The sequence below is a fragment of the Chiloscyllium punctatum genome, chromosome 7 (genome assembly GCF_047496795.1).
Source record: "Chiloscyllium punctatum isolate Juve2018m chromosome 7, sChiPun1.3, whole genome shotgun sequence".
In the NCBI taxonomy this organism is placed as follows: Eukaryota; Metazoa; Chordata; class Chondrichthyes; order Orectolobiformes; family Hemiscylliidae; genus Chiloscyllium; species Chiloscyllium punctatum.
Genome location: NC_092745.1, coordinates 15,707,692 through 15,851,870, shown reverse-complemented (window position 1 = coordinate 15,851,870; position 144,179 = coordinate 15,707,692).

Here is a 144,179-nt window from a genome sequence, read left to right as displayed (position 1 = left end):
ATCTCTTCCTGTCCCTCTCTCTGTCCCTGTCCCACACTCTCTCTGTCCCTCTCTCTCCCTGTCCCCCTCTCTCTCTCCCTGTCCCTCACTCTCTCCGTCCTTCTGTCTATCCCTGTCCCTCACTCTCTCCCTGTCCCTCTGTCTCTCTCCCTGTCCCTCTCTCTCTCCTTGTCCCCCTCTCTCCCTGTCTCTCTCTTTCTCTCTGTCCCTCTCTCTCCCTCTCTCCGTGTCCCTCTCTCTCTCTCCCTGTCCCTCTCTCTCTCTCTCACAGTCCCTCTCACTCTCTCACTGTCCCACTGTCTCTCTCCCTGTCCCTCACTCTCTCCCTGCCCCTCTCACTCCCTGTCCATCACTCACTCCCTGTCCCTCACTCTCTCCCTGTCTCCCTCTCTCTCTGTGGTTCTCTCTCTGTATCTGTCTGTGTCCCTCTCTCTCTCCCAGTCCCTCTCTCTCTCCCTGTCCCTATCTCTCTCCTTGTCCCTCACTCTCCCTGTGTCCCTCTGTCTCTCTCCGTGTTCCTCTCTCTCTCTTCGTCTCCCTCCCTCTCTCTCTCTCCCTGTCCCTCTCACTCTCTCCCTGTCCCTCTCTATCTCCCTGTCTCCGTCTCTCTGTCTCTCTCTCTCTCTCTCTCTCTCTGTCCCTCTCTCTCCGTGTGTCCCTGCTCTCTCTCTCCCTCTCTCTCTCTCTGTCCGTGTCCCCCTCTCTCTCTGTGTGTCGGTGTCCCTCTGTCTCTCTTTGTGTCCGTGTCCCTCTGTTTCTCTCCGTGTCCCTCTGTCTCTCTCCGTGTCCCTCTCTCTCCGTGTCTCTCTCTCTCTGTCTTTCTCTCTCTCTCCCAGTCCCTCACTCTCTCCCTGTCCCTCTCTCTCTCCCTGTGTCCGTGTCCCTCTCTCTCTCCCTGTGTCCGTGTCCCTCTGTCTCTCTCCGTGTCCCTCTCTCTCCCTGTCCCTCTCTCTCTGTCTTTCTCTCTCTCTCTCTCCCTATCCCTCTCTCTCACCCCCGTCCCTCTCTCTCTCCGTGTCTCTCACTCTCTCCCTGTTTCTCTCTCTCTCTCCCAGTCACTCTCACTCTCTCCCTGTCCCTCTCTCTCTCTCCCTATCCCTCACTCTCTCCCTGTCCCTCTCTCTCTCCCTGTCCCTCACTCTCTCCCTGTCCCTCCCTCTCTCTCTCCCTGTCTCTCTCTCTCTCCCTGTCTCTCTCTCTCTGTATCTCTCTCTCTTCCCCTCTCTCTCTCTGTCCCTCTCCCCCTCTCTCTCACTCTGTCCATGTCCCTCTCTCTCTCCCTGTCCCTCTGTCTCTCTCCGTGTCCCTCTCTCTCCCTGTCTCTCTCTCTCTCTGTGTCTCTCTCTCTCCCTCTCTGTCCGTCTCCCCCCATCTCTCTACCTCTGTCTGTGTCCCTCTCTCTCTCCCTGTCCCTCTCTCTCTCTGTTCCTCACTCTCTCCCTGTCCCTCTCTCTCTCCGTGTCCCTCTCTCACTCTCCCTGTCCCTCTGTCTCTCTCCGTGCCCATCTATCTCCCTGTCCCTGTCTCTCTCCCTGTCCCTCACTCTCTCCCTGTCCCTCACTCTCTCCCTATCCCTCACTCTCTCTCTTTGTCCCTGTCTCTCTCCCTGTCCCTCTCTCTCTCCCTGTCCCTCACTCTCTCCCTGTCCCTCTCTCTCCCTGTCCCTCTCTCTCTCTCCCTGTCCCTCTCTCCCTGTCCCTCACTCTCTCTCTGTCCCTCACTCTCTCCCTGTCCCTCTCTCTCTGTCCCTCTCTCTCTCTGACCCTCACTCTCTCTCTATCCCTCACTCTCTCCCTGTCCCTCTCCCTCTCTCGGTGTCCGTGTGTCACTCTCCCTGTCCCTCTCTCTCCATGTCCCTCCCTCTCTCTCCATATTCCCCTCTCTCTCTTTATCCCCCCTCCGTGTCCCTCTCTCTCTCTGCCCCTCTCTCTCTCTGTCCCCTTCTCTCTCTGTCCCTCATTCTCTCTCTGTCACTCACTCTCTCCCTGTCCCTCTCTCTCTTTAATTGTGACCATTCCAATGTTATCCAGGAGTTCTCTGGCTGTTTCCTCCTGTCCATTCTCTCCCCTGGCTACCTGCCTTCCTCACACTCTCCCAATTTTAATTTTTCTCCATTTTAGGGCCTGATGGGAATAAGGTCTCTGGATTTATCACCCATCAGGTGACTTCTCCACCTCCTGATGCTGCTTGGCTTGTTGTGCTCTTCCAGCCTCCTGTTTGTCTACTTTGGATTCCAGCATCTACAGGGTTGTGGTTTTAACAAAGTCTATAATCATTAGCCATTCTAGCTGCTCGTCTTACTTTCGTTTCCCTTTGGTCTTCTACATGAATTCTGATTCTAGAAGGGAAGGAAGTTTTAAATTCTTCTCAAAGGATAACTTCTTTGAGAGCATTGTAACTATTCTCAGCTGTTAATGCTCTTATCCGCCTGTAGGACTCTCTTAAACTCAGTAGAGGTTTGTCCAGTCTGTTTCTGTAAGTTCTGAAACATCTGTCTGTATGATTCTGGGACCAACTCATGTGTGCTTAGAATAGCCATTTTCACCTTCTCGGAATCCTGAGAACATTCTTCTGACAGTGATGCAGAAACCTCTTGTGCTTCCCAAGTTCAATTTTTCATGGGCAAGGTCCAACCTCACTTGTGTTGCTATCCTCTGAAACAACATGAAAAATGCATCCACATCCATCTCTTCATAGTTATAGAGTCAGACAGCAAACAAACGGGCCCTTCTGTTCGTCACCATGTCGATGCCAATCAGTAATCACCAAACTCCATTTCCCTGCACTTGGTCCATAGCCTTCCATGGCCTGGCATTTTATGTGCTCATCTGGATGTTTCTTAAATGTTATGAGAGTAGCTGCCTACACCACCTTCTCAAGCAGCACATTCCATATTTCTACCACCCTCTGCGAAAAAAAGCCCTCAAATCCCCTCGAAAACACTTTTTCACACGGTAAGCCTATTCCCTCTGATCATAGACATGTCTAACATGGGGAAAAGGTTCTCACAAGTGACTTTGTCTATGCCTTTCATATTTTTGTATACCTGAATCAGATTCCCCCAAGAGAAAACAAACCAAGTCTATCTAGTCTCTCCTCATAACTAACACTTTCCATCCCAGGGAACATCTCCACTTCAATCACGTTCTTCCAACAGTGTCACGACCAGAACTGTGCACAACATTCCAGACGCGACCTAACCAGTGCTCTGTCAGGTAACAACAAAACTTCCTTGCTGCTATATTCTACACCCTGGCTAATTATGGCATGCAGCCCATATGCCTTCTTCACCACCCTGTCTAGCTGTGCTGATGCCTTCTGGGATTGATGGACTTGTACACCAAGGTCCCTTTGTTCCTCACTACTCCCAAGGTACATAAGATTTTAAGAACAAGGAGCAGGAGTAGACCATCTGTCCCTTCAACCCAGCTCTGCCATTCAATAAGATCATGGCTGATCTTTTCATGGACTGAGCTACACATCAGACATAAAGACATAGGAGTGGAAGTAAGGCCATTTGGCCCATCGAGTCCATTCCGCCATTCAATCATGGGTGATGGGCATTTAACCACAGTTCTCCCACATCTCCCTGTCACCCATAATTCATTGCAAGATTAAGAATTTAGCAATCTCTGCCTTGAAGATATTTAATATCTCAGCCACCACTGTGCTCTGTGGCAATAAATTCCAAAGGCCCATCACTCTCTGGCTGATGAATTGTCTCCTCAGTTCTGTTTTAAACTGATCCCCTCTAACTCTAAGGCTGTGCCCACAGGTCCTCGTATCCCCACCTAATGTAAACAATTTCCCAGCATCCACCCTTTCTGAGCCAAGTTAATTTCTTGTCAGTTTCTATTAGATCTCCCCTTCTAAATTCGAATGAATACAATCCCAGGATCCTCAGCCGTGTGAATCTCCACTGGACACCCTCTAGTGTCAATATATCCTTCCTGAGGTGTGGGGCCCAAAACTGGACTAAATGGGACCTAACCAGAGCTTTATAAAGTCTCATTAGCACATCTCATTTTACATTCCAACCCTCTTGAGATACATTAGGAGAAAGTGAGGACTGCAGATGCTGGAGATCAGCTAAAAACTCTGTAGCTGGAAATGCGCAGCAGGTCAGGCAGCATCCAAGGAGCAGGAGAATCGACGTTTTGGGCATAAGCCCTTCTTCATTCCTGATTCACCTGCTCCTTGGATGCTGCCTGACTTGCTGCACTTTTCCAGCAACACATTTTTCTGCTCTTGAGATAAATGACAACATTACATTTGCTTTCTTAACCACAGATTCAACCTGCAAGTTAACCTTTCGAGAATCTGGGACTAGCATTCCCAGATCACTTTGTACTTTGGCTTTATGACTTTTCTCACCGTTTAGAAAATAGACAATGCCTGTAGTCTTTTTGCTAAAGTGCAAGACCTGGCATTTGCTCTCACTGTATCTCTTAATTCCTTTATTGTTCAAAAAAAATCTGCCTTACTGAAGTAGCATCAATTTCTTCATTGAGCAAGGAATTTCTTAGATTTATGACCCTCTGGGTGAAGAAGTTCCTTCTCAGTTCAGTCCTAAATCTGCTCCCCTTAATTTTGAGGCTATACCCTCTTGTTTTAATTTCACCTGCCAGTGGGAACATCCTCTCTTCTTCTGTCTTATCTATTCTCCTTATAATTTTATATGTTTCTATAATATTCCCCTCATTCTTCTAAGTTCCAATGAGTATATCCCAGTTTACGCAGTCTCCCTTCATAAGCCACCCCCCTCCACCCCAGAATCAGCCCAGTGAACTTACTCTGCACCCCTTCGTGTGCCAGTACAGGCTTTTTCAAGTAAGGAGGCCATTACTGCACACGATACTCCAGGTATGGCCTCGCCAGCATCCTGTACAGCTGCAACATAACCTTCCTGCTTTTTAAACTCAATCCCTTTAGCAATGAAGGACAAAATGCCATTTGCCTTCCTAGTTGCTTGTTGTACCTGCAGACCAACCCTCTGTGATTCATGCATAAGGACACTCAAGGGCCATGCATTTCATTGTGTATATCCTTCCCTTATTAGACCCCCCAAGTTGGATCACCTCAGATGTATAAGGATTAAATTCCATCTGTCACTGCTCTGACCAATTACCAGCTGACCAATATCAGACTGTAGCCTGAGATCCAATAATCCAAGATGGCAGCAGAGTAGGACACTTGAGACCGAGTTCATCTGCTCCATCTGTTTCCTTTTCTTCTTTCTATTCCACTTCTCTTTTCCTTTTCTTTTGTGTTTTTCTTTTGTCCTTCTCCCTTATTTCTTCTCCCAGGCATGGACCTCCAGCCTCAGTTGCCAGGCCCCTGACCCAGTGCAGACCTAATGATGTGGTCTCTTGGCTTGGTTTGGCAGTGTCCTGGCCTGGCAGGGAGACCTTCCAGCCCGACGAGACAGACACTTGGTCCAAAATGGTGGCTTCTCAGTTCGATGTGATGGCCTCTCAGCCCAGCATGTTCGACTGTCAGCCCAGCATGATGGTCACTCGGCCTAGTGTGGCGATCTGTGAGTGGCCCAGCGTGGTTGTCTCTCAGCCCACATAGTGGTCCTTTCTGTATATGGTGGTCTCTCCACCCGGGAAGGCCTCAGCGCGGACGTCTGATCTAGAGATGATTACTTAAAGTATGATCGCATGGTAGTTAAGTTCTTAAGAAAGGCTTTAATGCTTGAACTTTCAGCTTTATTTCTTCATTTTCTACTTAAAACTATAAAGATCTGCAACGTGTAACTTTGAACTTGATTCTTTCTTTCTACCTTCTTCTTACATTTCTGCACTGAGGTCCTTGTATCTAAGATGGCACCTTGTGAGGTGACGTTACATACTTTTCACTGTACTCCAATGCTTTTTTACTCCAGTACACGTGACAATAAACTAAAATAAAAATTAAATCAATATCAATAACACCACCAATTTATGTGGCCTCTGAAATCTTTCTAATTATACAATCACAGTCAATTTGGTAATGTACATTACAAACAGCAAGGGTCCCAGCCCCAATCCCTGTCTTACACCACTGGTCACAGGCTTCCAACCACAAAGACAAGCCTCCACCATCCCTTTTTGCCTCATATTTGGATCCAATTTGCCAAAATGCCTTGGATCCCATGGGCTCTTACCATAATTCCAGGAAAGGTAAGAGAGGTAGGCAAGTACTCTAGGAGTCTTCTGCGGCTATCCCCATATCAAACAAGTATGCTGTGGGATGTTGGGGGATGATGGAAACTCAAGGGTACTTCGCATGAGCAGACAAGTTTCTGGTATTGACACTGGCTCTAATGTAATGAGAGGTACGTCGGGTTCCAAACGATCGATTTTGTTCGGGGACTCTCTAGCCCAAGGTGCAGACAGACGTTTCTATGGCCGCAGTGAAAAATCAGAATGGTGTGTTGCTTCCCTGGTGCCATGATCAGGGATGTCTCAGAGAGGGTGCAGGATGTTCTTAAGGTGGAGAGGAAACAGAAGGAGGTCATTGTATACTTTGGAACCAACGATATAGGAAGGGAAAGTGTTGAGATTCTAAAGGGAGTTTGCTGAGACTTAGGCAGGAATTTAAAAAAGAGATCCTCGAGAGTAGTAATATCTGAATTACTCCCGGTGCTATGAGCTCGTGAGGGCAGAAATAAGAGGCGAGAGCAGATGAATGCATGGCTGAGGAGCTGGTGTTCAGGAGAAGGATTCACATTTTCGGACTTTTGGAAGCTGTTTTGAGGTAGAAATGACCTGTACAAGAAGGACGGACTGCACCTAAATTGGAAGGGGACTAATATACTGGCAGGAAAATTTGCTAGAGCTGCTCGGAAGGATTTAAACTAGTAAGATGGATGGGTGGGACCGAGGGAGATAGTGAGGAAAGATATCATTCTGAGATTGGTACAATTGAGAACAAAGGCAAGTCAAACAGTCAGGGCAGGCAGGGACAAAGCAGAGAACGAGGTAGGACTGATAAATTAAACTGCATTTATTTCAATGCAAGAGGCCTAACAGGGAAGGAAGATGAACTTAGGGCGTGGTTAGGAACATGGGACTGGGACATCATAACAATTACGGAAACATGGCTCAGGGATGGGCAGGTTGGCCATTTAATGATCTAGGATACAAATGCTACAGAAAGGACAGAAAGGGAGGCACAGGAGGAGGGAGAGTGGCATTTTTGATAAGGGATAGCATTACAGCTGGACTTAGGGAGGATATTCCCGGAAATACATCCAGGGAAGTTATTTGGGTGGAACTGAGAAAAAAGAAGGGGCTGATCACATTGTTGGGATTATATGATAGCTCCCCTCCAGTAGTCAGCGGGAAATTGAGAAACAATTTTGTAAGGAGATTTCAGTTATCAGTCAGAATAATGGGGTGGTTATAGTCAGGAATTTTAACTTTCCAAACATAGACTGGGACTGCCATAGTGTTAAGGGTTGAGATGGAGAGGAATTTGTTAAGTGTGTACAAGATAATTTTCTGATTCAGTATGTGGATGCACCAACTAGAGAAGGTGCAAAACTAGACCTATTCTTGGGAAGTAAGGCAGGGCAGGTGGCTGATGTATCAGTGGAGGAGCACTTTTGGTCAGCGACCATAATTCTATTCATTTTAAAATAATGAAGGAAAAGGATAGACCAGATCCAGAAGTTGAAGTTCGAAATTGGAGGAAGTTTAATTTTGCCTGTATCAGGCACGTTGGCACAGTGGTTAGCACTGTTGCCTCACAGTGCCAGAGGCCCGGTTTAAATTCCCACTCAGGCAATTGTCTGTGTGGAATGTGCACATTCTCCCTGTGTCTGCGTGGGTTTTCTCCTGGAGCTCCGGTTTCCTCCCACAGTCCAAAAATGTGCAGGTTAGGTGAATTGGCCATGATAAATTGCCCATAGTGTTAGGTGTAGGGGTAAATATAGTGGAATGGGTCTGGGTGGGTTGCTCTTCGGAGGGTCGATGTGGACTTGTTGGGCTGGAGGGCCTGTTTACACAGTTAGTAATATAATCTAAAACTCTGAAAAGCTGATTGGGGGCAGTTGCTCGCGGGTAATTGTACAGCTGGAAAATAGGAAGCCTTCAGAAATGAGATAACGTGAGTCCAGAGAAAGTATATTTTAGTTCGGGTGAAAGGAAAGGCTGGTAGGTGTAGGGAATATTGGATGACAAGGGTTTGGTTAAGAAAAAGAATGAAGCATATGTCAGGTATGTACAGGATAGATCGAGTGAATCCTTAGAGGTATACAAAGGCAGTAAGAGTATACTTAAGAGGGAAACCAGGAGGGCAACAACATGAGATAACTTTGGCACATAGGGTTGAGGAGAATCCAGAGGGGTTTTATGAATATATTAAGGACAAGAGGGTAACTAAGGAGAGAATAGGGCCCCTCAAAGATCAGCAAGGCGACCATTGTGTGGAGCCACAGTAGATGGGGCAGATACCAAACGAGTATTTTGCTTCAGTTTCACGGTGGAGAAGGATATTGAAGATATAGAATGTTGGGAAATAGATGGTGACATCTTGAAAAATGTTCATATTACAGACGAGGAGTTGCTAGGTGTCTTGAAATGTGTAAAAGTGAATAAATCCCCAGGACCTAATTAGATGTACCTGAGGACTCTGTGGGAAGCTAGGGAAGTGATTGCTGGGCCTCTTACTGTGATATTTGTATCCTCAATTGTCACACATGATGTGCTAGAAGACTGGAGGTTCACTAATTGGTGCCACTATTTAAGAAAGGTAGTAAGGGAACTGTAGACCAGTGAGCCAGACGTCGGTTATGAGGAAGTTGTTGGAAGGAATCCTGAGGGACAGATTGTCCATATATTTGGAAAGGCAAAGACTGATTAGGGATAGTCAGCATGGTTTTGTGCATGGGAAATCATGTCTCACAAACTTGATTGAGTTTTTTGAAGAAGTAACAGAAAGAATTGATGAAGGCAGAGCGTTAGACAGGATGTGTATGGACTTCAGTTAGGCATTTGACAAGGTTCCCCATGGGAGACAGGTTAGCAAGGTTAGATCTCATGGAATACAGGAGAACTAGCTATTTGGATACAGAACTGGCTGAAAGGTAGAAGACAGAGGGTGGTGGTGGAGGGATGTTTTTCAGACTGGAGGCCTATAACCAGTGGAGTGTCATAAGGATTGGTGCTGGGTCAACTACTTTTTGTCATTTACAGAAATGATTTGGCTATGAACATTGGAGGTAGAGTTAGTAAGTTTGCAAATGACACCAAAGTTGGAGGTGCAGTGGACAGCGAAGAAGGTTACCTCAGATTACAACAGGATCTTGATCCGATTGGCCATTGGGCTGAGGAATGGCAGATGGAGTTTAATTTAGATAATTGCAAGGTGCTGCAGTTGGGAAAGCAAATCTTATCAGGACTTATACACTTAATGGTAAGGTCTTCGGGAGTGTTGCTGAACAAGGACACCTTGGAGTGCAGGTTCATAGCTCCTTGAAAGTAGAGTCATAGGTAGATAGGATAATGAAGAAGACATTCGGTATGCTTTCCTTTATTGGTCAGAGTATTGATTATAGGAGTTGGGAGGTCACCTAGGCCACTTTTGGAATATTGCGTTCAATTCTGGTCTCCTTCCTATCAGAAAGATGTTGTGAAACTTGGAAGGGTTCAGGAAAGATTTACAAGGATGTTACCAGGGTTGGAGGATTTAAGCTATAGGGAGAGGTTAAATAGGCTTGGGATGTTTTCCTTGGAATGTCGGAGGCTGAGGGGTGACCTTACAGAGGTTTATAAAATCATGAGGGGCATGGATAGGGCAAAGAGACCAAGTCTTTTCCCTGGGGTGGTGGAGCCAGTACTAGAGGGCATAGGTTTAGGGTAAGAGGGGAAAGATATAAAAGAGACTTGAGGAGCAACATTTTCAAGCACAGGGTGGTGCGAGTGTGGAATGGGCTGCCAGAGGAAGTGGTGGAGGCTGGTACAATTGCAACATTTTAAAGGTTTCTGAATGGGTATATGAATAGGAAGGGTTTGGAGGGATCTGGGCCAGGAGTTGGCAGGCGGGACTAGATTGTGTTGGGATGTCTGGTCGGCATGGACCGAAGGGTCTATTCCCATGCTGTACATCTCTATGACTCTAGGAGGAGGCTGTTCAGCCCCTCGTGTCAGTGTTTACTAACCTCACTCACAATAACGCCTCCATTGAATGTCTATTGTTGGAAAGTCATTGAATTTGGTTTTAGAGACAGAATGTCTGACAAATATGAACTGATCAAATTAAGTCAGGATGAATTTAAAAAGGGTCAGACATCTTTAACTAACCTGGTTACATGTTTTAACGAGGTCACTGTTGTGTGAGCTAAGGGAATGTGTTGTTTATATGGACGTCCAGATGACCTTCAAGGACATTCCACACAAGTGTCATAATGTTATCGTTGGAACAAAGAGATGACAGATAAACATATTCTGGATCTTTCTGCACAAATGAATTCTCAAATAAATCTCAGACATGTTGGCGAACTTGCAGTTTTATCAGAGGAAGGAACTGAAGGAAATCAGTTGTTGGAGGAAAAAGGTTCTGGGAAAATTAAAGTGTGTTAAATCAGCAGGGCCAAATAATCTATTTCCAGGACTGCTTCAGGAAGTGGTTGTAAAATATTAGAAACGTTGATGGTCATGTGTTTGTCGACTGTGGAATAGGTCCTACATAGTGGAGGGAGCTAATTTAACATGTCTACTGAAAAAGAGAGAGAGAGAGAGAGAGAGGGAAAATAAGAAATTTTAGACCAATTAGCCGGAAATCTGCAGTGGAGAAAATGCTCAAGTCCATTGTAAAATATTTTATAGTTTAGCACTTTGAAAACAGTGACAGAACTGGACAGAGTCAGCATGGATTGTCGAAAGGGAATTCATGCTTAACAAATTGACTGGAATTATTTGAGGATGTCGTGAGTGGAGTTGTTAAGGGGCGCCCGTGGATATGGTTTATTTGGACTTTGTAAGGGGAGTAGATCGGCGGTTCTGTGGTTAAAAGCGAGACTCACAAATAGAATGTTGCCTCCCAGTTGCACGGGTCAGGGATGCCTCAGATAGGCTGCAGGACATTATGAAAGGGTGGGTGAACAGCTAGCTGCGATGGTTCATGTATTACCAATGATATCGGTAATAAATGGGATGACGTCCTACAAGCAGAATTTGGGGAGTTAGGAATCATATTATAATGTAGGATCTCAGAGGTAGTAATCTCAGGATTGCTACCAGTGCCATGTGCTAGTCAGAGTCGAAATGAAAGTATAGTCAGGATGAATGCGTGGCTTGAGAGATGGTGCAGGAGGGAGGGGTTTAGATTTTTGGGACATTGAGACTGGTTCCTGGAGCGGTGGGACAATTACAAATCGAGCAGTCTACACCTGGGCAGGACTGGAACCAATGTCCTGTGGGATATGTTTGATCACGCTCTTGGGGAGGGTTCAAAATAGTGTAGCAGAGGGATGGGAACCAACTGAGGAGGTTAGTGAACAATAAGGCGGGAGTAACTGGAGGCTGTAAGGAACTAGATATTGAAGTCAGCGTGGCTAAGGTTAAGAGTAGGTCGGGAGCAGATGATGAATGCAAAAGGACAGATGGTCTGAGGTGCATTTGTTTTAATGTGAGAAGAGTAGTAGGTAAGGCAGAGGAATTTAGGGCTTGATTAGTATCTGGGAGTACCATGTTATTACTATTACTGAGACTTGGTTGAGGGAAGGGCAAGATTGGCAACTAAATATCCCAGGATATAGATGCATCAGCCAGATAAAGAGAGGGAGGTAAAAAGGATGGAGGAGTTGCATTACTGGTCAGAGAGGATATCACAGGTGTGCAGAAGGAGGGCACTATGGAGGACTCGAGCAGTGGGGCAATATGGACAGAGCACAGAAACAGGAAAGATAGATGTTGGTGCTATCCTACAAGCCTCCTCACAGTGAACGTGGGATAGAGGTACAAATATGTAAACAGATTATGGAAAGAGATAGGAGTAACAAGGTGGTGGTAATGGAGATTTTAATTTTCCCAACATTGACTGGGATTCACTTAATGTTCGAAGTTAAGTTGGAACAGAATGTGTAAGGAGCATCCAGGAGGATTTTACAGAGTAATGTGGAAATAGTCGAACTCAGGAAGGGGCCATACTGGACCTAGTGTTGGGGAATGAGCCCGGCCAGGTGTTTGAAATTTCAGTAGGGGATTATTTTGGTAACAGTGACGACAATTCCGTAAGTTTTAGAATGCTCATGGACAAAGACGAGAGTGGTCCCAAAGGAAGACGGCTAACCTGGGGTAGGCCAACTGTAGCAAAATTTGGCAGGAAGTGGGGAATGCAGATTGGGAGCAGCTGTTTGAAGGGAAATCCACATTTGATATGTGGGAGGCTTTTAAAGAGATGTTGACTAGAGTGCAGGACAGACATGTCCCTGTGAAAATAATTGATTGAAATGGCAGGATTAGGGAACGCTGAATGACAGATGAAATTGAGAATAGCTAAGAGGAAAAAGGATGGATACATAAGGTCTAGGTAGCTGAAAACAGACAAAGCTTTCAAAGAATATCAGGAAAGTAGGACCAATCTGAAATGAGGAATTAAAAGGGCTAAAAGGGGTCACGAAATATCATTAACAAACAGGGTTAAGGAAAATCCCAAAGCCTTTTATTCAGATATAAGGAGCAAGTGGATGACTAGTGAAAGTGCTGGCCCACTCAAGGACAAAGGAGGAAAGTTATGTGTGGAGTCAGAGAAAATGGATGAGATTCATGATGAGTGCTTTACGTCGGTATTCACCAAGGAGAGGGAAATGACAGATGTTGAAGTTGGGGATACATGTTTGATTACTCAGGGTCAAATCAGATTAAGGAGGGAGGAAGTGTTGGGTATTTTAAAAGGCATCAAGGTGGACAAGTCCCCAGGTCGGAATGGGATCGATCCGAGCTTACTGAGGGAAACAAGAGAGGAAATAGCTGGGTCCTGAACAGGTATCTTTGTAGCAACCTTGAACATGGATGAGGTTCCAGAGGACTGGAGAATTGCTAATGTTTAAGAAGGGTAGCCAGGATAATCCAGATAACTATCAACCAGTGAGCCCGATGTCATTGGCAGGGAAACTGCTGGAGAAGATACTGAGGGATAGGATCTATTTACATTTGGAAGAAAATTGACTTATCAGTTATAGGCAGCATGAATTTGTGCAGGGAATGTCATGTCTTACCAACTTTATAGAAGTTTTTGAAGAAGTTTTGAAGTTGATTGATGAGGGAAGGGCTGTGGATGTCATACACATGAATTTCAGGAATGCGTTTGATAAAGTTCCCCATGGCACCCTGATAAAGAAATTAAAGTCGCATGAGGTGCAGGGTGTACTCACTAGATGGATAGAGAACGGACTGGGCAACAGAAGAGAGACAGTATTATTGGAAGGGAGTTTCTCAAAATGGAGAACAGGAATCTGTGCTGGTACCGCTCTTGTTTTTGATATACATAAATGATTTGGAGGAAGGTATAGGTGGTCTGATGAGTAAGTTTGCAGATCACACTCAGATTGGTGGAGTAGCAGATAGTGAAGGGGACTGTCAGAGAATACAGCAGAACATAGATAGATTGAAGAGTTGGGCAGAGAATGGGATAGATGGAGCTCAATCCATGCAAATGCAAACTGATGAATTTTGGAAGATCCAAATCTGGAGTAAACTGTACGGTGAATGGAACGCCCTGGGAATATTGATGGCAAGAGAGACCTGGGTGTTCAGGTCCATTGTACTCTGGAGGTGGCAACATAAGTCGATAGAATGGTCAAGAATACTTAGAGCGTACTTTCCTTCATCAGACATGGTATTCATTACAAGAGTTGGCAGGTCATGTTAGAATTATATCGGACTTTGGCTTGGTCACATTTGGAATACTGCGTACAGTTCTGGTCACCACATTACCAGAAGGATGTGGATGCTTTGGAGAGGGTGCAGAGGAGGTTTACCAGGATTGTCTGGTATGGAGGGCACTAGCTATGAAGAGAGGTTGAGTAGATTAGGATTATTTTCATTAGAAAGTCGAACATTGAGGGGGGACCTGATTGACGTCGACAAACTCATGAGAGGTGTAGACAGGGTGAATAGCAAGAAACTTTTTTCCCAGAGTGGGGGAATCAATTACTCGCGGTCATGAGTTCAAATTGGGAGTGAAAACATTTAAGGGAGATATGTGTGGAAAGTTCTTCACACAGAGAGTGATTAGTCCTGGAACATGTTGCCAGTGGAGGTGGGAGAGTTAGGCACAATAGCATCATTTAAGATATATCTAGATAGATACATGGATGGGCAGGGAGAAAAGGGAGACAGACCCTTGGAAAATTGATGACAGGTTTAGATGGAGGATATGGACCAGTGCAGGCTAGGAGGGCTGAAGGGCCAGTTCTTGTGCTGTAATTTTCTTTGTTCTTTGAACTGAGGAAGCTCAAAGGAACAGGGTGATCTTGGGGTGCTTGGACATTGATCCCTGAATGTGACAAGACAGGCTAACAGAGCAGTGTGAGGGCATATGGGACACTTGCCTTTGTTATGTCAGATATTGGTTATAAAAGCAGAAGGATATGTTGCAGTTAAGCGGAACATTGGTTCGGCCACAGCCACGGCCTACTGTGTGCAGTTCATGTCACCACACTATAGGAACGATGTGATCGCACTGGGTGGGGTGCAGAGGGGAATCACCAGGATGTTGTGTGGGATGGAACCTCTGAGTGATGAAGACAAATTGGATCAGCTCGGGTTGTTTACTTCAGAGCAGAGAAGGTGGAGGGGGGACCTGATCGAGGTGTATAAGGTTATGAGGGGAATGGACAGGGTGGATAGAAAGCAGCTGTTCTCCTTCATGGGAGGGTCACTAACAAGTTGGCTCACATTCAATGTGAAAGATAGGAGGTTTCAAAATGTTTTGAGGAAAATGTTTTTCATCCAGACGATGGTGTGGGTCTGGAATGCACAGCCTTGGGAGGGTAGTTGAGGTGGGAAACCTCACAGACTTTAAAATATACTTGGGTGAGCAGTTGAAATGTCATAACATTCAAGCTGTGGGTCTCATGTTGGAAAATGGGACTGGTATAGGTTTAGTGTAGTTTTGCTGGTATACAGTTAATGGGCTGAAGGGCCTCCTCTGTACTGTGTGATTTTATGATTCTGTTGTGTGTAGTTTCGGGCTCCTTATCTGAGGAAGCATGTTCTGGCTGAGGAGGAAGGGAAAGAAAGGTTTACCAGACTGATTCCGGGGATGACAGCTCTATTGTCTGATGAGAAACTGGATCAGTTAGGATTTTTTAATTGGTGCTTGGAAGATTGAGAGGAATCACATTGAAACCTTGAAAATCCGAACAGGACAAGACCAGAACAACACAGGGAGGATGTTCCTGATGACTGGGGAATCCAGAACTATGAGTTATGGTTTAAAGAAAAGGGAAAGGCCATTTCAGACTGAGATGATGAGACATTTCTTTCGCCAGAGATTGGGAAGCTGGTGGAATATTCTGACACAGAAAGCAGTTGAGCCCAAAACATTCAATATTTTCAAGAGAGGATAAGTATAGTTCTTAGGACTAAAGAGATTAATGTTTATGGAGAAAAAATGGGAGCACAGGACTAAGTTGGATGATCAGCCATGGTCATATTGAATGGCAGAGCCAACTCGAAGGGCTGAATTGCTTTCTCCTGCTCCTAGTTCCTTTGTTTCTATGTTTGAGAGACTGTCCATAAACATGGAAACATATGGAATTATAGAGTCATAGAGTCATCGAGTCCTACAGCACAGAGACAGGCCTTTTGGCCCAAACTGGACCATGCTGACCAAAATGTCCATCCATGCTCACCCATTTCCCAGCTCTTGTCCCATATCCTTCAAATGCTTTCCTTTCTATGTATTTGTCCGAAAGTCTTTTAAATGTTGTTAGTGTATTCACCTCATCACTTCAGCTGGCAGCTCATTCCACATGCGTGCCACCCTTTATGTAAAAATGTTGCCCCTCAGGTTCCCTTTTATTCTTTCCACTCTAACACTAAACTGATGCCCTCTCATCCTCGATCCCCAACCCTATCCATGTCTCTCATGATCTTGTATACTTCTAAAATTTCCCCCACCAGTCTCCTGTGTTCTAAGAAAAATGTCCTAACTTGCCTAACCTTTCCCAATAACTCAGATTGTTGAGTCCAGGCAACATCCTTGTAAATTTCTTCTGTACTTTCTGGCTTAGTAATATCCTTCCTTTAACAAGGTGACCAAACTGAATACAATATTCCAAGTGCGACCTCACTGACATCCTGTACAAGATTAGACATTAGATTCCCTACAGGGTGGAAACAGGTCTTCGGCCCAATCAGTCCACACCGACCCTCTGAAGAGTAACCCAGCTAGACCCATTTCCCTTTTACTAATGTATCGAACACTATGGCCAGTTAAACATGACCAATTCACCTGACCTGCACATCAAACTTACTAATCATGCCTTACAGATTATCGTCCAAAGCATTAATATTGATAACAAACAGTAATGGGGCCAGCACTGAGCCCTGAAGCACTCCACTCAACATAGGCCTCCAGTCTGACAAGCGTCCTTCCAATATTACCCTCTGCTTCCGACCATCAAGCCAGTTATAGAAAAGGAGGTCGGAGACAGAGAGGAGGGACAATATGTGCGCTCTCCAGTGAACAAGATGTGAATAGTGGTGTCTCCAGGGATTTGTGCTGGGCCCTCAGTACTTCACGATATTTCTCAATGACTTGGATGAATGAATTGAGAGCCAATTATCCAAGATTGCTGACCACACGAAGTGAGGCAGCTTGGAGGAGGTTACAGAGATAGGGAGGGTGGAGGGCTGAGAGGGATTTGAGAACAAGGATGAGAATTTCAAAATCGAGGTGTTGCTAGACCAGGAGCCAATATAGGCATGGGGTGCAGGTGGTTGGGGGACCGGGACTTGGAGCAAGTTTGGATAGGAGCAGCAGAAGTTTGGATGAGCTGAAGGATACGGAGGGCAGTGGCTGCGATGTGTGTCAGCCACAACATTGGAATGCTCATGTTTGGAGTCCCATAAACATAGCTGAGATATTCAGTGGCTGATTAGATTACTTACAGTGTGGAAACAGGTCCTTCGGCCCAACAAGTCCACATCGACCCGCCGAAGCACAACCAACCCAGACCCATTCCCGTACATTCACCCAACACTACAGGCAATTTAGCATGGCCAATTCACATAACCTACACATTTTTGGAGGGTGGGAGGAAACTGAAGTACCGGGAGGAAACCTGTGCAGACACAGCGAGAATGTGCAAACTCCACACAGTCAGTCGCCTGAGGTGGGAATTGAACCCAGATCTCTGGCAGTGTAAGGCAGCAGTGCTATCCACTGTACCACCGTGATCTTTGTGATATGAAGGATATCGGTTTCAGAATATTCTCAAAGATAAGACTCCGTTTGTAAAGAATCTGTTTGAGCAGCAGACAGTCCTCAGGGAGAGGGATGGAGTTTGGACCAAGATCTGAAGAGGATGGCTTTGATCTTCCCAATATTTTTCACGTTGAGCCTGGCTCCACAGTCCTGACTGGTCTTAGCTGCTGTGATTGTCACTGATTAGACACTTATTATTAGAGATTCTGACCACAGCAGAAAGCCCCAGTGTAAAAAATAACTGCAAAGACTGTCAGGTCGCAAGGTTGAAACTTCACCAATAGAGGAAGTGAAAGAAGGAGCTCGGAGCAGCTGGACGGTTGTTACTGAGATGATTTGTTACTGTGAACCATCTGCACTCCTTGGAATCTGACAGCACAGGAGGCTGATTCTGTGATTTTTTTTGCATTAACAGTCCGGTTTTGGAAAAAGTGTCAGTCACTCTCTCACAAACAAACACGCCTGCACTTGGAGATCAGAAACAGAATCCAGCAGCAGCTCTGTCTCCGAGCTGTGGAACCTGCAAAGAATTGTTCCCTCATTCAGTTTTTAACTGGCAGGATAGACCAAACAGGGGAGGCAACTCAGTGGTGTGTACAATCGGAAGGGAATTGCCCTGGGAGTCCTCACCATTAACTATGGAACTCATGAAGCCTCATGACAGCAGGTCAAACATGGGGAAGGAAACCTCCTGCTGATTACCACATAGCACCGCCCACCCCTCCAACCTCAACTGTGCAGTCAGTCCTCCATGTTGAACAACACTTGGAGGGAGCACTGAGGGTGGGAAGGATGCAGCAGGAAGGGACTTCAAAGTCCACTATCAAGAGCTGCTCAGAAGCATCACTACTGAGCAAGGTGGTCAAACTCCACCTGTTTCAGCTGCTGGACTGGACCTGGGGCGGGTGGTGAGGGAACCAACAAGAGGGAAAAACATCCTCACTATCACCCTCACCAATCTGCCTGCTGTATCTGGTGTATCTGTCCATGACAGTACCAGTAAGAGTGACCACTGCACAGTCCGTGTGGAGACAAAATCCCATCTTCACATTGAGATTACCTTACATTTTGTTGGGCAAGAGATACAGTATGTCAGGAAGGACTTTGTTTTTTGCAGCAATTGGTAATGACTTGGAAATTAGTGCCCATTCAGGTGAGGCAGGTGAAGACACTCAGTGATTACAATGACAGATTGGATGGGCTCTTGATGGAAATAAACCTGCAAGGCCCGAGGGGGTCGAGTCGGGGAGGGGGTGGGACTGACTGGATTGCTCCATGAAATGACACCATTTCCCTGACAGGCTGAATGTTCTCCCCCTGTGCTGGAAATAGGTCTCACTCAATGAGGGGTTCACAATTGGAGAGTTTGGATGCAGTAAATACAGGACAAATTGTTTCTCCAGGCAGGAGGGTCAGTAACCAGAGGGCACACATTTCAGAAAGGGTCTGAAGGACAAGAGAGAAGATAGGAACATTTTTATGCAACGAGTTCATGATGACTGTCTGCAAGGTGAGTGGAAGTGGATTCAACAGCAACTTTCAAAAGGGCATTTGGAGAAATAGCTGAAAAGGAAACAACTGCAGGGTTATACAGGAAGGGCTGGGTAAATGGGACTCATTGGACTCATTTGACTAACAGTCACTATAGGCCCAGTGACCTCTGTCTGTGCTGTGTAAGAGCTTACACACACTTAGTCTCACCTTTACACAAAGACTGGGAGAAACAGACAACCCAGTTTACAGAAGAGTGTTTCCTCAAGGAAAACTTTCTTGAACCAACTCAGGGAACAGGCCAGACTAGATTTACTGGACTACATCAGCAAATCAATGGCAAGGGGACAGTGAACCAAACGTAATGGCACTCACCAGTATATTCAATCGCACAACAATTGAGAGGGGAAGGGATGAAGGGCACGAGGTCAGAGAGCTCTAGGAATCTGAAGGCTCTGCTGTCAATGGTGGGATGGAGGAAGCAGCAATGGGCAGGAGACCAGCGAGAGAAGATGGAAGGGGGAGGGAGGGAATGTGAGTCTGCAGCAGGGCACAGAGTGAGGGAGGAGAAAAGCCATGGAGGCAATTGGCTGGCAGTGAGGTCAGGGGTCATTCTGGAACAACACATGGAAAGACAGGGAAGAGACCACGCCATATCAGACAAGCTGGCTTTAATGGAAATTGGCTTCAGGAAGCTGGGAGAGGGCATTGGAATCATATAGTTAGAAGGCGGGACAAACAGTAATTAGGGTTTCTGTGGTCAAGGGGCTGATGTAGTGCAGAGACGGACAATGTCATTAAGACTGAAATAAGAGACCGACGTGATGGAGAGTATGTGGGGTTTGCAGCTCAGGTACTGGACAGTCCCGAGGGAAGGAGGCCCATGTTTACTGGTCTCTTCTGAAGCATCCAGTGGGAAGTAGGTCCATGTTTATTGGTGCCTATTGGAGGTTCCAGTGGGAAGGAGGTCCATGTTTACTTGTCCTATGGGAAGATGGACTATGGAGACATCATCATCGAGTTATGGAGGTTTACAGCATGGCATCAGGCCCTTCAGCTCTACTCATCCATGTCGACCAAGTTTCCAAACCTGAATTTGTCCCATTTGCCTGTGTTATGCCCAAATCTCTCCGAATCCTTCCTATCCATGTTCCTGTAAAAATGTCCTGGAAATGTAGTAATTGTACTCACCTCGACCACTTCCTCTGGCAGCTCATTGCACATACATGCCATCCTCTGTGTGAAAAGGTTGCCTCTCAAGTCCCTTCTAATTCTTTCCCCTCTCAACTTAAATCTATTCCTTCTAGTACTGGACTCTCCTACCCTGGGGAAAAGACTTTGACCATTCATCTTATCAATGACCCTCATGATTCTATAAACCTCTATCTGGTCACCCCTCAATCTTCTGCGTTCCCTTGAAGAACATCTCAGCCTATCCATCCTCGCCTGAAATTTCAAACCCTCCAATCTTGGTAATATCCCTGTTAATCTTTATTTTATCCAAACCGGTGTAATAACTTCCTTCCTATAGCAGGGTGAGCAGAAATGTGCACAGTGTCCAAATGTGGCCTTCCCAATGCCTTGTTCAGCTGTAACATAATGTCCCAGCTCCTGTACTCCCTGCTTTGACCAGTGAAGGTGAACGTGCCAAATACCTTCTTCACCATCCTGTGATATCACTTCCAAGGAACTATGTACCTGTACTCCTCAGTCTCTCTGTTCAACAACACTCCCCATGGCTCTACCATTAATTGTGTAATTCCTGCCCAAGTTTGTCTTACCAAAAGGTAACTCCTTCCATTTATCGAAATTAAACTCCATCTGGATTTGTTGACCCACTGGCCCAGTTGATCAAGATGACATTGCACTCTTGGATAACCTTCTTCCCTGTTGACGATGCCAACAATTCTAATGTCAGCCACAAACTTACTGAGCATTCCTGCTATTTTGTCATCCACATTGTTCATATCAATGATGAACAACAGTGGATCCAGGATCGATTCTTGTGGCAGACGGCTGGTCACTAGCCTCCAGTCTGAAGAACATCCGTCTCTCACCAGCCTCTGCCTCCTACCATCAGGCCAATTTTATATACAATTGGCTCGCTCGCCCTGGATCCTATGTGATATAATCTTACTGAGCAGTCTGCCATGGCGGGGGGATCCTTGTCTAAGGCCTTGCTAAAGTCCATGTAGACAGATTGTACTGCTCTACCTTTATCTACCTTCTTGCTTACTTCTTCAAAAACTCAGCCATCCATTCATCTCCATTGGAAAGTCCTGTAATTAGGAGGCCCATGTTTACTGGTCTCAATTTGGAGGTTCAGTGGGAAGGAAGGAGGTCCATGTCCCTCCATTGGGCAGCCCCGTGAACTGAATTCCATGTTTGTTGGACGATGTTGGAGTGTCCATTACATCATGGATGCCATGGTTGATGTGGGGCCAGTTCCCTTCTGTTCTAACTGTGATGCTCTGAACATTATCTCAGTGAAACACCTTGACTCAGAGACTGATCATGGAATGGGAAGGAGAGGGGAAGGGATTGGAACATGTTGTGAATGGACAGGATGGGTCACTGGGTCAGAACATGTCCTGCCCCTTTCCCTCCAGCTCACACTGATGGGCTGAGGGTCTCATCTTTCTGCTTGGCCTTCATGGAATGAGGTTTGTGTCCAAACCAGTCCCCAGTAAGAATTGGCCAACAGCACAGAACTGCCCTTCATTTGACAAGAATCTGTCCATCTTCCGAAGAGAGGCTAAACCTTGGTCACTGTGGCAAATCGGGCCTGACATCAGGGGAAAAAAAAAACATGCTTCTGGGGTCAAAGGTTAACATCCATTCTTTGGGCAGAGCAGAGGGAGATTTATTCTGCATTCAACTGTCATCACCTGGGACACTGTAAGAAAGGGAGAGAAACGAGATAGAAAGAGAGAGTTAGAGGGAGAGTGTGTGTGTAATTGAGGGATAGAGGGAAGAGCATCTGAGACAGTGTGAGATATGTGAGGGGACCGAGAGAGGTAGAGGGAGGTAGAAATGATGTGGTTGATGGAGAGAGAGAGAGAGAGAGAGAGAGAGAGAGAGAGAGTGAAACAAGATGTGATTGAAAGGGATGGAGAGAGAGAAAGAGGCAGGATGGGTGTGATACCAAGAGTGAAGGGAATCGGGAGAGAGAGGGTCAGGTTGAATGTGAGAGAGAGAGAGAGACATGAGTATGTTTAGAGACAGAATTACAGAGAGGGAGGGAGTGAGACTGTAGATTGGGATGCAGCGATGGAGGCAGAGAGACAGAGGGAGGAATAGAAAGGGACAGATAACATTTGGAGGCTTTGAATTGAAGCGAGTGATGGAGCGAGTGACGGAGACAGAGAGAGAGATGGAGAAATAGAGATTATCTGACGGAGTGAGGAACCGTGAGTGGGTTGGAACGAGTGGCTATGAGAGAGGGAGAGAGAGAGAGAGAGAGAATATGAAAGAGATTAAAAGTGGGAGAGAGAGATAGAGGTAGTGAGAAAGAAGTGGCAGATTTGAGTCAAAAAGGGAGATAGAGAGAGAGAGAGGTGGACAGGTCGTGGTCACCACATTCTGGGAAAGATGTAATTGTACTTGAGAGGGTGCAGAGATTTACCAGGATGCTGCCTGCAATAGAGAGTCAGTTATGAGGAAAGATTGGAAAGGTTGAGGCTGTTTTGCATGGAGCAGTGAAGGTTGAGAAAGAACCTCATTGAGGGGTATAAGATTATTCAGGGCTGTGATATGGTGGGTAGGAAATAAAAGCATCAGTAAAACAGTTATTAATGTGATTCTCAGTGATGTGTCTTTATTCTAGTCACAAACAACTATTTCCCAGTGAAGGGGTCCATCCTGCTGAATATTAGATACACCTGGGCTTTGGAGAAATATTGGGCAGATGGAGTGTAATGTGGGGGACAAGAATCACAAAGTTAGTACGCAGCTACAGCAAGTGAATCCGGAGGCAGAGGGAGTGTTGGTGCTCCTTGTAAAGGGAATGCAATCTGAAAGCAATGACATTTTACTGCAGCTGTACAGGGGTTAGGGTTAGGGGCTTGGTGAGAGCACATCTGGAGTATGGTGTCCAGTAACAGGCTCCTTATTGAAGAAAGGACAGGAGCTGCATTGGATGTAGTTCAGGGAAAGTTCCCATGAATGATTCCTGGTGTAGAGCGATTGTCTTATGGGCAAAGGTCAAACAGGTTTGGAATCTGATCCCTGGAGTTTAGAAGAATGAGAGGGAATCTCATCGAAATGTATAGAATTCTTAAGGGGCTGGACAGGGGAAATGCTGGATGTTTCTCCTCATGGGAGAATAAGGGCGAAACAGAAAACCACTGGATAACCACTAGGACAGGATCAGGAATACAGGAGGACCAGAAAGCTGAACTGTATCTATTTTCGTGTAAGGAGCTTGATGAGTAAGGTGGTTGAACTGAGAGCATTAACCAGCACGTGGGAATATCATATTACTGCAAATGCTGAGACATGATTGAACAAAGATAGGACTGGCAGCTCAACATTCCAGGTTAGAGAAGTCTCAGGTGGGATAGAGGGAATGCAGGAGAGGTTGGTGTATTGCATTATTGATAAAGGAGACCATCACTGGGGGATTTAAGGAGCATTCCTTGGAAGGCATTTCAAACGAGGCCATCTGGGTGAAGCTAAAAATACAAAAAGAACAATCACTTTTCTGGGATTGTACTATAGACCTCACAATAGTCAGATGGAGAGAGAGGAGTAGATATGTTAGCAAATCACAGAGAGGTGTGAGAGGAATACGGTTATGTTAGTAGGGAGTTTCAACATCTCAATTATGAACTGGCATTGCCTTTGTGTGAATGGTGGAATGTTTAAAGTCCATCCAGGAGAGCTTTTGGTGCCAGTGTGTAGATAGTCCTTCTAAACATGGGCAGTGCTGGACTCAATCCTGGGTCATGAAACCAGTCAAATAGTTAAAGAGTCAGTGGGTGAGCATTTTGCAGATATTGAACATAAGTCCATAAGTTTCATAGTTATTATGGAAAGGAATAAGGGTAGTGCAGAAAGGTAAGTGTCTAAAGTGAGGCAAGGCCAATTTCAATGTCATGAGACAGGATCTGGCAAATATAGACTGGGAGCAGCTCCTTGCAGGTCAGTCTACATTTGGAAAGTGGGAAGCTTTTTAATGTGAGACAGTGAAAATTCAGGGCCAGCTCAGAAAGAAAGGCAAGGGCAGCAACTCCTGGGTTCCTGGATGTCAAGGATTATGGATAGTTTGGGAAAGGAAAAGGAGGAAACCTTTGTCAGTGACAGAGCATCAAAAACAAGGGAGGCCCTTCAGGAGGAGAGAAAGTGTGGGGAGGTGCTTAAAAAAATAGGAGGGCAAAATAGAGCCATGAAATATCTTTGGCAGCCTGAGCCCCTCACCCCAGAATGATTAAAAAAACGGCACGAGAAAGAATAGATGCACTTGTGGTCATCTTTCAGAATTCTAGACGCTGGAGCAGTTCCTATGGATTGGAGGGCGGCGAACATAACCCCAATATTTACGAAGGGAGGCAGAGACCGGTTGCTTGACATCAGCAGTGGGAGAAATACTGGAGTCCATTATAAATGATGGGCAGCAAATTTTGTTGTAACCTGCATCTTATGAACTAGCACTCTTGACAAACCGGCAAAAGTTATATCCCTCAAATGCCACAAAGTTTAATGCATCATTTTGTCCAATTATTATACATTTATAATGTACTCATTTCAATGTAAACATACTTGTTGTTTAATTGAACATCCACGTGAAATATCAACAGTTGATTAAATTTCGAGTCAATTTCTCCTCAAACTCGGCAATCTGCCGCAATGCCCGGGTATTTGTTTGTTGAACACAATTAATATGAGAACAATAAAACGTATTATAACATAATAAAAAACACTACAACCTATCTTATGGTTTAACTTAACTTTGGATGATCACATACCACCCCACCAGAAGTTGACCAGATTCCACGTGGTGAAGTCTTCTTGTTCTTCTGATGGTCTTGGCGGTGTCTTCTCTTTCAGTGGTTATTCTCGAGTTACCACTCTCTGAGCGGTTTTATGGTGATTCTTATCCTTCCAAGACTTCACGTCTTTTTGGGAGGGTGTGGAGGATCTGCCAATGGAATGATCAGGTTCATTTACCCTGATCAATCAGATCCAACCTTGGGTTGTCACATCGATGGCCCAAAGGCGACATACCACTATCCCATTCAGGTCCAACTTCAGGTCTGTATTACAGGGTCTGTAGCTGTCAGGCTTGTTCGCAAACTATCTCTGGGTAGCTGCAGCCTGTCTGCATTCTGCAGAATGTGGATGAGCACAGAGACTTTGGTCAAGGCTGGGTTCTACTTCCCAGCATGCTTCAATCATTGTTCATTTTTGTAAGAATTTACTATTGTCCATCTTAAGATTATTATTTCAGTGGCCCGTCTGGTCAGAAAGGCAAATACAGTGATGACATTTCTTTTGTGATGACTTGAATGGATGGATTTCCACTGCTCTGAAAGACTCTGGTCAGACCACATTGGAGTATTGTGTACCGTTTTGGGCCCCATACCTCAAGAAGGATGTCGCACCGCTGAGCGTGTTCAGAGGAGCTTCATAAGAATGGCCCAAGAATGAAAATCTCAACATATAAGGTTTCTGGGTCTATACTCGCTGGAGTTTATAAGGATGAAGCGGGCTCTAATAGAAGCTTCCAGAATACTGGTTGCCTGGTCAGAGTAGATTTTGGGAAGATGCTTCCCCTGTTAGGAGAGAAAGGATTCAATGACATAACCTGAGAGTCAAGAGAAAATCTTTAGAATGGAGATAAGAAGATACATCTTCAGCCTGAGAGTGGGGAATCTATGGTGGAATGGCCATTTCCTTCCCTAAACTACATCAGTGTACCAGGTACGTTTTTCTCGGAATCGATTCATAACCACCATCAGTCTCTTAATTCCAGATTTGAATTTAAGCTCCGCCACTTGTGGCAGGATTTGAACCCAGGTCACTCGAACATTATCTGGGTTTATCACGTAAGACTTCAATGACAACACCACAAGATCAATGACTTGCCCAATCCTCCACAGTGTGGCTCATGTATGCAGTATGATATGCACTGGGATTTGCCTTCATGTTATCGTTGACTTCCTCATGTATGTACATGTAATACATACCATATAGATGATTTTTCTCCTTTATGAAATTCCTCTTTAGTGTTTAGTATCTCTTTAATTATTGCCAATTTCTTCAGCTGTCCTGCCTTGACTGTTCTTTTCTTCCCCCAGTCCACCCAGGCCAAATCCTTCCTTAGGTCAGTTTATTATCATTGCCTAACACTAAAACACTCATGTATGACTCAGTCTTCACTCAATCTGAATGTGAAACTCCAGCATGTTGTGGTTATTCCAAGGCAAAGCTCATCCACCAATCCTTTCTTGTTACATAATATCAAATCTAAATTAGATTAGATTCCCTACAGTATGGAAACAGGCCCTTCGTCCCAACAAGTCCACACCGACCTTCCGAAGAGTAACCCACCCATTCTCATTTCCCTCTGAGTAATGTTACCAACTCTATGGGCAATTTAGCATGGCCAATTCACATGACCTGCACATCTTTGGACTGTGACAGGAAATCCACACAGATAACGGGGAGCATATGCAAACTACACGCAGACAGTCCCCCGAGGCTGGAATCCAACCTGGATCTTGGTGCTGTTAACAACTGAGCCACCATGCCGTCCCATTCTCTGGTTGGTTCCATGACATCCTGAACTCAGAAATAATCCCTCATACACTCTATGAATCTTTATGCAAGGATATCACTGTCAAGTTGATTAATTGAGCCAATTTGCATGTTCAAACCACCCATAGTTACTGTTGTGCCCTTGTTACAAACCCTCATTCTTTACTACCTCAGAAGTACTTTGGGGGGACAGTGGCTGAAAATTCCTCTTCCTAAGAGGTTTCTTCTCTTGCTTTTTATTTGCACTGAGACGGACTTCAAATTTTTTTTGCACAAAACACTTTGAAACGATCTGAATACCGACTTGCATGAACAAATGTTTATTTTCTTTACACAATCGAGGATTTAAGAGGGCTAAAAGTGATAATGAGATATCGTGAGCAAGCAGAGTTGAGGAAAATCCCAAAGAGTTCTTTTCATATATAAGGAGCAAGAAGGTAATTAGAGAAATGTTTGGCCCAAAGAAAGAAAGTTATGCGTGGAGTCAGATAAAATGGGTGAGATTCTTAGCGAGTACTTTGCATCTGTATTCACCAAGGAGAGGGACATAACGGATGCTGGGGTTAGGGATAGATCTCTGAATACTCTGGGTCAAGTCGACATAAAGAGGGAGGAAGTTTTGGATACTCTAAAAACGTATTAAGGTAGACATGTCCCCAAGTCCGATGGGATCAACCACAGGTTACTGAGGGGTGTGAGTGTGGAAATAACTGGGGCTTTAACATATATCTTTGCAGGATGATTGAACATAGGTGAGGTCCGGGAGGACTGGCGAATTTCTAATATTGTCCCCTTGTTTAAGAAGGATAGCGGGAATAATCCAGGTAATTGTAGACCGGCAGGCCTGATATCAGTGGTAGGGAAGCTGCTAGAGAAGATATTGAGGGACTTGAGTAAGGCGTTTTATTAGGTTCCCCATGGTCGGCTGATGGAGAACATGATGTCGCATGGGTTTCAGGGTGTTTTATGCAGCTGGATAGAAAACTGGCTGGGCAACAGAGACAGAGACTAGTAGTGGAAGGTGATTTCTCAACATGGAGACCTATGACCAGTGGTGTGCAACAGGGATCCGTGCTGGGACCACTGTAGTTTGTGATATATATATCAATGATTTGGAAGAAGGTATCGTTTGCCTGATTAGCAAGTTTGCAGATTAAACTAAGATTGTTGGAGTAGCAGATAGTGAAGGAGACTGTCAGAGAATACAGCAAATATAGATAGATTGGTGAGATGGGCACAGAAATGGCAGATGGAATTCAATCTGTGCAAATGCCAGGTGATGAATTTTGAAAGAACCAGTTCAAGAATGAACAACACAGTAAACAGGAAAATCCTGTGGAAAATCCACTTATAGCGAGATCTGGGTGTTCGGGTCCATTGTTTCCTGAAGACACCAACACAGGTCAGTAAAGGGGTCAGGGTGGAATATGGCATGCTTTCCTTCCTTGGATCAGGTGTGGAGTACAAGCGCTGGCAGGTCATGTTACAGTTGCATAGAACTTTGGTTTGGCCGCATTTGGAACACTGCATATAATTCTGGTCACCACATTACCAAAAGGATGTGGATGCTTTGAATCGGGTACAGTGTAGGTTTGGCAGGATGCTGACTGGGTTGGACGGTGCTGGTTATGAAGAAATATTGAGTAGATTAGGACGATTTTCATTACAAAGTCGAAGTTTGAGGTATACAAAATCAAGACAGATATACACAGGGTGGATAGCAAGAAGCTTTTCCCCCAGATTGTGGAACTCAATTACTCGGTGTCATGAGTTCAAAGTAAGAGCGGAAAGGTTTACGGCAAATATATGCGGGAAGTTCTTTATACATCGGGCGGTGGCAGCCTGGAATATGTAGCCAGCGGAGGTGGTAGGGGCAGGAATGATAGCATTATCTAAGATGTATTTAGACAGAAACATGAATGGGCAGGGAGCAGCGGGATACAGACATTTAGAAAATAGGTGGCAGGTTTAGAAAATAGGAGGATCTGGGTCAGCACAGGCTGGAGGGCCGAAGGGTCTGTTACTTGTTGGAAAGTTCATTGTTCTTTATCATTCATTCTAAAAATAGCAAGTTTTCAACTTATTGTATGCTACAATTTAATAATATAAACAACTTATTTATTTGATATTGCATGTCAATTTATTGTCATTTCTAAATTACAGTCACAGGGTCAAGAGATGTACAGCATGGAAACAGACCCTTCTGTCCAACTTGCCCATGCCGACCAAATATCCCAACCCAATCTAGTTCCATTTGCCAGCACTCAGCCCATATCCCTCTAAACACTTTCTATTCATATACCTATCCAGACGCCAGCTAAATGTTGCAATTGTACTAACCACCCACCATTTCCTCTGGCAGTTCATTCCACACACGTACAACCCTCTGAGTGAAAGAAATGCCACTTATATCTCTTTTACATTTTTCCCATCCTAACCAAAACCTTTGCCCTCTAGTTCTGGACTCCCCCATCCTAGGGAAAAGACCTTGTTTATTAACCTATCCATGCCCCTCATGATTCTTCAAACCTCTATAAGGTCACCCCTCAATCTCCAGCGTTCCAGGGAAAACAGCCCCAGCCTGTTCAACCTCCAGCTATAGCTCAAACCCTCCAACCTTGGAAACATGCCCGTAAATCTTTTCCGAATCCTTTCAAGTTTCACCTGATCAATCAGGTCCTGGGGATTTTTGCATCTTCATGCATTTCAAGACATCCAGCACTTCTTCCTCTGTAATATGGACATTTTTCATGATATCACCATCTATTTATCCGTATATCTATATCGCCCATGTCCTTCTCCTGAGTAAACACTGATACAAAATACTCATTTAGTATTTCTCCCTCTCCTCTGGCTCCACACAAAGCCGCCTTGCTGATCTTTGAGGTCTCTTTTCTCTCCCTGTTTACCCTTTTGTTCTCAATGTATTTGTAAAATCCTTTTGGATTCTCCTTAATTCTATTTGCCAAAGCTATCTCATGTCCCCTTTTTGCCTTCCTGATTTCCCTCTTTAGTGTACTCCTCCTGCCTTTATACTTTTCTAAGGATTCACTCGATCTATCCTGCCTGTACCTGTCATATCCTTCCTTCTCATTCTTAATCAACCCCTCAATGTCTTTCGTCATTCAGCACTCTCTATACCTCCCAGCCTATCCTTTTACCCTAACAAGCATATTCTGTCTCTGAACTCCGGCTATCTAACTTCTGAAGGTTTCCCAGTTTCTAGCCGTCTGCTTATCTGCGAACATTTGCCGCCATCAGCTTTTGAAAGATCTCCTTTCTCCAATTTAGAACTTCAACTTTTAGGTCTAGTCTATCCTTTTCCATCATTATTTTAAAACTAACAGAATTGTTGGCAAATAACTGAACCTCACACATTTCAGATGAGAAATTAAATCGATTGATTATATTTAAATGTTATAATTCTATTTAATTGTTCAATCAAATGCTCACTCTGAATATTCAATCTGTCAAATTTCAACTATTTTGCAAATGATAGAGCAACAATATATGCATTTGAACACTGAGTTTCAATGTGTAATTGTGATCACCATCACAGTCAGACAACATGCTCTTTTTCGATACAAAACAAAATGTTCATTCTTTACATTTGTATCATAAAAGTCTTTCGGTGTTTATAATTTAATTCCATCAACATAGAATCAATTTTATTGTCTTCACAGATGATGCAGTTATTGTTCAGTTGAATAATTGTAGCTCATACGTTAGTATTGCACGATTCACAAACATGGCAAACTCCTGATTATTGTGCAGGGCCGTAAACCCATTATTTTGCATCATGACCGACATTAGAAGTGGATTCCAAAAGGGTGAATCCGGGTACTGTGCTCCTGGACCTCACAGCTGCATGTAGCACTCAGAGAGACACTGGCCTGGTCCTGAATCTGTGAAGAGAGTTTCCAACCTGGGTCAGGGCAGTCATTCAAACATTCCCTCACAGAGAATCATTTGGAATCCAACTTGAGCAGGAGGAAACTAGCCAACAGGCTATCACTACTCTCAGTGTAGGTACAAATGCTGTCTAAATTAAATGCCAATGACTGAGCAGGAACCATGCCTTATAAATTCATCATCAGTCAGAGCCTGGCCCAGGGAGCAGATGCATGGACATGGAGTATCAGAATCACATTGCGCAAGTTACTTATGGTGACGAAATCTGTCATGTACCCCATTTGCACCCTGGACCAGACACTGGGTGAAAACGTTCACAATTGACAGTCGATTGCAGTATTTTGTGTCTCAGAGTAAACCCTCTGAAACTATATCCAATAAGTGTACCTTCACATTCAACAGTACCAAAATAAAATTATACATGTCTGTGGATGGTCAGATATTAATTCATAGGTCACCCAACAGAATGTTTCTGAAGAAATCAGGAGCAAATGGCATGCCAAAACCCGTTTAATAACTGAACTTGGTGGATTTTGTCTGGTCTAGATAACCACACATACTGTGCTGACACTCAGGTAAATGTAACAATTACATCAAAACTGGTCTAACGACCCTCCCCACCTTCCTGACCTCACACACCCCACTCCCTCATACACCTCACTCCCTCACACTTTCACCAACTGATGAGAATCCACAATCTGATGAAACTTGAAACATTGAATGGTACAGCACAGTGCAGGCCTCAATGTTTTGTCAGCCTTTTATCCCTCTCTAAGATCAGACTAACCTACGTAACCTTCAATGCGCTAACTTTCGTGTGCCTACCCAAGAGTCTTCTTAATTATTCCTAATGTATCTGAGTCTACTACCAGCGCTGGAGGAAAGCCCTAGCCGCTCAACCTTTCTTTATAAGACATGCCCTCCAGTCCAGGCAGCACCCTGGTAAGTCTCTTCTACACATTCGCTGAGGCTTCCACGTGTTTCCTATAATGAGGCAACCAGAACTGAACACAATATTCCAAGTGTCGTTGAACCATAGCTTTATAGATTGAAGAAATAACCTCTCTGCTTTTAAACTGAATCCCCCTGATAATGAAAGACAACACACCGTATTCCTTGTGGACAACCCTATCAACTTGGGAGGCAACTTTGAGAGATCTATGGACAATGACCCCAAGATCCCTCTGTCACTCCACACTGCCAAGAATACTGATTTTAACCCTGTATTATTTATGCAAATGCAACCTTCCAAAATAAATTGCTTCACACTTTTAAAGGTTCAACTCTATCTGCCACTTATCAGCCCAGCTCTGCATCCTGTCAATAACCTGTTCCAACATACAATAGCCCTCCACACTATCCACAACCCCACCAACCTCCATGTCACTGGTAAAGTTACGAACTTACTTGTCCACTTCCTCATCAAAGTCATTTATAAAAATCACAAAGAGCACAGGTCCCAGAGCCGATCCCTGTGGAGCACCACTGGTCACTGAACTCCATGCTGTATACTTTCCATCTGCTACCACCCTCTGTCTTCTGTGGGCCAGCCACGCCCGTATCCAGATAGCCAAGTTTCTCTGCGCCCCATGCTTCCGTACCTTCTGAATGAGCCTACAATGGGGATCGCCTTGCTAAACTTCTTGTTGACCACATCTACTAGTCTACCTTCACCAATATGTTTTTTTTTACATCTTCAAAGAATTCAATAAGATTTCTGACGGATGACCTGCTCATCACAAAGCCATGCTGACTATCTGTAACCAAACTGTCGTTTTCTAAGTTATTGTAAATACTGTCTCTCAGAAACGTGTGCAATACTTTTCCCACCACTGATGTAAGACTGACTGTTCGGTCATTCCCAGAGTTATCACTATTGCCTTTCCCAAACAAGGGAATAACATTTGTCACCCTCCAAACATCTGGCTGGCACTGCTCCAGTGGACAGTGCGGACACAAAGATCAACGCCAAAGGCACATCAATTTCTCCTGTCACTTCCTGGAGTAACCTAGGGTAACTCCATCTGGCCCAGTGGATTTACCTATCCTTATGTTTGTAATTCATTCAATCAGTGTATACATCCCTTCAATTTTTGTACACCCTGTCCAACCAACTGATTGATTGCTTTCCAATTCAGTGCAGTATACAGTGCTGCCTCCCTGAGTAAGTACAGTTCACAACATTTTGTGAATAATGGAATGAAAAAAATAAAGGAATGCACCAATGCCTTCCTGATGAAGAGATTATGGTTGAAATATCGACTCTCCTACCCCTTGGATGCTGCCTGACCTGCTGTACTTTTCTAGCACCACACCTTTTGATTCTGATCTCCATCACCTGCAGTCCTCACTTTCTCCATTACTGAGGGCTGTCCCCTCTGCACACTGAGTGGGCAATTAACCATCAGAAACTCATTGTATGTGGAGCTGGCTGCTAAGTTCTGGAAAGTTGCACTTGATGAATACATTTTTTTAAAAAGAAATTACAATTCCACAGATATTCATTCAGTGGCAGAGTTAGAGTTGTGGTTCATGGTTTCAGCAGCTTGATTACAAACAGGAAATGACTGAAGAACGCCGATGTACAAGGTATTCCAGGAATTATATTCCAGTTTACGTTAATGCTGGGAGCATTTTCAGACAGGCTGACAGATAGGATAAGGGAATGATTTGACATGTGGAGGTGTGACATTTTTACCATCACAGAGGCGCATTTGAGGGAGGTCAGGGCTAACAAATCAATACTCTGTTGCACTGGAAATATAGGCAGGACAGGGCAGGGTGTTAAAGAGGATGTGGTGTTGCTTTATTAATTAACAAGCCAGTTATTGCTGAAAGGATGGTCAATATCTTGGAAGGGACTTCAAATGAGGCTTTGAGGGTCGAGGTTTGAATCAAAATGATGACACACACACTGCTGTTTAAAGCACATTTTAGCTTACAGTGGGGAAACAGGCCCTTCGGACCAACAAGTCCACACAGACCCTCAGAAGAGCAACATTAAGATTGACAAGTCGCCAGGTCTGGATCAGATTTGTCCTCGGCTGCTTTGGAAAATGAGAAATATGATTGCTTCGTCACTTGTGAAGATCTTTGCATCCTCGGTCTCCACTGGAGTCGTTCCTGAGGACGGGAGAGAGGCAAATGTAATTCCTCTCTTCAAGAAAGAAAATAAGGAATTCCCGTGCAATTACAGTCCAGTAAGTCTCACATCTGCCGTCTGCAAGGTGTTAGAAAGGATTCTGAGGGATAGGATTTATGACCATCTGGAAATGTATGGCTTGATTAAATGCAGTCAATATGGCTTTGTGAGGGGCAGGTCATGATGAGGGTCGAGCTGTGGATGTGATGTATATGAACTTCAGCAAGGCATTGGATAAGTTTCCCCATGATAGGCTCATTCAGAAGGTCAGGAGGAATGGGATTCAGGGGAACATAGCTGTCTGGATACAGAATTGGCTGGCCTACAGAAGACAGCGAGTGGTAGTAGAAGGAAAATATTCTGCCTGGAAGTCAGTGGTGAGTGGTGTTTCACAGGGGTCCGTCCTTGGGCCTCCACTCTTTGTAATTTTTATTAATATCTTGGATGAGGGGATTGAAGGAAGGTTTAGCAAGTTTGCAGACGACACAATGGTTGGAGGTGTCATTGAAAGTATAGAGGGCTGTTGTAGGCTGCAGCGGGACATGGACAGGATGCAGGGATGGGCTGAGCATTGGAAGATGGAGTTCAGCCTGCATAAATGCGAGGTGATTCATTTTGAAAGGTCGAATTTGAAAGCTGAGTACAGGATTAAGGATAGGATTCTTGGCAGTGTGGAGGAACAGAGAGATCTTGGTAGGCAGGTATAGGGATCCCTTAAAATGGCCACCCAAGTGGACAGGGTTGTTAAGAAAGCATATGGTGTTTTGGTTTTCATTAACAGGGAGATTGAGTTTAAGAGTTGTGAGATCTTATTGCAGCTCTATAAAACTTTGGTTAGACCGCACTTAGAATACTGCATCCAGTTCTGGTCGCCCTATTATAGGAAAGATGTGGATGCTTTGGAGAGGGTTCAGAGGAGGTTTACCAAGATGCTGCCTTGACTGGAGGGCTTATCTTAGGAGAGGTTGACTGAGCTCGGACTTCTTTCATTGGAGGGAAGGAGGAGGAGAGGGGAGCTAATTGAGTTATACAAGATAATGACAGGCATAGAGAGAGTTGAAAACTAGAGACTATTTCCCAGGGCAGAAATGACTAACGCGAGATGTCATAGTTTTAAACTGGTTGGAGGAAAGTAAAGAGGGGATGTCAGAGGCGGGTTCTTTACACAGAGAGTTGTGAGCATGGAATGCGTTGCCAGCAGTAGTTGTGGAAGCAAGGTCATTGGGGACATTTAAGAGACTACTGGACATGGATATGGTCTCAGAAATTTGAGGGTGCATACATGAGGATCAGTGGTCGGCACAACATCGTGTGCTGAAGGGCCTTTTCTGTGCTGCACTGTTCTATGTTCTTTTTTCAAAGTCGTTGCACTTCATAATAACTTGGTCTTGGGTGTGGAACTGCGACCAATCATTGTAATGTTCCATACTGTGACTTGTGCACTGTTTTCATCATATTGTTATAAAAATGAACTGAATAAAGGGGGGATGTTGTGTTTATTGGACCATCTAAAAGTTGGTATTACAAAAGGATGTCGGACCTTCAGTAAAAAGACTTAGCTGTTAATGGTTAGAACAATGCTGCAAACATTTACACAGAGATTTCCAGCTCAAGTCACACACAAGGATGTTGGGCGAGGCTGATGCCAGCCATTAATGGAGCTGCACAATTCTGTTTGGATACTGACATTGTGGAAATAACATGCACTGGATATTGTTTATGAGGGATTCAAAGTAAGATGCTATGTGCTGCAGGAGTTCTTCACCTTAATCACACCTTCATTCAGGACTGGGTCCAAGGTACAGAATTACAGAGTTTGGGTGGCTCACCAGAAGGGGTATACTTGCAAGGCATGGTTGTCCACAGGTCATTGTTACAAATGTTGAACTGCATCTGGAGTAGCGCCATTGGCTAGTCCATTGACCAGTCTGCCCCACACACATCTCCCTGTTGTTCAGGTATGTCTCTTACCAGTCTATTGTGAGAGATTGTGTGAGTAACTATCCAGCTCAAGTTAGGAAGCTCTCTGAACAGAGTTTGGAGATGGCCAGTGTTTTGGAGGTCGTGGTGAGGGCCAGTAAAACTGTGTATGAATGTAGTTTTATTCACAATGTCATTTCCAACAGCTTTGCTGCCTGCAAGATGGTGTGTTCACTGAACTGAACATGAATTGGCTGTTTACTACAGTCAATGAATTGTGTAATAGTTAGGTGTGCGCTCTGGTATATCAATTATTGTTCACTTCAATTGTTTTCAACTGAAAAAAAAGATGTTTGATTTATTTGAAAATATGGAAGACACACAGTGATATTAACTCTTCACTACAAAATGTAATAGTGACCTGTTGCATATTTCCCATAGACTAATCAAGCAAAATCAAATATTGTCTGGAAAGCAAGATTATGTGAACAGGCGATGTCCCAGGCAACATCACCATCCTCTGTGGTATGTTCTGTCCCACTGACAGGACACAGCCAGACAGAGGCGGACAACTCCTGGACATATAGTCAATATAGGGCGGCATGGTGGCTCAATGATTAGCACTGCTGCCTCGTAGCACCAGGGACCCAGGTTTGATTCCAGCCTTGGGCCACTGCCTATGTGGAGTTTGCACATTCTCCCCGTGTCTGCAAGGGTTTCGTCCCACAGTCCAAAGAAATGCAGGTCAGGTGAATTGGCCTTGGTAGTGGGTTGCTCTTTGGAGGGGGTTGGCGTGGATTGGTTGTGCTGAAGGATCTGTTTCCACACTGTAGGAAATCTAATATAATCATAGTGTTCAGCATTGATATTGGATCCTGTGGCGGCTCGACTGCTCTGCAGCAGGTTATGGCGAACCAATAAAAGGGAAACCTATAATTCACCACATCATCACCGATCTGCCTGCTGCAGATGCATCCCTCCATTTCATATATCGGTAACAATGTTCACTGCACAGTCCTTATGGGAAAAAGGGCTAAATTCACATTTTGCTGACCCTTCACACAATGACATGTACTTAATGGCACAGACTTTAAACAGATTAAGCAACAAATGATGATGCATCCATGAGGTACAATGGCTCATCGGCAGCAGCACAATAAATATTCTGTACAACTCATACAGTCCGCAACTTACTGGGCCGACATACCCCCCACTGTACAGTAACCATCATGGCCCAACATACCTCCCAATGTACATTAACTATCACAGCACGACATGCCTCCCACTGCATAGTAACCATCACAGATCGACATACCTCCCACTGTACAGTAACTATCACGGCCTGACATACCTCCCATTGCACAGTAACCAAAACACCCCGACATACCTCCCACTGTACAGTAACCACCACACCCCGACATACCTCCCATTGCACAGTAACCATCACACCCCGACATACCTCCCACTGTACAGTAATCATCACACAACAACATACCTCCCACTGTACAGTCACCATCACTGCCCGACATACCTCCCACTGTACAGTAACCATCACGGCCTGACATACCTCCCACTGTACAGTAACCATCACACCCCGGCATACCTCCCACTGTACAGTAACCATCACGGCCCGACATACCTCCCACTGTACAGTAACCACCACACCCCGACATACCTCCCACTGTACAGTAACCATCACGGCCCGACATACCTCCCACTGTACAGTAACTATCAAGCCAGTGAACAACCTTGGGTCAGTGACGAGAACAGAAGAACATGCTGGGAGCAGCACCAGCCAGACCTGGAGACGAGGAACAAACTGGAGAAACTCTTACTGCCTTCAGCTGCAAAACGGGACGACTTGTATTCCGACAGCACATGCAGCAAATGATGGACTGAGCTCAGTGATCCCACTATCAATGGTTCAGATCTATCCCTGAAGTCCTGCCACATGTGGTTATGAAAGATAGTGGACAATGAAAGAGACCACTGGAGGAGGCAGCTGCTGCTCTCCAACAATGAAATCCCCAAATATTGGGGAGCCCAGCCCATCACGATACAAAACAAAGCTGCTGCATTTGTAACAACTTTCACCCAGGTGGTCTGAACAGATGATCCATTTCAGCCCCCTTCAGTAGGCCCCAGCATCACTGGCCCCAATCTTCAAACAATTCAATTCTCTCCACACAATGTCAAGAAATGGCTGGAGATACTGGAAACTGTGAGTTAAGTCCAAAGATTGACACAACTCGAACCAAGCTGTTCCATTCCAGCAAATACACTGACACCTACCAACAATGAACAATGCACAGGGCCGTTGCATTGCAGCCAGTCACTGACTGATCGGTGTAGGGTCTACCATAGAACTGTGAAGGAAGGTGTCAGCAATAATGGGTTCAATCAGCAATAACCTGCTCAGTGTCATTCAGTTAGTGTCCCGTCAGGCTCACTCAGATCCTGAATCCATTGCAAGCTCAATTCAAAAGAGGGGAACTCCAAAGGGGCAGTGACAATCAAGGCACCATTTAACAGGGTGTGACAATAGGAGGCCTAGTAAAACTATAGTTAATCGCAATCTGAGTGAAGTACTCTCCCGGTTGGAATTATCCGCAGCAACAATAACGTCAGTTGTCAGTGTGAATAATAATCCCCAGCAACAATAACGTCAGTTGTCAGTGTGAATAATAATCCCCAGCAACAATAATGCCTGTTGTCAGTGTGAGTAATTATCGCCAGCAATAACAATGCTTGCTGTCAGTTATTATCCATTACAGTACTTACAGTGTGGAAACAGTCCCTTCGGTCCAAAAAGTCCACACCAACCCGCAACTCACTCCCCTACACCTAATACCACGGGCAATTTAGCGTGGCCAATTCACTTTTATTGCATTTTTTGGATTGTGGGAAGAAATCGGAGCACCCGTTGGAAACCCACGCAGACACGGGGAGAATGTGCAAACTCCACACAGAGAGTCGCCTGAGGCGGGAATTGAACCCTGGTCTCCTGCTGCTGTGAGTGCTAACCACTGTGCCACCGTGCCACCCAAAACAATCATCCCCAAAAACAATAATGCCTGTTGTCAGTGTGAGTAACTGGAACTCCAGAAGAGCTTTGCAGCCATTCCTCTGAAAAGAGAGTGTCTGAAGCTCAACCATTTCCAGCTGCTGCAATTCCCTCTCTCCATCATAAGGTCAGACAGGGGAATGGTCACTGATTGTACCATTCCTGAAACAGGCCATGCTGAAGTACAACAAGACCTGGAAAACATCCTGGTTTTGTCTGACAAACATCAAGTAACGTCCGTGACACTCTATCAGATACATGTGACAACAAAGAATCAAACCATCATTCTTTGATTTTCAAAAGCATTCTCATCACTGAGTTCCCATTCACTAAGTCCCCAACACGGTGTTTATCAGCATCCTGGGTACTATCATTGACCAGGAATTTCCTTGGACTAACCATATAAATAACACTGCCTTTAAGAGCAGGTGAGAGGTTAGGAATTCTGCAGTGAGTAACTCACCTACGAACGCTCCAAAATCTGGAGCCATCTGGAAAGAAAAGGATATTATTTAGGGAATAGTGATCATAATTCATTTGATTTTAACGCAAGTATTGTAAAGGATGAAGCTACACTAAGAAGACGCGGTCTAACTTTATTTCTTCAAGTAAACAGAAACAAGTAACTAGAAGATAAATCAGAATCAGAGCACGTAGTCTGAGAGGAGATTAAAGTGGTTCCAAGATAATGTGTTTTCATAAAGTGAAAACGGTCATGCTGCTAAATCCAGGACTCACTAGAAATCTAGGAATACAAAGACAGAACAGGAAGCCTTACATCACACAACGGGAACGCAATACTACAGAATGACGAGAGGAGTGCGGAATATGGAGGTGTGAGATCCAAAACAAAATTAGAAAGCAAACAGTGTGTGTAAAATTATGCTGTCAAGAAATATTACGTCATCTTTAGCAGATTTCTTTTCAGATCAGAGAAGGAAAAGTAAAATAAGGAATATAAAAGGAAAGCAATAGAAACTGTCGAAGGTTTGTATATGGGCCTGAGTTTCAATTAAAGCTTAAAGGACCTTAAGAATGTGGGCTATTGTGCTGAATCTGGGAGAATTGTCTGAGAAGCCAATTCAGTGATGTAAGATCTGGTCATGGAGACAGGGTGGTAAGGATGGCAAGATTTGAGTGCGAGCAGCAGCTAAGGTAAGAGTGTTTGTTTTAAAAGTACTTACCGGTAGCGGGCAGCGGTGTTTTTTTTTCACTCTCTCTTCACAGAAAGAGCGGGAGCAGCAGGGGGAAGTGACGACGACCAGAGAGGCAGCCGGGAAGGAAAGCAGTGAGTATAAATACTCACCCTTCGACGCAGGTCGAAGCAGGTAGAGCGTAAGCTTACCTGGGTAGGTTTGTTTCCCCTTTAAAAGCGCGCAGCTGAAGAACCCGAGGCACTACGGAGGTAGTGCCCCCCACCCGCCCTCCTCCTCTAACCTAATAATAAGATCCGTTGTGGTAAGTAGGTAAGTGCTGAATTTTGCTGGTTGTATTCTTTAGACCCAGGTTTGTTTTAAAATAAAGGTTAGCTTTCGAGGGATGGCAGTGAAGCCAGTGCAATGTTCCTCCTGCAACATGTATGAGGTGAGGGATGCCATGGACGTCCCTGCTGATTACACTTGCAGGAAGTGCACCCATCTCCAGCTCCTCCAAGACCGTGTTAGGGAACTGGAGCTGGAGTTGGATGAACTTCGGATCATTCGGGAGGCAGAGGGGGTCATAGATCGGAGCTATAGGGAAGTAGTAACTCCAAAGATGGCAGATAGATGGGTGACAGTGAGGGGGACTGGGAGGAAGCAGCCAGTGCAGGGACCCCCTGTGGTCGTTCCCCTCAAGAACAAGTATACCGTTTTGGATACTTGTGGGGGGGACGACTTACCAGGGGTAAGTAACGGGGCTCAGGCCTCTGGCACGGAGCCTGTCCCCGCTACTCAGAAGGGAAGGGTGGAGAAGAGCAGAGCAATAATTGGGGACTCGATAGTTCGGGGCACAGATAGGCGGTTTTGTGGGAACGAGAGAGACTCACGTTTGGTATGTTGCCTCCCAGGTGCAAGGGTACGTGATGTCTCTGATCGTGTTTTCCGGGTCCTTAAGGGGGAGGGGGAGCAGCCTGAAGTCGTGGTCCATATTGGCACCAATGACATAGGTAGGAGGAGTGCTGAGGATGTTAGACAGGCTTTTAGGGAGCTAGGTTGGAAGCTCAGAGTTAGAACGAACAGAGTTGTTGTCTCTGGTTTGTTACCCGTGCCACGTGATAGAGAGTCGAGGAATAGGGAGAGAGAACTGTTAAATGCGTGGCTACAGGGATGGTGCAGGAGGGAGGGATTTCGGTACTTGGATAACTGGGGTTGTTTCTGGGGAAGGTGGGACCTCTATAAACAGGATGGTCTGCACCTGAACCTGAGGGGCACCAGTATCCTTGGGGGGAGGTTTGCTAGTGCTCTTGGGGCGGGGGGGGGGGGGTTAAACTAACTCTGCAGGGGCATGGGAACACAGACTGTAGCTTTAGGGTGCAGGACCTGGACTGTAGGGAGGTTAGGAATATGGCATCAATCTTAAATGAGGGTGCCTGTAAACAGAAGAGTGGCTTGAAGTGTATATACTTTAATGCCAGAAGTATACGAAATATGGTAGGTGAACTCGCAGCGTGGGTTGATACCTGGGACTTCGATGTTGTGGCTATAACGGAGACGTGGCTAGATCAGGGACAGGATTGGCTGTTGCAGGTTCCAGGGTTTAAATGTTTTGTAGGGTCAGAGGTGGGGGTAAAAGACGGGGGGATGTGGCTTTGCTTGTCAAAGATAGTATTATAGCGGTGGAAAGGAAGATGGACGAAGATTTGCCATCTGAGGTAGTTTGGGTTGAGGTTAGGAACAGAAGAGGTGAGGTCACCCTGTTAGGAGTCTTTTACAGGCCTCCTAATAGTCCTAGAATCGTTGAAGAAAGGATTGCGAAGATGATTCAGGAGAAGAGTGACAGTAATAGGGTGATTGTTATGGGAGACTTTAACTTTCCTGATATTGATTGGGAAAGCTATAGCTCAAGTTCGTTAGATGGGTCAGTGTTTGTCCAGTGTGTGCAGGAGAGTTTCCTGACACAATATGTAGATAAGCCAACAAGAGGTGAGGCCATACTGGATTTGGTTCTGGGTAACGAACCAGGCCAGGTATTAGAACTAGAGGTAGGTGAGCACTTTGGGGACAGTGACCACAATTCGGTGATTTTTACTCTAGTGATGGAGAGGGATAAGTGTGTACTACAGGGCAAGAGTTATAGCTGGGGGCAGGGAAATTATGATGCGTTGAGGCATGACTTAGGATGTGTGGATTGGAAAAGTAGATTCCAAGGCAAGAGCGTAATTGATTTGTTGAACTTGTTCAAGGAGCAACTATTGAGTGTCCTTGACAAGTACGTACCTATCAGGCAGGGAGGAAAATGTCGTGTGAGGGAGCCGTGGTTTAATAAGGAGTTGGAATCCCTTGTTAAATGGAAGAGGGCGGCCTTTGTAAAGATGAGGCGTGAAGGTTCAATAGGGGCGATTGAGAGTTATAAGGTAGCCCGGAAGGACCTGAAGAGAGCTGAGAGCAGCAAGGAGGGGACATGAAAGGTCCTTAGTTGGTAGGATTAGGGAAAACCCTCAGGCTTTCTATAGGTATGTTAGGAATAAAAGAATGACTAGGGTAGGAATAGGTCCAATCAGGGGTAGTAATGGGAAGTTGCGTGTGGAGGCTGAAGAGATTGGGGAGGCACTGAATGAATACTTTTTGTCAATATTCACTCAGGAACAGGAGATTGTTGTCGATATGAATACTGAGGCACGAATAAGTAAAATGGATGGCTTTGAGATATGTAGAGAAGAGGTGTTGGAAATTCTGGCAAGGGTGAAAATAGATAAGTCCCCTGGGCCTAATGGCATTTATCCTAGGATTCTCTGGGAAGCAAGGGAGGAGATTGCAGAGCCATTGGCCTTGATTTTTGTGTCCTCTTTGTCTACAGGAGTAGTGCCAGAGGACTGGAGGCTAGCAAACGTGGTTCCCTTGTTCAAGAAGGGGAGTAGGGATAATCCTAGTAACTATAGGCCAGTGAGTCTCACTTCTGTTGTGGGCAAAGTCTTAGAGAGAATTGTAAGGGATAGGATTTATGCACATCTGGATAAGAATGATGTGATAAAGGATAGTCAGCATGGTTTTGTGAAGGGCAGGTCGTGCCTCACAAACCTTATTGAATTCTTTGAGAAGGTGACTAAGGAAGTAGATGAGGGGAAAGCGGTAGATGTGGTATATATGGATTTTAGTAAGGCGTTTAATAAGGTCCCCCATGGTAGGCTACTGCAGAAAATACAGAGATATGGCATTGAGGGTGAGTTGGAGGTTTGGATTAGGAATTGGCTGGCTGGAAGAAGACAGAGGGTAGTAGTTGATGGCAAAGGTTCATCTTGGAGTGCCGTCACTAGCGGTGTTCCGCAAGGATCTGTTTTGGGACCATTGCTGTTTGTCATTTTTATAAATGACCTGGAGGATGGGTTAGAAGGTTGGGTGAGCAAGTTTGCGGATGATACGAAAGTCGGAGGAGTTGTAGACAGTGAGGAAGGATATGGCAGGTTACAGCAGGATATAGAGAAGCTGCAGAGCTGGGCAGAAAGGTGGCAAATGGAGTTCAATGTAGCTAAGTGTGAGGTGATTCACTTTGGTAAGAGTAATAAAAAGATGGATTACTGAGCTAATGGTAGACTACTTGGTAGTGTGGAAGAGCAGAGGGATCTTGGTGTCCATGTACACAGATCTCTGAAAGTTGCCACCCAGGTAAATAGTGCAGTGAAGAAGGCATATGGCGTACTGGCTTTTATTGGTAGAGGAATTGAGTTCCGGAGTCCTGAGGTCATGCTGCAGTTGTATAAGACTCTGGTGCGGCCGCATCTGGAATATTGTGTGCAGTTTTGGTCGCCATACTATCGGAAGGATGTGGAGGCACTGGAACGGGTGCAGAGGAAGTTTACCAGGATGTTGCCTGGTATGGTAGGAAGATCCTATGAGGAAAGGCTGAGGCACTTGGGTTGTTTTCATTGGAGAAAAGAAGGTTTAGGGGTGACATGATAGAGGTGTACAAGATGATTAGGGGGTTAGATAAGGTTGACAGTGAGAACCTTTTTCCACGTATGGAGTCAGCTATTACAAGGGGGCATAGCTTTAAATTAAGGGGGGGTAGATATAGGACTGATGTTAGGTGTAGGTTCTTCACTCAGCGAGTCGTACGTTCATGGAATGCCCTGCCAGTAGCAGTAGTGGACTCTCCCTCTTAATGGGTATTTAAGCGGGCATTGGATAGGTATATGGAGGATAGTGGGTTAGTGTAGGTTAGGTGGGCTTTGATCGGCGCAACATCGAGGGCCGAAGGGCCTGTACTGCGCTGTATTCTTCTATGTTCTATGTTCTATGTTCTATTTGGCAACGTTTGATGACAAGAGAAATTGTCAGTTCAGTCAAAAAGAGAAAGGAAGCACATCTGAGTTTGGGAACTGAAGAAACTCAGAAGCTTTGAAAAAACATGATAAATGACAGGAACAACGTAAAGAAAGAGTTGGGAGGACAAAAAAGCATGTTGAAATGTCTTTATAAAACAGGGTTAAGGAAAATGCCAAAACAGTTTATTAGGAGGAACAGAGTAGCCAAGGAAAGAGTACGCCCGATCAAGGACAAATGAGGGAATTAATGCCTTGAGCTGGAGGAAGTGGGTGAAGTCCTTAATAAATACTTTGAATTGGTATTCACAAAGGAGGACGACATGGTGGGTGGTGAGTCAAGAGATGGATATGCTGATATCCGGTGTCATTTTGATATTAAGAATGGAGGCTGTGTTGGGTGTTTTGAAAAATATGAAGGTCGACAAGTCTCCAGGAAATGATGGGATGAATCCCAGAATACTGAGGGGAGCGAGGGAGGAAAGTGCTGAGACCTTGTACAAACACTTTGCTCTTCAGTGACAGCATAGGTTCCAGAGAACTGGAAAATAGTCGATGTTGCTCCTTGGTTGAAGAAGGGCAACATGGATAATCCCAGAAATTTCAGCTCGGTGAGCCTTACATCAATGGGGTACGGAAAATATTGGAGATTCCTAGTGATAGGACTGACTCACATTTGGAAAGATATGGATTTATTCACGATGGGCAACATGGCTTTGTTTGGGGAAAATTGTGTCTCACAAACGCGATTGAATATTTTGAGAAAGTGGCAAAAGTAATTGATGAGGGCATGGAGCTGGATGTTGGCCATCTGGACCTATGCAAGACCTTTGATATGGATCCTTACAACAGGCTCATACAGAAGATGATGTGAAATAGGATCAACGGTCAGTCAGTAACATTAGACAGAGAACTGCGTGGTCATAGCAGTCAGTAGTGGTGGAAGATTGATTTTTTTTCTTCTGTCTGGATATGTGTGAATAGATTGGGGGAGTTGTGGGTTGTAAGGATGATTGGCAGATGATGCAGCAGGATATATGTGGGCTAGAGACTTGGGTGGAGCAAAAGCAGATGTAATTTAAACTGGGCAATTGCGAGTTGATACCTTTGAGAACGTCTGCTGCAGGAGAGAAATATACAATAAACGAAAGAGCTCTAAGTAGCTTCAACATTGAAGGGATCTGGGCATACAGGTCCATAGTTCCCTGAAAGTGGCAACACAAGGAAATATTGTCATGTCATGTTGCAGCTGGATAGAATTATATTCGGCATCATTTAGAATATTATGTGCAGGACTGATTACCAGATAAGCAAAAGGATGTCAAAGTATTGGAGAGGGTTTGAAAAACATTTACTAGGATGTTGTCTGTTTTTGAAGATATTTAGACATAAGTAGAACCTGTTACAGGTTTACACAATTATGAGAGGTATCGATAGAATAGACAGTGTCTTTTTTTCCCCAGAGTAGAAATATTAATTGCTAGGTGGCATAAGTTTAGAGTTGAAAAGTGTGGTGCTGCAAAAGCACAGCAGGCCAGGCAGCAGCCGAGGAGCAGGAGAATCGACGTTTCGGGCAGAAGCTTTTCTTCAGGAATCATTCCTGAAGAAGGGCTTATGCTTGAAACGTCGATTTTCCTGCTCCTCAAATGCTGCCTGGCCTGCTGTGTTTTTGCAGCACCACACTTTTCACTCTGATTTCCAGCATCTGCCGTTCTCACTTTCTCCTTGGCATAAGTTTTAGGTAAATAGGGGAAAGTTTAAAGGAGATAATAGAAGCAAGGTTTTTTTTCTCTGATCCAGACAGGATGTGAAATTCCGGAATGCACTGATAAAGGAGGCTGTAGAAGAAGATACAACAGCAATGATGATATCTTGACACTTACATGAATTAGCAGGGAATATAATGATATTCAACCTTTTATAAATTCTAAAGGAATCAAGTAACAGTGCAAGTTGGGGACGGGGGTTGGGGGGGGGAGGCGAAGGGCCTGTTCCTGTGCTGTACAAGACAAGATTTCAGCAAGATAGTGGCCAATTGCTGATTGATAACGCCTGATGATCAGCAGCCACATTCATGCAGATCTCTCCTCATTAATTTGCAGGTTCATGCCCTCCCTCCCACTGTGGGGAAACTCAATATGGAGAATTTGACATGAATGTTAGAGCTGGTACCTGGTGACGCCAGCATGGCCCTTGCTCCTGTGGACACCAGCGTCTCAGGGAACACTGCACAGACCGAAGCTGCATGTACTACACACCCACAATGCTGGCATCTGACACATGTCAGCCTCACCATGCCGCCCGAGCAGATCTCTGACCCACTGACAGTATGATTACGAACTTCAATGCTGCAGCTCAGTGTGCACTGACAGCTCTCATTGCAATGCTACTGCAAGGACACTGTGCTCAGGATCATACACCCAACTCATGGCTTGTCCCTCTGGGCTGCTCACTGCGTGTTTGTACACACTCAATGCTGCTGCAAGGACACTGTGACAAACATCCAGCTTATAGTCTGTCCCTCTGGGTTGCTCACTGTGTGTCTGTACACACTCACTTTGAGCTGACTTAAACGCTGACAGTATTATTGCCTTGCCTTACCCTGCCCTCAGCAGCGTTTCCACTCAGCCAGAACTACCAGGCTTACCCGCCTGCGGTATTGTCTTGGTGTTTAGCACAGACATAAACCCAGGAAGCTTGATATTATTGTCCACAGTCAGTCACGGTGCCCAGCACAGTGAGTCAGGGGGAGTCTCAGATCCCAGTCTGGGAGCTTGGACACGGTCAGTCAGCCTCTCGTGGTTGTTAGGGTCAGGATCCTTCCCCTGTGATGGGATGAGGAGCTGAATGTGGAGGAGACCCCTATCCCTCTTGGCTCATTCTATTCTAGTTAGGGATGGTTCCTTCTAAAATGTGAAAATTAGCAAGAGGTATTAAGGGAGACAGAAGTAGTTGATAAATATATTAGCGCTGGGACAGCTGGGGAAAGGTGGCGAGGTGTCCTGAGTGAATGAGTAGGCAGCACAGACACCAGGAAGAGTTGTGGAGAGGCACAGGGAAGGGGTTAGAGAGAGCCCTAGAGAAGGTGCTGCATTCAGTGAGAGTGGGAGAACATGAGCCGTGGTGGGAGGTGGATGCAGGAACAGAGAGAGAGAGAGAAAGAGAGCGTGGGGGCAAGGTCACAAAGTGCAGATGGTGGCACTTACCTGGTGGAGTGGAGAAGGTCACTGATTTCCTTCCTCCACTGCTGGTCATTCACCCAGAAGGCTGGTACCTCACTGACCCAGGGATCAGCATCGGATGAAGCTGGCAGGGTCTAGTGTCATAGCTTCCCCTGCCAGTCCTGGAGGAAGATCATGTCCTTCTCCTGCGCCATGCCATCCACCAGAACCTCAGGGGCTTGTCCACAGAGTGGGGCCCCAGTTTTACCACCTCTGCCATTTCCAGGCCAGTTTCAGATTGACAATCCAAGATTGTAATGACTTTTTCTTCCCCTGGAAGAGGAAGGCTGGTGCATTCTGGGATATCCAGGCAAAGGGCAGTTATTATGACAAAGGGAAAAATCATTGCGTTATTTCCAGATGAGAGGAAGACTACGCGGCCAGGGAAGGTGGTTAATGAGGCAGATTGGGGATGGTGTCATGAGAAAATGCACTTAATCTTGTGGAGAGAAATCCTCCATGAAACCAGACTAAAATGAGACTTGACCAAACCGTAAAGTGGGTTAGACCTCTGTCTGTCTCAACCAAAATAGGGATACAGTGTGAAATATTGGGAGCAACAAACTTAGAGCAGAGAATTATACAGGGGATTCAATTCCTTAAAAAGGGGTAAGACAATGTTCCAGACTGTTAAAAGGAGCCGGGGAAAATCCCCAGCCTTATAGTTACCTATATTATCCAGTCCTCACTGGATGCATGGATCGTGCCGGAGGCCTGGAGAATGGCTAACACTGCAACTTTGTTTAATGTGGAGCAAGGGACTGACTGAATAGTTCGCAGCTGCAATTTTGAGACAGTGGAAAAACGGTCACTGAGGAAGTCCCAGGGACTCAAGGATAGTCAGTCTGGGTTTGTTCAAGGAAGATCGTGTGTAATTAATCTGACTGTATCGGTTTGAGGCAGTAACTTGTAACTGCATGTGACTGACTTGAATTTGATGAGAGATTCCGTGGCAGACTGTTTAAAAACAGAAACCATGGGGTCCAGGAGAATGGAGCAAACAACCCAGAGAAGTGCAAGGCAATCCATTTGGGGACATCAACAACAGAGGGACAATAAATGAGAATATGGTCAGTGTGAGCAGATAAATGAATGTAGCTGAAAAAACTAATACTCTCGTTAATGGAGCAAATAGCACCATTTTCTCTATCAGTCAAAGTGCAGGACGTCAGAGCAAGAAGCTTATGCTGGAACTATATAAAGAATGAGTTCAGTCACAGCTTGGGGACTGTGTGCAGTTCTGGTCACCCCATCACATGGAAGGACGGAATTGGATTGGAGAGGGTATAGAGGAGATACGTTACTCTGTGACAGTGGAAGTGAAGTTATGGGGAAAGATTGGAATGGAGGATACTGAGAGGAGATTTGATTGGGGTGCACATGTTGTCAGGAGCCTGGGTAGAAAGGGAGAGAATGCCTTGTTCCTGTTGGAGAGCTCAGTTACCAGTGGCGAACATTTAATGTAATTGGTTGAAACATTAGAGAAGTGGTGAGGAAAGTTGTTATTTCACACAGTTTATGGTCGGGATCTGGGAGGCACACATGGAAGTGGAGTAGAGTCAGAAACTCTCAAACTATTTGAAATAGGTGCCGCGGTCTGCACCTGACGTCCTACACTGTCCAGGGAGACAGAACTCGGGCTTTAAAAAAACAACATTACAACTTGTCCAATGCAGACAGTGGACAGAAACATCTCCTCTATACTGTGCTATTTTCTGAAGTTTTCAAAGGTTACCAATATCTGATCGGATCAATACGCAGGGATGAGGGGTGAGGGCAGGGAGGAGCAGTGTGTAAATTGATTAGCATCAGAATAATACTGACCCCATCCTTTATACACACTGCGAATTCACTGTGTTGGCCTGTTTATCCTTCCTGTAGAAATGGGGAAACTGTTTGATTATCCAAGTCTGTCGTGGTCACACTGCAGCCGCATCTCCATAATGACAGCTCCATCTGACCTGGTTCACATTATTTAAAGCTCCAGTTTCACTGGCCTTGTTGAAAATTTCCCAGCTTCATTCTTGCCCCTTTGAAGGTTTCTCTCAGTCAACTAATGTTTCTCACTCTCAATTATTGCATATCATTCTCTACCATCATCCTGAACTTTACACTAAAATGATCGCTGTTCCCCAAAACATTCCCCTCCTGACACTTGCCCTATCTCTTTCCCAAGGACCAGGTCCAACTGTACATGTGCTCTTGGGCTGGACACATACTCCTGAAGTGAGCTCTCCTCCATGTAATCCAGGGGCGTTGGCCCCTCATGACCCTGCACCACCAGTAACCCAGTCAATATCTGGATAAATTCAGTTTCTCAGTATAACTAATCTGTAGTATTATCATCGCTCTCAAATGATCCTGCAGATTTATTCTCTCCATCCTTTCCAATGGTTGCTGGCCGACAGACTGTACCTCACAGTGTAATTGTACACTTTGTGTTCTGTAGCTCCAGCCAAATTTATTATGCCCTTTGATGGAACCTTTTTCTCTTGGACTCCTTAACTAACGCTAATCTAAAACAAAAAAAAAACCCTTCATTCTTTCCCTTCCCTTCTATTATTTTGGAATCCTTTATACTCAGCAATATTTAACACACAGCCCTGCCATTGTTGAGCCAGCTCTCGGTGATCAGTACATCAGATTTTCACACACAAATCTGCATCTGTAACTCCCCAAATTCCGAGGATTCATGTCCATGCAGAGTACCTCAGATTAAGGCTTTCTTTCTTACTCCATCTTCCACTGATAAACTTGTTGTTGTAAATTAGTACCAACTGTATCTCCCATTATGTTGAGAATCCTGATAGTCTCCTCTACTATTCCTTTTTGGATCCTAAGCACACGCCAAGTTATTTTAAATCCCTCCCAAACAGCCCACAAGGAATTCAGTCCCAGCTCTGTCACGTTAGCCCATCCAGCTTGTACAGTTGCTGCCTTCCCCAGAACCAGTCCCAATGTCCCAGGAATCTGAAGCCCTTCCTGCTGCACCATCGTTCCAGTCACACTCTCATCTACCTAAAACTCAGAGTTCTGATCTCACTTGGACACCGCACTGGCAGTAACTAAGGGATTGCTACATTTGAGGTCCCGCTTGCTAACCATCCACCTTGCTCCTTAAATTCTGATTCGCAGACCACTTCACCCTTCTTACTCAGGTCGTTCCTACAAACATGGACATGACCTTTGTTTGCTCGTTGACCCCAGACGAATGTCCTGCAGACACCGTGATATTCTTAACCCCACTGTCCTGGAATTACAGAAACGCTGACACCTTATTTTCTTTCCTGTCTCCCCTGTGCCTATTGCTCCTCCTTCCTCCCCCCACACCCCCCCCCCCACCCCCTGTACAGTCAGGCTGCTTGTGGTGCCGCAGACATGGCTCCGACTGCCCTCCCCTGAGCAGCCCGCACCTTCATCAGCTTCCAAACCAGGAAACTGAATTGGGAGGGAGATATCGGGATATCCTTCCATTCCCTGAACATTTCTCTTCGATTGTCTAGTCCTCTATTCCTTTTCTTCTTCTCGGCTGTCATATCTGAAGGGTGATCTGCTCTGTGTATGTGCTATCCACCTAACTCTCAGCATCACATATGGCCCATAGAGTCTCTACTCACTGTCTGAGCTCCAAGACCCAGTGTTCATCTAGAACACCAGCAGGTGCTATGGCTTCCCAATGTATCAGAACACATTTTCCATCTGACAAACATGTCTTGCCATGTCTTAAAATGCAACATGTTTAGAGTAACTTCATTAATTACATAGAATGAAGTTACCATCAGGGAAATAACAATATGGTTAACTCCCTTATTTAACTGTGGCTTACTGAGGGGATGTATTATATTGGCTCAGAATGTCACATCTCCCTCTTATTTCTGAGTTCAACCCTTCTGAGAACAACTGAGTTCAGAAGTTGAAAAAATAAATTTGCTAACTTTTAGCAATTTACTAACAGTCGCTAATAACGGTGCATTATCTGGCAATGAACTTACAGCCCTTTCTGTGATGGCTCTTGAACTTCTTTTAAACTCGGTGCAGGCAGGTCCCAGCAGCAGAAAGTTATCTCTGTGACTCCCAGGTATGTGTTATCCTCCAGCTCCCACTCCACTCTGCTCCCTCACAGGGTCACCGTCTCTGTGGTTCCCAGACACGATTAGGCCTCGATCCTCAGTGCTGATTAATATCCTCTCACTTTGCTGCCTCTGTAACTCCCAGGTGTGAGTTAGCCTCATGCTCCTGCTCCAAGTTGCTTCCTCACATGGTCACTCCCTTTGTGACTTGGTGCTGATTTCGAGCCTTCTGCACTGCTGTTTCTCCAACTCCAAGTCCCAATTCGGCCTCGATCCTCGCTGTTGATTCATATTCACCAACTCTGTGCTGCTCTGTCTTAGGTTATCTGCCCTTGTGACTCCCAGGTAATGGTAGGCCTCAAGCCTCATTTGAGATTTATAACATCCCATTCCGCACTGCTCTCACACAGGATCGCTGTTATGCCTGGAAATTAGTGGAAAAGAAAGATTAGACAGAGCAGAGGGTGTTAGTGATTGAGCGAGCTGTATGGGATGGAACAGGTTATCTGGGGAGGTAGGCAGATCTGAAACAACTAAAGGAGGTTACTAGAAGTTACAACGAGAGTTGCAGGCACTGAACAAGGCAAAGGGAATAGACAGATGGTGGCTTGTTCATGATGGAGCTTGGAAGAGGCTAAAGGGCTTTTTCTGAGCTGCTTACAGAGATGTGTAGACTTCAACAAATGCAAATTGACAGCCAGCAAGTACTGTATGGTAGTGGAGACTGTTGGATGTTACAGAGTTAGAAGACTTGCAGTAACTGGGTGACTATAAAGTTTTGGAGCATTGGTGGTGTTCAAGGACCCTCAAGACATGAGAAGGTGCAGAGAATGGGAGAATTCCAAATAGTGGGATTGTAGGGGCTGGAAGTCCGGAGATGGATAAGCAAAATGAAAAATGTCAATTTAGTGTACACAATCATTGTAATTAGAGAGATTTAAGGAAGGGAACCTGTGCTGTCATTGATTACAGTGATATGGAGAGTTACAGAAGCTGACGGGGTTACAAATTTTAAAAAGGGAGAGATTTTAAGTGATCAGAAGTTTAAACAAGAATAAAGAAATTTTAGAGCTCTCTAGCGCAGGTAGGAATGGAGGAGGTGCGATAGTGTGAGGAACGATAAGAGTTATAACTCGGGGAGGCTGTCAGATATAAAAGGAAGAGCTGCATTGTCTGTATGTAGTTACAGACATGAGGCGTGTTGTAGCGTCAGCTGGAGGGTACACAGATAACAATAGTTCAAAAGGCTGGTGCAGTGGCTCTGGAAGGCAGCTCAGTTGTTAAAACCAATGGCTGCAGATACTGGAAACCAGATTCTGGATTAGTGGTGCTGGAAGAGCACAGCAGTTCAGGCAGCATCCGAGGAGCAGTAAAATCGACGTTTCGGGCAAAAGCCCTTCATCATGAATACAGGCAGAGAGCCTGAAGGGTGGAGAGATTAGTGAGAGGAGGGTGGGGTGGGGAGAAAGTAGCATAGAGTACAATAGGTGAGTGGGGGAGGGGATGAAGGTCCCTACCCTCCATCACCAAACCATCATCTCACAGACCATACAGAACCTCATCACCTCAGAAGATCTCCCAACCACAGTTTCCAACCTTATGGTCCGGGAATACCGTACTGCCCAGTTCTACCTCCTTCCCAAGAACCACAAGCCTGACTTCCCCAGCTGACCCATTGTCTCAGCATGCTCCTGCCCCACTGAACTCATTTCTACCGACGTCGATACTGTCCTATTCCCCCTAGTCCAGGAACTCCCCACATATGTTCAAGACACCACCCACGCCCTCCACCTCCTCCAAGAATTCCATTTCCCCGGCCTCCAATGTCTCATCTTTGCCATGGATATCCAATCCCTCCACACCTCCATCCGCCATGACAAGGGCCTGCAAGCCCTCCATTTCTTCCTCTCCCGAAGACCTCAACAGTACCCTTCCTCCAACACTCATTCGTTTGGCTGAACTGGTCCTCACCTTTAACAATTTCTCCTTTGAATCTTCCCACCTCTTCCAGCCCAAAGGGGTAGTCATGGGCACCCGTATGGCCTCCAGCCTGTCGCTTTGTCAGCTATGTAGAATAGTCGATCTTCCGTTAATACACCGGCAACACTCACCACCGCTTCCTCCCCTACATTGATGACTGCATTGGCGCCACCTCGTGCTCCCGCGAGGAGGTTGAGAAATTCATCAACTTCACCAACACATTCCACCCTGACCTTAAATTTACCTGACCATCTCTGACACCTCCCTCCCCTTCCTGGACCTCTCCATCTCCATTAATGATGACAGACTTGATACCGACATTTTTTACAAACCCACCGACTCCCACAGCTACCTGGATTACACCACTTCCCACCCGACCTCTTGCAAAAATGCCATCCCTTATTCCCAATGCCTCCACTGTATCTGCTCCCAGGAAGACCAGTTCCACCACAGCACATACCAGATGGCCTCCTTCTTTAGAAACCGCAATTTCCCTAACCACATGGTTAAAGATGCCCTCCAATGCATCTTGTTCACATCCCGCACCTCCGCCCTCAGACCCCACCCCTCCAACCATAACAAGGACAGAACGCCCCTGGTGCTCACCTTCCACCCTACCAACCATCGCGTAAACCAAATCATCCGCCGACATTTCCAACACCACTAAACAGACCTCACCACCAGGGATATATTTCCCTCCCCACCCCTTTCCACCTTCCGCAAAGACCGTTCGCTTCATGACTACCTGGTCAGGTCCACGCCCCCCTTCAATCAATCCTCCCATCCTGGCACTTTCCCCTGCCACCGCAGGAACTGTAAAACCTGTGCCCATACCTCCTCCCTCACCTCTATCCAAGGCCCTAAAGGAGCCTTCCACATTCATCAAAGTTTTACCTGCTCATCCACCAATATGATTTCCTGTATCCTTTGCTCCTGAAGCGGTCTACTAGCAGAGCGCTTTCGGGAACATCTCCGGGACCCCCGCACTAATCAACCATACCGCCCTGTGGCGCAACATTTCAACTCCCCCTCCCACTCTGTCGAGGACATGGAGGTCCTGGGCCTCCTTCAGCGCCGCTCCCTCCCCACCAGACGCCTGGAGGAAGAATGCCTCATCTTCTGCCTCGGAAGACTTCAACCCCAGGGAATCAAAACGGATTTCAACAGTTTCCTTATTTCCCTTTCGCCCACCTCACCCCAGTTCCAAACTTCCACTCAGCACTGTCTCCATGACTTGTCTACCCGCCTATCTTCTATTCCACCTATCCACCCCACCCTCCCCACCCCGGACCTATCACCTTCATGCGCTCCGCCACTCACCTATTGCACTCTATGCTACTTCCTCCCCACCCCCACCCTCCTCACTTATCTCTCCACCCTTCAGGCTTTCTGCCTTTATTCCTGATGACAGGCTTTTGCCCGAAATGTTGGTTTTACTGCTCCTAAGATGCTGCCTGAACTGCTGTGCTCTTCCAGCACCACTACTCCAGAATGTAATTCCAGCATCTGCAGTCATTGTTTTTACTAGGGGATATTTAAGAGACTGCTGGACCTGCATCTGGTCACAGAAATTTGAGGGTTCATACATTATATTTACCTGACATGACGATCAATGGTCGGGAAAACATCCTGGGCTGAATTAATGGTTCTGTGCTGTACTTTTCTATGCTGTATCTTTCATGTTCTATGATAGTGAGGATGGGCAACTCTATGGTAGCCAAAAACCTGATGGGGATCTGGTTAAATATTTACAGACATTGTCTACATTTGATGAGAAGGATGGGGAAGCCTTTTTAATTTCATTTGAGAAAGTCGTTAAACGAATGCGGTGGCCAGTGACCATGTGGATTTAGTAGATCCAAACAAAGCTGGTAGGTGTAAGGAATGAGGTATTTGCATCCCTTTCGGAGATGGTATCTGGGGAATATTAGGGGATGAAGCAAGCCAGCTGAAGTGCATACGATCTTGTGCGAGAAGCCGACTGAGAGCGTTTAAGGAATCTAAAAAAAGGGTCCCTGGTTAAATGTACATTAAGTTTGAAAGAATCAAATTAAGTAATTTTGCAATGTGAGAAAAGGTATTAAAAGCAGAGCAAACCCATGGCACCCTTAGAGGGATCCTTACTTTGGAGGAGTTCAGAAATTCACTTCCTGCTGTCGTGAGAACTCGTGTGTGAGAGCAGAGAGTTAAACTCGCAAGATTAGAAGCTAAAATGGCTTATGATGATCAATTGGTCCTTACATCAAAGTTTGGCTTTTGTGAGGGATTGAGAAGAATGTGCGAGATCTTCTTAAAACATATACCTGTGAGAGTAAGGTTTACTGGCATAGGAAAGGAGCAGCAGGTAAAGGGGCTACAACATTAAGAAATACAGAAACATTTTAATCTTTTAAGTTGAGACATGAGGAGACATGTCACTGAGAAGGACTATTGGAGAGATGAGATTTGCTCCATTATGTAATGTCTGATTGGAGTGTCCGGTGAAACCATCAACAGAAATATTTCACAATGGAAAGGAGGCCTTGAGCTTGGTGTTGGCGTTAAACAATTCAGCTATAACTTGCAAATAACGTGCCTGAGACAATCCTATATACCATCATAACGCCTAAACGTTTTTTGGAGAAATGTGAGGTGAAAACGTTTGGTCTGTTCAGATAGACGTCATTATTTTGGCCATTCAGTTTGAATGAAGAAAGACGGAGGCGTTTGGTGGCAGGAGTAAACTGACTGAAATAGAATGGAGTTGTGAATATTTGCATGCTTAGTGTCAATGCAATAGATATGTATTACAGTTTACTGAAGCAGTAAGAATAACGGGTTTAAAATGAGGCCATCATTGTATATTGATTGTTCGCTTTTTTTACAAAAGGGGTGTTGTGACCATTCTGTCACTTCAAAATGGTTATATTTCTCCTGAAGTTTTTTTTTGTAGAGAGGTCTTTAAGGCAGAGGTGAAAAACTGCCTGGTGACAACGGCTGAAGTAAATAACTGAGGAGGCCTTTCGGTTTTATTAAAATGGTGGAACCAATGGAAGGGCAGTGGCCTGTTCTCCCAGAGCAGGTCTTCTTGGTTTGTTTTTAGCTGCAGCATTCAGAAGCTGCTCGGGGTCCCCGAAAGGTTGGACGTTTCAATACATGATACCCAGCTGATATTCTCTCCGAAATCTCTCTTGAAGCGGCTTCCTCCTGGATTGAAGAAATGCACGTAAGATTCTGTGTTTGAATTTACCTTTTTGCCAAGGGGTATGTCTATGGGATGTTTCTGTATTATCACAGTTAATTAGTAGAAGGCACTGTATCGAATGTTTGCATAAGTGTTCCAATAGAGAAGCTATCCCAACTTGTTCTTCTCTTTGATTGTGTTTTCACTAGAGCGTTTGAATGGATTACATTTTGCTAAACATTGAGTGGTTTGACCAGTCGCAACACATCTGGAACACCCAATTCATTTCTCCATTTAAAATAAGGAAGCGTTAGGGTCTCGGCTGCCTTCTTAAAACACTTGCAGCTGAGGGGCTGCTGACTGAATTGTGTTATTGAAACGGTAGTGGAGGGGCTGGGGTTTGCTGGAGATTGTGCTGTAAGCTGCCGCAGACATTCAGGAAGACCCAACTCTGGATGGAGCATGGGGACTGTAGTTACAGCACCTGGGTCTGTAACATGAACACCAAATGGAGCAGAGGATGCAGAGAGGGGAAGCTCTGAAACCATGGGATGAGTGTATGTGGGGAAAACAATCTGTCGTATCTGTCTCTGACTTAGCCTGGACAAGCACACACTCTCGCTTTCGTCCTTATACACAGCGATGCACACTCTTCCTATCTGCCCCACGCACAAATTCACACTTTCCCTCTATCACATGTACACATACATATTACTCTGTGTCACATGCATGCATAAACACACCCTCTCTCTCCCTTCCACACTCACACTTACACTTCCCCCCACTCTCTCTCGCACATGCATACTATCTCTCTCTCTCTCCCCTTCACACAAACACACACCCTCTCTCTTTCACAGGCACAAACACACACACGGTCGGCACATACACACACAAACACATACGCATTTATGGGGTGAATTTGCACTTGCTCATTTGTATTTGCATATATAGTGCGTTTTGTTCCAAATACATACACTTCGTAGACAATTGGTCAATGTGGTATTTATCGCCTTCTTCTTTGCAAATGAATCCAGTCTGACTCCAGACGAAGAGGCTGACAGACTCCAAACAAGACCTCACGCCGAAAATGCATTGTCTGAAGGGAGGGGTCACCACCTTTCCATCGATAATACCTGAAGGTATCTCCAGGCAACGACATGAAGGAAAATCGTCAGATGGAAGTCATACAGAACGAATTTTTTTGATTTATTTCAGAGAGGTCATTTATTTGGTTTTTCAGCCAGGCCTTTGACAACACCCCACGGGGGAAACTGATAAAGGAAGTACAATCTCATGGCATCAAGGGTAACTTGATAAGTGGCATTCAAATTGTCTTAGTGGCAGGAGACACAGGGTGGTGGGAGAAGGCTGTTTGTATGACTGGAGACCAATGTCCCCTGGTGTACCACAGGAGTCAGTGCTGAGTCCCTTATTATTTGTGGTGTTCATAAATGATATATACGTGAATGTGGAGGGGGGAGGGAGTGTGCGACAAAAAAGTCTATGTTTGATACAATGATTGGCCGGTCGGTTGCCAGTGAGGAGGAAGGCCTGATGTTGCAGGAAGATACGACTGGAATGGTCAGATGGGTGGATCAATGGCGGATGGAATGTCACCCTGATAAATATGAGGTAATGCACTTTGGTGGAAGGAACGAGTCAGGGGAGTACTCAATGAATGGTAGCACACGAGAAAGCTCAGAGGGTGCTTCGCCACACATCTCTGAACGGGACTGGACAGGGTAATAGGTTAGGTAAGAAGTCACATGAGTCTGTTAGCATAGCTTTTATTAATCGAGACATAGATTGTAAGATTTATACAGGACTGTGTTTCGGGCAAGATGGAATAATGTGTACAGTTCTGGGAACCACATTACAGGAAGGATGTGATTGCACTGGAGGGCTGCAGAGGAGATTTACCAGGATGTTCCCTGGGATGGAGCATATCAGCTATGGAGAGAGGCTGGATAAGCTCGGGTGTTTACTTTGGGGCAGAGAAGTCTGAGGGGATGTGACTCAGAAGGATGAGGCTACGCGGAGCATGGAGAGGGGAGATAGACACCAGATGTTCATTTTAGTCAAAGGACCAATACGAGCAGCAGAGTGAAGGGTTTGAAGGTTAGAGCAAAATGAATGGTTTGAAGTTTAGAGAGGATTTGAGGATTGTTTTTCACCCAGACGGTGTTAGGCCACGAATAAATTTCCTGAGAGGGTAGTTGTGATGGGAAATCTCACAACATTTAAACAGTAATTGGACCAACACTTGGAGTATCATTACATTTCTGGCTATGGATCTCATGTCAGAAATTACGACTAATGTAGATCATGCTGGGTTTTTTTTGAGGAAACAGAGTCCATGTTTCTGTGATTGTTTCATTGTGGAGGAAGGTAAATGGTGTGTTGACGTTCATTTTAGGAGGATTTGTGTACAGAAGAAAGGGTGTGTCCCTGTAAAGGACTTTGGGTTGTCATAAGGTTTAGCTACACATGGTTCTGACTCTGGCATGTTCACCCACAGTCAAGACTGAATCATAGATCGGCGTGATGGTGATGGTAGACTGGAGGATTATCCTGGGGGATAAGTTACAGATTATGATTGAATACATTTCTGCTTCTGCTGTGATCTACAGCGCCACATGAATGCCCCGTTTGAGCTGCAATATCTGCAATTCAATTCTACTGACTGGCCCCCAGTTCACACCGAGACTTATTCACACATCAGCCCTGTACTCAGTGATTAACCTGGTTTCTAATCTGGTCGCACTTCTACTTTCATATTCTCATTCCACTGAGGGTCTCTCCTTGATGTTATTGTCTCCAATTTATTGCCTTCCTTAAACCCTTTAACATATTCATCTGATTTTTTTTTCCATTCTCTTAATATCATCATCTGTGTTTGATGTGAATATGTTTCACTCTCTCTGGCCATGAGTAAGAGCTTTGTAGTGTCAGTGATGCCAGCATTATGTAGTGTCAGAGCCAATGAATGTGTGTACCTAATGTTACTGTCCACTTCCCGGTGACAGCATTCCATATCAGACAGGGCGTTCGAGCAGCTTTGACACACATCTGTGGAACTTGCTCAAAACAGAAATTGCTGAAGACACAATACAGGTCTGGTCATATCTTGTGGAGTGAATGTAAAGTTGACATTTCAGTTCCAGTGACACTTCTACAAAGCTCCCAGTTTCACCAGTAATATTTGCATTTTTCTTTCCAGTATCCATAATTTTTTTTTAATTGAAAATTTGTTCTGAGCCCATTTATTTCTTGAGAAACTCAATAGGTGTGGCAGCATCTGCAGAGACAGAGAAACTGAGTTAGTGTTGCAAGCCTAGTGTGACAATTTTTCAGAACAGAGAAGGATTTGGAAACTGGGCTTTTTAATCCCTTCTGAGAGGTGAGAGGATGGGTGATGGGAAAAAGAGGGCATGGCTAAAAGATAAACTGGCTTTTAGCAGTGGTGAACGAGAAGATGATGCGAAATGGCTTTAAATTAAGATGTGAATGGGGAAAGGGGTTCTCTCTGTTGAGTGCAACATAAAGAAGTCACAATCACAAAAGGTCATGGGGAGGTGAGGAGGGAGAATGCATGAAACATGGAGGACAGCCATAATGGGTTCAGGCTGTGAAGACATGAAATTGAATATTAACTCCTACAGGTTGTAACGTGCCAAAGTATAAATTGAGGTGTTACATGAGCTTGGGTTGTGTTTCAGTGAGACTTTGCAGCAGCCCACGAATGAAAATTTAACATGAGAGCGAGGTAGACTATTGAAATGGGAAGCAATGACAACGTCAGAATTATTCCTCCAGAGTGGGAGTGTTCCACAATGCAGTCGCTGTTTGGTCTCTCCAATGTAAAGGAGACTGCATTGTGAGCAGTAATGACAGGAGACAGGATTGAAAGAGTGAAATGTTGATTCACCTGGATGTTGTGTTTGGGGCCTTGGGCAGTGAGGAGGGAAGAGGTGAATGCGCAATTGTTGCATCTTCGGCAATTGCACAGGGAAGTGCCATGGTTAGAGTGGGGAAGTGCTCGGGGTGATGGAAGGTGTCACAGAGATCCCTGAGAAATACTGACATTGGACAGGAGGGGAAGATGTGTTTGATGGTGCTGTCCTGCAGGTGGTTGTGGAAGTGGCGGCGGATGATTCTGTGAATGTGGATTCTAGTCCAGTCGGAAGTGAGGACAAAGGAGAGGTCTATCATTGTTTTGGGAAGGAGGGGACGGAGTGAGGACAGACAGTGGGCGATGGGACAGTCACAGCTAAAGGTCCTGTCCACGAGAGTTAGGGGATTTCTGGTTTGAAGAAAAAGGAGGTCACGCCAGAGGCAGCTCACTGGAATGTGGCATCATCAAACAGAAATAACAGCGATGGAGAAACTGGGAGAATGGGGTCAGCTTCTAAATTGAGGATTTCTGTCGCACATTTGGTCTGAAACGGGATGTGGACATAGACCCCGAGGAAGGTCAGTGGATATGCACGGCCACACATTCAAGCAGATATCCCATAACGCTCAGAAATTATAGTTTCTGTTCAAAAAGAAGGACTCGATAAGGAGATGAACCACCCATGGTTGACAAAAGCTTTCAAGCATAGTATTTAATCACAATTTAATAAGCGTTAGTGTAGGTGCGGGTTTGGATGTTTATTTCAGGGAGCAGAAGCAGATGCTGGGCATAAATTTCAGCTGTGCTTCTTGAATTACCCTCAGACACCCCTACCATTGCTGCTCCATCCTATTCCCTGCTCGTCTCCCCTTCCAGTTTCCAGGCTCTCCCTCTCCAATTACAGAGCTCATTCCCTCACATTATGGTCCCTCCCCACTACACCTGAAGCTCTTTGATCAACTCAACCTTCCCTGCACTAGCATCAAGCTGCGTTTTGTACTACTATTTTGCCTCTGGTCTCAGTGTGGCTCGACCTCCCACTCACATCTCATTCCACAAAGTTTCCTTCTTGTAGTAAACCTTATTGAAAACACTTCCCCACATTCGCACTGAATTCACACTGTGATCCAAAACCCAAAAAGTATAGTCAACTTCCACCTCACTCTGTTAAAGGTCCCTACATGCTGACCGTGCGGTGTAAGAATTCCTTTCCTTACAGAGATCTGGCCAGAGACACGTACTCGCTGGAAAGATCATCACCCCGTTTAGACCAAGGAATTCAGGAGCTTGATGTCTTGCTGGCACGAGTAAGAGTTTCATGCTGCCTTAGTATTGTAACATGGAGAGAAACATATCACATTATGAAGTTCGCGCTGAGTGTTGTTTCCCTGCCATTTTTAATATTGTCTAAAATTTGCAGTTCTTATCTTTAAATGCTTGTTCTTGAAGTCAGTATCAGATGGAGTCTAGGACGTTGAGAGGTGACATTATAGAAGGTTATAAAATCATGTGAGGCATGGATAGGGTTGAATAGCCAAGGTCTTTTCAGCAGGATAGGAGAGTCCAAACATAGATGACTTAGCTTTAAGGAGGAAAGGGAAAGATTTAAAAGGGACGAAGGGGTAATATTTTCACACAGAGCGCGATGTGTGCATAGAATGAACTGCCAGGGGAAGAGTGGTCGATACAAGTACAGCTACAACATTTAAAAGACATTTGGACAAGCATATGAATGGGAAAGGTTCAGAGGCATATGGGCCAAGTGCAAGCAGATGAAACTAGTTTAGTTTAGAAAACCTGTCAGCATGGACAAGTTGGACCAAAGGGTCTGTTTGAGCGATATGACTATTAATCTAGAAAGCGAGGGAAAAGGAAGAAAAGCTCTTATGTCAGCAAATTGGCAAGAAATATAAAAACAAGCGGCACAAGCTTTTCTGTGTATATAAAGAAAGTCCAATATGAATGTGTGACCTTTGGTAGAAAGGTAGTCAGGAAAGTAGATTGAGGACGTTTGGACGGTGTGCCTGGAGGGAACAGAGAGATAATTTACACCGGAATTTTACATCATTTCTCACAGGGGAAGGCACTGTAAGAATTTCAATGATATAAACAAAATGATCACAGCAGAGAAGTTCTTGAACAGCCTCTAACAAACGGAACAAGGGTTTTTAAATAAACAGATAAGACTAAGGGTAGACAGGTCAGTACTAATTCATAGTTGGTTTTAAAAGCAGCGGTAACACAATTGCTGATGGTACTGAGGGAAAAAATCTATAACTCTCTGGATTGCAGGAATGAACCAGCGATTGTAGACACCCTCCAATGTGGCGCCTGTCTTCAAGAAAATATCGAGACTGAGAGCAGGAACCATTTAGCCTCACCATTATTGCTGGGTATCTGTGAGAGTCTGTTATTAAGGAAAGAACTGCAGGACACTTAGAAAAGCTACACATGGAGTCAGCATGGTTTTCTGAAAGGGGATCTATCATTTCCCTGTAAAATTATTCAAAGTTTTTTGTGGAGATTCCTGAGAATGTAACAAGCGGACTTGATAAAAGGAAACTGGTAGACACGAGGCTTTCCAGAGGGTTTCCAAAAGGTATCACAATGCAAAGGTTTTTACACATTACTGGAGCTCGTAGTATGACGCTTAATACATTAGCATGGGATGACGGTTGGTTAATACATATAAATCGGAGAGTCAGGGTTAATGGATCTTCCTGATAAAAAGTATCTGCTGGAGTATCACAAATATCAGTGCAATGGCATGATTTATTTTCAATCTATACTGATAGCCTGACGGCAAGAGCTGACTGCGTTATACATCCGAGTTTGAGGATGACACTGAGAACTAAAAGGCAGGCTGTTATTTAATGGAAAGGACTCACACAAAAAGAACAGTGCAAAGGGATGGGATTGTTCCTGTGTTTCAAACATAACGACAGCATGCGAATGCAGCAAGTAACTAGGTTGGTTCATTATACGGATTCCTGGGATGAAAGGGTTGAATTATTGAGTACATCTAAAAGGATGTGGTGAGTATTCATTGTGGTTGAAATGAATGAGGGAGATATTACTGAAATGTACAAGATACAGAGGGGGCTCGACAATGTAGGTTTTGAGAATTTGGATCCATTCCAGGGCAGAGTGTCGAACTCCGCGATGGAGATACAGAATAAGGGATATGCAAAGAAATGTCTTCTTTCAGAAGGTATTGAATGTCTGGAATTCCCAAACCCAGAGAGTGAGGGGGCTGGGACACTGAATGTATTTACAGACGGGGTGGATTGGGTTTTGACATATCAGCGAGTCCAGGGATACAAGGGATTATCAGGAAATTGAGGTTGATCTCCGAAGTAGATCAGCCATGTTCCGATTAAATGACATTGCAGGCTTGAGGGGCTGAATGGCCTGCTCCGGTTCACATTTCTTACGTTCTTATGTTATTCTTTTGGAAAGTAACTGGTTATTTTCCTGAAAATTGTGTTGTACAATGTTGCATTCGGGCAGAGCAGAGGATTTGTTTGAACTCACGCTGGAAGCGGGTAGAGGGCTGTATTCACATGACATCAAGGTCTGTAACATGACCCACAACTGGAGTAGCAGTTACAGAGAGGGAAGGCCTGGAAAGAGGGATTGGGTGGAGGTCAATTCCTGACTCAGCCTGGATTTTCCAAGTAATTTTACAAAACTACAGCTAAGCATCGGAGTGGCCTCGATCTGCCCCTGTGTAGCAGGTCCAAAGGGCTGAATGAAACAACATAACAAAGGGCTGAGGGATTGGAATGGGCCATTCTGCACTTTGACACTACTCCAACAGTACATACGGTTGTGGCTCATTTCATTTTGGTCCCAGTTGCAGTATTCTCTCCCTGCACCATTATTCCTGATTCACCTGTCAATGGACTACCTGACGAACCCAGCCTCGATATAATATAAAGATTCAGCCATCCAAAACTTCTGGTGAAGAGAATCCCACTTTGTGAATTTCTTGAGTGAAATCGCACTTTGTGAATTTCTCCTCATTCCTGTTTTGACTGAGGTTGGAGTGTGTCACTATTTCCTTTTCTCGTCCAACTCCTTCACTGCTCACAACAAATCTTAAATGTCACCAGTTTGGTGATATGGCCGATCATAAAAGACTCAGATAGGGTCAGGTTCAGTGAGAGGAACAAGTCAGGCAGATTTCTTTAGTCAGCCACAAGTAACTAACAGAACTAACAGAGCAGCATGGTGGATCTGTGGTTAGCTCTGCTGCCTAACATCACTAAGGAGCTGGGTGCAATTCCATCATTGGGCGACCCTCTATGTGGTGTTTGAACATTCTTCCCGTGTCTGTTCTTTTCCTCCTAGTGCTCCAGTTTCCTGCCACAGTCCAAAAATGTGTAGCTTAGAGTGGATTGGCCATGCTAAATTGCCCATAGTTCCCAGCGATATGTAGATTAAGTGGATTAGTCATGCGAAATGCAGGATTACATGGATAGGGTAGGGGTCAGGACTGGGTGGGATGCTATTCGGTTTGTCTGTGTGGATTTGATGGGCAGAATGTCCTGCTTCCACACTGTCGAGGTTGTATAACAATGACAACAAATTTGGACCATTAAAACACCCATTGGGTATCTCCCTGATACACTCTGCTGGAGGTCTTGTATGTTTCAATGAGAGCATCTCTCTTTCTATGCGTAACCTGTTAAAGTCTCCATAATATAAGGTCTTCATCCCTGGAACACATGAGTTGAAACATCTCTGAACTGCTTCCAATGTAATTATATCCTTGTTGCAAGGTTTGTGAAGGTTTTTATCTCAGGGTGAGGTTTAGGGTGTAGGTTTGCTCGCTGAGCTGTAGGTTTGATATCCAGACGTTTCATTACCAGGCTCGGTAACATCATCAGTGGCGACCTCCAAGTGAAGCGAAGCTGTTGTCTCCTGCTTTCTATTTATATGTTTGTCCTGGATGGGGTTCCTGGGGTTTGTGCTGATGTCATTTCCTGTTCATTTTATGAGGGGTTGATACATGGTATCTAGATCTATGTGTTTGTTTAGGGCGTTTTGGTTGGAGTGCCAGGCCTCTAGGGATTCTCTGGCATGTCTTTCCTTAGCCTGTCCCAGGATAGATGTGTTGTTCCAGTCGAAATGGTGTTTTTTTTTCATCTGTGTGTCGGGCTACGAGGGAGAGAGGGTCGTGTCTCTTTGTGGCTAGCTGCTGTTCGTGTATCCTATTGGCTAACGTTCTTCCTGTATGTCCTACGTAGTGTTTGTAGCAGTCCTTGCATGGAATTTTGTCGATGACGTTGGTTTTATCCACGGTTTGTACTGGGTCTTTTAAGTTTGTTAGTTTTTGTTTGTGAGTGTTGGTGAGTTTGTGTGCTACTAGGATTCCGAGGGGTCTTAGAAGTCTGGCTGTCATTTCTGAAACTTCTTTGATATATGGTAAGGTGGTTAGGGTCTCTGCCTGTGCTTGGTCTGATTGTCGTGGTTTGTTCTTGAGGAATCTGCGGACTGTATTTTTTGAGTATCCGTTTATCTTGAATACGTTGTATAGGTGGTTCTCCTCTGTTTTCCGAAGTTCGTCTGTGTTGCAATGTGTGGTAGCTCGTAGCAATAGTGTTCTAATACAGCTTCGTTTGTGTGTGTTGGGTTGGTTGCTGGTGTAGTTAAGTATTTCGTCAATGTTTATCAGTTTTCTGTATACGCAGGTTTATAGTTCTCAGTTGCCCACAGTCGATAATCTAGAAAACATTTTAAAATGCAAACAGTGGTAGGACAGAGTTCGAAAGGACCATGGGGCTGCTTTGACATGAGAGAGAGAGAACACTCGTAGTGGTTTGCCCTGAGAGTTACTACACCTCGGGTGATGGGGTGTGGTTGAGAGAGCGTCCCCTTCATGGTAACCTCTGTCAGTGTAGGGAATTGAACTGCCAGTGATTTTCAAACCCACAGCACCCCTTGTCATGCCACAATGGATATATGGAGCTGTAAATGGATGGGATCTACACATCCTGTCACTTCCAGCATGGGCTGCAATTTTCCCCACGCTGGGCAGTGATCTAACACAGTGTTACTGAGAAGTGCACTGGGGTGGTGTACACAGTCCTACATGCTGGGAGGGTAACTGCTCCTGGTTTACAAATCAATGTCCTTGGGTTGTGTACACAGTTCTACATGCTGGGAAGGTAATGGCGACTGGTTTGCAGATCAATGCACTGTGGTGGTGTACACAGCTCTACATGCTGGGAGGGAAACTGCTCCAGGTTACAAATCTATTCGCTGTACAGCTACCCATACTGAACAGAAACCTTGTGGCATTTATAAAGCAAGACACTGGTGTGGGCTGCAGACAGACCGTTTCACCTGGATTACTGAATCAATGCACTGGTGTGGTTTGTGCTGGTCCCCATGCTGGACAGATAGCTCATGGCCTGGTGAGATCTGCGCACTCTTCCGTCATTGGACAGATTGCTGGTTTGTCTGAGCCTCGTCTGCACAGTATTCTACCCTGGAGAGATTGCTGTGTTGTAATGATTCTGGTCTGCACAATTCTCCATCCTGGACACATTGCTATTTTATTCTGAGCCTGGTCAGCACAGTGCCCCATGCTGAGCAGATACGTCATCTTGGCGTATAAGTGTCTGGGCGGGATCTGTTAGGTGGATTAAGTATCCGAAATAATTCCTCATCGAGCTATCGCTCCTTTAGCTCAACACATTCCGCTGTCAAACCCTGTATTTCTGCAACATGTTGTCCATGAAATAATTATCCAAATAAAACGTGAATATCTGTCCTTCTTGCGATGCAAACGCGCAGAAGCACCTGAAATTATATGATGAATAATTTCTTATTTTAAAGGTAAATGTAAGGTGCTCTGTTTCAGATTCATTTTGCTTGGTCAAAATGTTCGAAACTAAGCAAAATACAATATTATCAAACACAGTAGACAAAATACAACAAAAACGTAATTCTATGGACAAGATAACAGAATAGTAGATTATTTAACTACTACACTGTAACCACTCCAATATGGTAACATCCTTGAAACACACTCTTGTCACAAAACAAATTCAGGAAACAGATTCGCTCACATGCAGTTCTTCAATCCAGGAGGAAAGAACAACAAAAGTCAATTTGGAGAGAAATCTCAGGGAGAGTGTGTGGCAGTCTGGAGAGGTTTCCTGCCTTCCAACTCTGCTGAGACCCAAGCCATAACTGGCAAAAGGTAAAATTAAGAATCCTTCTTCTGTGTCAGCTTGACCATCACTCTACAGGACCCGGCTGTGGTTGCAAGGACAAAAAGGAATGGATGGTGTCTGCACAGTCTATGCCACTGTAGGAGCCTCTCAAAAATGCCTAACCCCACCTAAGCAGTGAAATGATGGTAAGATAAATGTCAAAGTTAAACATAAATTAAAAAAAGAAAGGATATAAGCAGGCCTGCAGGTCAGATACAGATGGCTCGGAAGCCGAGCAATTCCTACCGTGCCACAACACAGTCGAATCATCGTGCTAGTGAAGAGAAAGCATTATCTCTCTTCGTCACTTCTAAATTTACAATTGGAGATGTGCCATTCACCCAATAGTCAGCGATGTCAACATCCCACCCAGACCTAGCATGTTTGTGGTCTATAAACAATGTAGTGAAATGCGTTAACTGGAATGCGTTCGGTGACTGTGATTGATGTCACTCTTCATGGACCCTAACTGTGCCACTGGAGAGTTTCCCTCTTCCATAATTAAGGGGCTTCTTTGAACCTGTTATTCCATAGTATCAGGGGCAGCGTCATCCTCAATGTGATAGGGATCAGCAGCTCCAGAGAGAGGGAGAGGATTTAAATCTGAGAACAATAGACTGGAATGTTCCAACAATGAACAGGAGTTTATCCTGGGGCATTTACTGGCTTTCTCAGGATTGGCCATAGTTAGAGTTGCGGATCGAAGCCATACTGATGATTATTTATGCTGGTTACTATCCGATCCTAACTAGTATTGGTATTCCTGGTAAGTCTTTCCCTGTCAATTCTGTAACCTATGGTGAATATCATTGCTAATTCTGTTATTTATATTTCGCAAAGACGCCGAGTATTTTATTCCGGTTCAGTCACATACTCCACTTCCTTCAAATGAATTTCAGACTCTTCACTCAGAAACATCTAAGAAGGAACAAGAATGTTCAGATCCTCAAGTTTTCCTTTTGCCCTGAACTGCTTTATGTCTCTGTATTCTCTCTGTCATCAAACCTGCCCACACCCACCCCATTAATATCTCCAGTCTCCACCTCTGCCTCAGTGCTGTTGCTGAATTAGACATCATCTACCCCTTTGTTAACTTCACAATTTATGGCTCCAGTTGTATTCTGACCTCTCTTCCAGTTACAAATATTTTGACCACAAGCTTGTTCTCATCACTACAGTTACTTCACAACTGGTACTCTGTATCAGATTCATAATGTCACTGGACGTGTAATTCAGAGGCACAGATTATGACTTGTAAGCCATTGTTTGAAATCCTACCACAACAGATGACTAAACTAAAATTTGAACGACAAAAGTTGGCATGACATGTCACTGATGGAAACCATAAACGATCAGGATTTATTTTATTATTAATCATCTTTGGTAAAGAAACTTAACATTATTGCCCAGTCTGGATTCAGTGTGACTTCAGACCCACAATGAAATAGTTGGCTCCATGTTGTCTTGACAAATGGCCTCACAGTCAAGGGCAATTAGGATGGACAACACATCCTGCCCTTGCCAGTGACGCTGACATATCATGAAACAACAACATTAAAGGTGAAATAAACCAAGGAACTGTGGATAATGGAGATCTGAAATAAAATTCTCCAGTATCCGCAAGTGTTGGAGAATCTCAACAGGCATGACAGCCTCTGTCAGGAGAAAAACATAACTTTTTGAGTTCAGTGATTCTATCAAAACTCAATGCAACTGGGAAATAATATTATTATATCAGGGATGGTTGGAAGGGTGAGTGGGAGGTTTGTGTTGAATGGATGAAGAAATGTCCAGCAAAAGAAAGAGAGAGAAAGGAAAAGCAAACAAATGGCTTGCTAAGGATGAACTTGAAGGAAAATAGAATGGGAGCTTATTCTAACATTTTTGCCTTTCCCATATTCCTGAATATCACGTCCATTGAGGTATGCACCTGGTTAAAGTGAATTCTGTTCCCTCTGTCTCTCTTCTCTGAGTGTGATAATCTACTCCATTGGCAATAATGGCGTTGCCGGTCTAGTTGCTGAGATACAGGGAAAGGTAATGTTACAGTGTCAACTGCTTCTTTCGATAGAGAAACTGTTACTGCGGGACTGTGCAGAGATATAACGGCTTTCTCAGCCAGGGACAGAAACTGCTGAGATGAAGGAATTTTCAACACTGAATTGGTGCAGCATGCGTGTGGAGCATTGACTTGCTGCTGTGATTCGAAAGTCAGTGGAGTTTCTGTGGATGGTGTTCTCAGGTTTGTTTTGTCAGCTGCTGAGTTCATTCCGTGAGACCAGAGGGTCTGGTGACCGCACTCTGGACACTGCATTTGCAGAGTGTCTGGGTCCATGGTAAACAAATGGAGCAGAGACAACAAAGAAGGGAAGTTCTGTAAACAGGGAGGAGCAAGGAACTGCACTTTCCTCTCTGGGATTTCCAGAAACATTTGTCTAAGCTGGACCCGTTCATGTGTAAAAAGTGAAACCAGCTTGTTTCAAAAATGAGGTGCTCACTGAGCTGTATCCCCTCCTTCGGTATAACCTATAGTCTCACACCAGGGACAGGACTGTGCAGACGCTCACCTTGAAGTAAACGTTTCCATTCTGAAACATTCCAGGCAGGCGTGGGTAATATGTCCACCATCTCTGAAGTGTAGTCCTCCGATGTAACAGGAGCTGACAGAAGCCACCTGCCTGCTGAAAGGAATGCATAGATTCCATCTCCACAGAGAAAGGTACAGAAATAACTTTCCGAAATATGAAGATACAGAGTGACTTGTAAAAATGAGGAACTGCAGGAAATCAGAATTAATGATGAGTATTTTTTGGAAATCTAATTGAATTGAAGTTTCATAAGTTGCTGCATCTGATGAGCTACATCCCAGAGTATTGAGGAGGCGAGAACAGAGCCAGTGAAATAATTATTCTTCAAAGATGATTAGATTCTAGAAAAGATGCTGCAGACCTGAAAGTTGCTGTTGTCAACCTAAATATTTAAAACAGGATGGAGAGAGAAAACAGAAAACTAAATAGCTTGATGTCAGCGGTCAGAAAAACATTGAAACATTTTATAAGGAACGTGACTAGTAGACACTTGGAGAACAATGGTGTAATTTGATAGAGTCGGCCGAGATTCAGGAAAGGGAAATGATCTTTGATTAACTTGCTGGGGTTTGTGGAGATTGTCCATTGTGACATCAAATTTGAGAATCAATGGGAGTGAAGTATTTGAATTTTCAGCACATGCTTGACATGGTTGAAAACAAGTAAGTGGGGAATGTTAGACTCCATGGGTAGGTAGGTGTGGAATATATACCATATGGATTAAAAATTAGGTAATGGAGATATGAGAAGAGTAGTGTTTTTGGCTGGACTGAAGGCTTGATGGGTATCAGATGGATCAGTGTTTGGGCAATAGCTGTGCACAAAGTATAAAAATGATCAGATGGGAACAACAAATATCATCATTTCCATTTATGTTTATTAAATGGTGAGACATTGGGAAATGGTGTTGTTGAAAATGACCTGGATCTCCTTAATCTTAAGTCATAAACAAATTCATACGGGGCAGAATGTAAATGACTTGTGGCTCTTCATGCAACATGATTGAAGTACCAGAGTTATATCTTTCTTAATGGTAGTGTTTTGATGAGAGAGTATTTGGTGCATTGTGTACAGATTTGGCCTGCTTTATAAATAATGATCTCCATGTCACCGAGACAGTGCAAAGGAGTTTTATCAGACTACACCCTGGCATGATGGTACCATGAGGAGAGAGTGCAAGAACTGTATGTTTACTCCATAGCGCTGTGAGAGAATAAGAAGGTGAAACTTGGTGGTTATGGACGGACGATCATTATGTCTCAATCAGCTGAATAAGGTGAAAATTCCATACTTTTCAGAGTTTGTTTGATTCCAGATAGTTTACATGCATCTGCGGAGCCCCCATATCGATTGATAGCGAGGTACAGGCTCTGAACGAACTCTGGACACTTGAATGCACAAGTGTGACATTGCATTGAATGTCACTTTGCACACAAACCTGTCAGTATCCACAGTAACTGCATTCTGAAACAGTTGGTCATTCCCCACTAGCTTCTGACATCCATGGAGATCACAGGTCTGCCTTCTCGAAGATTGAAGACAACTTGGAGACTGGTTAAAAAAAGGTTGGCTTCATTCCGACTGCCAGAAAACCGTGTTAAAGTAACACTTACGTACAATGAGTAATTAAGCCATGTGGATCAATTTGAAGCAGTCTATCTGTGCAGCTCCTGCTTCATTTGTTTGCAATGTTAAAACATTTCTGACACTTTCCTGTTCCTCTGTTAGTGACTTGAGAAGCTGAATGACCTCTTCCTGTTCCTTCGTAAGTGACTCCGGGTGTGAAATCGTCTCTTTCTGATCCCGTGTAAGTGACATGTGGGAGTGAGCAGATTCCTTCTTTTCCTGTGTAATTGGCAGGAGGAACTGAATGGGCTATCCTTCTTTTGTACAGTAGTTTTGTTGGGCTGAATGACTTCCCCACATTCGTGTGAAACCATATTGAAGTGCTAAATGTGCTCCTTCTTTTACTTTGGAAATGTACAGTGCTGCTACATAAATATTACCCAGACGTTAACAGCACGATCTTGAATGTTGTCCAGGCCAAGTTACACATGGACACAGATTGCTTCAAGAGCTGAAGAGGGACAACTTGTTCGAACATTATTTAAACTTCAGTGAATATTCCCCTTTCTGGTCAGTCTGGACTTAATGTACTGAATGACCTCCTTTCACATTGCAGGTATTCCCCACTGACAAACAGGAGATGCCTGGGCTGAGGGAGCTATCCTGACGTTTTCCTGCAGAAATGCCCCACGACTGAGATGATTGATGCCCACTGATGGTAAACATCTCCCTTGTGTTGTGAATGACTCCAAACAGTCGAGAGGTAACAATCAATTCTCATTAAGTGTGATTTTGCTCAGGCTCCTTGTTGTTATCCTCAGTCTAACACAGCCTTGATGTCTAGTCCCGTCTCCCTCACCTCAGTGTTCCCTCTTTTGTCATATCAATAGGTCATGGTGTAGAAGCAGTGAATGGTTTCTTCAAGCAGAGGGTAGTGATTGTTTGGACTTGTCTTACACAGAGAGTTAGGCGAGAGAGATCCCTGAAAGCGACCAGTGGAGATCGGTTCTGGAACCCCGACTATTTGTTATTTTATAAATGACCTGGATGCTGTAGGTTGCAATGGGACATGGACAGGATGCAGGGCCGGGCTGAGAAGTGGCAGATGGAGTCCAAACTGGAAAAATGTGAAGGGATTCCCTTTCCAAGCTCGAATGTGAATGCAGAATACATGGTTAAAGACAGGATTCTTGGCAGTGTGGTGGAACAGAAGGATCTTGGAGTCCGTGTCCACATATCCCTCAAATTGGCTCCCCAAGTTGATGGGGTTGTTAAGAAGGAATATGTTGTGTTGGCTTTCATTAGCGGGGAATGAGTTTTAGAGCCATGAGGTTATGTTGCAGCTCTATAGAGCCATGTTTAGACCACACTTGGAATATTGTGTTCAGTTCTGGTCACCCATTATAGGAAAGATGTGGAAGCTTGAGAAAGGGTGCAGCGGAAATTTACCAGGATGCTGCCTGGAGTGGAGGGCAGGTCTTATGAAGTAACCTTGAAGGAGCGAGGGTTTTTCTCAATGGAGCAAAGAAAGATGAGAGGAAACTTGATAGAGGTGTATGAGATGATGAGAGTCATAGATAGAGTGAATAGCCAGAGACTGTTTTCCAAGGGCAGAAATATCTATAACAAGGGGTCATAATTATAAGGTAATTGGATGAAGGTTTAGGGGAGATATCAGTGGTAAGTTCTTTAGACAGAGAGAGGTAGGTGTGTGGAATGCACTGCCAGCAGTGGAAATAGAGTAAAATACGTGAGGGAACCTTAAGAGAATCTTGGATAGGCATATGGAAGAAAGTGAAAGGAAGCATGTCAGTGAGCCTGATCTTAGAGTAGGATAAACGTGGGGAACCACATCGAGTGCCGAATGGCCTGTACTGTGCTGTACTTTACTTTGTTCAGTGTTCTATGGAAGTGCTCGTAGAGGCTGGAAATGGCTGCAGAGCAGTATTTAAAGTGGCCTCACCAGCGTCCTGTACAAGTGCAATATGCCACCCCAACTCCTATATTCAAAGTTCTGACCGATTAAGGTAAGCATGCCAACCGCGTTCTTCAACACCCTGTCTACCTGTAACTCCACTTTCAAGGATCTATGAACATGCATGTTCAGCAACATTCACCAGGGCACAACCCTGCTTTAACTTACCAAAATGCAAAACCTCACAAATATTAACATTAAACTCCATCTGCCAATCCTTGGCCCATTGATGGTCAGTGGTGCTGTTGTACTCTGAGCTAATCTTCCTCACTGTCCTCTGCACCACTTTTTTGATGTTACCTGTAAACTTACTAACCATGCCTCCGATATTCATATCCAAGTCCTTTATATACATGATGAAAGGCTGTGAGCTCAGCACTGATTCTTTCAGCACACCTCTGGCCATAGTCTGGAAAACAATCCACCACCTTCAATCCAATTTTGTATCCAATTGGTTAGATTTTCCTGGAAACCACATGACCTCACCTTCGTAATCTGTCTCCGATGGGGAAATATTATTAAACGCCTTGCTGAAGTCTGTGTAAACAATGTGTACCACAGTGCCTTAAATCTTCTTTGTCACCTCTTCAGAATACTCAACCACATTAATGAGACATGATTTCCATCGTGCAAAGCCATGTTGAGTATCCCTAATCAGTCCTCGTCTTTCTAAATGGATGTAATTCCTATCCCTCAAAATTCTCCCCAACAAACTCCTCGACACTGACGTTCGGCTCACTGAGACGATAATTAACTATGTTTTTGGATCAATGTTCCCTTTTCTTGTCCTACTCGTCCATTGGCCACAAAAATAAAAAAATAACTAGTTTGGTCATATGGCCAATGCTATAGGTCTCAGAGTGTGTCAGGGTCAGTATTAGGAACAAGTCAGGCAGATTTCTTTAATCTGCTAAAACACGTTTGTGACCAAATCAAAATTACTCAAACTATGATGGAAAGAAGAATGACGATTGGATATTGCAAATATGTCACACACACCACATACACACACACACAGAGACACTAAGACACACACACACACACACACACACACAGACACGTATGTTTGATAACAAATTGAAAAACAAAATAACTGCAAAGTTAACTTGAAAGAACTTTTTCCAAATATTATTCGAACTCATGACGAAAAGAAAAATGAGAGTTTGAACCAAATGCTGTTCTATTTATAGAGTAGTCAAGTCCTACAGCATGGAGAGAGGCCCTTTGGCCTAAACTGCCCCATGCTGACCCAAAAGTCCATCCACACTAACTCCATTTCCGAGCACTTCGCCCATAGCCTTCTCGTCCTTTCATGTCCATGTACCTGTCCAAATACCGTTTAAATATTGTTAATATAGATGCTTCAAACACTTCCGCTCGCAGCTCTTTCCCTTTGCGTACCACTCTCTGGGTAAAACAGTTTCCATCAGTTTGCCTTTTATTGTTTATCCTCTCACCTTAAACTGATGCCCTCTCCTCCTCGATTCCCCAACTCCGGGAAAAAAGGCTGAATCCATTTCCCCTATCCATGCCTCTCATAATCTTGTACACTTCTATAAGATCCCCCTCAGTCTCCTATGCTCTAAAGAAATGTCCTCGCTTGTCCAACTTCTCTCTATATGTCACACTGTTGTGTCCTGGCAACATCTTTGTAAGTTCTATCTGCACACATTCCAATTGAAAAACATCCTTCTGATCGCAATGTGACCAAAACTGAACACAACACTACAAGTGCAGCTTCACCAACATCCTGTAGAACTGCAACATAACTTCCCAACTTCTCTCCTCCATGTCGTGACCAATGCATGGCAGTGTGCCAAAAGCCTTTCTCACTGCCATGTCTACCTGTGTCCCAACTTTCAGATAACGGGGGAACTGAACTCCATGGTCCCTCTTTTTAACTACACTGTTTAAGGCCTTACCATTCATCATGAGACACCTACATTGATCTAAATTTGCAAAGATATTCCTCGGCCCACCTCTCCAGTTGATCAAGTTCCTGCTGCAATTTCTTATTAACTTCCTCACTGTCCACGATACCACCTAATTTAGTGTCATCTTCAAATTTATTAATTATGCATTGCACATTCTCAAGAATAACATTGATATTGATCATAAACAACAAGTGCCCAGCACTGACCCCTGAGGCACTTCATGTGTCACAGGCCTCCAGTCCGAGAGCCTCCTTGCACTAGTACCCTCTGCTTACTACGATCAAGCCCAGTTTGCCAGCTCCCTCTGGATTCCATGCGATTCTAAACTTCCAGACCAGTCGACCAAGGGTAACCTTGTCAAAGGCCTACTGAAAACCATACAGACGACGTCTCCCGCCCTGCCCTCTTCAATATACCTGGTCACTTCATCAAATAACTCAAGGAAATTTGTGAGGCATGATCTCCCGCTCACAAAACCATGCAATGTTTCCAGTATAAAAACAACTATTAATAATAATTATTAAAATTACTAATAACAAACAATAATAAATAATAATAAGATGATACTTTCAATGGAGAATAAATTATCTATGGTATGTGATCTTGGAACATAAATCATGGGTGAAGGGCTGAATAGATTTTGTACCTGTGCCATTGACCTGCATTAAAAAAAGCAAGGGTGGCATGGTGGCTCAGTGGTTAGCACTGCTGCCTCATAGTGCCACGGAACCAGGTTTGATTACAGCCTCGAGTGACTCTCGGTGTGGAGTTTGCACATTCTCCCTGTGTTTGTGTGGGTTTCTTCCGGGTGCTGCATTTTCCTCCCACAATCCAAAGATATGCAGGTTAGGTGAATTGGCCATGCTAAGTTACACATAGTGTTATGTGCATTAGTGGGGGTAAATATCGGGGAGGAGAATTGGAATGGGTAGGTTGCTGTTCGGAGGGTCAGTGCGGCCTTTTTGTGTCAAGTGGCCTGTTTGCAAACTGTTGGGAATCTGAAAAAAATCATTTCTAATCAAATGCTGTCTTTCCAAATGCACGTACATCTTAACCCTCAGAGTCTTCTCAAGTAACCTACCTACCACAGATGTTAGGCGTTTTGGTCTATAGTTCCCAGATTTTTCTTTGCTTCCCTTCTTGAATAATGGCACAACATTTGCTACCCTCCAATATTCTGGACCCTAACCTGCGGCTAATGATGATGCAAAAATATCAACCAGGTTCCCGTAGTTTCTTCTGTCGTCTCTAAAAGTGTTCTTGGAAGCATCTGTTTAGGACCAGGAGATTTATCCAACTTCATACATTCTAATGCATCCAACAAGACCTCTGCTGTGATATTGACTAACCCAAGATATCACCATGACCTTTGTTAAGCTCCCAAGTCTTCATTTATTTCTGTATTTCATTGTAAAGACAGGGGAGAAATATTCATTGAGAATCTCACAAATCTCCTACGGTTCTAGACATGCATGTCTAGTTTGGACCTTGAGGAGTCATATTCGCATTTATTTATTCTTTTTGTCTTTAATATACTGAAAGAACCTCTTTGGATTCAGTCAAACCTTCTCAGACAAGGTTATCTTGTGCCCCCTTTTCGCCCTCCTGACTTCCTTCTTCAGTAAATGCCTGTATCCCACTATATGCCTCCATGGGTTTCCTCGATCCCAGCTGCATGGACCTGAGCCATGCCATCTTTTTTCTGGTCAAAGTCTCAATACCTCCTGACATCAAGTGTTCCCTATTCCTGCTAATCTTGCCTTTTACCTCAAAGGAACATATGCACCTTGAACTCATGACATTTCACTTTTAAAGGCCTCCCACTTGCAGGAGGTCCCTTCGCCTGCAAACAAACACTTCAAACCAACCCCTACAACCTCCTGTCTAATTCCATAAAAAATCGCCTTGCCCCATGTTAGACCTTAAACATATGGACCAGTTCTGTCCATCTCCATAACTATTTAAAAACTAATACAACTATGGTTACTGGTCCCAGAGTGCTCCCCAACATTCACCTCAGTCACCTGCCCTGCCCTACTTCTTAGAGTAGATCAAATTTTATCCCTCCCCGAGTTGAATCCTCTGCACACTGCTTGGGGAAACATTCTTGGACACACTTAACAGATGCAACCCATCTCAGTCCTTAATTCTATATCATTCCCAGTCTATGTTACGAACATTTAAATCTCTTACCATGGCAATCACATTGGCCCTGCAAGTCTCCCCAATCGCTCTACATAGTTTTGCTTGGCTAATTCCTCGTTTACTATTTCTTGGCCGATGGTACAACCCAAAAAATATCATCATTCCCTTCTTATTTCTAAGCTCCCCTACAAATCCTCACTGAATATTCCTTCAGTTATTTTATCTCTGATTACTCCTGTGATTATCGCCTTAATCAAAAATGAAACTCCCCGTCCCCTCCTTCCACCATCTCTGTCTCGCATAAAGCACCTGTACCCTTGTACATTAAGCTGCCTGTGATGTCCCTCCCTTAGCCATGTGTCTGTAATTGCTATAATATCCCAGTCCCACATATCTATCCATGCACTGAGATCATCGGACTTACCTGTCAGCCATCTTACATTGAAACAGGTGTAATTTAATATAACAGGCATTCGTTGCTCTTTGTCGTTTTCTTGACTAACTTATCGCTGCACTTTACTGTTTGTGATTACGGTATCTCCTTCCAGCTTCGCACTTGCAACCCTGCTGTTGAGGATCCCACGCCGTCCCCCACGCCAGCCAATCGAGCTGAAACACCAGCAAACCTAACAGCCAGGATATTAGTCCCCTTCCAATTCAGGTACAACTTGTCCTTCTTGAACAGGTCACCTGTGCCCCACAAAAGATCCGAGTGATCTAAAACTCTGAATCCCTACCTCCAGGAACAATTATTTAGCCACGCATTCATCTGCCATGTCCTCCTGTTCTTACCCTCACTAGCACAGAACACTAGAAGTAAACCGGATATTACCACTGTCGTGGTCTTGTCTTCTTCCCTTTTTCCGAGCTCTCTATAGTCACTCTGCAGGACCTCATCACTATTTCTACCTGTGTCATTTGTACCAATGTGTTCAGTGGCTTCTGGCCATCCCCCACCCCGGGGAGAACGTTCCGCAGCCGCTCTGAGACATCCTGGACCCTGGCACATAGTTAGCTATGCATCATCTTGGATTCCCATTTGCAGCCACAGAATCTCTTGTTTGTTCCCCTCGCTATCGAGTCTGAATAATTACTTCTGAAGTTATGCATCTCGCATAACCTTCTGACAATGGGATTTCTTCCTGAAACAGTTGGAGTTGGCTGAATTGATTTGCTTCAGGCAGTGGACAATTTCCCATGAATCCTCATCAGGAATCTTCCATGAGTGGGAAAGGCGACTCTATTTTTTCACTCCCAGGCATTGATGTGATGAGTGGCAGGGAAACAGAAAGGGAACAATAAACTGTTCCTTCACAGATAGGGTAGATTGTCCCATCTCTAAATCAGTAACGTTATCAGACCCGAAACTGGACCATGTGTGCTCTCCTTGTATATTGTCTGAACTATATGACTCCATCACATTCTCGACTCCAGGTCAGTGCATTATTGCTGTTATCGTACGCAGAATCAATTCATTAACAATAAATGGCCCTACTTGTTTTGAAGATGTGTTAATATGTGCCTGCATAATGTAAACATAAGCGTTTGATGACTTCACAATATCTGTGTTAAGAAGAATATGTTTTATTCTTAAACAAATACAGAAATTGCTGGAAAAGGTCAGCCTGTCTGGCATCAGATATGAAGAGAAATCAGAGTTCAATGTTTCCGTCCAAAGACCTTCCCTTTGAATCTAGCTTATTCTTAACTTATTTCCCCAATTTCATTCTCCCACATAAGAAGAAATATCCATCCGGTATTCACAAACTCCACTCTTCTCAAGATGTTATATGGTCAATAAAACATCTCTCATTCTCAAGCCGGATTGTTCCTTCTTTGTAATGTAATGTCTTCATCCCAAAAATGAGTAAAAAGAAAAATCTTTGAAATGTTTCGAAAGCAATTTTGTTTTTATCAGTTACCGCAATTATAAAGACACATAATGCATCAGATGTGATCTCAGCAATGCCCTGTACTGATGCAAAAATCATCGCTATGATCATACCCAACACCCCTTACACAAAACAGAATCATTCTATTTAAATCCAAATTACCAGCTGCATCTTCAAGAGTAATTTGATGTGATTCATGTACTAAGGCACACAGATCCCTCTGTACCACTCAGTTCTGCATTCTCCTTCCATTTAAATAATTTTCTGCTGTTTCGTCTTTTCCACAAAACAGAAAATTTCCATCACAGAAATTTTGTACTTTTTTTTCTGCTGAAGGTTTGCTCAAAACTGTCCTCTGTCTGTATGCCATTGATTGATGCTCTGCCACCCCCGTCTGCATCCCATTGCAGACTCTCTGTCTCCCCGTCTGTCTCCATTTGCATACGCTTTCCCTCCCCCTGTCTGCATTCCATTGCAGACGCTCTTCCTCCCCGTCTGTACCCCACTGCAGACGCTCTGACCCCCATCTGTCAGTATCCCAGTGCAGACGCTCTGCCTCCCTGTCTGTATCCCATTGCAGACGCTCTGCCTCCCGAGTCTATATTCAAGTGCAGACGCTCTGCCTCCCCATCAGTATCCATTTGCATACGCTTTCCCTCCCCCCGTCTGTATTCCGTTGCAGACGCTCTGCTTCCCCGTTTGTATTCCACTGCAGGCGTCCTACCCTGCCCCTGTCTGTATCCAATTGCAGAATCTCTGCCTTCCCTGTGTCCGTATCCCATTGCAGACGCTCTTCCCTCCCCCTGTCTGTATCCCATTGCAGACGCTCTTCCCTCCCCCTGTCTGTATCCCATTGCAGACGCTCTTCCCTCCCCATGTCTGTATCCCATTGCAGACGCTCTTCCCTCCCCATGTCTGTATCCCATTGCAGACGCTCTTCCCTCCCCATGTCTGTATCCCATTGCAGACGCTCTTCCCTCCCCCTGTCTGTATCCCATTGCAGACGCTCTTCCCTACCCCTGTCTGTATCCCATTGCAGACGCTCTTCCCTCCCCATGTCTGTATCCCATTGCAGACGCTCTTCCCTCCCCATGTCTGTATCCCATTGCAGACGCTCTGCCCTCCCCCGTCTTCATCCAATTGCAGACGCTCTGCCCTCCCCTGTTAGTGTCCCATTGCATACGGCCTTCCCTCCTCCTGTCCGTATCCCATTGCAGACGCTCTGCCGTCCCCCTGTCTGTATCCTATTGCAGATGCTCTGCTCTCCCCCGGCTGCATCCCGTTGCAGATACTCTGCCCTACCCCCGTCTGCGTCCCATTGCAAATGATCTGCTCTACCCCCGTCTGCATCCCATTGCAGATTATTTGCCCTCCCCTGTCTGTATCCCATTCCAGACGCTCTGCCCTCCCCCGTCTGTATCCCATTGCAGACGCTCTGACCTCCACTGTTAATGTCCCATTGCATACAGTCTGCCCTTCCCCTGTCTGTATCCTTTTGCAGACGCCCTGCTCTCCCCATCTGTATCCCATTGCAGACGCTCTGCCCTCCCCCACCTGTATCCCATTGCAGATGCTCTACCCTCCCCTGTCTGTATCCCATTGCAGATGTTCTGTCCTCCCCCTGTCTGTATCCCATTGCAGATGTTCTTTCCTCCCCCTGTCTGTATCCCATTGCAGATGTTCTGTCCTCCCCCTGTCTGCATACCATTGCAGCTGCTCTGCCTCCCCTGTCTGCATCCCTTTGCAGACGCTCTGCCCTCCCCTGTCTGCATCCCATTGCAGATTATCTGCCCTCCCCTGTCTGTATCGCATTGCAGACCCTATGCCTACCCCCCCTGTCTGTATCCCATTGCAGACGCTCTGCCCTCCCCCGTCTGTATCCCATTGCAGATGCTCTGCCCTCCCCTGTTAGTGTCCCATTGCATACGGTCTACCCTCCCCCTGTCTGTATCCCATTGCAGACGCCCTGCTCTCCCATCTATATCCCATTGCAGACGCTTTGTCCTCTCCCTGTCTGCATCCCATTGCAGATGCACTGCCCTACTCCCGTCTGCGTCCCATTGCAGATGATCTGCCCACCCCCTGTCGCTATCCCATTGCAGACGCTCTGCCCTCCCCCGTCTGCATCCCATTGCAGATGCTTTGATGTCCCCCTGTGTGTATCACATTGTTGATGCTCTGCCTGCTCCTGTATGTATTACATTGCAGATGCTCTTCCTCCCCCTGTCTGTATTCCATTGCAGATGATCTGCTGTCCCCCTGTCGTTATCACATTGCTGATGTTCTTCCCTCCCCCCGCCTATATCCCATTGAAGACTCTTTGCCCTCCCCCTGTCTTTATCTCATTGCCAATGTTCTTCCCTTCCCCTGTCTGTATCCCATTGCAGACACTCTGCCCTCCCCCGTCCGTATCCCATTGCAGACGCTCTGTCTCCATTTAACATCTTATTGATTGACTATCCTGATGTATGAGCAAACTCAGCTCCATCCCCTTCATGGAATTCATTGATGTGGATTGTAAGTTGTTGATGACCTCACATAGTTCCTTGAAGAATTCCACGAGATACAACATTCCAAACACAAAATGAACAATGAACTCTACTCTGTATTTCCTGACCACCCAAGGCGCCCCTACTCCTGCGTAACAGCCTGGAATGGTTATATGGCGTCCTCCTGTGCTGTGTAATTTACTGAAATAACTTCAATACTTCATGCTATTCCTGTCTAACCCCGTGGAGTTGCATTATGGCCTACCCCTGCTATATTGTCACGATGCTAACTAGCTGAATGGGATCTTTTCCTCCCTCTGTAACAGCCTCGGGAGTGAATTGACAGAACAATGGGTGAGGTAGGAGCAGCAGTTGGCCATTCGTCCCCTCCAACTTGCTGCTAAGTTTAAAAGCATCTTGGCTGGTCTGATTGTAGATGAATACCCCCTTTCCTCTCAGTTCCCAATAAACACTGACTCCCCTGTCAATCAAAGGTCAGTCAAGGTCAGCCTTGAATATCCTCAATGACCCAGACTTCAATGTTCCCGGGGGATGAGAATGCCACAGATCGCACAATCCAAAGGAGAACGGAGCAACGTTATCTCAAATGGAAAAGGGAGACCACTTTCATTTTAAAGTGTGTTAACCTCACAGCAAGTCACCTACTCTTTTCAGATACAAGGGCACAGCAAATAGGAACAAACATATACCATTCAGCCCCTCAAATGTATCCCATAGTCCCATTGACTGTTCAGTCAAGTATTTATCAAACTGAACTTCTACTGCACCCTTGGAAAATAATCCTCACACCTTAAGTCACAGAGCATAGGAAATTGGAATTAGGCTATTTGGCCCATCAGGTCTACTTTGCAGTTTGATCCTGTCTGGTCTGTTTCTCAACATAATTTCCCCGCCTTCTCACTGTAACCCTTGATCGTGGTTTTAATCTAACCATTGCCTTAAAGACATGGTTGCGTCGATGTCTCTGTATGTGTGTGTTATTGCGTGTGTGTTTCTGTGTATATCTGTTTAATGACAGGAGACAGGGTGGTGCTGGATTTTTGAGTTTTGAACTGGACGTCTGTGGGCAGCGATGATCCAGAGACAAAATTGTTGGGTCCACTTTTGTTTGTCATTTATATAAATGATTGAAATGAGAATTATAGAATGCATATTTCGCAAATTTGCGGATGACATCAAGCTTGGGTGTACAGTGGACAATGTTTGTATAATGGTGAACAACTGAAGATTACAAATAGACCTTCATTAATTAAATCAATGATTCATAGAGATGAACAACAGGGAAACAGACCCTTCAACTCGTTCAGAATATCCAAATATTCTAAATTACTCCATGCACATTTGCCAGCATTTAGCCCATATCCCACTAATCATAAAGCCCACCCAGTTGCCTTTTAAATGCTACAATTGTTCCACCCTCCACCAGTTTCTCTGGCAGCTTATTCCATAGAAGCACCATCCTCTGCAGGAAAAAAAGTTGCTCTTCATTGTCTTCCAAATATTTCTCTTCCCACCTTAAAACTATGCATTCTAGTTTTAGACTCTCCTACCTTCGTGGGGGAGGAAACCTTGACCACTCACCGTATCCATGCCCTTTATCATTTTATAAACCTCTAGAAAGTGTAAATGTAACTCCAATCAAGACGGTTGGGCGTGCTTTCAGTCATCCTGGGTCTATAGTCTCAAATTCAGTAGTCGTACCTCTTCCTTCTCCATCAAGGTACGTTTCCAAAAAAGTTTAATCAACTTGTTCAGATATATTATGAAACAGCTCTATAGGATTTGGAACTAGAATTTTCAGCGCAGTGATAGGGACACTACCATCATTCAGCATTAGCCCCTAAAGCTGCATCATGATGCTCCTATGTGTTTGTTCTTCGGCGTGTTGTAATATGCTGTGATACACCTCCACAGGACATGAATACACGTCACATTCTCCAGAGATAGGGGCACTCCGGCACGTTCATGGACTGGAATCGAATTCAGAGTTCCGGCTCAGAAACGTGGGCACCACCCACTACACAAGGCCTAAACCATGCCCAGATTTTGGGTCTTATTCTAAGTATATGGATTTATTAAATTCTAGTTAACATTACCAAATTATATAGGGGACATTTCTCATTGAAAAAAGTACGTTATTAGCCTGTGACTTTGCACGTTATAGGATGTTGAGTGCATTCGCTATGCCATTAGATAAACTATGAACATCTTTAAATGCTTGGCTATGATCTCCTGTTTAAATGGCTGTTATCAGTCGTCTGCTATATCAGGGAAAGAAATCCTGCAAACACACTCTGCACTATGAAGGATCTCAAGTAGATATCAATACTGAACACCAGAGACAAGGAAAGAGCACAATTCTGGGCCCAAAACACCAGTCACTATTTCAAATCTCTAACATGTGGCTTTCTTCGACCGAAAGATATGAAGTAATACAAGAGAACAGTTCACTATCCAGCTTCTCCTTACCCACTCCTCCCTCTGCCTGCGCAAAGCAAACCAAGCTCTGGGTCTTTGGGAAAGTCAAGGCTGTTGTTTGTGGACCTACTGGAGAGGGGAGTGTCGTTTTAGTTCGAAGGGAGAATGTCGAGGGGGTAGTAATATCACTCACTGGGCTGATGTATGGCAGATGGAGTTTAACTTGGATACATGCGAGGTGTTGCATTTTGAAAAAATCAAACAAGGGGAGGGCTTGTACAATTAATGCTGGGCGTTGGTAGTTATGCAGAAAAGAGGCACCCGGAGCGCAGGGATAATTCTTTGAAGTTTGTGCTGCAGACGGTTTAAGGTTACTTCATTGCTCAGACCTTTGAGATTAGAAGTTGAGAAGTCATGCTGAGGTTGTGCAGAACATTGATGAAGTCTCTTCTGTTGTACTGTGTGCAATTATAGTCGTTATGTTATAGGAGGGATATTATTAAGCCAGAGAGGTTCGGATGAGATTTACCAGGTTGTTACCATGAACACTTCATCTTCTGCCTCGGGAGCTTACAAACACAAGGCATGAACATTGAATTTACCAGTTTCCAAACCACCCTCACCCATCCAGATCCCAAATCCAACTTTCCGACTCAGGTCCGCCCTCTCGAGGGGACCTACCTGGCCATGTTCCTTCCCACCGACCGCTCCTCACTCCCCATCGACCTATCACTATCATCTCCCACCTTCGTACACGTATCGCCTACCTTTCCCCAGCCTCACTCCACCACCGATTTTCTCTTAGCCCTCTTCCCCCTCCCCAGCCATAAAGAAGGGTCTTGACTGAAAAGTTGACTCTCTTGCTCCTCGGTTGTTGGTTGATCAGCCGTGTCTTTTCCACCACCACACTTTATCTACACTGAGTTCTCCAGCATCTGCAGTCCCCATTGTCTCTTAGGTACAATTCTCTGTTAACATAATGTCGCTGTCTGTTGTAAGCACACATAGTCTAAGGGACATTTTCTTCAAGACCATTGATGATAGAAGTTCTCTCAATGTTTTATTGAAATTTAATGCCTGAGCAGCAGTTACAGGATGTATGCTTCCATTTATAAACAGGAAAGCATATTCATGTTCCGATAAATCTCCAGTATTACTCCCATATCCAAGGCAGATCGAATTGAATTGACCTACAAGCTCCAACTTTCGTTCCCTCAGTCACCCTCACATATCCCTATCAGAATGTGTAAGTATTAATCGTTACTTTGAATTTTAATAAGATAGTATTGAATTGAAGCGGGTTAACTGGAACTATTAGTTCAGCGAATGTTATTGATGTCAGTCTCTGGGGATCCTAAATGTGTCACGGGAGGATTTGCCTCTTCTATTAATTAAGGATTCGGTTCAATGAATTATCCCACAGTATGAGCAGGAGCTCACTGACAGCACTAACAGAGATAAGCTGCTCCAGAGAGAGGTGGAGGAGAGATCATAATCTGAGAATATTAGACTGGAATGTTCCAACAATGGATCAGAATCTGAGAACATTAGAGTGGAATGTTCCAACAATTGACAGGAGTTTGTCCTATGGACTTTACTGGCTTTCCCAGCCTAGGATATCATTATCATGGCGTATGTTTAATGTTCTGCTGGTTATTGAAGCTGGTTACTATCCCATCCTTGCTATAGTTGGTGTTCCCGGTAAGTAATTCTATCTGTTCATAAAGCCAGGTTAAACTGAATTGCTGCCAATATTATTTAAAATTTAGAAAGGTGGACGTCAACATTTTTAATTCTAATGAAATATTCCATTTCATATAAATTATAACGAGCAAATTACTCATGACAAATTACTCACCAATATGCGAGGAGGAACCAGACTGTTCTCAATCTCCATAATCCTTCAAGCCCTGCACAGATCTACATTTCTATGACCTCCCCATTCACGAATCCTGTCCAATCCCATCATCATAATATCCCCGTATCCTCCTCCACCTCAGTGCATCTTCTGAATAAACCATCAATTGTGCCTTTGTTAAATCTGGACACACATTATTAAGTCATTTCTAACCACATATTAATGACAGAATAATTGCTCTTGAGTATCTGGAACTTGTTCACTGCACAGAATCCGCCAGTCAGGCAGGCATTGCATGCTGCTTAAATCATTGCACATAATTTAGAGGCACAGAATAATAATCTGTTTATATCTCATGAAGGAAATTGATGTAATTGAACTGAAACCATCATCATTTGTGAGAAAACGCCTATCTGCCTGCATCATGTCCTTCAAAGAAATCAATGAGTTATCCTTCCCCAGTCAGGTCTGCGCAAACACAGAGCAATGTGTTTTACTCTTTACCGTCCTGTGGAACAGCTGAACGAGTCACTTAGTTCAAGATCCATGCAACATGCTGGCCTGGCCAGGGCTGCACACATCCCGTGAGAGAAGAGCAAAAGTAAAGTCAGCTCCCTTCCTGTGCCTGTTTTCCTTATTCCTGTACTTCATTTCCATTCAGCTAGTTGACCATTCCCTATTTCAAGTGCAATCTTTCTGACTGAGTCTCTCCCCAATAGACTCCGTGGTCATCTCCAAGGGCGCCTTGGTGCTGGCTTTACTGATGCTGATATACAGATGTAAGGAACTTTTAAATTCCACATCCGTGGCAGTGCATAGAGACGGAATGGGGTTTTATATCATAATAAAGAAATGGAGACCGGTAAGTGAGGGAAAGGAATTATTATGATCACCGCTGAGATTGTTGTTGAGGCAGTATTTGGGATAATGTGGATGGGTTTTCACTCCTTTAAAAGGAATGATCTCATTGCAACAGAGACAGTGTAAAGGAATGTCACCAGACTAGTCCCTGCGCTGATGGTAAAAGAGGAGTGAGTGAAGGTTAATCTGAGGCACTGCCAGAGAATAAGGGGTCATTGCATTGAAACTTGACAGTGATGGACAATCACACGTTATGTTCTACATAGACACTGAGAAGGTGATAAATTCCATGGCTTGTATTTTTTTTTATTTTAGTCGTGATGTATGATTCTGGATATTTAAGTGCCTCTGAGGATAAAATCTTCAATCAAATCCTGCCTTGATATCCGGCTCAATCCCTGATACCTGAGCAGATCAGTTAACCCCGTTAGTTAATGTTAATAGGATGGTGTCTCTCTGGAGAGTGTTTTCATCTCACAGAGGGTAGTGAATGTCAGCCATTTTCAGGTCTAGAAAGTTAGGGGAGCTGGATCACGGCAAGTATTTAAAGAGGAGATAGATGGATTTTTGACCTGTCAGAGAGCTGAGGGGTGTGAAGAATTGGCCATTAAAAAGTAGTTAATGCCAACAGTCGGTCAGACATGATCACATACAATGTCGTGAGCATCCGAGGTACCTTCTCCTGTTTCCTATGTTCTCATATTCTGTCTTTGGAAAGTGAATGGTTGCAATTTTCCTGGAAGTGCTGCTATTGAATGTTGAGGACAGTGCGAGACATGTATTCCGTGAGCCATCTCTGGGAGAGATATGGGCCAAGTATTCACAGTGAGTCTGGGTCTACAACATGACCAACAAATGAAACCCTAGTTGCAGTGAGGAGACACTCTGTAAAGAGATGAGAGGCCTCTTTCGTAACTAGCCTGGATTTCCCATCACATTTTCCAACCCACACCAAACCACGCAGTGTTAATGACTGAATGGTATCCTGTGTTACTGCGGACCAGGTATTTGGAGCAAGTGGTCTCTATCTGCTTCTGTTCAGGTGGTTGTAAGGACTATATGGAACAAAGGAAATAGGACTGAGGAGCAGGAGTGGGTCATTAGACACTTTGTAATTGCTCGATCAGACAGTAAGATCGTGGCTAATCTGAGTGTGGGCTCCACAGCACTTTTCTGCCGGTCCACAATTTTCCTCCATTCACGTCTGTCAAATGTTGAATAAACTCAACTTCAAATAAATAGTCGGAAACTGCACAAAGTCAAAGCGCATAGGCAGCACAATTCTAGAAGGTAACAGGCATTTATTTATCAGTCTTTTTCCGATCCATTTAATTCTGCTGCAGTTTATCATTTTTGATTTGTTCATGGAATGTGGCTGTTATTGGTCGGCCAATATTTATGGGCCATGTGTAATTACGCTGGAAGTGGTGGTGCTGAGCTGCCATCTTGGGATGAAACTTCGGAGGAAGAGAATTCCCATTTGAACAGACCCGTGGGAATTTCTCATTCCTGCTCTGACCACTGTTGGAGGGTCACTGTTTGCTTTACCAGCCCCACGTCTCCACTGATTACAACAGATTCTAAGTATAACCTAGGTCATTTTCCCGAAAAAAATATGAGACACAGAGTCACTCACGTACAGACGCATACATAAATGCACGTCTTAAGACGAAAAAGAATGAGGAAAGATTTCCAGAGTTTCATAGTAGTTGAACTCAGTCTGAAGAGAATAATGGTGTTGCAGGTGAACCTATAGTCAATGAGCAGGAATCTGACGTGGGTGTCCGTGTTGCCCAGATGTTCCAGGGATATGGCACCCGCTATGGACCCATGCCACTGGTAGGAAAATTGTAGGGGATCGAGGCAGGCTGGGAAACTGGAACTGATGTGGACCCTGACGAGCCTCTCGAAGCACTTCATGCCGCCCTCAGTCTCCTGCGCTCTACAGAGAAATGTCCCAGCTTATCCAAACTCTCCCTATGACTCAGACCCTTGAGTCCTGGCAACATCCTTGTTAAGTTCCAGTTTAATACCATCATTCCAATAGCAAGGTGACCAAAACTGAACACAGTGCTGAACTTGGAATTATTTGCAACTGTAAGTTTTACTCTGCTGCCAATTATTATGGTACTGTGATATTGTTTTATTATTTGTGTTATTCTGAAATCTTATTATTCATTAAATCCTCTGATGACAATCCCCTCCGGTGAACGTCCTCCTGACTGCTTGAATTTGTATCAATCTATTTTGTTTGGGCAGACATTTTGAGACCGCTACATATCAGAGAATAGGAAGAGATGATGGATGTTTGTGCAGTGTGTATCTTTTCCTGGACCAGCTTGTCTCTCTAGTCACTTAAAGCTTTTGTGGGTCAGAGTACCTCAGAATTGTTACTACCCAGAAGGAAGCTATTCAGTACATTGTAGGTGCATGAACATAGACCATTAAAGCTCAGTATCTGCAACATCCTTCAGCACTGCCCATAGCTCCACCGAACGAACTGCGAACCACAAATTTACTAACTCATCCTTCTATTCCCTCATTTAACTCATTTTCAAAAAGACAAACAACAGTTGCCCCCAAACAGACTTTTACAGTATACCACTAGCGACTGAACTCGAGAATGAACATTCCCCATCAACTACGACTCTCTGTCTTTTCTCAGCTAGCCAATTTCTGATCCAAAACGCTAAACCACCCTCAATTCCACGTCTCCATATTTTCTGGGAGGAAGTAAGGACTGCAGGTGTTTGAGATCATATTCGAAAATGTGGTGCTGGAAAAGTACAGAAGGTCAGGCAGCATTCGAGGTTCTAGGAGAAAGTGAACACTGCAGATGCTGGAGATCAGAACACTGATTAATGATGAAGTGCTTACAATCTAAACGGCAACTCTCCTACTCCTTGGACGCTGCCTCATCTGTTCTGTTTTTTCCAACACTATACTCTCCATATTTTCTGTAATCGCCTACCATGGGGGACTAAACAAACGTTTTATTGAAATCCATATAATCCACTTTACTCACATCCACCTGTTTGTCACCTTCTTAATCAACTCAGTAAGATTTGTGAGTAATGAAATACCCTTCACAAAATCTTGTTGACTATTCCTAATCAAATGATTCCTTTCGAGATGATAATAAATACTATCTCTTCTAGTACTTTCCAACACTTTACTCACAACCAAGGTAAGCCTGGTATATAATTACCAGGGTTGTCTCTTCTCTATTTCTTGAGCAAGCGGATGGAATTTGCTGTCCTCCAGTCTTCTGGCACTATTCCTGGATATAATGGCGATGTAAAGATCCGAACCAATGGTTCCGTAATCTCCTCCGTAACTTCTCAGAGAATCCTAGGATAAATCCCATCTGGCCAAGGGAACTTCTCAACTTTCACATTCTGCAGAATTGCTAACATCTCCACCTTACGAACCTCAATCCGGTCTAGTCTAATAGCCTGTACTCCATATAGGCCTCGACAGCATTGTCTTTTTCCCTTGTCAATACTGATTCAATGATTTATTTAGCGCCTGTCCTATCTTCTCGGACTACACACACAACTTCACACTACTGTCCTTGATTGGCCCTAATCTTCATTTGTTCATTCTTTTATTCGTGACATACTGATAGAAAGCTTAAGGGTATTCCTGGATCCTACTTGCCAAAGACTTCTCACGCTTTCTCCCGGCACTTCTTAGTTCTTTCTTTAAGTCCATCCAGGCTAACTTGTAACTCTCAAGCATCCGAACTGAGCCTTCACGTCTCATCGTTACATAAGCCTCCTTCATCCTCTTCAGAAAGCACAGCAGCCTCCCTCGACCACTTCCTCCTTTCCTGACATGTATAAACTTATCAAGGACACACAGTAGCTTTTGTTTGAAAACGCTCCACATTTAAATTGTACCCATCCCCTGCAGTTTCCTTCCCCATCCTATGCATCTTAAAACCTTTCCTAATCGCATCATGATTGCCTTTCCCCCAGCTATAACTCTTGTCCTGCGGTATACACCTGTCCCTTTCCATCGCTAACAAAACTGAATTGTGGTCACTATCAGCAAAGTGTTCACCTACCTCCAAAACTGACACCTGGTCTGGTTCATTACCCAGTATCAAATCCAATTTGGCCTTGTACCTTGTTGGCCTATCGACATACTGTGTCAGGAAACCATTCTGCACACAATGGACAAAAACTGACCCATATAAAGTAAATTGAACTGAAGCGTTTCCAGTCAATATTTGGATAGTTAATGTCCTCCATAACACCTACCAAGTTACTTTCGCTCCAATCCAGTATCATCTTTGTAATCCTTTCCTCTACATCTCTGGAACTTTTCAGAGGGGAATAGAGAACTGTCAATAGGGTGACTTCTCAGTTTCTGTTTCTAACCTCTTCCCACACTAACTCAGTAGACGAGTCCTTATCAAACATCCTTTCTTCCAACGTAATGCTGTCTTTGATCTTCAATGCCAACCCATCCTCCACCTCCGTCCCACTTTTAGTACCTTCCTTGTTCTTAATGAAGCATTTAAACACCGGACCCTCCAACGAACCGTCCTGTCCCTGCTATATCCATTTCTCCAAAATGGCCTCAACATCAAGCTGTACAACTGCACAATTTGGAAACAGGGAGTGATTGGAGGGATGTTAAACGAGGGTGAGTTGGATATATCAGAAGACATCATGAGGGTAGATACATAGGAACAGACAGAAAATGGAAGTTTGATTTAGAAATTCGCACAGACTGCAAGACCTTTATCTGGTGCCATAACCTGCGAGCACTGTGCGGACACTGGCTGTGGTCCCAGATCATGTATCATCAATAATATCACAGAGCGAAGATGCTAACAGTTAAACAGAGTCCTAAAGGCCAAGTGATTTTTTTTTTCTACTGTGAGAAGGTGATTTAATTTCAATAGACTGGGTGAACAGCAGCAGGAACTGAGAACCCCCTCAATACTGAGACACTGCGCCAGAGAATCTCAATGAAGTGGATCACGGACAGAGGGGAAATCAGCATCTCAGCTGTGGGCCAAATAATGATTGACAAAGATTACATATCACTTCCACGGTTTTGTAATACACATTTCAATTTATGTAGCTCAAAATCATGAGTGTATCTTATCTCTTTGTACTTTCCATAGTTTAGTACTGACAGAAAATCATTTTGTCCCTGTATTTTGTGTTCAATAAGCAGATTTTACTCCTCAATCCTTACTTTAGATGTATCTTTGAATCTGTACTTCATATGAGTTATAAACGGTAACATTCCAATATTGATGACTGGGGAATATTATTTTACCTCCCTCCAGTCTGACCTGCCATGTCCCCAAATTCTCTCTGTTTTCTGTCTCCTCCACAATGTCATAATCACACTGTAATTGAAGTCCAGTAAATGATATTTCATCACAGTTCACTAACATCAATAACATCATAGGACAGGCCTCATATGCCATTCTCTGAACCTGGAATAACAATCTGAATTGCATTTGTCACGTACAATTCTCTGTCAACACATCCATGCCATTTGTCTGTTATAACCCCACGTTTCTCAGACAAACATTTCCTTCAGATCATGAACTATAAAAATTGTCTCATTGTTTTATTGATATTATAGTGCTTGGTCAGTAGTTCCACGATCTATGTATCCATTTATAAACAGAGAAGCATGTTTACATTCTGATAAACTTACGGCATTACTCCTGCATCCAAGGCAGATTGAATGGTTGCACTCAATTGATCTACCAGCCACAAGATTTGTTCCATCGATCACCCACACAAATCCCATCCAGAATGCGAAAGTTTGAATCATTGTTTTGAATTTGAATAAAGCAATATTGATTTGAAAGGCGTTGGCTGGAGCTATTTGTTCAGGACTGTGATTGATGTCAGTCTCCGTGGATCATAAGTGTGTCACTGGAAGGTTTGCCTCTTCTAATAATTAAGGACTCGGTTCAATGTGTTATCCCAGTATGGGCGGGAGCATCAATGACTGGACTAACAGGGATCAGTAGCTCGAGAGACAGGGGGAGGAGGGATAAGAATCTGAGAACATTAGATTGGAATGTTCCATTCGTGGATCAGAATCTGAGGACATTAGACTGGAATATTACAACAGACAGGAATTTATCCTGGGGTCTTTACTACCTTTCTCAGCCTTGGATATCATTAGCATCACAGATCGAAGATATCCTTTGGATTACACAACGTGGTTACTATCCCATCCTTGCTATAGTTGGTGTTCCTGGTAAGTCATTCCATCTGACCATTAATCTGTAACTGAATTGCTGTTCATATTCAAATTTTAGGATTTCGAAGTCATCATTTTCAGAGCCACTCAAAAATGTTACTCCTTACAGATTATAACTGGCAAATTACTATTCACAACTTACTCAACAAGACGCGAGGAGAAACCATACTGTTCTTAAACTCCATGATCTTTATTCTCCATTCATATTTGCATTTCTACATATTCTTTCCACTCACCAATCCTGCCCAAGACCACTATCAGGAAAATTCAGTCACCTTCTCAGCCTCAGTGCAACTGCTGAATAATCCATCGTTTGTACCTTTGGTGAATCCAGATATAACTGTTTCAAGTCCCTTCTAACTATGCTTCCATCACAAAATATTTGCACTTGAGATTGTTAGTTTGTTCTCTCCACGGCATCTGTCAGATGGACAGACAGTGCATGGTGGTGAAGTCATTGACTCATCATTAATAGGCACAGAATAATAATCTTTTGTTGTCGCATGAAAGAAGTTCATGGAATGCAAATGAAATCATCATCACTTGTTTTAGACAGAAGCCTATCTGTTTGCCTCATGTCCTGCAGAGAAGATCAATGGGTCATCCTTCCCTGGTCGGGTCTCAGTGTCACTGCAAACCCACAGCAATGTGTTTTACTTTCTACTGATTGTGGAACAGCTGAACCAGCTACTAAGTTCAGGATTGGAATCACATACTGGTCTGACCAGGGCTGCACACATCCCGTGAGGGTAGTAGAAAAGAAAAGATCCCTCCGTTCCTTTGCCTGATTTCCATGTTCCTGCAAGTCATTTCCATTCAGATAGGTTACCATTCCCTGATTCGAGTGAATTCTCTCTCATTGAGTCTCCCTCCGAGAGTGATATTCATCTCCATCGGCCCCTGTGGTGATGACTTTATTGATGCTGACGTGCAGATGTAAGGAACTTCTAAATTCCACATCATTGGCTGTGTAGAGAGAAGGAAAGGCTTTTTACAGCACAGGAAGCAAGCTGAGACAGCTAAGTAAGGGAACAGAATTATTGCGATCAACCCTGAGAGTGTTGTTGTGATAGTATGTGGGGTATTGTGGACAGATTTCCTCCCCTTTATAAGGAATAATCATCTTGGCAGAAAGAGTGTAAAGGAGTTTAACCAGACTAATTGTTGAGATGATTGTACCATCGGGATTGCATGAGGATTAATCTGTAACACTTTGAGGGAATAAGAGGTGATTGCATTGAACCTTAAGGGGATGGACAGTCACTCAACTTATTCCAAACAGACAAAGATACGGTGATAAATTCAATGGCTTGTTTCTTGCTTGGTTTACATGATTCTCGATAGTTTAAAAGCCTCTGGAAACGTCCCTCTCACCCCATGCCACTCCCCATTTCGATTGAGAAGAGAGAGAGAGAGAGGGTCAGTCTTTGAGTAGCCTCTCCACACATTATGAACGTCATGTAATCCACAATCCCGACAGTAGCTTCAATACCTTCATGCTAAAACAGTTAACAATTCCCATCAGCTTCAGACCTTCATGGAGAACATGGGTCTGTCTTCAGAGGTAGAAGATGCCTCTTTGAGACTTGCTACACAACATTTGGCTTTCTTTCACACTGCCGGCGAAACATATTAAAGTATCATGTGTTCCACAGGCAGTGGAGCCACGAGGAACATTGTGGAGCCGTCTATTAGTGCATTCTCTGCTCCATTGGTTTTTCAGGTTGGAGCATCATGACACCCTCCTGTTACTGTATAAATGTCTTAAAGGGTTGAATGGCCTCCTCCTGCTTCCATGGAAAAGGTTGAAGGGTCTGATTGGGCTCCTCCTGTCCCCGTTTAACAGCTCAATGTACTGTCCAGAGCGCTCCTCTTCCTGGGGAACAGACAGCACGATTGAATGGGTTGCCCTTCTTCTTGTTCAATCGTTTCGATGGGCTGAATGGCTTCCACATATCCGTGTAACCAGCTTGAGATGCTGAGTGAGCTCCTCTTTTAACTGTGGATATGTACAGTGTCTGGCAGTACAGTTACGTGAATGTTACCAACACTTTAACATCATAAACCAGAATGCAGTCCAGGTCTTGCTGAACATGGACAGAGACTGGTTCAAGAATTCACAGGGGACAAAATGTTCTTAACTTCGTGTGATCTTCAGTGATCACCCGATTCTGATCTTACGATGGATGGAGGGGTGCCAGGGGTGCGGGCGCGTTGACGTTGATGAAGGAACTGAAGATGTTTGTGTTGATGAAGTTAACCTGATGATCTCATGAAGGGATGACCTGGACTGAGAGAATTGGGAGTCACCTCCCACAAACGTCTTCCTTTGTGCTCTGAATGACCCCAAACTGTGAGGAGGGCACACCTGATTCCCATTAAGGTTAAACAAGTAGGTGGTCCCGATGACACCCTCAGTCAAATTCTGCCTTGATATCTAGGATATTCACTCTTTCCTCAGCCCCTGATTTCACCTCTTGTTCATATCAACAGGTGATGCTGTATGTGTGGGTTGTCTTTTCTTCTCGCAGAGGGGAATCAATGTCAGAAATTATCTGGGCTAGAGAGTTACGGGAGCTTAATCACTGAAAGTATTTAAAGAGGAGGTAGATGTATATTTGACCTGTCAGAGAGATGGCGGGTTTGAAGGATTGGGTATTAAAGAATAGTTAATGCAAACAGTAGATCAGCCATGATCGTATACAGTGGCTTGACCGTCCGAATTACCTATTCCTGTTCCTTATATTCATATTTCCTGTAATGACAAAGTTAATAGTTGTAATGTTCCGAGACGTTCTGTTATTGAATGTTGCAATCAGAGAGAGCAAAACAGTTTTGAGTCATTTCTGGGTGAGGTTAGGGGGCTTTATTCAAAATGAATCTTGGTCTAGACCATGACCAACAAATGAAGCACAAGTTGCAGAGAGGAGGCACTCTTTAAAGAGACCAGAGGCGTCTTTCAAACAGAGAGTGGATTTCCAAATAACATTTTCCAACCCACACCAAACCGTGCATGACAGTCTGGAAGGATTGAATGAGATCCTGTGTTACTGTGGACCAGGCATTTTGGAGCAAGTGGCCTCCTTCTGCCCCTGTGCAGGAGCTGTGAGAGGCTGAATGCAACATGGTAACATGGGACTATGGAGCAAGGGTGGGTCATCAGACACTGTGTCATTGCTCCACCACACACCATGGTCTGATTATGGTCTCAGCAGCACTTTTCTGTCTGTGTACCATTTTCCTACTCTCATTTATCTGTCAAATGTTTACCATATACATTCTTGAATAAATGGAAATATCCAGGCATCACAAACTTTAACAGCCCTTTGACAATCTCTTGACCGTGTACTGACCAATGTTCGAGGGTCACTGATATCTTTTCCCACTCCTCTACTGGTGAAAGCAAATTGTAAATGTAACCAGTTGAGAGCTGTGGCCAATGAAATAGTTATGAGACTGGGTAATTTTTTACAAAAATGTGGGATGCAGAAATTTCAACTCTGAACGAATGGTAAAATGATCGACTGTCCCAAATTCTTTTCTGCCTTTCGAGTTATTCTGCTCACGCAAGTGTCTGGGAATGCGATTTTTTCCCGGAACAGTTGGATTTGGCTGAATTCCCTTTGCTTCTGGCAGTGGAGAGATTCCTATGAATTGTCACCAGGAATCCTCGAGGAGTGGTAAAGATGACTCAGGGATTTTGTGTTCTTACACCTTGTTTTCAGGCATATCAAAATAAGATAGAGAGACCAATAGGCTGCTGCTTTAGAGGCAGGTAATATTTTTCTCCAGCTCTGTGTGGAAAAATACTGTCATGTCATTTGAACACCAAACTGGGCCATATGCGATCACCATGAGCATTCTCTGGAATGGATGATAATCGACTGTATGCTGTAAGTCGGTGCATCATTGCTGTTGTTGTGCACAGTGCCTTTCATTAGCAAAAAAAAAATGTGCCCGCTTTATAATTTGATGATATGTTTATATGTGTCTGGGTAATTCTTATAAATGGGTTGATATCTTCACAATATTTGTGTTTATATAAACACATCATATTCATTAAAAATATTCTCTAACGTTAGTCTCCTTAACAAGAGAGAATATGTATCGAGCGGAAACACTTTTCTGAAAACCGTGGTTCAAGAAGATTTCTCACCTAAGACCTTGACAGATAATCCCCGATAACAAAAGGCCTTCATTTCAGGAAGGAGTAAAGGGAAACATCTTTGAACATTTTCAAAAGGGTATAACATCCGTTTTTCAGTTTAGAGGATCAAAACTTCACCCAGTGTATCTGATGTGGTCTCAGCAATGCCCTGTACAGATGCAATAAAACATTACTGATTAAACCCAATACCCGTTGCCACAAACAGCATCATTCCACTTACCTTCCAAATCACTTGCTACATCTGCAGACAGATTTTACATGATTCATGTACCAGGAATATGAAAAGAACATCTGCATCACAGAGTTCTACATCCCTCTCCGTTTAAATTGTTTCCTGCTGTTCTATCCTTCCTAACTACTCACGTTATATTATTTCTGCAGAAGGATTGCCCACTAACTTTCCCTGTCTATATCACAATGCAGATTCACTGCCTCCATTTGAACATATATAGAATGATCATCTTGGTGTAAAAGGTAATTCAGCTTTGATCCTTTCAGTCCCTTCATCCAGATATTTGATAGATTATTGATCATTAATGATCCTACAGTGATCTCTGAGGCAAAACTACTTACAGTTTTGTAAAAATATGCATTTATCTCTACTGTCTATTTTCTGTTAGTGACAGCATCCCTGTTCCTCTGCAGCAGTTCAGTCGGGTTGAATGGCCTCCTCCTGGGCTGTGTAATGTACTCAAAGAGCTGAATTACTTCATTCTATATTCCTGTGTTACTCCTTCGGGGGGAAGAATGGCCTCCACCCATCTCATTGTAACGATCCTGTGTGGCTGAATGGGGTGGTACCCTACCCTGTAACAGACTCAGGTGGTGGATTGAGGAAACAATACTTTGGATAGGCGCAACAGTATATCTCTGTAATAGCATCGAGGGCTGGATTGAAGGAACAACACATTGGATAAGGGCTGCAATTAAACATTTGGCTGCACCATTCAGAAACCTCATGGCTGATCCGATTGTGTCTGACCATCCGACTCCTGTCTGTTCCCAATAAACATTGACTCTCCTGTCCAGCAAAGATCAGTCTTGAAGATCTTCATAACCGGGTACTCACTGCTCCCTGAGGATGAGGACACCACAGTAGCACAACACTAAAGGGAAAGGGACCTCCTTTTTTCATTATGGGACCCATTATTTTAAAACTGTGTTAACCTCACATCAAATAACTGCCCCTTTTCGGATATAAGGATAATATAACTCGGAATAGACATAAATCATTCCGGCCCTGCAACTCTGTCCCACATTACCACTGACTCTTTCCAATTAAATGTGTATCAAACCCAGTTTCTGCTGCTGTCTCAGGAAGAGGATACCTGATAGCATAACACCACACAAGCATTAAAGAAACGAACAGAATTAGACTATTTGGCCCATCAAGTCTGACATGCCATTCAATCATTTCTTATATTTCCTCAACATCATTGTCCTACCTTCTCCCGAGAATCCTTGATCTCCTTATAAATCAAAAACGTATTTATTTGTGTCTTAGTGACACCAGTGTCTGTGTCTTTGTTCTTTACTGAATATTGCTCCTTCCTCTGTTGGTGGGACGTGAGATTTCAGAATCGCCACACAAGGCCTCCTGGTCCTTTCTGGCTCTTACCAGGATCCTCCCCGTAGGTCGGGGTTGGGGGTTCAGGGAATGGTTATCCGGCACTCCACTACCTGGCTTGGCCCTTTCTACCCTATTCAAGGCTGTTTCTCCTGGATTGGGAGAAAGGGAGAGAAGGAATGAGGGTGGGAGTAGGTGTACCTGCTGTTAGTGCTGGAGGGAGTGAATGTTGAAGTGTTTGGAAGGAGTCTGACTACAGTGTTGTATCCATGCCGTGTTACTAGTGTGGGGGGCTATTGCGTTAGTGACAGAAAAAGTGGGAGAGGGAAGTTGCTGAATTCAATAGTGAGAGTGGTCGTGCTTGAGCCTTATTTGGAGATAGAATGTGAGCCTTGTTCGGGGGTAGGTGTTATAACAGATAGATAGTGAGTGTGAAGGAGCAGAGAGAATACGATGACTCTTATCTTGGCAGAGCGGGAAGGCTATTGATACTTGTCCTGTATTGCTGACCAATTCTTCAGATCATCTAAGCGTCGAGGTGAGCCTCTCCAAATATCCTGTCCAAGTGTATCACTAATAACGTCACAGATCCTGTCCCTCAGATTCCACAGAATCAGTTTCGGTGGATCTAACAAATAGCAAGGAGAAACAAACATTGGTGTGCTATATATCGAGACTAAACCTGTGGCGCAAATACTTTGCATCATATGCTCTGGAAATTGTACATGCAAGTATATGCATGGGATAGCAATGACATAGAGATATTATCGCTGGTATCTTAGCCCAGAAACTCAGGGACTATACTAAGTGCCAGAGTTTGAATCCTGCCATAGCAGATGATGGAATGTGAACTTAATAAGTATCTGGAATCAAGGGTTTATGGTGACCAGTAACCTATTGTCGAATGTTGGAAAAATTTATCAGGTTCACTAATGTCCTTTAGGGAAGGAAACTGCTGTCCTTCCCTGGTCTGGCCTGCTTGTGACTCCAGACCAAGGCAACGCTTTTGACTCTGAACTGCCTCTGGCATGGGCAATACATGCTGGTTATAAATGCGACGCCCTCATCCTGTGAATGAGTAACAAATAATAGTGGGTGCTGCAGTAATACTGGATGGTGACAAATTGCATCGAAACTGTGATAACTGAGTGACTGCTCATGTTGTGAAAAATAAATTCCTTTAGTATATATCAGGTAGTTGGAGAGTATGTTGTGAACCAAACTAGAGAGCAGATTATTTCGGATTTGGTGTTGTGTGGTCAGTATAACTTATTACTAACCTTGCTCTGAAGTAGCTTTGAGGAATTATGACATTAATATGTTGCATTCTGAATACCGTCTGCATGCAGTACAGAAAGTTTGAACATTATAGTCAAACATCGAGGATGCCTGGAGGCTAGAGGGTCAAGTTAGTTCCAGTGAGTTGGAAACGTACAATATAAAATTCAGTGAGAGACAAGCAACAGTTGTTCAAGTCATAGAGTCCGAAAACATAGAGGCATAACCTTCGGCCCAATGTGGTCCATTCCGAACAAAATGTCCATTCACACTTAACCCATTTCCCTGCTATTGCCCTATATCCTTCTAATCCTTACCTATCCAATTATTTGGCCAAATGCCTGTTAAATGATGTTAATGTACCCACCTCAACCACTTCCACTGTCAGCTCAGTCCATATGCATACAAACCTATGTTTAAAAAAATTGATCCTCAGGTTCCCTTTAATTCGTTCTCCTCTGACCTTAAACTGATGCCCTCTAGTCCGGGATTGCCCAAACCTAGGGTAAAAAGACTGAGTGCATTCACTCTGTTCATGCCTCCCATGATCTTATATACTTCCATCAGATCCCCCATCATTATCAAACACCCTAAAGATAAAAAAAATTCTATCGTGTCCAACCTCTCCTTAAAATCCAGATATGACAGTCCTTGGCAACATCAGTGTAAATTTCTTGTGCATTTTTTCCAGTTTAATAACATCCTTCCTAGAGCAAAGTGAACAAAACTGAACATAACGCTACATGTATGGCCTCACCAAAATCCTGCATAACTGCAAGATACCTCCCCAATTTCGATATTCAATGCCCTGACTGAATATCGGGGTCAGGGTGCCAAAAGCCTTCATCACTGCCCTGTCTATCTCTGAATCAATTTCAGACAACTGTGCACCTGAATTCCAGGGTCCGTCTGTTCCACTACAACCCTTAAGGCCCAAACATTCACCATGAAACTCCGACCTTGAATTGACTTTGAAAAATGCAAGAACTCACATTTATCCATATTTAACACCATTTGCCATTTCTTGACCCCCGTCCCAAACTGATCAAGATCCTGCTTCAATTTCTGATAACCTTCCTCACTGTCCACGAGACCACATTATTTAGTGTCATCTGCAATCTTAATAATCATGCCCTGTGCATTCTATACTAAGTCATTATACATATAACAAACAGTAATGGTCCCAGCCCCGACCACTGAGGCACTTCACTACTGGCAGGCCTCCAGTCCGACAAGCATCCTGCCACTATTACTCTCTGCTTCCTACCATTAAGACAATTCTGTATCTAATTTGCCATGTTCCCACTCCATTCCATGCAATCTACCCTTCCAAAGCTGCGTACCATGTGTACCCTTATTGAAGTCCTTTCTAAAATCAATTGGGTTACGTATATCACCCTGCCCTCGTCAACGTTGCTGGTCATTTCATCAAAGAACTCTAATAAATTTGTGAACCATGATCTCCCATACACAAAGCCATGCTGACTGGTCCTTATCACACCCTGCCTTTCCAAATGTATGTTTATCTTATCTCTAAGAATCTTCTCAAGTACCTTACCCACAGATGTCCAGTTTACTGGTCTCTAGTTCCCAGGTTTTTCGTTGTAGCCCTTCTTGAATAAGGGCACAAACATCCCTGTCCTCGAGTCATCTGGGGCCGCACCAATTGCCAGCGATGATGTAACAAATATCAGCCAGTACCCCCACAATCTCTTTTCTGTCTTCTTGCAATGTTCTTGGATATATCTGGTTTATAGAAATACTGCAAAGACTGAAACAGAAGTCGATTACTTTAACGAAAAAACACCCAAGAGTGAGAAAGTGACTTCGTGATGGTTAACATAATAAATTAAAGATTATATTAATCATAAGAAGTGACTTCCGAAGAAATCCAGACATTATGGAAACCTGAGAAATGTCAGAAATTTATAATCCAGGAAAGGAAGGCCATGAAACTGATAAGGAAATCAGAAAGCGAACATACATGCTAACAAACAGGAACACAAAGACTGCATAAATCTACGATCTATATTTCAAAGGAAATAAAATCAAAGCATGGTCAAATGTGGAAATTTGTAATCAGAAGAGGATTGCTTATTGTGGAGAACAGGGAAATGGCCGAGAAAATAACCAGTTACTTTGCATTTGTCTTGATGGAAGAAGACCCAGAAAATCACCCAGAAATAACACATGATCACAGAGGACTTGTGGAACTAAAGGCACAAAGTCAATTCATATCAGTAACAAGATAATACTTGAACATGGAGTTGGGTGGAGCATTGGTAGGTCTAACGAAACAGATGCAATTCATTTCAAAATGTCAGAAATAAGTCAGCAATAGAAGTATTAATTGTTGTGGTTCTGTTCGTCGAGCTGGGAATTTGTGTTGCAGTCGTTTCCTCCCCTATCTCGGTGACATCCTCAGTGCTTGGGAGTCTCCTGTGAAGTGCTTCTGTGTTGTTTCCTCTGGCATTTATAGTGGTTTGAATCTGCCGCTTCCGGTTGTCAGTTCCAGCTGTCCGCTGCAGTGGCCGGTATATTGGGTCCAGGTCGATGTATTTGTTCACAGAAGTGCTTCACAGGAGGTGCCCAAGCACTGAGGGTGTCACCTAGACAAGGGACGAAACGTCTGCCACACAAATTCCCAGCTCGGCGAACAGAACCACAACAATGAGCACCCGAGTTACAAATCTTATCACAAACTTAGAAGAAGTACTAATTACACTGCCAATTGCTGTGTTTTACTTTTCTGTACATTCCAAGAGGCCCGGAAAGCCATTGCAGATAAATGGAAGGTAATAAACGTGATCCAAGCATGGTAGGTAGATGAATGGAATGGATCCAGGCATCGAGAAAGGGAAAAAGTGAGAGTGTAAATAAATGCAGTCCAATTAACTTGACATCTGTAGAGAAACTTTTGAAATCTATGAGACAGGATGTGGTATTGGATATTTAGAAATTAACAGCAACATTGGAGGGAATCAGTGAGCATTTTTAAAGGAAATTATACTTGATAACTTCGAAATTTTTTGAAGGGTGTTTGAAAGAATTTATGTAAGTGGAAAGATAAAGTTGGGCTCACCTTCCATTAAAGGAATCAGAATATCGATGCAACAAAATGTTGAAGTAGTTTCATAGGGTATTGGTGAGACTGTACATGGACTATTGTCTATGAGTTGGTGAGGCTGTACCTGGAGTATTGTGTACAGGTTTGGTGAGACTGTACCTGGAGGATTGTGTACAGGGTTGGTGAGACTGTACCTGGACTATGTGTACAGAGTTGGTGAGACTGTACCTGGAGTATTGTGTACAGGGTTGGTTAGGCTGTACCTGGAGTATTGTGTACAGGGTTGGTGAGACTGACCCTGGACTATTGTGTACAGGGTTGGTGAGACTGACCCTGGAATATTGTGTACAGGGTTAGTGAGACTGGCCCTGGAATATTGTGTACAGGGTAGGTGAGACTGACCCTGGAATATTGTGTACAGGGTTGTTGAGACTGTACCTGGAGTATTTTGTACAGTTTTGGTGACCTAATCTGAGAAAGATTATAATGACCATAGAGGAAGTGCAATGGACATTCTCCAGATTCATCCCTCAGATGGCGAGGTTGTCTGATGTAGAAACTCAGACTGTGTTCTCTGGGGTTCAAAGAATGAAAGATGATTGCAGTGAAATTTAGAAAATATCATAAGGTGGAAATAAACGGGATATTTCTCTGGCTGTCTACTCGACATTTAGGGTAAATAATGACAGGATAAGGGACAGGCCATTTAAAACTACAATGAAGAAAATCTTCATCACAGAGGACTGACTAATACAGGGGCATGGGAACCTGCTGGCAGACAAGTTTAGGGAGAAGCCCCAGGTATTCAACAAGTGTGTCAAGTGGACCAGAATAACCAGGGAATAGGTAGGAGTCATTAGTGACTTGCCAAGTTGCATCTAAGTCAACTTTAGTGGTAGGAGTCAGAGGGTGGTGGTAGAAGCCTGTTTGTGTGACTGGAGGCCAGTGTCCAATGGTGTACGACGGGGACCTGTGTTGTGTCCATTATTATTTGTGATTCGGAGGTGGCAGTGTTGGACTGGGGTGGACAAAGTTAAAAATCGCACAGCAATCAGGTTTATTCGGAGGCACGAGCTTTCAAAGCGCTCAACCACCTGATGAAGAAGCAGCGCTTCCAAAGCTAGTGCCTCCCAATAAAGCTGTTGGTCTATAACCTGGTGTTGTTTGATCTGTAACCTTATCATTTGTGGTATTCATAAATGTTGTAGTTGTGAATATGGACGAGGGGTGGGAGAGTGTGATAACTAAGTTTGTGTTTGATACAACGATTGACCGGGTGTTTGGCAGTGAGGAGGAAGGTCTTATGTTACAAGAAGATACAGATGGAATGGTCAGATGGACAGATCAATAGCAGATAGAATGTAAACCTGATAAACATGAGGTGATGCACTTTGAAAGAAGGAAGCAGACAGGGCAGTACTCAGTGAATGGCAGCACACTAGGGAACTCAGAGGGAGCTTCTCCACAAATCCCTGAATGTGACCAGACAGGTTAATCCACAAGTTAAGAAAGCAAAGGGGAGTGTAAGCATAGCCTTTATTTATCGAGGCACAGATTATAAGAGCTATGCAGAGCTTTGGTGAGGCCGAGATGGAATACTGTGTGTAGTTCTGGGAACTACATTACAAGAAAGATGTCATTGCTCTGGAGGGGGTTGCAGAAGAGATTCATCACGATGTTCCCTGGGATGGAGCATATCAGCTATGCAGAGAGGCTGTATAAGTTCTGATTGTTTAGTTTGGAGTAGAGAAGGCTGAGGGGGACGTGATTCAGAAGGATAAGATTGTGAGGGACACGGACAGTGTGGATAGACAGCAGCTGCTTCTTTAAGTCAGAGGGAGAAGAACAAGGGGGAGCACACTATTAAAGTGAAGGCTTTGAGATTTAGAAAGCACTCGAGGATCGCTTTTTAACTAGAGGATTTTGGGGGTTTGGAATGCACTACTGGAGAGAGAGTTATCACGGGTAGCCCCATAGCTGTTACAAAGTACTTGACGACCTCTTGTAGTGTCATAACATTCCCAGCTATGGGGCTCGTGTAGAAAAGTGGGACTAATGTAGACAGTGCTGTATTTCTGACAGTGCAGATTCTATGCTTCTTTGAGTGAATGGTTGTGCAATGTCAATCATTTAGAAGCTTAAGACAGGAATTGATGCATTTCAGAACACTCTATATGCACAATGGTAATAAGAGTGAAATTGCAATAGCTTCAAAAAGTACGTCAATGGCAAAATTAATGGAAAAGAACGTGCAGCTTCTTTACAGTCTGAAACCAGAGAATGGAGAATCGAGAAGAGGGAAATGACAGAACTATGCAGCAAATATTTCAGTTATGTCCTCACAGAAGAAAACAAAACAAAAAAAAAACAATCTTCCCAGCAATACCAGGAAAGTTTAATCTGATGAGAGAGAAAAAGGGAATAACATAAAATTGGCAAATAAACGTTATGGAGAAAGTATTTTAACTGAGAGTAATGGGCTGAGAAAAAGGCAATAGAGATTTAACAAATGGCAATCATATTTGAGAAACTGACTTTCAACAAAACTATGGATAAGCAATCAATACAATACAATCGGATTTTCAGAAAGAGTTTTGATGAAACCCCAAGCCTACTCTGCAAATTTGAACCGTATGGGACTGGGGCGAACAGAAGGGCATGGATTTAGAATGGGAGAGTTAACAGGAAACAGTGAGTAGGAATAAATCAATGTTATTTCGAGCAGAGGACTCGGGGGTGAAGCAGGATTCAGTGCGTGGGCCCTAGCTATTTCAAACACACACCAAACGTTTGTTAGAGGGAATCAAATGTAATATTCCCAAGCCTGCTGATGGCACTAATCGATGTCGGATTATGAGTGGGTGAGGAGGATGTAAAAAATCTCCAAGGTGACTGAGGCAAGTGGAGTGTCTGTGCAAATACAGGGCAATGAAGAACAATGTGGGTAGATGTGACGGTGTGCTGTTTGATGGGAAAAAGAGAACGGTAGCCTACCATTTGAAAAGGTTGAAAAATGTTACTCTCTAAAGGGACTTATGCTTCCTTTTGTTTCTTTCATCACTGACCTCCGCCGTCCATACAGGGCAGTGAGTTCTGAAGCCAGAAGAAAATAATGGGAATGGCATTGGGACACTTACCAGTGTACATAGACCAGTGTACATATAGGTGGGTAGCTGTAACATTGAAAAGGATCTGGATCGCCCTGTACACTAGTCACTGAAAGTAATTTTTGCAGGAAGAGAAAGCAGTTAGGAAGGTAAATGGTGTGTTGACCTTAATTTCAGGGGGATCTGAGTCCAGATGTAAGGGTGTCTTACTGCAGATGTTCAGGACCTTGGTGAGACCCCATCTCGAACATTGTGCTGTATTGTGTGCAGTTTTGTTCTCCTTACCAAATAAAGGCCAATCCTGACATTGAGGAAGAGCAGCGAAGGATGACCAGACTGATCTCTGGGATGACAGGTTTGCTGTGGGAGCAGAGTTTGGGGCAAATGGGCCTGTATTCCTTGGGCTTTAGGAAAATCAATGGAGATCTCAGTAAAATAAGTAAAACTCTGACAGGGCGAGAGAGATTAGAAGCAGGGATGATAACTTTGGAGCCATTTCAGAGACCATTGAACAGTTTATCACATGTCTGTGCGTCTGGAGTCACTTTGAGGCCAGACCAGGATACCACGGGAGATTCACTTCCTGAACATACATTGGGGAAGCAAACCGCTGTTTGCAATCGATATTGGCTTCAGGGTAACTATTACTGGTACCTGATTTTAAATCCCGATATTTTATTAATTGTTTTTAACTTCCAACAACTGCCAGAGCATTAGCCTGGTCTGAATTAGTAATCCAATGTAATTTCCACAGCAGCACCATCTCCACGTGGGGACCTATCCGAAACCACACTGCGCACGTTATTTCTGTGCTGTTTGACAGCTCTGTCAAAAAGAACTCCCATCAATTTGACTGTCGTGGTGGGACTGAGGGAGAGGTAATTGGTCAGATTGTAATTATTCTCCTCTGAGCGGACTGGATATAGCTGAGTAATTTTCCGCATTGCCAAGGAGATGTCAGAGTTGAAGCTGGAATGAAGCAGCTTCCCCAGGGACACGGCTTGTTGTGCAGCACAAGTCTTCAGTCTTAGTGCAGGAATGGGGTCAGGGTTCATTGCCTTTGTTGTATCTACTGTGTTCAGCTGTATCTTCATGTCAAGCGCAGTAAATTAAATTGGTTGAAGGCTGACATCTGTGATGCTGTGGGCATCATGGCGACCGTGAGATGGATCATTGATTCAACACTTCTGGCTGAGGATGGTGCAGGTACTACATCCTTGTCTTTTACACTGAGGATGCAGGGCTGCTCCATTATTTAGGATGGGGATGTTTGTGCAGCCCTTTCCTCCGTCATTTATTTCATCATCCATCACCATTTATGACTGAATGTGGAAGGACTGCAGAGCTTCAATCAGATCTATTGGTCAAGTACTGTAGTTTTAATTGGTTAGCACGAGGTTGAGGTTCACATGGTTCTGACCCTGACACTTTCACCCACACTCGTCACTGAACCATAGATTGTGTTGATGGTAATGGCTGACTGAGGAGATTATCCCGAGCAAAATGATACAGGTTGTGGTTGAATGCAGGTCTGATTCTCCTGCTGTGTGTTCTACAGCACTACATAAATACGCAGGTTGAGCTGCAATATCTGCAATGCAATTCTGCTCTCTGTTCCCCAGTTCACATCGAGACCCATTCACCCATCAGCCCTCTACTCAGTGACCTACTCTGGTTTCTGATGTGCTAATACTTTCATTTTCAAGTCCTCGTTCTGCTGAGGGTCTCTCCCTGGTTCATGCTTTCAATCTGACACATTCCGTAAAATAATTTTACTAATTTTAATTCAATTATTTAATTCATCTGTAGTTTTCCTTCTGTCATGCTATCTTCTGTTTTTAAATTAAATTTGTTTCCCTCTGTTTCTCTCCCTGACCATGACTAAGAGCTCTGTAGTGTCAGTGATGCCAGCATTTTGTAGTTTCAGAGCCAATTAATCCTCTGGATTCCCAATCATCTTCACCACATTGTATGTTGACATATGAACAATCTTCCTTATCTGAACACACTCTGATTAAACAGTGTACATAAAATCATATTTCCTCCACTTCAACCTGTCCTGTTGTCGTTGTTACCTGGATACATGAACACCAACTGGCCGCCAAAAGACATGACCCACTATCACTAGTTTCCGTACATACAGACAAAGAAGGACACCACTTTGACTGGGATTATACACACATCCTCGGACACGCAAAACGAAGACATGCACGAAAGCTCTGAGAGGCATGGCCTTCTAACCAGAGGTACATTAATAAACACATCATTTTAGATCCTATCTACCTTCCCTTGAAAAAAAGGACTGGAAATGACATCACCCAACTTAAGAAACCAAAACCTATAAATGGAGAGGTGGAACATACCACCAGTGTGTCACTGGACACTCTTACTGATGATGTTACCAAGTCATGGTGACGAAACATCTGAAAACAAACATTCCAGCTCAGCGAATTAACCTACATACTTAGAAATTGTTATTTTTCTTTTAATAGTGGAATTTGGGACGACTTTGTCACTCATGTTTTAACAGAGTACGAGGCGAGGTAAGCTTTTCTTGGTATGTGGTTTTAATTAACAGAGGGGTTCGACATTCACATCATAATGGTTTAATGGCTCGTTGTATGGGATTTCAACAGATTTGGGGTACAAAAGGACCCAGCAGATTCCAAACCTGGCAGCTAGTGACCTCGACCTTCCAATAAAACAGGTGAGAAATGCATTTAATTTTGTTTCCTTGTGGCTGGTTAAATTAAAAGAAATGTCTTTTAACATTACTAATGAAGTTCTGAGGTTTGAAGATGATTCCCAAATTTGTTAAGGAGGCGTAGAAAGACAAAAGAAGGGCAGATTTTTAGAATTAACAAGTGGCTTAGAAATGGGTTTCACCAGAGACAAAAGGAAAGCTGAAATTGTAATGGAGATGGTGAAGCACTTTGGTGTATCAGAGAAACAGGCAACTGCAGGCGAGTTAGAAAAACTTAAATTGCAAATGTAGCAACAGGAGTTAGCAGATAAAGAAAGAGAGAAAGAGAGAGAGAAAAAAGAGAAAGAGAAAGAGAGGAAAAGAGAGGGAGAGTTTGAAATTCAGAAGTTTGGAATTAGGTAAAAAGTTAATTAGAAGGATGAAGATGAAGGGAGAACGTAGAGATGTATACAACTATGTTAATATATTGCCATATTTCGGTGAGGAAAATGTCAAAATCATTTTTTTATCTTTGCAAAATTGGCTTGGTAGATGGCGTGTCCCGTGAACTTGCGGGTAATGCGAGTTCAGACCAAGCTGGTGGGCATGGTTTGAAAGATATGTGCAGTGCTGTTACAGGAGGGAGCAATAGATTATGCCGAATTCAAACAGGCTATTTAGACTGCATATGAATTGCTACTAGAAGCATATGGACAGCTGTTCAGAAATATCGAGACTGAACCAGATCAGGCTGATGTTGAGTTCGAAAGAAGTAACCACAGATATTTTGAGAAATGGGTGCAGGCCTTAAAAATGGACAAGATCTGTGAGGCCAGAAGGGAGATTATTCTGCTGGAGGAGTTTAAAACTCACTTCCAGAGATGCTAAGAATTTATGTGAATGTATTGAAAGTTCAGGAAATGAGAAGCACGGCAGAAATTGTAGGTAAATATGCATTGGTGCGTGAGATCAAATTTAGCTTCTGGGAAGATTTTCATTTTGTGAGCGATAGAAATTGTGAGAAGGTGAGATCCTACACTACAAAGTGAACAGTAGAGCACATTGACAATAGTTTACCACAGGTTAAAAAAAAGCCCAAGGGGGTTGAAAGGAGGTGAAAGGCCTCAGGTGTTCTCACTATAATGGAGTGGAACACATAAAAATTACAGTGCCGATGGTTTAAGAAGGGCACAGGGAAAATGTGTTTTCACTGCAGTAAGCTGGGACACACCGTGCGGTGCATTGAAGGAAGACACTTTGGGAAAAGACGATGTAAAAGAGGTTAAGCCAGTGGCATTTGTGAACCTGGAAAAGGAGACTCCAAGTGGAGCTGAGGAGCTGCAGGAGATTGCACAGCCGAGACTGTGGTTGAGTATGGAATCAGTGCTTAATCTCCATAAAGAATTCGCCACTGTGGATAAACTTTACAACGATAAAAACGGGGTGGAGGAAGGAGGACAAGAAGTTATAATTTTGTGAGTTACGGGATCTGCTCAGTCTCTAATAGTTGAGAAATGAGGTTCATGGAAAAGCACAACAGATCAGGCAGCATCTGAACAGCAGGACAATGGACATATCAGGAATAAACCTATTGTCAGGAATGTGGCGGGGGGACAAGGGGGCTGAAAGATAAATAGGAGGGTATGAGTTGGGCTGGTGAGAGTGTCACTGGGAAGGCGATAAGAAGATATAGGTGGAAGTAATAGTGATATGTCGGAGGGGAGGGTGGAGTGGATAGGTGGGAAGGAAGATGGACAATTAAGACAGTTCAAGAGGACGGTGCTAATTTGAATGGTTGGATCTGGGATGAGGTTGGGGAGGGGAGATGTGGAAATTGGTGAAATTGATGTTGATGCTGTATAGTTTGAGGGTTCCAGCTGTCCCACCACCTATCCAATTCACACTCCTCTCTGACTTATCACCATCACCGCCCACCTGCATCTACCTATCACCTTCCAAGCTCCCTTCCAACCAGCTTCATCTCCACCCTCCTATTTAATTTCAACCCACGTCCCCCTCACTTAACCCCCTTTCCTGACGGAAGGATTTATGCCTGAAACGTCAACTCTCCTGCCCCTCGGATGCTGCCAACCTGCTGTGCTTTTCCAGCCCCACACTTTCCAACTCAGATCTCCAGCACCTGCAGTCCTCACTTTCCCTCGAACTCTAATAGTAAGAGATGGATGTATTTTCACTCTTTCTGACATGTCACTCAAGAGAATGATAATTTGTGGAATGGGGACAGAAACTAAGCATTCCCTTATGTAACATCACGTTGGAGTGCCAAATCTAGATTGGGGAAGTTATATGGTGAGTGAGTGACAGGGTGTCCGTTCCAGGAATACAGTTTATTGTTGGGAATGATTTAGCAGGATCCAAGGTGGGAGAGGTACCCCTTGTGGTGGAGAAGTCAAAGGAAGACTAGGGAACTGGGGAATTAAAATAAAAATACCCAGGGATTTTTCCATACTGTGTAGTAACATGATCCCACTGTCATAAATTACAGTAGGAATGAAAAACGAAAGAAAAAAAACAAAGGAGTTGACATTCAGTGTACTCACACCCTGTTTGATGTAATGATGTCGGAAATTTGTATATATTGTACACACACAGACGCCCATACACACACACACACACACACACACACACACACACACAAGGAATTAGAATATATTGTCGAACGTTATTAAAGATAGAAGCCTAAAATTTAAATGGAGACCACTACAGATTAGTGCAGAAGGTAAATGGACTGAGGTGCACTAGATTGTGTTTCGGGTAGTACATAAACGAACTGCAGGCGGTCACCTAGGTGTACAGACTCAGGCTAAGGTACAGAAGCATTTCTACTGGCCTGGAATGCACACGGACGTGGTGAATTTTTGTTGTGCATGTCATACAATGCCAAATGGTAGGTACGCCACAGACATGATTAAAACCAGCACCTTTGTTGCCAATTCCTGCATTCGAAGAACCCTTCACGTGGGTTATGATTAATTGTGGAGCTCCCCTTTCTAAAATAAAAGTGGAAACCAATATCTGCTAACCATAATGGATGTGTCTACCAGATTTCCAAGCATAATTCCATTATGGAGTGTTAAGGAAAAAAGGGAGGTAGAGGAGTTGGTAGCTTTCTTTACTCGCTGTGGGCTATGCAGAGTGATTTAGTCAGACCAAGGGTCTCATTTTACCACTCAACTGTTTAAAGAAGTCATGGATAGCTTCAGCATACAGCAGTTTGAATTAAGTGCGTCTCTTACCAAATTACAAGGAACCTTGTAAATTTGGCATTAGACGCTGAAGACAACATTGACAGCGTACTGTCAGAATTACACAAATGATTGGAATAAAGGCGTCTCATTATATTGTTTGCCATTAGAGATGCCCCAAATAAATCTACTCACTTTACTTCATTTGAGTTAATATTCGTGCATGAAGTGAGAGGTTCTTTGAAATTAATTAAATATAAATTGACAGGACCGAAGTCGGAAATCACACACTTGGATTATATATCTGAGTTGAGGGAGAAATTAGATGGAGTTGGTTAGTTATCTAAACAGCACCTGAAGAGGGCACAGTATAGAATGAAGCAGGTGGCAGATATAAACTCTGAAACGTTAACGATTTCCTGTGGGGATGATGTATGAGTATTGTCACCAGTGGTAGGAAATCCCTTCAAAGCCAATTTTAGTGGCCCCTTTCAAATTAAAAAAAATGTTGAGTCAGTTAAACTATCTGGTAAAGATAATGGATATGACAAAAAGAATTAGAGTATGTCATGTGAATGAATAATGCTCCAGACACATTTAAGACCCAGGAACAGAGTTATGGCCAGATGAACAAATTGTGCAGTTTATCTGTATGATGTAGTGATCTTTAGCAACTGATTGAAAGCTCAATGTTACTTTTGGCAGAGCATGTTGAACGATTACAAGAAGCAAACTTGGTAATAAATGTAAGAAAACAGAATTCACAAAGGCAGAGGGGCCATTCCTGGGACATTACATTGGCCATGGAAGGTTGACCCCATGGAACACAAGGAATTTCCAAAACGATCCTCGAAGAAAGAGGTGGTTCGATTTTTGGAACTGAGTGGACTCTATCGGAACGTTGTTCCAAACTTCAGTAGCGTATTGACACCCCTGATGGATTTACTAACGAGAACACAGAGTTGTGGTGGACAGAACAATGCAGGGAGGCATTTGAGAATTTTAAAGCAGGATTAATCAACGCACCGGTTTTAACTGCACCAAAGATTTTGAAAACCTTTGAAAATTGTGTTTGATGAGAGATATATAGTGGTCGGAAATGTACTGATACAGAAAGATGATGATGGAATTGAATGGCCAATTGAATGGCCAAAACTCAATATCCACCAGAAAAAAATGCAAAATCTCCATTATTGAACAAGAAAGATTGAGTTTCATCGTAGTTTAAGTTTCGTACTGCCCTGACAATATTTTAATGTTTATATGACAAACAAATTGTCAGAGACGGATGTGGACAACAACGACAAATGTCTCGCATTTTTTGGAATATTTAAAGACCAGAATATGAGTCTATTTCATTGGGGTCTTATGTTACAGACTTTAAACTTACAATATGTGCATTCTGTGGGTCGTATAAATGTGATACCAGATGTGTTATCACGGATTTAAAGGAAAATGTGTCGATAAAATTTGACTTATTCCAGTGTTATATATGTGTGCACATGAACATGAATGGGAAAAGTGAGAGTAATACTTTTGTACTTCATAATAATGGGATTAAGAATTAGAGGGAAAAAAATGAAGCCATATTTTCAATCTGATCGTTCATTTTATTTCTGACGGAGGGAGGTTTTATGAAGCCGAAAGCGTGTCTGGTCACTTTAAGACAGAACGGGTTTTGCAGAATAGAAAGTACAGCCACAGATGCCAGCAAAAGGTCAGACTGTTCCAAATGTCACCATTACCTGGGAAATGGATACCTGAGTTTTGGTTGCTGTTTTAAGAACAATGCAAATACAACCAAATAGTTGAAATAACGCTTAGCATACCAGAAGCAAACGGAAATCGATATTAGTGTTTGGACAACTGGAAAGTATGAGATATATTGTAACATGGCAAGTATATGAACCCAGCATTTTGAATACTAGACAGAGAGCCACTGCCATCCAACAGCACAGTAACTGCTGTAGAGCAGGAGTGCTAACTGGTCATCTCAAGCTCTCTCTGTCAAAGATGCGTGTTTATTTCAAACTTACTTGCAGCAAAAAAAAGACCCAGGGAGATCAGTAGCTGGAAGAGTGAACACAGCGGGGAAGATTGAGACTGTGTGCTCTTGAGATGCTAATGTTTAATATGTGGGTTGTTGGAACAGCATAATTTTACAGAGTTAGAGTCAGATCGTAAATAGTTAAGAAAAGAGAGGCTTGTATTTGGGAATGGTTGTTTAGTGTTCACAATTAAAGTTAAGAAATAAACTTGTTAATTTTCCGAACAGTGGAAGGTAGGAGATCTGTGTCATATTGTAACAGATTATGAGGTAAGGCGATCTTTTCTGGGTGTGTGAATTTGGAAAACAGAGGGGTTCGACTCCACCTTGTAAATGTCCATCCACACTAACCCCATTTTCTACAGATAACCCATGTCCTTCGAGTCCTTTCCAATCCACATGTTTATTCAAATGATTTTGAAATGTTGTTAATGTACCCCCCTAAACCACATCTGCTGGCAGCTCATCCACGTACCAGCCCTTTGTACAAAGAAGTGGCCCCTCAGGTTCCCTTTTATTCCTTCCCCTTTAATCTTAAACTGATCCCCTCTCGTCCTCGATTCTCTAAACCGTGGAAAAAGACTGAGAGCATTCACCCTATCCATACCCCTCATGATATTATACAGCTCTATAAAGTCCCCCCTCAGTTTCCTACACAGGAAAGAAAAGGTCCTCGCTTGTCCAACCTCTCCCTATATCTCGGACCATTGAGTCCTGGCAACGTCCTTGTAAATTTCTACTGCACTCTTTCTAATTTAATAACATCCTCCAGATAACAAAGGTGACAAAACTGAACACAATACTCCAAGTGTGGCCTTACCAAAGTCCTGTGTAACTGCAACAAAAATCCCCAACTACTATACTCAATATCCTGCCTGTTGAAGGCCAGTGTGCCAAATGCCTTTTGCACTGCTCTGTCTGCTTGTGTCTCCACTCTCAGGAAACCGTGCACCTGAAGACCAAGGTCTCTCTGCCGACTAGGGTGCTCCCTTTCACCATGACACTCCTACCTTGATTTGAGTTTCCAAAATGCAAGACCTCACACATCTATATTAAATTACATTTGCCATTTCTCGGCCCACTTCCCCGCCTGATTAATATCCTGCTGCAATTTCTGATAACCTTCCTCATTGATCACGCTACCACTTATTTTAATATCATCTGTAAACTTACTAATCATGCCTTGTACATTCTCAATGAAATCATAGATAACAAACAGCTATGGACCCAGCCTCAAGTCTGACAAGTATCTTTCCACCACACCCTCTGCTTCCTACCATCAAGCCAACTGTGTATCTAATTGGCCAGTTTCCCCAGCATTCCACGCCATGTAACCTTCCAGTGCAGCCTGCCCTGTGGTACCTTATCAAAGGCCTTACTGAAATCCAAATAGAATATGTCTACCACTCTGCCCTCGTCAACCTTCTTGATCACTTCTTCAAAGAACTCTAACAAATTTGGGACGCATGATCTTCCACTCACAAGTCTATACTGACCGGTCTGAATCAATAGGGAGTGCTGATGAACAAAGAGACCTTGGAGTGCAGGTTCATATCTCCTTGAAAGTGGAGTCGTAGGTAGATAGAATAGTGAAGAAGGCGTTTGGTATGCTTTCCTTTATTGGTTAGAGTATTGAGTACAGGAGTTGGGGTGTCATGTTGCGGGCTGTACAGAACATTGGTTAGGCCACTATTGGAATATTGCGTGCAATTCTGGCTTCCTTCCTATTGGAAAGATGTTGTGAAACCTGAAAGGTTTCAGAAACTATTTACAGGAATGTTGCCGGGGTTGGAGGATCTGAGCTACAGGCAGAGGCTGAACAGGCTGGGTCTGTTTTCCCTGGAGCGTCGGAGGTGGAGGGGTGACCTTATAGATGTTTACAAAATTATGAGAGGCATGGATAGGGTAAATAGGCAAAGTCTTTTCCCCGAGGTCGGGGAGTCCAGAACTAGAGGGGCATAGGTTTAGGGTGAGAGGGGAAAGATATAAAAGAGACCGAATGGGCAACTTTTCCACCCAGAGGGTGGTACGTGTATGGAATGAGCTTCCAGAGGAAGTGGTGGAGGCTGGTACAATTGCAACATTTAAGAGACATTTGGACTGGTACATGAATAGTTAGGGTTTGGAGTGATATGGGTCGGGTGCTGGCATTTGGACTAGATTGGGTTGGGAGATCTGGTCGGAATGGATGGGTTGGACCGAAGGGGCTGGTTCGATGCCGTACATCTCTATGAATCTATGACTAAGTAATGGGTGCAGTCAATGGTATGCTGTCCTTCATTATAAGATGATTCGAGTTCATAAGTAAAGCTACCATCCTGCTGTTGTCCTGCCTTGCTGAAAGAGCATTTGGGGCACTCTGTACAGATTTGATCTCCTTTGTAAGGAATGATCTCCTTACCACAGACACGGGTAATGGTAACATGCGGATGGAGTGAATAAGCTGAGTGTTTAATCTGTACAGCTGTGAGAGATGAAGAAATGGTGATACTGAAACACGTGGAGTGGCAGCGATCGCTTATTTCCAAAAGAGACATTGACAGGGAGAGAAACTCCATACTTTTCAAAGGATGGATTGGTTTGATTTATTGTCACGTGTACCTCAGTACAAGGAAACACTTTATTTATGAGCAGTGGAGGAAGATCATAGTAAGCATGGCCAGACAGATCATAGGGTGGAAATATACTTAGACAGAGTAAGGCATGCAGGTTACACTGAACAGGACATGAACTGGATAAGATCAACATGAGCAAGATCACCATTATTTGAACTTAGAGAGTCCATTCATCAGTGTAATGTGGCTTTCCTGATACCTTATATGCCTTAATTAACTCGCCCCACGTTATTGTGCAATCGACGTGTGAACCCTGTACTGAATGTCAGGTTGCTCACAATCCCCAACAGCAGCCACAATCCCATCCATCTGAAACAGCCATTCCAACTAGCTTCCGCCCGATATAGAGAACAGTAGGCTGTCTTCTCAGAAATGAAAGATCCATTCTTGAGACTTCACGCAAGACATATGGCTTCCCTGCTCACCACGAGAAAACTACATTAAAATCCACGTGTGTGTCATAAGCAAAGAAACCAAGACGAATAATGTGGAGCAGTCTGTCTGTGCAGCCTCTGCCCCACTTGTTCATCATGTTAGAGCATCAATTAGGAGACAGTGAAGACTGCCGATGCTGGAGATCAGAGTAGAGCATCTATTGTGGAAAAGCACAGTAGGTCAGGCAGCATCCGAGGACCAGGGGACTCGATGTTTTGGACATAAGCCATTCATCAGGCATCAGCATAAATTACCTCATTCTGCCCACGTGTAATTGCATTGAGGTGGGAATGGCCTCCTGCTGTTCCTGTATAAGTGACTCAATGGACTGAATGGCTTCTTCCTCTTCTGATTGGACAGGGCCTGGAGCCTGACTGGCTACCACTGGTTCCTGTTTGACAGCTCATTGTACTGACTAGTGTGACGATGCTGCAGCTTTAACAGATTATTTTGTCCTGGTTTCTTTAAGAGAGAGATTGAGCGCTCATTACTAAGCTGGCGAGTGACGACCACTTGAGTAACAGCTCGTGAGGCCTTGTGTTTATTTTAATGCAGCCTGAATGGGTGTTGCCAGCTCTCACAGGTTAGACTCACTGGGTTTTGGGTTCTCAGGACCATCAGAATCTATTGGGGTCTCCACAGAGTTGAACACTTCAGTGACTATCTCCTGGCTGCTACCCTCACTAACATTTCTCTTGATGCTGTTTTTAATTCCTGGATTGGAGAAATGTTTGTGACAATCTGTGTCGAAATATTTCTTTTTGCCAAGGGCAGTGTTTATGGGATTTTCCTACATTGGAACCGTTCATTAATAATAGTTCCTAGATCCATTATTCTGTTAACTTATCCAATAGAATTACGTACTTCTAAATACCTCTTTCTTTGGTTTCATTTTATCTTTCGTGTTGAAGTAGATTGTGTTTTGCCTCACACCAAGTGGTTTGACCAGTCACATTACATCTGGAATAGACACTTTACATTTCCTTTAAAATAAGAAAACATTAGAATCTATGCTCCCACCTTCAAATATTTTCGAGGGGCTCTGGTATGGCCCATCACACTATGCTCCTCTTCCTGAGTAATAAACTGGAGGCACTGAATGGGCTGCCCCTGTTCTTCCCCAATAATGTAAATTGGCTGAATGTTTTCCTCATATTCCTGTGAAACCAGCGTGAGATGATGAATTAACTCTATTTCACTGTGGCAATGTGCAGTGTCAGGCAGTGCTTTTACATGAATGTTACAGACACTTTAACAGCACCAGCCTGAATTGTGTCCGGGTCTTGCTGCACATGGACACAGGCCAGTTCAGGAGCTGAGGGGGGAACAAAATGTTCTGAACATTGTGGAATCTTTGGTGACGATCCCCAGTTCTGATCTTATGGTGGGGAGGGTGGGGGCAGGGAGACATTGATGATGCCGCTGAAGATGTTTGTGAAGAGGATAATACCCTGAGGATCTCCCACAGAGGTGACCCAGGACTGATGTGATGAACATCTTCCTTTGTGCCATGTTTAATTCCAAACACTGGAGATTTTTCTCTGATTCCCATTAAGTCCAGCTCCTTGATGTCAACAGAAGGCAACCACTGCCTTGATATCGGACCCAGTCATTTTTACCTCAACCCTTCAGTCAACCTCTTTTGTTCATATCAATAAGCCATGATATAGGAGCAGCAAGTGTTTTCTTCAAACAGGTGGGATTGAATGACAGGATTTCTGTTCTCAAGAGTGTTCGGGGAGCCATAAATTATTTGAAGAGTAGGTCGATGGATATTGACCTGTCAGAGAGTTGAGGGCAACGAAGAATTGGGTGTGAAAGAGGATTTGAGACCAAGAGCACATCAGTCATGATTTTAGTGAAGGACAGGGCAGGCTTGGGGAGTGAACGACCTGTTCCTGTTTCTAATGTTCTCACATTCTGTTATTGGAAAATTAGTGGGTGCTATTTTCATGAATGTTATGTGATTGAATATTGCAGTCAGGAAGAACAGATGATTTTGTGAGCCATCTCTGGGTGAGTTATATGGGCTGTATTGACAGTGAATCTGGGTCTTCAACTTGACCAACAAATGAAGCACAAGTTGCAGATAGGGGAAGCTCTGTGAAGAGAAATGAGGGGCTTCTTTCACACCCGTGCCTGGATTTTCCAATTACGTTTCCCAAATCACTTCAAAGCTTGTGTGACAGTCTTGAGAGGCTGAATTGTCTCCTCTGTGTCTGTGCAACAAGTTTTATGTGTAAGTGGCCTCCAACTGTTCCTGTCTAGCAGGTTTGAGGGGCTGAATGGAACACAGGAACATGGGACTGAGGAGCAGGAGTGGGTCATTAGATACTTTGAGCCTTCTCCACGAAGCACTAAGATTGTGGCTGATCAGGTTGGGGTCTCAGCCCCACTTTCCTGTCTGCATCCCATTATGCATGACTCACTTCCCTGTCAAATATTTAACTAATGCAGCTTTCAATCAATGTGAACATAAACTTCCAGTGAAGAGAATTCCCACTTGAAAGGTCCTTTCAGACTTATTCGTCATCCTTCTTATAGAATCAGAGAGTCATGCAGAACGAAAGCAGACCCATTAGTCCAATCTGTTCACTCCGATCAGATATCAAATCTGATCCAGTACCATTTGTCAGCATTTGGCCAATATCCCTCCTCTTTCAGATACTTTTTAAATGTGCGATTGTAACCGCCTTCAGCACTTCCTCTGACACCACTTTCTGTAGACACACCTCTCTCTGTGTGAAACATTTATCTTCAGGTCCCTTCTAAATCATTCGCCCTCTCCCCTCCAACCTGTGCTGTCGTTTTCTGGGCTCCCCTATCCTCGGGAGCATAACATGGCTGTTCAGAATATCCATGCCCCTGATGGTTTAATAAACCTCTGTAATGTCACCCTTCAGCCTCTGACACTCCAGGGGTAAACACCTCACCATAATCAACCTCTCCCTAAAGCTCAAACTTCCAGTCCTGGAACATCCGTGTAAGTTATTTCTGCAGAAAACCGAGTTGTACGCAGTATTCTTAAAGTGGCCTCACCAACATCCTGTACAGATACAACATACCACTACCACTCCTAGACTCAATGCTCCGACTGATGAAGGCAAATGTGCCAAATGTGTTCTGTCCCTCTCTGTCTACCTGCGACTCCACTTTCAAGGAACAATGTACCTGCAGCCCTATGTCCCTTTGTTTCACAACACGCCCCAGGACCTTACCATTATGTGTATAATTTCTGCCCTAGTTTTCGTTCCCAAAATGCAAAACCTCGTATTAAACTTCATCTGTCACTCCTTGCTCCTTTGTCCCACCTAATTGTGGTCTCGTTGTACTCTGAGATAATCAACTACACCACCTTTCTGATGTAATCTGTAACCTTACTAACTATGACCCCAATATTCACATCTAAATCATTTACATAAATGATGAAATGCAGTGAACTCAGTACTAATCCTTACAGCACACTGCTGCTCACAAGCCTCCAGGCTGAAAAATATCCCTCTTCCTTCAAGCCAATTATGACTAGCTTCTTCTGCATCCCATGTGACTGAAACTGACTAATCTGTCTACCAATCGGAATGAAATACTAGCTATAAAGAGACGCTGAGTAGAAAATAGGAGATTGAGGGGGGACCTGATTGAGGTTTGCAAAATCATGAAGGGCATAGACAGGGTGGATAGAGACGAGCTTTTTCCAAGTGTGAAGGATTCAATAACGAGCGGTCATGCTTTCGAACTGAGAGGTGGAATGTTTAAGGGGGATAAACGCGGTAAGTACCTTCACACAGAGGGTGGTGGGCATTTGGAACGCGTTGCCAGCAGAGGTGGTAGAGGCAGGCACGGTAGATTAACTTTAGATGCATCTGGACAGATGCATGAGTAGGTGGGGAGCAGAGGGATACGGATACTTAGGAATTGACCAACAGACTTCGACAGTACATTTAGATCGGCTCAGGCTTGGAGGGCGAAGGACCTGTTCCTGGGCTGTAAATTTTCTTTGCTCTTTGTTCTTTAAATGAACACCTTGCTGAAGTCCATACTGACAATGTCTACCAAACTGCCTTCATCAATCTTCTTTGTCACCTCTTCAAAAAACTCAACCAAATTAATGAGACATGATTTCCCATGCAGAAAGACACGTTGACAACCCCGATCAGCCCTTGCGTTCCCAAATGTATGTAAATGCTATCCCTCAGAATCCCCTCCAACAACTTACCCACCACTGACATCAGGTTCACCGATCTATTGTTCCCCGGCTTTTTGGGTCACTGTTTCCTTTTCTAGTCCCACTCCTCCACTGCTCACAACAAATGTTAAATGTAACCAGGTCGGTGATATGGCCGATGTTATCGGTCTCAGACTGGGTTAGGATCATTTTTAGGAACAAGTCAGGCTAGTTTCTTTAATCTACTAAAACAATACGTTTATGATCCAGAGCAATGTTACTCAAACTATGGTGGAAAGATGAATGGCAAACTGTTTGGGTATTACAAATATATAATCAATATTTCCGTTTCTAAAAACAGACACACACACACACGCACTCTCTCTCTCTCTCTCTGCAATTTTAACTTGAAAGACCTTTGTCCAGATATGATTGGAACTCATGACAAAAGGAAAAATTGCGAGATTGTCCAAAACGTTATTCTGCTTCTGAGGATATTGTACTCACACAGTTTCTAGCAATGGGATTTCATCCTGGGAGAGTTTTGATTTGGCTGAATTCCCTTTGCTTTTGGCAGTGTGTAGATTCCAATGAATCTGATCAGGAAGCAGCCAAAGGGTAGTACAGTGGTTGGCACTGCTGCCTCACAGTACCAGGGGCTTGGGTTCGATTCCAGCCTTGGGTGTCTGTGTGGAGTTTGTACATTCTCGACTTTTCTGTGTGAGCTTCTAAGCTTTGTTCCAGTTTCCTACCCCAAACTGTGCAGGTTCGGTTGATTGGTCATGCTAAATTGTCTGTAGTGTCCATGGATTTCTAGGTTAGGGGCATTAGTCTGGGGTAAATATAGGGGAATGGGTTGGGAAAGTTGGTATGAACTTGTTGGGCCGAAGGGCCTGAAACAACACTGCAGGGATTCTATAAAAATAAAAATGGTAACGATGACTGTAGAGTTTTTATTTAGCTCGTGCACATTGCTGTGATGAGGAACAATGAAAGAGAGAGAGGGCTATGGGCTGTTCCTTCTCGGCAAATTACATTTTCTCCCTCGCTGAGCTGAAATACACAATAATGTTATCCTCTCCCAAACTGGACCACGTGAGGTCTCCCTGTGCGTTGTCTAAACTATGTCTCCATCAAATTCCCTGCTCCATGTAGGTGCATCATTGCTGCTGTCATGCACAGAGCCATACCCTTTGCAGAAAATGGTCTCGGCCGATTTGAAATATGTTTACGTGGCCCTGCATCATTAAAAAAAATATTTAATGTATTCAGAATACCTGTGTTAAAATGAATGCATTTCCTTTACAAATGCAAAAATTGCTGGAAAAGCTCGGCAGGTCTGTCAGCATCCAGATGCCTTTTACATGCTGTATTTGTACCAGCCTCCACCACTTCCTCTGGCAGCTCATTCCATATGCACACCACCCTGTGCGTGAAAAGGTACCCTTTAGGCCTCATCAAAACCTTTCCCCTCTCACGTTCAACCAATGCCCTCTAATTTTGGACGGCCTTAACCTGGGGAAAAACCCTGACTACTCACCCTACCCGTGACCATTCTGATTTTATAAACCTTTACTGCTGCGAAATGTGACCCCAATCAACATGAATGGCTGTGTTTTAAATCATTCTGGGCCTAAATTCTGAAATGCAATACTGACACCTCTTCTATCTCCATCAAGTCACTATTCTAAATCCGTTGTAATCAGTTTGTTCAGATCTATCATGAGACACTTCTCTGGGATTTACACCTAGACCTTTTTGCCTGGAGGTAGTATCCCTACTAGCATCACTCAGCAATATCCATAAAGCTGTAACAGTATTCTGCTGTGTGTTTGTTCATCAGACTGTTCTGACATGCTGTGACACACCTCTGGAGGGACGTGAATCCAGGCCTTCTAGTCCAGAGCTAGGAACATTACCACATACATTCAGGAATTGGAATCAAATACAGAGCTCTAACTGAGATGCACTGAGATGCACTGAGTACCCACTACACTACCATTCCCAGATTTTGGGTCATGTTGTAAGTGCCAGCTTTCAGCTCGGTGAGGATTTATTATAATCAGGTTACCATTACTGAACTACAAAATACACTTTGTATTGTTAAACAAATTCAAGGCATTTGTCTCAACTGTAGGATGTTGAGTGCACATGCTATGCTATCGCAATTAACAATAAACACCTTTAATTGCTATTATCTGTAGTCTGCAATATGAGGGAATGACATCCCCCAAAGAAGGGTCTCGAACAGATATTTATTACTGAACACTTGAGACGAAGGAAGAGCATAATTTTTGGCTCCAAAACACACATCAATTACCCAACTCTCATGTGTCATTGTCCTCTTCCTGAAAGCATTAAATGATTACTGTCCAGCCTCTCCTCCCCACTGACTGTGTCTGCAATCTGTCCCACCTCCCCCTAACCACACAAGGCAAACCAAACTTAGGGTTTCGTGAAATATCAAGGGCGGAGTGTGCAGGCATCCTGGAGGAGGGGAGGGAATTTTAAAATTAAACGGGGAAGGTGAGGGGGTGGTAATATCACAAACTGGGCTGAGGAGTGGCAGATGGAGTTTAGTTTAGATAAATGCGAGGTATTGGATTTGGTAAATCAAACAAGAGCAGGGTCTATACACTTAGAAGTAGGGTCTTTGGCGGTGTTGTAGAACGGAGACCTAGGCCGTCAGGTATAATTCTTTAAAATTTGCATCTCATATAGATAGCGTGGTTAAGAAGGTGTTTAAAACACTTGTCTTCATTGATCAGAACTTTGAGTATCGGAATTGGGACGTCATGTTGAGGTTGTACAGGACATTGATGAGACCTCTTCTGGAATACTGTGTCGAGTCTGGTCACCTTGCCCGCTCATTCCATAGCTACACTTCCCTTAGATCACTTTTAAATGTTTCCCCTCTCACCTTAAAACTATGCACTCTAGTTTTGGTCTTCCCTACACTTATAAAATACATTGACTTTTCACTTTGATATTATTGACCTTGATATTATTAAGTTGGAGAGGGTTGAGTACAGCTTAACCTGGATGTCGTTGGGAAAGAAGGGAGTGAGCTATAAGGAGAGGTTGGGTAGGCTGGGGCCTATTTCACTGGAGAGGATGGGATTAAAAGGTAACTTTACAGAGGTTTATAAAACAATGAGGAGTACAGATAAGCTGAAGGGCTGATGTCTTTTCCCTCGAGGTGGGGATTCAAAACTGAGGGATATATTAAGGTGCAAGGAAAAAGATTTAGAAAAGTCATGAGAGGTAGTTATTTTAGACAGAAGCTGGTATGTGCGTGGTATGAACTTCCAGATGAAGTGGTGAAAGCAGAAACGGTTACAACGTTTAAAGGACATTTAGATCAGTACTTGGATAAGACATCAGTTTGGATGGTGCTGTGAGCAGCTGTCCTCTCCCTCCCCCTCTCTGAATGAATCCCCGTTGGTTTTCACCCTCTGCCAATGCCTGTGCAGTGGCATGTGGACGCCAGCACAGGGGAGCATTGCATCACTTTAAGCACCACAGAGACAGCCAGACCTGCCCCACATAGAGACACACAGATACACACACAGCAATTGTTAGGACACGACATTGAGCTCATCTGGTAACTTAAATGAAACATAAAGAAATTATCAATTCACCTCGTAAACTGTTAAAATACGTGTGACAGAGAACTCCCAACTTCCACTGTTTAAATAAAAACATCAATTTATTTTTTTAACTATGGAAGTGAACATTTCACATCAACTATTCACAACTCTGGGACCCCCTTTCTCTTAACCGCTTACTCCCCAATTCCAACTCTATAACAATATAATCTTTCCTTAAGATGCTTATTAAAATTTCATCAACTTAATTTCCAAACCACACAGCAGCTGTTGTTTTTGTCTCTTCTTCTGTGAGAAGATCTCCCTGGGTCATCTTCTTTCTTTTTACTGCGGATATGTTTCATAGGAAAAGTTACCTTTGATAGAGAGTGTTTCCTAATCTCTCGAATCAGTGTGGCTCTGTCTTCAATTCTCAAAATTCCTGAATTCTTAATATTCATAACATCGGATTATCTCATTGGTTCGATTTTTGAAAAACAATAAATTCAAACTTGATTTGGTTTTAGTATCCTCTGGTATTATTTAAACAGATTCAAATTGTTGTCCAAATAGCAACCATCTCACGGATCTATTTCACGGCCAAATATGACATATTTTCAGTTGTCCTTCACACTCTGGGTCTGCCATCCTCTCATATCACAGACACTTGTAAGCTCTCAGTTCAGAACATCTTTCCCTCTATCTTGAACGTGCAATACACACATTCAACTTCATTACATGAATACCCTGATGTCATTACAGATACTTGGAGCCAATCCGGATTTCTATAGCTCTATGGTTTGTCAATATTTCATTCACTCATTCTGGTTTGTATCAGGACTTTTGTGACTCCATTAACAGCATCTCGTTATTGGACTCCGTCCGTGGAATATATCAGTATTTCACTTGCTAACACTCGTGAGTGAGGCAAGATTTCAGTTGTTTCATGGGGAGTGTGACACGATGACAATTTCAATGATTGTACATGACACCAAACCTGGAAGAATTGTAAAGTCTATGGAGGACAGTATAGAACTCTAACATGACAGTGACACGTTGGTATCGTGTTCAGGTTTATGGCAGATGGGGATCAATGCAGAGGAGTGTGAGGTAATGCACTATGGTAGGAAAGACAATGAAAGGCAATATAAAACAGGCTGTGCCGTGAGAAAGGGAGTGCAGGAACAACGGGCACTGCGTGTATATAAGTGTAGACTATTGAAGATATCAGGACAAGGGGAGAGCAGTAAATATCACAGACGAGTATCAGTATTTTAGCTACTTAGAGGGGAGGTGTACGAGGGAGTCTCCGCCCTCCCTTCCTGGGAGGTGGTGGCGACGATGTGTTGTGAGCCCACCCTCCTACCCACCGAGACCGTGGGGATTCCATTTGTACCAGCTCGACACAAAAGGGAGATGGCATCAGGGCCACGGCTTCTAAGTTGTGCCGGGGGGAAACGGAGCTGCCAGTGGGTTTAAAGTGAGAATTGCCCTTCACTGAATATTGCTCCTTACTCGGTCGGTGGGACGTGGATGTTTCAGAATCTCCACACAAGGTGTCCCAGTCCTCCCCGTCTTCATACCAGGGTCCTCCCCACATGGCGGTGGGGGGTGGGGAATGGATATCGGGCATTCCACCACCCGGCATGTCCCTTTCTCTCCTATTCCAGGCTGTTTCTCCTGGAATGGGAGCAAGGGAGGGATGGAGGCTGGAAGTGGGTGGCCATGTTGTTGGTAGTGGTGCAGCTAGGGATAGTGGGAAATGGTGAGGGAGTCTGTCAGCAGTGTTGTATCCATGCAGTGTTATTAAAGTGGGGGGTAAAGTGGACGGGGTAACACAGAGAGAGAAGGTGAGACAGAGAGACCAAGACAGAGACGGAGAGAGAGAGAGGGAAGGTGCTGCATGCAGCAGTGAGAGTGTTGGAGCCTTGTTTGGGGGTCGGTGCTATAACAGATATACACTGAGGGTGAGCAAGCAGAGAGAATACAGTGACCCTTACCCTGACAGAGCAGGGAAGGATATTAATGCTTGTCCTGTATTGCTGGACATTTCTGCAGACCGCAGATACTGCACTGAGCTGGATGGGGAGCTCAGACCATGCTCGGTGGGTCTGTTGGTGTGGCGCCCTCTGGGAAGAAAATGGTATCCCCCTGCACTAACCCATCCACCAGGACCTCTGTGCCCCTGTCAACAAACTGTGGTGTAATTGCCCCTTATTCCCCATGCTCGGGGTAAACTGTGCAGGGTAGCTCTAAACTAAGAAAGCTCAACCATGTGCCCCTTGGCCTTTTAAAGATGGCACCAGTGCCAGAGATACGGATTATCCAGGGGCATCCGGGCGATGGTGAGTACCTCCAGCCATGATGGGTGGGAGGTTCGGGCTAGTATTGAATGAGAGGGACACCATGGGGTGGGATGGGTAGTTAATGAGATGAGTTTGATAAGATAGCAGCAGGAAAATAGCTCAGCCTCGTACAGACAATCCCTCTGTCACAGTCAATAAAAATGGTACCGAGACAAATTATTGTTAGAATCTGCCCAATGAGTCATACGTTCTGTTGAAACCACTCCCATTTACAAAGATGTAGAACAAATACTCATCCAAAACTCTCCATCATCTCACTTCACACTAATATCCCTTTTTCACATCTTTCCAGGGAAGATTGGCTCATGTTCCAGGATGCTATCGAAGTGTCAACATTTCAGCATTCTGAAACCTGAGAACACATCCTTCCATGACAGTCTCTCTCAGTCTCCCCCATCTCTGCTTATTTCCCAAACCCCTCCCATGTTGTGATATTTAAACTGATTCCCCTGCCATCTCTCTGTGGCAGTGAATTCACACCCACAGCACCCCCTTATCAGGCACAATGGAGAGATGGAGCTGTAAATGGATGGGAGCTGCGCATCCTCTCATTTCCAGCATGGGCTGCAAGTTTCCCCACGCTGGGCAGTGATCTAACATAGTGTTACTGAGCGATGTACTGGGGTGGTGCACACAGTCCTAATGCTGGGAGGGTAACTGCTCCTGGTTTACAGATCAATGCACTGTGGTGGTGTACACAGCCCTACATGCTGGGAGGGTAACTGCCCCTGGTTTACAGATCAATGCTCAGGGGTGGTGTACACAGCCCTACATGCTGGGAGGGTAACTGCTCCTGGTTTACAGATTAATTCACGGGTGATTACTGGACAGTGCGCTGTGCTGGTCAGACTATCTGGTAGAGGTTTGTAGATACCTTCTGTGGAGAAGTTGGCACTGACAGGGAATACTTGCAGACACATAGATGGGTTCAAGTGTGTATACTTTAATGCAAGGAGTATCAGAAATAAGGTGGGTGAACTTAAGGCGTGGAACAATACCAGCGACTACGATGTTGTGGCCATCACGGAAACGTGGATAGATGAGGGACAGGAATGGTTGTTGTAGGTTCCTGGTTACAGATGTTTCAGTAAGATTAGGGAGGGTGGTAAAAAAGGAGGGGAGTGGCGTTGCTAATTTGAAATGGTATAACGGGTGCAGAAAGGCAGTTCGAGGGGGATCTGCCTTTGGAGGTAGTATGGGCTGAAGTCAGAAATAGGAAAGGTGCAGTCACCTTGTTGGGTGTTTTCTATAGGCCCCCCAATAGCAGCAGAAATGTGGAGAAACAGATTGGGAAACAGATTTTGGAAAGGTGCAGAAGACACAGGGTAGTACTCATGGTCGATTTCAACTTCCCAAATATTGATTGGAAGCTCTTTAGATCAAGTAGATTGGACGGGGCGACGTTTGTGTAGTGCATCCAGGAAGCTTTTCTAACTCAATATGTAGATTGTCCGACCAGAGGGGAGGCCATATTAAATTTGGTACTTGGTAACGAACCGGGATAAGTGATGGACTTGTTAGTGGGTGAACATTTTGGTGATGGTGACCACAATTCTGTGACTTTCACCTTGGTTATGGAGAGAGATAGGTGCGTGCAACAGGGTAGGTTTTACAATTGGGGGAAGGGTAAATACGATGCTGTAAGACAAGATCTGAGGAGCATAAGTTGGGAGTATAGGCTGTCAGGGAAGGATGTGGTGGAAATGTGGAACATTTTCAAGGAACAGATATGACGTGTCCTTGATATGTATGTACCTGTCAGGCAGGAAAGAGATGGTCGTGTGGGGGAAAATTGGTTGACGAGGGAGGTTGAATGTCTTGTAAAGAGGAAGAAGGGGGCTTACATAAGGTTGAGGAAACAAGGTTCAGACAGAACATTGGGGGGATACAGGATAGCCAGAAGGGAGCTGAAGAAAGGGATTAGGAGAGCTAAGAGAGGGCACGAAAAATCTTTGGCGGATAAGATCAAGGATAACCCCAAGGCATTTTATGCGTATGCGAGAATGACGAGAATGAGGGTCGGTCCGATTAAGGACAGTAGTGGGAGACTGTGTATTGAGTCGGAAGAGATAGGAGAGGTCTTGAATGAGTACATTTCTTCAGTATTTACAACCGAGAGGGACCGTATTGTTGAAGAGGAGAGTGTGGAACGGACTGGTAAGCTAGAAGAGATACTTGTTAGGAAGGGAGATGTGTTGGACATTTTGAACAACTTGAGGATAGACAAGTCCCCCGGGCCTGACGGGATATATCCTAGGATTATGGGCGAAGTAAGAGAGGAAATTGCAGAACCGTTGGCAATGATCTTCTCGTCTTCGGTGTCAACGGGGGTGGTACCAGGGGACTGAAGAGTGGTGAATGTTGTGCCCCTGTTCACAAAAGGGAATAGGGATAACCCCGGGAATTACAGGCCAGTTAGTCTTACTTCGGTTGTAGGCAAAGGAATGGAAAGGGTACCGAGGGATAGGATTTATGAGTATCTGGAAAGGCACTGCTTGATTAGGGACAGCCAGCACGGATTTGTGAGGGGTAGGTCTTGCCTTGCAAGTCTTATTGAATTCTTTGAGGAGGTGACTATGCATGTGGATGAGGGTAGAGCAGTGGATGTCGTATACATGGATTTTAGTAAGGCATTTGATAAGGTTCCCCATGGTAGGCTTATGCGGAAAGTCAGGAGGCATGGGATAGAGGGAAATTTGGCCAGTTGGGTAGAAAACTGGCTAACCGGTCGAAGTCAGAGAGTGGTGGTAGATGGTAAGTATTCAGCCTGGAGCCCAGTTACAAGTGGAGTTCCTCAGGGGTCAGTTCTGGGTCCTCTGCTGTTTGTAATTTTTAGTAATGTCTTGGAAGAGGGAGTCGAATGGTGGGTCAGTAAATTTGCAGATGATACGAAGATTGGTGGAGTTGTGGATCGTGAGGAGGGCTGTTGTCGGCTGCAAAGGAACTTAGATATGATGCAGAGCTGGGCTGAGGAGTGGCAGATGGAGTTCAACCCTGTCAAGTGTGAGGTTGTCCATTTTGGAAGGACAAATAAGAATGCGGAATACAGGGTTAACGGTAGGGTTCTTAGTAAGGTGGAAGAGCAGAGGGATCTTGGGGTCTATGTTCATAGATCTTTGAAAGTTGCCACTCAGGTGGATAGAGCTTGTAAGAAGGCCGTTGGTGTATTAGCATTCATTACCAGAGGGATTGAATTCCCGAGTCGTGAAGTGATGTTGCAGCTGTACAGGACTTTGGTTAGGCCACATTTGGAGTACTGTGTGCAGTTCTGGTCGCCTCACTTTAGGAAAGATGTGGAAGCTTTGGAGAGGGTGCAGAGGAGCTTTACCAGTATTTTGCCTAGAATGGAGAATAGGTCGTACGAGGATAGGTTGAGAGTGCTCGGCCTTTTCTCATTGGAACGGCGAAGGATGAGGGGTGACTTGATAGAGGTTTATAAGATGATCAGAGGAATAGATAGAGTAGACAGTCAGAAACTTTTTTTCCCGGGTACAACAGAGTGTTACAAGGGGACATAAATTTAAGGTGAAGGATGGAAGGTATAGGGAGGATGTCAGGGGTAGGTTCTTTACCCAGAGAGTGGTGGGGTCATGGAATGTGTTGTCTGTGGGAGTGGCAGAGTCAGAATCATTGGCGACCTTTAAGCGGCAATTGGAGAGCTACATGGATGGGTGCTTAAGCTCGGACAAATGTTGGGCACCACATCGTGGGCCGAAGGGCCTGTTCTGTGCTGTATTGTTCTATGTTCTATAAAGCAATTCTGTAGTGTGTGCAGCTCCACGTGCTGGATGGATATTTCTTTCAGGTTCGCACATTCGTGCACTGCTGTGTTCTGCACAGCTCCCCGTGCTGGACAGAAATCTAATCCGGGTTTATATATCAATGCAATGCTGTGTTCTGCACAGCCCCCCGTGCTGGACAGATATCTAATCCAGGTTTATAGATCAATGCACTGCTGTGGTCTGCACAGCTCCCCGTATTCCTGTGCATCAGCTTTGAAATGCCGAATGTTCCCTTCCATTTCCTGTGTAACAGGCATGAGAGATTTAAAGATCTACTCCAATCGCTGAGTAACAGCCTCCAATGGCCAAACGGCCTCATTCTGTTCCTGTTTAAAACTCTTGATGTGCTCAATAACCTGCTTCAGTATCAGTGCCGTTGTGAATGGTGCTGCATATTTTGAAACCATCAGTGAACAGCTCACTCTGACTTTATGATGGAGGGAAGGCCATTGATGCTGTGGCTGTTCCTAGCCCACAGTGCCTCATGGATGGCCAGTTCCCATGTGCTCAGCCCTTTAGAAGTATGTCCTACTTCACAGGAGGGAGTGCCACATCACACAGTGAGCAGTACGCCTAATATGATTTATTTCTCCATCCCGGAGGCTCGCAGTCTTATTCGTGATGAAGGACTGCTGTCTGAAACGATGATTTTCCTGCTCCTCGGATGCTGCCTGACCTGCTGTGCTTTTCCAGCAACACACTAACCTTGAGAATGTCTATTTTGAGGCTGAGACTTTCCCGGCTCTAGGACTGTGTGCTGGCTGCTCCTACAGATACTGTCAGAGACAGATCCATCAGGGACAAGGAGTTTGTTGAGAATTTTTCCCCTAGTCTGGCTGTTGTGTATTGAAGCCTGTCCCTGCTCAGTCATTGAGTGGCCTGTGGGGACATTCTTGATCATGAACATTGATGTCCCACACCCAGAGGATGGTTTGTGTCCTTGTGCTTCCTCTGATTTGTTTCCAACATCGAGGGGAACTGAGTTATCACCGAGAGGAGGGGTGGGGGTCAGGAGATAACCATCCTCAGGCGATTTCCTTGACCATGATCTGTTACCGTGAGATTTCCTAGGTTCTGGAATCAATGGTGGGGAATTGCAGGGTAACTCCTTCCCTGATTGTATCCCAGGGTGTGCCCACCACTGGTGGGTCTGTGCCGGTGGGACAAGATATCCCCAGGGATGGTGATTGGGCTTCATGAGACATTATGGGCAGCACGGTGGCACAGTAGTTAGCGCTGCTGCCTCACAGCGCCAGAGATCCGTGTTCAATTCCAGCCTCAGGTGACTGACAGTGTGGAGTTTGCACATTCTCCCCGTGTCTGCGTGGGTTTCCTCCGGGTGGTCCGGTTTCCTCCCACAATCCAAAGATGTCCAGGTTAGGTGAATTGGCCATGGGAAATTGCCCATAGTGTTAGGTAAAGGTTGAAGTGTAGGGGAATGGGTCTGGCTGGGTTGCTTCTCGGAGGATCGGTGTGGACTTGTTGGGCTGAAGGGCCTGTTTCCACACTGTAGGTAATCTAATCTAATCTAAATTACCCATCAGGCCTGATCCTGTGAGTATGACGGTGTCGGACAGTTCCTTGACTGGGAGTGTGGTGCTGAAAATGCACAGCAGATCAGGCAGCATTCAAGGAGCAGGGAAATGAACGTTTCAGGCATAATCCCTTCATCAGGAATGAGGCTTGTGGGCTGGGGAGCTGAGAGATAAATGTGAGGGGGATGGGGCTAGGGCTAGGGTTGTGGTTGGGACTGGTGCTGGAGGGAAGGGAGCTGGGAATGTGATCGGTAGACGGAGGTGGGTGAGAGATGATAGGTCAGAGAGGAGGGTGGGGTGGATGGGGGCAAAGTCATTGACAGGTCAAGGAGTTCCGCGGAACGTTCTGTCCCTGACATTGTTTGTGAACAGTCAGTGAATTGAACAAACGATAAGATCCCGAGGGAAGAGATCGCGTTCCAGGGAGAAGGAGCCACTGTTCCGAAGGTCTCTCAGGCAGTTAAAGGGGTGAATACGTTTTCCTTGCATTTACATTTCTCCACGAAACAGGATCGACCACAATTTAGACAAAAATGCAGAAATTCCCAAATTCTGTTTGTCTTCAGGAAACTGGGACAGTATCCTTCAGGACAGCAACGTTCCCACCCTCCGTAATAAAACTGGGAAGGAGTGACCTGTGTCTGCTCTCGAGTGTGTGGGAATTATCTAGAAATCATCTGTCCTTATGGATGTGTCTGTGTGTGTTTGGGGAGGGAGGGTATCTTCTGGTTTATGTCACATTTTTGTCAGTAATTCTGACCTTCCCATTTGTTATTCCAGCTCCAATTATTTTAATAAATCCTTGAACACAGGGACACATTTGGAAATCTCATTGGGTCCCCAATAAAACGGGTCCCTTTGCCTCCAGGCTGATGGATAATGGGTTTGTTTTCCTTCCTCACAGTTAACGTAGTGACCATCTACGTCCTGCTTTATAAAGATTGTGGATTGTCTCCATGTGTCAGACGTTACCTGGGGGCCATGGCAGCGGCTGATCTCTTGGTCATTATCCTCGACCTGATCCTGAGACACATTCCCATTGTTTATCGGGAACATCTCAATTTCCTGAGGGTCTCCGTCCGCGTGTGTAATATCCACGCCGTCCTGGTTTATGCAGCCGCTGACTGCTCTGTCTGGTTCACCGTCACTTTCACCTTTGATCGATTTGTGGCCATTTGTTGCCAGAAGTTGAAAAGTAAATATTGCAGTGAGAAAACGGCGGCTGTGGTTCTGGGAGCAGTGACTGTGCTGAGCTGTTTAAAGAACATTTTCTGGTATTTTATGTTCACGGCTCGGTATTGGATGCAGAACACCCCCTGGTTTTGTTCTGTAATAGATGCTGTTCGATTCTCCATTGTCTGGGTCACAATCGAGTTCCTCCACCACATTCTAACCCCGTGTGTCCCATTTCTCCTGATTCTGCTGCTCAATGTTCTCACCATCAGACACATTTTAGTGACCAGCAGAGCCCGCAGGAGACTCCGCGCTCACACCAATGGGGACGCTCAGTCTGACACTGAAATGAGAAACCGAAAAAAATCCATCATTTTACTGTTTGTGATCTCGGCCAATTTCATCCTGTTATGGTCAACGTTAATGCTGTATTCTATATGGAGACGGTTGTATGAGTATGGATATCGGTCTGTGTCTCTCCATTACTTTGTGCGGGAATTGGGCTTCCAGCTGCAGCTCCTCAGTTGCTGCACAAACACCGCAATTTATGCCGTGACCCAGACTAAGTTCAGGCAGCAGCTGAAGAATGTGCTGAAATATCCCTTCACCCAAATCCATCAATCAATCAAATTCCCTCATTAATCAATCCATCCTGGATTTTCTCATTTCAGTTCAGTGTTTCAGTGATGGATCAGCCTGTCGATATGGTAACAGACTGAGGGTAGCGCTGGTTTGTCCATCCTTATCCCACAGGGGGGTTACAGGGAAACATTTCAATGTTTCTCACAACTCAGGCGCCAGTGAGAAAAGGCACCATCCCACTGACTGTATCCATCGCTTCCATTTGTAACCAATAAAAATGTTGATTAAAGCGTGCCGAGCAGCAGAGTGACCGATGTTGTTGTGTGTCTTTGTGTTGGAGAAACTGAGCTGGTCAGAGACAGAATCAGCCCCAAGTCCTGGTCCTCAGGAAAGGGGAGGGCACTGCACCCTGAGCTCAGGAGCTTGGTTCAAATCCCTCTGTCCCTACCACTCCAACCTGGCCTCCCCATTTACTGTCCCCACCCTTTCTCCTTATTGATCTCCCTCTCTATCTCTGCACACTCTCTCCTTCTCACCACCTCTCCCTCGTCCCCCTCTCTCTTTAACATACACCCTCAACCCCACTTTCTTCACCTGCCTCCACTCTTCCCTCTCCCCCTCACTCACTCTCCTGCCGGTTCTGCATCCCCCCCCCCCCCCGTAATTCGGTCTTTACCCCATTTTCCCACTGCTCCCACCTCCCACATCCCAGCCCCACCGTTCCACATGCAGCTTCACCACCAACACACACACACCCAGTCTCTCGTTCAGAGGGAGAGGGAAGGACCGGCGAGACAGAATGTGTCAGATCGAGAGGGAGAGAGGGAGAGAGATTCAGCCAAAGAGAAACGGACGGAGGTGGGCAGAGAGAGAAAGAGAGAGAGATACTGAGGGAGCGGGATTGAGAGTGAGAGAAGGTGGAGAGAGAGTGAAGGAGCAGGGAGAGGGGGACAAGAGACAGATATGGTGAGGGAGAGAGAGAGAGACGTGGGAGGAGATAATGAAAGGGAGGGTCGAGAGAGAGTGGGCGAGATAAGGAGTGAGACTGAGAGAGGGGCGACGGAGGGGGCAAGAGAGAGAAAGAGACGGAGCGAGCGAGAGAGAGACAGAGACAGAGAGAGCAAGTGAAAGCGAGAAAGGGGCAAGACCTAGAGAGAGAGAGAGAGAGAGAGAAAGGAGGCCAGAGAGTTCGGGAGGAGAGAGTGACAGAAAGAGAGAGAGGACAGAGAGAGAGAGAGAATAGGTGGTGAGTGAGGGAGGGGGTAATAGAGGGTGAGGGAGCAAGAGAGAAAGAGTGGGGTGTGAGAGAGTAACACAGAGAGAAGGGACGATAGAGAGAGGAGGGACGATAGAGAGGGTGGAGAGAGAGAGAGAGGGTGGCCAGAGAGAGAGATGGCGGTGAGAGAAGGAGGGCGGGAGAGAGTGAGGGCGGGAGAGAGGGGAAGGCGAGAGAAGGGAGGGCGAGAGAGAGGGTGAGAGAGAGAAGGAGAGAGGGCGGGGTGAGAGTGCAGGGTGAGAAGGCTTGGAGAGAGAGAGGGAAGAGAGAGAGGGGGGAAAGAGAGTGGGGATAGAGATAGAGAGGGAGACAGTGTGTGAAACAGAACTCACTCAAAAATCAGCCTGAGACAAAGCCTTGGAACCAAGATCAATTTATTACGGTCTTGCAAGAACTGGACGCCTCTGCCGTCCAGCAGAAATGCGTACGTCACAGAACATGTGTACTTTCTATGTTCAGTTTGCAAGTTTCTGAATCACATCTCCCATTTCTAATTTCATACTATCATAAGTCGGTTACCTCACTTGCTTTTCTTCAGTTTTTCTTATCTGGCTATCCGGCTGTCCTTATATGTCTGCATTCTCTGTTCCTTGTTCCTTTTGTCCAGTTTCCTTATCATACGATAAGTGAAATGCCCCTACTGCGTCTTTTGTTGTCAGCTACAACATTCCATAGTTATTTCCTAGCTTAAAACTATTTCTTTAAAATTAATTCTTTAAAAGTCCCTCTATATTTATTAAAGTCTTAGCCTTAAGTATGCTGCATGTTGTAAGAATTCCGCTCACCCCCGCAACACCCCACCCCCACCTATAGAAGCTACATTCCACTACCAGCCACAGCAACTACATTTCTATATCGCCTGCAGAAACTACAATTCTCACTTCCCACAATTTCCCCTTTTCTTTTTTTTTAAATCTGTTGTTTCTGCACTTATTAAGTCTCCTTTGATTCATTTTCTTACGGTCTGCCGTCTGACACCTTTTGGCGATGAGGTTCACAATCTAAAATTTTACGTTTGTGTTGTTCATCCCTTGAACTCGAGAAGCATTCTTTGGCTTTCTCTTTGTTGCATATCACCTGTTGATTGTCCAAGCATCTGATGATTTATTTGAGTTTACTCCCCAAGGGATGTCATCAGTCGGCTCATTACCCATTTTAGGACAATAAATGCTACCACCAGACACACTAATATAAATATTCCATAGATAGCTCAATTGACTAACCACCTTCCGCAACCAGTCAATCCCCAATTGCCCCATTCCCATCCTTTTTCGTTCTGGTACCAACTACCGGCCTCCCTTATCTTGGTGATTTTGTCTCGCACATGTTTGGAGATATCACAAATGTTAGAGGAGACCTCAGGTATGTACGTACAATATTCCTCTCCAATTAGTGCACAGGTACCACCCTTCTCTGCTCGAATATAATACAGAGCCATCCTGTTCTGAAGGGTCGTTAGTCTAGTGGCAATCATTTCGTTCGTTATGGCTGTTATTTGGGATATGGGGTTCGGTTAACGCATTGGCAGTATTGTTGGCTAACTCTTCCAGGGAAGCTGCTAACTTTTGTATTTCTATTCCTGCTCGAGCGGTCCTATACATAGGTATAAAAGCCCAGAGGAGCCGATCCCCATTGGTTACTTTCCGGGTTTCCCGCCTTCCTCCCTATTTATTCCGAGGTATTTTTGGGGCTCCTTTTAACAGCCTCAAGTGGGGAATTATATACGCGAGGTAGCAGCAGCCACTCCAGCCTTTCTGGCTTTGAGGCAGTGTTTCAGCAACATCATAACATGCATGCATTCCTGTACATTCAGTCACGCAAATGTATTTTTCCCCGGGAATAAATAGAAAGGCCTCCAGGCCGCATTCCCAATATGTTCCATTTAATATTCGGGGAATGGTTGTGGCAGTGGCTTGACTGGTGTAAACACAAGATGATTTTCCAAATCGGAAGGGTGCAGTATCATTCTGAATACAGAAACAAATGGTATTTACTGCTCCTTTCGGTGGGGAGAATTTAAGTTCATCAATCGCACCCAGAGTTTTCAGGGCTGGTCGAGGGAACCATCCCTCAAAGTTATAATTACCCCTCTCAAATTCCCATTTTGTATCATTTGAGTCTGAGTCAAATTGTCGTGCATCATACACTTCTTCTTTGGTAAGTGGTATTACCGTGAGAGGAATTCCGGATTCCCCATGGTGTGGGAACTCTGCACATACCCAACAATCGACATGTCCCTTTAATTCTGACATAAAGCGGTAAAATGATTTTTCCCGTCCTCCACCCCCACCCCCCCACCGCCCCCCCCCGGAAGCGAGCGCCAATATTATCGTGAAAATATAAAGCTGACCACTCATTTTAGCTCACAACCCCTATCTGTCTATTCCCTAACGCTTTAACGAACCAGGGAGGAGTGAGTCCATGCAACACTTACAATTGTTTTGGGATACAGTTTTTTAACCAATATCAATAGTCTATTATCACAGTCTATTCGTCTTGATCAGCTTGACTTTCAGAGGGTTGTCTGTAGGATGAGCTGCAGGTGAAGGAACGCCCACCGGGCCCTCAACACAAGTGTGATGGCTCCACCCTTTTTCAGCAGTCCGGCAGCTGTTTCAGTAGTCAGGAGGGTTAGGAACGGTCCCTCCCAGCTTGGGTGCAGTTTGGTATCTTTCCAGGTCTTTATCAGGACCCAATCACCCGGTTGTATCCGACATATTGCGAACTCAAGTGGAGGTGTCTGGGTCAACAGACCTTTCTTCCTAAGGACAGACAAAGAAGAGCCAAGCGCCACAATATAGATATTTAAAAACTTATCATTGAACTCTACTGTTGGTAATTCCCCTCTTCCACCCAAGAAAGGTAATCCAAACATCATTTCATATGGAGAGAGGCCGATCTCACGTCCAGGCGTAGTCCTAATGCGTAGCAACGCGATAGATAAACATATTTTCCATGGTAATTGAGTCTCGAGGACTTGCTTAGACAATTGCAACTTTAAGGTTTTGTAGGGGGTAGTGTAATTTTTAAACGGTTAGCTGCCTTGTAGTCTTTTCTACCTCATAGTAAACACAAGCAGACACTCGAAACTGTTGCCGGACCTCCCCCACGTTTATATGAATGAAACAGTTGTAACAGCTTTCCTCGATAGTTGAGAGACCGCCCTTAACCACAGTTGTACAACATCATCCATATAAGGGAAGAACGGGAAGCTCAAACACTGATTGGCCAAGTGAATAACAAAATAATCCCAGGCACCAGAACCCAAATAAGGAAAACAGTGGGGAATCCTAGCACTCGTTGGTCAAGGCAGCAGTAGTAGACCCAGCCCACATATACATGTATATAATGCGTGGAGATTACTATGCTTGTGTGTGTGTACCTTTGGGGCAGCACCCGACTTTGCAAAGTTGAATGAAAAAGTTTTGGACAGACTCCTCCGTGTCTTTGTTCCTGGGAAGGGAAATAAAAAGTGCCGTAGATGGGGCTGGACAGCCACTTATCTCGCACAATTGGGGGCTCCTCCGGGATGAAAGAATTATTGCCGGGGGGGGGGGGGGCAGTCTCTTCGGCTCACCGATCAAGCCTGATTACAACAAAGACGCGTCTAGTATATATTTATACTTCTCACTGATCAGCTTGGTCCGTCGGCCGTCGGCCAAGAGAGGATGTGACCCAGCTCATTTAAAAATAATTTTGAATCCTGGAAAAGGAACACACGGACGAGTGCTGGGACGACCGGTTAGTGACTATACACGGGGGTACACACATTTAAAAAGGCCAGACAACTCCGTGCACGGATCAAGGTAAGAGATTCTTTTGTTCTTCCTTGTTGGCCGCGTGGTTTTGACGGTCATCTGTGAAAACGCTTTGGGCGTTTAAGACCAGGACTGAAGATAAACCACGGGAAATTGTGGTTTTGACGGTCATCTGTGAAAACGCTTTGGGCGTTTAAGACCAGGACCGAAGATAAACCATGGGAAATCAGACTTCTAAGGAAAAGTCAGGGTAGACTGCAAATGGGAAAGAAATACCCCCCGATAGTCCGTTAGGTCGGAAGTTAAGTCTATGGACGGACAGTAGTAGAACGAAGGACTTAAAGAAAGAGACCATGGTAAAATATTGTTGTTTTATATGGACCAAAGAACCTATCTGCGCCCCCTTGGTAGTTTGGCCCGAGTATGGGTCTGATGAAGACTGGGTGTGTCAAATCCTAAATGTATATGTTAACAGAAAACAACCGTTTGACCCAGAGGAGAGCAAATACGCCGCCGCCTGGTTGGCGGGCGACGGCGAGAGTCCCACGCATCTCTATCCTCTGATTCCCCAAACAGACCCGAGGAAGCCCCAAAAGTCTTGGGACATCCTCACCGACGGTTTGCCACCGTCTTCCCCGCCCCCGTATATACCACCCGCGCACGACCAGGCGTCCAGCGCGGACCTCCCTCCTGCAATGGATAATTCCGAGTCCCAGCAGGCTGCGACCAGTGAGGAAGGGACTGCTGGGGGGGGCACAGGAGGGGGCGCAGAACTCACCCCAGGCACTAGGAAATCAGTCCGACTCGAGATGCGGAGAGGTCGAGAAGAGGGATTGAGAGCTGGGAGGTGTGATAATATTGAACAGCTGAACCCCTTACGAGAGGTGCCATTTGGGAACGAACGGACCGGGTTCGTAGTACAACCTTTAAATTCTGGGGATATCCGGCAACTCCGTAATGAACTACCCCGTCGACTGGACGCCCCCGTCAGTGTGGGAATACAACTGGACCAATTTCTGGGGCCCAGTATATACACATGGGCTGAACTGCAGGCCATGATGAGAATACTATTTAATTACGATGAAATTGTTATGATCCGGAATAGTGCAATGGCCATTTGGGATAGGGAGCATCAGGACGGCCCTCAGCGTGGAGAGCAGAAGTACCCCTTAGAGGACCCCCGGTGAGATCAAAACGACGCGGGGGGACGGGCCAATATGACAGACCTCAGAAGCCTTATAATCAGGGGGATCCAAACCTGCGTGCCCAAACAGCGGAATTTAGCAAAAGCATTTGAAGTTGGACAGAAAAACGATAAATCCCCCAGTGAGTTTTTAGACCGTTTGCGGGAGTCCATGCGAAAGTATTCAGGTTTAGACCCCGATGGGGAAATAGGCAAGAGCATGCTTAAGCTGCACTTTGTGACTAAGTCATGGCCTGACATTCAGAAGAAATTACAGAAAGTGGAGGATTGGGCTGAAAAGGATGTTGCAGAATTATTACGGGAAGCACAGAAGGTGTACGTTCAGAGGGATGTAATAAGGGAGAAACATAAGACAAAAATGATGGTGGCCCGTACGGGAAGCTTGTAAGTCCACCGGAATGGGGGAGGGAGATTATGGGGTGGAAAGAGGAACGTCGAAGAAAAGTTGGAGAGGGAGAGAAGCGAGACGGGGCAGAAGTGAGAGAGGAGGATCTTATGGAATTGAGCGCCCTCAGAAGGCCGGATGTTACCATTGCGGGAGACTGGGACATTTCAAAAGGGATTGTCCCGAGTTTAAAAGGGAAAGAGAAGGGATGTATGAAATGGAGTGTGAACAAATGGATTAGGGAAGTCAGGGGAGGATCGGAACACAGGCCTACCAAGAACCCCTGGTAAATTTACGGGTGGGCCCATTTAGACAAGATGTTACCTTCTTAGTTGACACAGGCGCTGGCAGGTCCTCAATTCCCCTCCATCCGAGGGGGGTTGGCTTCCAAGCTAAAACATTAAACATTTCAGGAGTTAAGGGTGGGGTTTTTAATGCGAAAATATTCGAACCACAACCATTGCGGCTGGAGGAGGAGGAGAAAAAGTTAATTGAAATCCTAAAAGGAAAATTGATGGCCGCACCTGTTTTAAGCTTGCCGGATTTTAGTAAGACATTTCGCCTCTTTGTGAACTCCAGAAAGGGAACCGCTCTTGGAGTACTGACCCAGGACTGGGGGGGAAAAAGGAAGCCCGTGGCTTTCCTGTCAAAAATTCTGGATCCAGTCTCCCGAGGGTGGCCGGAGTGTGTCCAAGCGGTGGCAGCCACGGCAAAGCTGGTAGAGGAAAGCAGGAAGTTGACTTTTGGGGCCCCCTTGACAGTCACTACTCCCCACCAGGTTACAACTATCCTGAATCAGAAGGCCGGGAGGGGGCTGACTGACTCGAGAATTCTGAAATATGAAGCCATATTGTTAGACCGAGAAGACCTCCGAATACAAGTCGGGGGCTGCCAGAACCCGGCGGACTTTCTTTGGAAAGGGGAAGGGGAGGAGGAACTGGAACACTGCTGTTCAGACATAATAGAGTACCAGAGTAAAGTGAGGGAAGATCTGAGGGATACCCCCTTACATGCAGGTAGGCGGTTGTACATTGATGGGTCCTCTCGAGTGATAGATGGGAAGAGACACAACGGTTATGCAGTCATTAGTGAGACTGGTTGGGAATTAGTGGAAAGTGGACGGCTACCGAATGCCTGGTCGGCACAAACGTGCGAATTGTACGCCTTGCACCGGGCTCTGAGGAATTTAAAGGGAATAGCCGGGACAATCTACACTGACTCTAAGTATGCCTTTGGGGTAGTACACACCTTTGGGAAGATCTGGAAAGAAAGGGGAATGATATATAGTAGAGGAAAGGAGTTGGTCCACGAGGAACTAGTAGCCATGATCTTGGAGGATTTGTTGCTGCCACAAGAGATTGCTGTAGTACATGTGAAAGGACACCAGAAAGACGATAAAATAGAGACCCTGGGGAATCAATTGGCAGATGAACAGGCAAAATTGGCTGGGATGCGGAAGGAAGTAATAAACTGCCTGGTAAGGATTCCACAGATATCCGAAATTACCGAAGTGCCCACGTTTACTGACAAAGAAGAAACTCTTCTCGCGTCTCTGGGGGGTACAAAGGATAGGGAAAGCAAGTGGACCTTACCCGATGGCCGCCAGCTACTAAATCGACCGTTGACGCGGGACATTATTGCCCGTTTACACCAAGGGGGTCACTGGGGCGCCCAGGCACTGTGTGATGCCTTCCTGCGCCGATATGCTCACCCTGGTCTGTACACGGTAGCCAAGCAGGTCACAGGAGTTTGCATAACATGTCGAAAGATTAACAGAAGGGGGCTGCGGCAGCATGCAAGACAAGGGGGTAGGAGTCCGGCCTATAGGCCGTTTGAGTATGTTCAGGTAGATTACACTGAGCTCCCCCCCCATAGGTCGCCTGAAGTATCTATTAGTAGTGGTAGATCACCTGACAGGATGGGTGGAAGCTTTCCCCACTACCACGGCAACGGCAACTCAGGTTAGCAAGATTCTACTCGAGCAAATCATCCCACGATTTGGGCTACCCCGCGCTATTGACTCTGACCAGGGGAGCCACTTCACCTCGACCGTCCTCCAGAATGTAGTGCAAGCAATGGGGATTGACTGGGATTTGCACACCCGCTGGCATTCCTCCTCCTCGGGCAAGGTCGAAAGAATGAACCAGACCATCAAAAAGCAGCTAACCAAGCTCACTCGTGAAATTGGCCTGCCTTGGACCAAATGCCTACCCCTTGCCCTGTTGCAAATTCGCACCCAGCCAAGGCGGGATTTGGGCGTCTCCCCTTTCGTAATGTTATTTGGCCTCCCGTTCCATGGGCCGAAGGGGGACCCTCCTGTATTTGAGTCACGGGATATGTTTGTGCAAAAATATGTGGTGGCTCTGGGGTCTGCTCTGTCTCGTTTCCGCCAACAGGGACTTTTGGCACAGACGCCGCCCCTCGAGTTTGCGGTGCACACCGTCAAGCCGGGTCAGTGGGTCCTGATTAAAAGCTG